At 44.0% G+C, this 133574-nt stretch overlaps 1 protein-coding gene across 1 annotated transcript; it reads left to right on the top strand.

The window, feature by feature from the left end:
• The first annotated feature begins 23143 nt into the window (after positions 1-23143).
• Positions 23144-131101, top strand: GNA12 (G protein subunit alpha 12). The gene is made up of 4 exons (XM_006112893.4): positions 23144-23873; positions 51686-51901; positions 121451-121501; positions 123036-131101. The coding sequence occupies exons 1-4, from the start codon at positions 23559-23561 to the stop codon at positions 123603-123605; spliced, it is 1152 nt and encodes a 383-aa protein (XP_006112955.2). The 5' UTR covers positions 23144-23558; the 3' UTR covers positions 123606-131101.
• Positions 131102-133574: the final 2473 nt, after the last annotated feature.

Here is a 133574-nt window from a genome sequence, read left to right as displayed (position 1 = left end):
GCTTGGATCAGAATCAGCTGCAATGGTTTTCAAGCTTTTTTCCTCTTTTCTTTCTTTGGTGCATTTATGCCAACAAAGCTGTTACTGGTTTTTTTAAAGAATTCTATCTCCCTCTAATGGTGAAAGGGGTTAACTTCAGTTCCTAGAAGCAATGGGCATGTGAGTGCATAAGTATGTGAACTAATGACGTGACTAATTAAAGGGTGCAAAGCCCCAGTGTTAGGTGTTTTATAATGTTCTGTCTCACAGAAACCCCCTTTTATCTTTGATTCTCAGTTGTTGTATATTAAATCCCATTTTAATGCCCCCATTGCAAAAACAACCTTTTAAAATTCCCCGAATGATGGTGAATTCCTATTTAGGTTATGTGACACGATTTTTCTCCCTCGCAACTCCTGTTATGTAGGATAATATATTGGGTCATGCCATAAGATAATTGGGTAATCACGATAATGTAACATTTTACAGAAAAAAATCTCTTTGAGTTACGCTGTTTTCAGTTCAGCCAAGACATGTGTAAACCCTGATCACCTTGTAACACAGCCATATGATAGAAGTGCACTGGAGCAAGGCAATATTGATTTACTTTCTGTGCATAAAGCCGAGAAGCCAGGCACTCCTTACCACCTTTTCTGAACTCTGAATCCTGTGCTCCCTGCTGCCAGCCCTCCACGTATCATCCCCTCTGTTGTTTGTCCTATATCACTCTAACCATCCCTGAGTTGCAGATATCTGGACTGTGAGCCTCAAGTCTCACAGCCTCTGCTGTAACCACCTCAACTAGAATCATTAACACTGGTCATACAGCTGGACCAGTAACAGCTTGTGCCATTATATATATGCTCTGGATTCTGTAATTTCCACTCCAACTCACCTGATGAAGTGGGTTTTATCCACAAAAGCTCACGATATATATTTGATAGTCTCTAAGGCTATGTTTAGCCTGCAGCTTCTTTTAGAAGAAGCTTTTCCAGAAGAGATCTTCCAAAAAAACTTCTTCCGAAAGAGAGCGTCTACACAGCAAAAGTGCTTCAAAAAACCAATCTGATTTTTTGAATGATTGCATCCACTCTGAATGGACACTATGTCACATTTAAGCTGTGATTACTATGGAAGGAGTAGCCACTAGGGCACCTGAGCTTTTTCCTCTTTCCTCTTCTTTCAAAAGAACTTTCTCTTCCCCATCCACGCACACCTTTTTCTAAAAGAGCTCTTTTGGAAAAAGGCTTCTTCCTGGTAGAAAGAAGTTTACCAATGTCAGAAAAACCCCTCTGATCTTTTGATTTTTTTTCGAAAGAACATGATTGCAGTGTGGATCTAAGTGAAGTTTTTTGGGAAAATGGCTGTTTTTCTGAAAAAAAAACTCTGTAGTATAGACATACCCAAGGTGCCACAGGGCAGCTCATTCTTTTTAAAGCACCAGATTAACATAGCTACCCCTCTGAGACTTTCCTCTTAATTATCCATCATGAGTTCCTGGCTATAAACACTTTACTGCTCCCTAGATCGTCTCAGCTCCATGTCCCTGGTATGAACAGCACATCTCTCTGTCCCTCTTCATCACAGGCCCTGCTGTGAGCCCAACTGTATTCCCTAGTGTGGTATTACAAAGAATATTGAATTAATGGAGGGATGTTCCAAGACTGGGAACTCCACAAAATCGTGCCTTGCCCTGTTTCAACTGATATTTAGCATTGTCTGAGTTTTTTTTCTGCTGCCAGGAAATATCCATTTAGTGCCAAAACAGGATACTCATAAAACAAGCTGAACATGAGTATCTGACGAGAATGTCAATACTATCTATTCATGACATCCTGCTGATTGGATTCCAGAATGATGGACTATGATGATTTTGGAGACCTTTGAACCCCTACTGCTTCTTTTGAGCACCATCATATTTCTCCAGACATTTTCATAGTGATAGAGGCAGTGATTAGTTGCAGCCCTACCTCTCAAGTCCCCAAAGGGTCCTATGTCCCTATTGTGATAGCCCAGAAAATGTCACTATGGCAGATTACACTGAAAATATTATAAATGGGCTGTGGTGAGTCAACAGGAAATACCTCCGTTTTGTGACTTGTGTCATCTGCTTCAGGTCTCACATCTAACCCTTGTGTAAGGAGGGTCTGAATCAATGCTTCCATTACAACCAGCTGGAATGGGAAAGGAATCCTGGATGTGGCTATGTTCACTCAGTTTGCCTAGACCTGCTAGATTTCCAACAGTTGCTGGAATGGGAAAGAAATTCTGAGTGTGGTTATGTAAATGCACTTCACTCAGGTTGCTTAGGCCTGCATGATATTCAACTGTTAGAATGTGTTTTGTCCATTGTAACCAATTTGGCTGTTGTGGGGGTCACAAACTGTGTTAACCCTAAATACAGGAATTGTAAGATATGACCACCAATGCTTACAGTTATTGTGGGAATACACATGCAGAAAAGTCAGACTGTTTTTAACTCAGTTAAAAGGAGAGATCCTGTCAGTGTAAATTCACTTGGATGGATAAAGGCTGCTCTTTCAGAGACCTATAGATTAACCTGGGAGAGAGGACTCTGAGTCAGCAGGCTATATGCCCTCCAGGCACGAACGGTAAGACTGGTTCAACCAGTTTCTCCTAAGGATGTTAAGTAACGTGTATTTCACTAATTGAATAGTCAATGCATTTTTTCAGAGAGGCAGTGCTGCAGGGAGCCTGGGATCAGCTGGGGAGTCCCCAGCTGACCTCAGGCTCCATGTGGTGCTGCTGTTTTGAAATGCCACGGCAGCATTTCAAAGGGGCAGCGCCTCACAGCTGATCCTGGGCTTAGTGCCGCATGGACTCTCCAGCTGACTCTGGGATGTGCGGCACTGCCCCTTTTGAAATCCTGCTGCAACATTTTGAAGCAGCAGCGCTGCATAGAGCCCAGGCACCCTGTGGCACTGCCGCTTTGAAGTATTCCTCTCTTACCCTCACCTTGCTGCCTTTATCTGATAAAGGCAGCAAGATGGGGGAAGAAGCGACTAGTCGACTATCTTGTTGACTATCCGATAAGCATTTGCTTATCGGATAGTCGACTAGTCCTTAACATCCCTAGTTTCTCTCCACTGTTTCAGTGATAGAGTTAAAGAAAGGCTCCATAATGAGTCTCTTTTGTATGTAAATTTACTCCAGTGGATGCTGGAATTTCTTGTGGCTGGACTGTGCTTTGGGCTAAGAGCTGAAATCACTAGGTTTGGCCCAGAGCCAAATCACCACAAGCCAGAAGATGCAGCAAGGTGCCAGCAGAGTGGATGAGATGCCTCCTCCCCTCCTGCCACTCTGTAGATCACCTCTGAACTCTGGTTTGCCCTGACCAAGGGCAGCAACTATAGGTGGGGTGCAGAGCAGGGTTGGGCATATGAAGGGGACATTTACATTGCTGAGCTTGAGAACTTGAGAGGAAAAGGACCTTGCCCAACCTACTTGAGCTGGGACATTTACTTATGACTTTGGTTATGAACTCTGTGGTGCTTTTCCATGAATTCTGTTTGTGGCATTTTCCCAAATTAATGCCACGTTACTTCTCTCCCTTTTTATTAAAAGTTTCTTTTCAATACTCAGACTCTGTGCTTGCAAGTAGGGAAGCACTCAGGGGTGTTGTGTGAATTTCCCAGGTTACTGGGTGGGGGGTCGAGCCAGTTCTGTGATGAATGGATGGAGAGAAAACCCTAGATATCGAACCCAGCCCAGGCTGCTGGTGCTACTTGGCAGAAGGGTTACACTTGCATGGAATCATTTTCTTGGATCCTCGCTGCATTGCGGCCATTTGCTACAATGTTCCATATTTATCTTTTTCCCTCCTATAGGAGACACTTTGTTTTGAGTTCCTTGTTCTATCCTGTACAGCAGGCATGTCCAAAGTCCGGCCCGCGGGCCAATTGCGGCCCGTGTTCTGGTTTAATACGGCCCCCCAGGTAATTTGGCAATATCTATCTTTTATGGCCCCCACGAATCCATATGTATTGAGATGAATACATTGTAAAATCTCAGTTAAAGTCAGTTGGTCTAAATCAGTTATAAATATATTTGGACACAACATGTATACTTGGTGTTATGTTCCTGTTCATATTTTTTGAACTTAAAAGTTGACAGACAACCTTTATTACCAATAATATGTAATGTACTTTACAATGTTCCTGACATATATTTCAGCTTCCTGGATTTTTTTTTTCATCTGGCCTTCAGATATGAAAGGCAGAGTGATTTAACACCTGTTTAGATTGGTCATCCATGTGACGAAATGAAAAGTATGCCGTTTGCAATAAACTTTGCATAAAATAGTTAATTTGCATTTAATTTTAATGGTTCAAAGAATGTCAGGCAAAATGGTCGGCCCTCACGCATGTTCACTTCATCAAATCTGGCCCTCTTTGAAAAAAGTTTGGACGCCCCTGCTGTACAGCCTCCCAGACTTACTCCCTTCTGTGTCGCCTGCAGGGACGTTCTTACCCGTACGCAGAATATGCAGCTGTGCAGGGCATCCAAAAATATGGGGCGCCACTGAGTCTTAATGTCCACCCACCCACCTCTTCCCATCCCTGTTCTGTGGCTCTGCTTCCTCCAGAGAGGGCCTAGTTAACAGGGCTGGCCCACGAAATTTTGGCACCTGAAGCGAGGAGCTCAAATGATGCCCCCATGCCCCCTCACTTGGGCCAAAACTTTGAAAGGTCTCAATTCTGCCTTCTTCATGTTCGACTCCTCTCATGGCACTCCCCCATCTCTGTGCATCTAGAGCAGAGAGAATACATATGCACCAGCAGCAGACACAATTTTCTACACTCTGGATCCTAGTGCCCCCCCCCCACACACACACACACAGTCTGGCACCTGAGGCGGATGCCTCAGTTTGCCTCACGGTAAGGCCAGCCCTGCTCGTTAACTTAAAAGTGAAGAAGCCTGCCAGAGCTATTAGCAGAACATTGAACCTGTGAAAGAGCCATTCAAGTGAGAAGGGAGCCATTTAACAGGCATTTGCCTACCCCAGGTCTATCCTGTCAGTTTCTAGATTTTTCTGTGTTAGTCTATAGGACCTTAGTTTAAAGTTTGTTATAAAGCGATAACATTAGTGTGTTGCTGACGATTATAAAATCCCATTTCTAAAAAATCATCTTGCTCATCTCGCCCCTGCTGGAGCTGCCATTGGGCTTAGGGGCACCAGTTTACTAGTACTGTGTAGGCCCCCATAAATCTGAAGGCTGGCCCTGGTCACCTGTTCCTCTCCCTCTTCCCACCTAGGTTATAAATTATATCTCAGTTTCATTACAGTCATAAGTAATCATTCCCTGGCTAATAGTGCTGAGCAGGGGGATCCCAGCTGCCTCCCAGAGCTGTAATTCAATTGGACTCACCAGTGCTTGTTCTCAAACTGCTTGAGCTGCACTTTCCTCGCAAAATTATGGCAGCAGCAATATCAGTGCTGGCCTAGGGATATGGGAGGGAGGGGCTAAAAGCCCCTATAGGGCTAAAAGTTTGGGTCAGTGGAGCTCAGTGCCTCCAACTATACAGATTGTTCCAGCACCCCTGAGCAGCCATGTCCAGGAGCTGAGCTAAAGCTGGAAGTTTGAGCCGGGACTGCATTGTTCTGCGTCTATTCCCTGCATTCTGACAACAGCTGGAGGGCGCCCTGGTAAACAGGAACAGTGCAGTGTTCTGCTTCCTGGTCAGAGGCTAAAAAGTCTTTAGAATCAAGGAGCTGTCAGCACAGAGTTCCAAGCAAAATTAGAGTTCTAAAGAAAGAGTTAGGGGTTAGCTGCTGCCAGGCAGCATCCCTCTTGCACTCTCACATCCCTCTTGCACCATTCCGCCCACAGCTGTGATCTTGCTCTGCTGCTGCACAGCTGTGCTGCTGTAAAAATGGATGAGGAGGAAAACCTGGACCGGTTCTCTCATTCTCCTGTCCCACTAGATGGTGACTTGGTGTATTGCCCAGAGACACAGCAGTGACCAGTTATCCTGCATATATGCTCACAATCGTCTGTTCCTAAATCACAGGCCTTTATCACTTGAGGTAAAACAGTGATTGTCATTGGGGGGTACATGTATCCCTGAGGGTACATAGAGGATATATTAACTCATCTAGACATTTGCTTAGTTTTGCAACAGGCTACATAAAAAGCACTAGCAAAGTCAGCACCAACTAACATCTCATACAGACAATGTCTGGTTAATACATTATGCACTGAATTAGGTACAATGTTTATATTCCAATTATTTTACAATGATTCAGCAAAAAATGAGAACATGAGCATTTTTTCAGTAAGACTGTACTGTGACACTTATATTTTTGTCTGATGTTGTAAGCATGTCATTTTTAAGTAAGGTGCAACTTGGGGGTTTGCAAGACAAATCAGATTTCTGACAGGGGCACAGTAATCTGGAAAGGTTGAGAGTCACTGAGGTAAAAAATAATCTCCTTCAATAAGCTGTAATTAACATTAGGGTCCATAGCTGTGATCACCAACTGGTTGATTGTGATTGACTAGTTGACCCTGGAGACTCTCCCAGTCGATCATGATCTCTGGGGGCACAGTGAGGCTAAGGCAAACTCCCTGCCTGCACCAGCCCAAAACCGCTACCAGAAGTGGCTTGGAGGAGCAGGAATCGTGACATGCTGCTTCTGCCTGCAATCTTGCCCCCTGCAGCTTCTAAGCACCACCCTCACAGCTCCCATTGGCTGGGAATGGGGAACTGTGGCCAATGGGAGCTGAGGAGTGGTGCCAGCAGAGAGGGGAAGCATGCAGAGCTATGCGTGCCCAACCCCCAGGGGCACATTGGTTTCTTCCAGGAGTGGCATGGGGCCAGGGCAGACAGGAAGCCTGCCTTAGTACCATTGCATTGCTAACTGGGAGTCGCCCATGATAAATGCCACCCAGCAGGAGGCCACACTCCCTACCCCCTCCTGTACCCTGAACCCCAGCCCTGACTGTCCTCTGAGTCAGCACCCTGTACGCTCTCCTGCACCCCGACCCCATCCTAAGTTTCTTCCCAGAGCCAGCACCCTGCACCCCAACACTCTGCCCCAGTCCACAGCCTCTTCCTGCACCCAGATTGCCTCCCAGAACTTGCACCCCTCAACTCCTCCGGCACTCCCTGGCCCAGGCTCAGCCTGGAGCCTTCTCCCACACTGCAAACACCAGTCCAGAGCCCACACCCCCTCCTGGATCCCTGCCCCAGCCTAGTGAAAGTGAGAGTGGGGAAGAGCGAATGAGCATTGAAGGGAGGGGGATGGAGTGCGTGGGATGTGGCCTTGGAGAAGGGGCATAGTAGATATTGGGTTGTCCTTAAATTCGAAAAGATTGCCAATCACTGGCCTATAGTCTCCTTGTAGGCCAGCCACTGGGGTTATATCTATACTACCAAGTTATTTTGAAATAATAACTCCGGAAATAACTATTTAGAAATAAGCATTTTCCTCTTCACAAACAGAAGCTATTATTTTGAAATGACAAGCCCATTATTTCAAAATAACAGGTTTGGTAGTGTGGACACTGGCCTTATTTTTTCAAAATAAGGGAAATTATTTCGAAATACTCTTCCAGGGTAGACATGCCTTAGAAGATGGTATAACCATAGGCACTTGGCTAGTCAGGACTGATTTTATCCAGAAGAAGAATATGGATCCATGCAGTGTGCTGCTGTACCACTGGGAAGATACATGTAAACCCAGGGCCAGATGTTCAGCTGACATGTCAGCATAATTACGACAGCTCATCAATTAGCCTTCATTCTTGGGTGACTTGGGGGAGGTGCTTCACTATCATACTCTGCCTTGGGGCTACCCCTCTGACATGGCCACTAACTGGTGCACAGTGAGTTATCAATTTTCTTATGTTGTCTGTTTTGGTAGCAAAATCAGCAATGTTCTGCCCTTGTAAACCCAAAGGTCAGCTTCTGTGCCATCTAGCCATTGAAGTCAGAGCCTTGTGTTCAGCACCTGTCAGGGTTTAGCCGCATGAGCTTATCGCCAAGTTTAAATTTAATCTGTAGTTGCAATGTTTTTATTTTTAAAGTCTCTTCAGTTGACAACAGGACCTGGTTTGCCTGTACAATCCGGCCATTTGCCACCAGATTTGCTGCTGGGGAGAGCGGGAGTTGGGACAGGATATAAAAGTCTTAGGCTTCCATGTGGCAATGCTGACTGTACCACTTGGCTAGTGAGCTTCCATTCTTAACTCAGCTGGCTAGATCACACAGCACCTGGGCTGTGAATGCTCAAGGGCAACAGACCCTTGGTGTACAGTATCTTGAGGCTACTTGCCAGACTCCTAGTCTCTGTTTCCCAGGTGTTCTTCAAACCGCTTTCTGTTTATTCCAGTTTACTTCCTCACTCATTTCTTTTCCTTTGTGCACTGAAATATGTTTTTCCATTATTAATTAACTGCCTGCCACCCTGCTTGCAGTAAAGCCTGATTTATTTCTCCCTTTCTGCATTAAGGGGACAGGATACTTAATCTCCTCTGTGCGGACTCACACATATCATCTCAGTGTACTGCTGATCACTCCTCTGGTTAGCTTTCTGCCAGCAGGGCTGGATTAAGAAAGGGGCTTTAGGGGCTGCAGTCCAGGACCTGGGCTAACGGGGGCACTGAAAAAAATTTCATGGCTCTCAAAAGTGCAGATCTGTTTGCAGGGCCCCTTTAGTCCAGAACCCTTGGCTGTAGCCCCTAAAGCCCCTGGCTGTGTCTAGACTGGCCAGTTTTTCCGGAAAATCATCTGCTTTTCCAGAAAAACTTGCCATCTGACTACACTGGCCGCTTCAATTTCTGCAAAAGCACTGACTTCCTACTGTAAAAAATCAGTGCTTTTTGAGGAAATACTATGCTGCTCCCGTTCGGGCAAAAGTCCCTTTTGCGCAAAAGGGCCAGCGTAGACAGCTGAGATTTGTTTTGCGCAAAAAAGCACCCATCACGAAAATGGCAATCGGGGCTTTTTTGCACAAAAGCGCATCTAGATTGGCCACGGACGCTTTTCCGCAAAAAGTGCTTTTGCGGAAAAGCGTCCATGCCAGTCTAGACGCTCTTTTCCAAAAATGCTTTTAACAGAAAAGTTTTCCGTTAAAAGCATTTCCGGAAAATCATGCCAGTCTAGACGTAGCTCCTGTGTGTTCTGGCCCTGCCTGGTGGGAGGGAGGAAACACAATTCCACCTGCTGCTGGTCCCCCACCCCTGCTGAGCTAGAGCTGCAAGTGTCAGGAAGCTCTGTCCAGGTGCTTTCCTTGCCTGCAGGCACCACCTCCTGCCACTCCCAGTAGCCAGGAATTGCAGCCAATCAGACCTGCGGAGAGCCATACCTGCAGGTGAGGGGAGGGTAGCGTTCAGAGTCACCTACTGCCCTTCCCTCCGGGTGCTTGCACCACTAGAGCGGAGCTGTCCCAGGTAATCACCCTGCACCCCAGCCCTCTGCCCACTCCCTGAGCTCCCTCCCACACCTGAGCTCCCTCCTTAGACTCTCTACCTCCCTGCCTCAATCATAAGCCCTCTCCCATCCAGACCATGCATTCCTACCCCCTACCCCAACCCTAAGCCATTTCCCAACCCTAACTCCTGCCCAGACCCTGCACCTCCGCCCCCTGCCTTGAGCCCCCTCCCACACTCCAGTTTCCTAGGCCCAAGCCTGGAGCCTCCACTTGTAGCCCAAACACATCATCCCCAGCATCTCCCCAGAGCCCGCACCTCCAACTGGAGCTTCACACCATAACCTAAAGGCGAGGAGCCAGGAATTCCTTGTAAGTGAGCTCAAATTCTCCTCCTTTCCCCTGAAGCAGAAAAGGACTCACTCGGTGGCAATTCAAATATCACCAGACTTCATGCTCCAGTTGCTTTGCCTGGTCTCTCAAACTAACCCAGGCAGAGTGAATCTGATTTCCTGCACTAAGGCTGGACCTCCAGCATACCAGCCCATCAGTGACCTGGGGACCATATTTAATTTTTCCTGAAAGGTTGGTGTTAAGAAGCAAGTGATAGGCAAGTGGGTGACCCTGAATTTGTGAGTGTCACCTCCAAGATTCAGGTCACTGGACAGTTCTGCAATAGACTAGTAAAAATGACATCACTGTAACATTTTTACAATTAGTGCCAGACTTTGTAATTAGAGGAGCCCTTTTGAATCTGAGGGAGTAACCAAAGAGAACATCTGTTTTCCCCTATATATTCACTAGCAGGTCACTCATGTAATTGCATTAAGCTGTGCTAATTTTCTTCTGGTTTGGGGAGCTCCATATTACAGATATATTATATCCATAGAGATATTTTGGCTCTGCATCACTAAATAAATCATTTCAACAAACACTGCGAAAAAAACCGGGCATACTTCAGCAGAGAGTGTGATGAGTTCCATTCTCAGGGAGCTACATTTCCCTTGGCTTGCATTTGTCATTTCCGATGTGGTGTTTTCCTCCGTTTCTCATGTTGTTACTGGGGGATTGGTTTTAGAATGTAGATGTCCCAAGGGCAAGCGTGAACCGACAGGACTACTCAGTGCTGCCCCTCCCACACTCCGAAGTCACAAGCCTACCGCTGTGTGCTTTCCCAGGACATATATCTATTCCTACATTCCAGTCCCTGTGTGCTTTCAAGACCCATCATCCCAGGCAGAACATAAGAGACAATCCCTGTGTTTTCTCAGAACATGCCCACACGTTCAGACCCAAGAGGCCCAGTGCTTGGACTCCAAAGGTCTATGTACTCTGATAACAACACATCATCCAGGTACAACATGGCAGTCCAGTCCTGCACTCAGAACCACTAGTCACAGTCCCTAAATATCTTAAGATATCCCTGTACTCAGAACCTAGGCCTTGTGAATACTCAAGACATACCCTTATACTCATCAGGACACTTGCTAGGGTACACAATACGTACCTGGTTACAGAAATTCTATGGAAAAGCCACAAGTTGGATTTTTTTTAAAAAACAGCTTCTTTCAACTACTACTAACTGGGGGTATGTCTACACTACCCCGCTAGTTCGAACTAGCGGGGTAATGTAGGCATACCGCACTTGCAAATGAAGCCCGGGATTTGAATTTCCCGGGCTTCATTTGCATAAGCGGGGAGCCGCCATTTTTAAATCCCCGCTGCTTCGAACCCCGTGCAGCGCGGCTACACGGGGCTCGAACTAGGTAGTTCGGACTAGGGTGCCTATTCCGAACTACCGGTACACCTCATTTACGAGGAGTAACGGTAGTTCGGAATAGGAACCTAGTCCGAACTACCTAGTTCGAGCCCCGTGTAGCCGCGCTGCACGGGGTTCGAAGCAGCGGGGATTTAAAAATGGCGGCTCCCCGCTTATGCAAATGAAGCCCGGGAAATTCAAATCCCGGGCTTCATTTGCAAGTGCGGTATGCCTACATTACCCTCCTAGTTCGAACTAGGAGGGTAGTGTAGACATACCCTGGGAGACTAAGATGAGGTTTAGTGATTGAAAATGAACTAGTTCATTGAATAGCAGTGTCTGGTGCTTCAGCAAAAAACCAGGCTGCTGCCAAGTAGTCTGCGAATGAAGATTAACTGGGTAAAGAGCCACAACTTACATATTTCTTTTATTCCTATTTCATCCCCTAGGGGAAAGAAAATGAGTGTTACAAAGAACATGCACACACAAAACCCCTCTGCTGCAAATTTTATAAAAGAAACAGACTTGCTTTGTCCCTCCAGGCCTGTCTCAAGCTTGCACGCTGTTTAGTGGCGGGTGTGCCATCCGCAGCACAGCGCATGCTGGGAAAAATTACACAGAGCAAAAACTGACTCTGTGTTGTAAATTTAACAAAAGAACAGGGAAAGAAAGATTTACTAAACATAGAAATGTACTGGAATCACACGGAGATGGAATGTGCTATTAGGCCATCTGACCATGCAGGATTGTTCCATTCTCTTTGTCCAATCCTGTTCCCAGTGTCTCTTCCCTAGCTCTCAATAGCTCAACAAAGCCCTTAATTATGAACCTGGAGTCCATTATACTCCAGATCCCAGATTACAGCCAATTGTGCAGGATAGTGGTTTGAATATTCCCAGGCTCCACTGTGGAGGAAGTAAAGTGAAATGGAAAAAAGGCTGGGAGCCAAATTTGTTATTAAGAGTCAGATCCTGGGGATGCTGAATGACATCAATTTACATTGATTTCATTGGGGATTACAGGTGCTGGTGCCTTGGAGGATTGGGCCCTGAAAGAAAAAAGACATTTGTGGTAGGGAGATGATCAGATGTGTGGCAACTATCAGCCAAGATTCCAGTTCCAGAACCCTGAATTACCATCCCGGGAGCCAGTGATCCCTTTAAGCTGAGCACTTGGGTGGCTACTTAGGAGAGATTCAAATGCTGCCCAGCTAATTAGCAGAGCACCCACGCCTAGGTTTTGTTTCTACTGGTGGTGCACATTTCTTGGTGCACTCAGAAAAAATTATTCTGAACATGGATAGAAAAAATCCACACACGGATGGAAAAGATTAGAGGGAACGTTGCTGGAGCCTCTGGGCCCATTGCTGAGGGTTCCAGAAAGCTTCCTCTCTACTTAAACAACTTTGTTTCTGATTTCTCTCCATACATTTCATTGTTTGATTTGTATCTGACCATTTTCTTTTTATTTACCTATCAGGAGTATACACAGAAAAGGCCATCAAGAGATACACATAAAACCTCTGGCAACACGGTGATTGGAACAGGAGCCTGGCTTTTTAACATTACAAATCCCCCAGATTAGTTAAGTGTTTGAAGTGTACCTGGAAATCGAACACTTCCTCATCTAGACAGTAATAGTCGTGGTCACCATCACCACGATGTAAGAGAAGCAAAGAGAGCTCAGATCATAAATCTCCTTCAAATCTAAATCGGCTTTGCCCTCTCAATGCATAGTAAGTAATTCTATGGCATCTTTAACTAAGCTAAGAGGAACCAGAACTGCTTTTGCCCTGAAGTAATAGCAGTCTGGCAGCCTGACTAGATGTGATTGCCTAATCTAATGGTCAGAAAGAACAACTCAGGTGATTATCCACTGGTAATTATCCATTACTACACATGTTATCCCTCCTTTCAGGATTCCAGCTCTGTAATGGCACATGGTGGGCACCTGGCTGAGAGATTTAAGACACTGACTGTCACTTGTTTTGCTGGTCTGTTTCAACAAGTCTCCTTCAGCAGCTCAGCTCTGAGTGGTCGCTTTGACAATGCCCGTGCCCAGCCAGTACAACTTGGCCTTCTTTTAAGAACTGCAGCACTTGTCCCCCTCTGTGTCTACGCCACTTGGTAGATGTTTTGGAGGTAGGCAGGACAATTACAGTTACCTTGTGCCAGTGCTCTCCAATGAGACTATGTCTGCTTCTGGGCCCCTAGGTGTTGTGGAAGAGTAAAACGGGAGCGTTAGGTGTGCAAGCATACTAAAGATCTTCATAAATACCTTCATCTCTAGCTTGCAACCACCAATCTACAGAATTCCCCCTGGAGATCGTTCCACCGTACCCTGCCTCTGTTACCATAGCTCAACATCACAGCCCCACATTAGAATGAGCCCTTTGTAGGATCCAGTTTATTTAGTGTTGACTCATATTGGCTCTCCATCTACATTCCATTCAATAACTCTCCACACACAGAATAGTGATAGAAATGTAGCCATGTTAGTCTGGTGTAGCTGAAACAAAAAACAGGACTATGTAGCACTTTAAAGACTAACAAGATGGTTTATTAGGTGATGAGCTTTCGTGGGCCAGACCTGCTTCCTCAGATCAAATAGTGGAAGAAAGGATACAATTAAAAAAAAAAGTGAACACATATGAAAAGGACAAATCAAATTTCAGAACAGAAGGGGGATGAGGGGGGAAGGTAAATGTCTGTGAGCTAATGATATTAGAGGTGATAATTGGGGAAGCTATCTTTGTAATGGGTAAGATAATTCATGTTTTTGTTTAAACTTAGGCGTAAAGTGTTGAATTTAAGCATGAATGTCAGTTCAGAGGATTCTCTTTCAAGTGAATCTCTTTCCACACACACATACGCACATCCTGCCTCATTTGGTAGGGAGCTCCCAGCCCTCCTTCCAAGCACAGGTTCTTAGTTCACCAGGTTCCCTTTCAGATTTTCTCTGAATGCACCTCAGCCGGCAGGCTCTGGTAGCAGGGTGTTCCTCCTGTCTTAGCAGCCTATGCCCAGTCTTCTTGGGTGGAGCAATTTTGTCTGGTGTCAGGCTCTTCATGGCAAGAGTATTTCCATTCTCTCTACCATCTGTGCACAAGTTCCTGCTGAATTAATAGACAGCAGGCTTAAAGCAAATATAAGGAAGTACTTCTTCACTCAGCACAGAGTCAACCTGTGGAACTTGTTGACAGGAGACGTTGCAAATGCCAAAACTTTAACTGGGATCAAAAAGGAACTAGATACGTTTGTGGAGGGTAGGTCATTCAATGGTTATTAGCCAAGATGGTCAGAGATCCAACCCTATGCTCTGGGGGTATGTCTAGACTACAGGCTTTTGTTGACAGAAGTTTTGTCGACAGATACTGTCGACAAAGCTTCTGTTGACAAAGAGCATCTAGACTACATCCAGTTCCATCAACAAATGTAGACATGACAGTGTAGATGCAAAGGACAGTGTAGCTGCAATAACGCCTTTTGTTGACAGAACTCTGTCGACAAAAGGCGTTATTCCTCATAGAATGAGGTTTACTGCCATCGACAAAACTGCTGAATTCTGTCAATGTTACGTCGACAGAACTCGGTGGTAGTGTAGACGCAGGTATAGTTTTGTCGGCAAAAGTCCACTTTTGTCAACAAAACCCTGTAGTCTAGACACACCCTGAGAGTCCCTAGGGCTCTAATTGCCAGCTGGTGGGATTGAGTGACAGGAGATGGATCACTGGATAATTGCCCAGTTCTGTTCATTCCCTTTGAAACATCTGGCATTGGTCATGGTCATAAGACAGAATACTGCACTAGATGGACAACTGGTCTGGCCCAGTGTGGCTGTTCTCGTGTTCTTTTATAGGGGAATCAGCTGTCCTCCTTCAAGCTCTATCCATGCAGAGCACAGATGGACTGGAGCAGTTCTTCGGTATTCAGTGTTGGCTGGCCCCAGGACTTCAGCCCTAAACAGGCAACATCATCCAGCAGCTCCCCAAGAATCGTCTTTTTGTTCAGCACTCAACTGCTGTGTAGCCATTGAGGGAAAAGGTGAGACTTGTACTTCACCTTACCGCTGTTTCTCTTCTCTCTTGCTCGTTTTTCACTTTATCTTTTTCTTTACGCTGCTAGCAACTGAGAGACAGGCAGGTAAGAAATGTGCCCACCTTGTCAGCTAGCTCTTCCTCAGGAGGAGAAAAGAAACAAAGAACAATAATAATTACAGACACAAATAGAGAAGGAAAGGGGGAAATGGAATAGAGAGAAGGAAGAGGTGGTGGAAGAGAAATAGGGAGTCAGAGAATGAAATTGATGGACAAGATTCATGGAATCATAGAGCTGGAAAAGACATCAGAAGGTCATCAAGTCCAGCCCCCTGCTCTAGGCAGGACCAATCCCAACTAAATCAACCCAGCAAGGGCTTTGTCAAGCCGAGACTTAAACACCTCTAGGGATAGAGACTCCACTACTTCCCTAGGTAACCCATTCCAGTACTTCACCGCTCTCCTAGTGAAATCGTTTTTCCTAATATCCAACCTGGACCTCTCCCACCACAGCTTGAGACCATTGCTCCTTGTTCTGTCATCTGTCACCTCTGAGAACAGCCTCTCTCCATCCTCTTTGGAAGGTCCCTTCAGGAAGCTGAAAGCTGCTATCAAATCTCCCCTCACTCTTCGCTCCTGCAAACTAAACAACTCCCTCAACCTCTCCTCATAGGTCATATGCTCCAGCCCCCTAATCATTTTGGTTGCCCTCCGCTGAACCGTCTCCAATGCGTCCACATCCTTTTTGTAGTGGGGAGCCCAGAACTGGACACAATATTCCAGATGTGGCCTCACCAGAGTCAAATAAAGGGGAATAATGACATCTCTGGATCTGCTGGCAATGCTCCTCTTAATGCAACCTAATATGCCATTAGCCTTCTTGACTACAAGGGCACACTGTTGACTCATATCCAGCTTCTCATCCACTGTAACCCCCAGGTCCTTTTCTGCAGAGCTACTACTTAGCGGGTTGGTCCCCAGCCTGTAACAATGCTTGTGACTCTGCACTTGTCCTTGTTGAACCTCATCAGAATTCTTGTGGCCCAATCCTCCAATTTGTCTAAGTCGCTCTGGACTCTATCCCTGCCCTCCAGCGTATCTACCTCTTCCCCTAGCTTAGAGTCATTTGCACACTTGCTGAGAGTGCAATCCATCCCTCATCCAGGTCATTAATAAAGATATTGAACAAAACTGGTCCTAGAACCGAACCTTGGGGCACTCCTCTAGAAACCAACTGCCATCATGACATAGAGCTGTTGATCACTACCCGCTGGGCCCGGCCTTCTAGCCACCTTTCTATCCATCTTACCGTCCATTTATCCAATCCACATTCCCTTAACTTGCTGGCAAGAATATTGTGGGAGACCGTATCAAAAGCCTTGCTAAAGTCAAGGTATATCACATCCACTGACTTTCCCATGTCCACAGAGTCAGTTACCTCATCATAGAAGCTAATCAGATTGGTCAGGCATGACTTGCTCTTTGTGAATCCATGCTGACTATTCCTAATCACTCTCTTTCAAGTGCCTCAAAATGGATTCCTTTAGGATCCCTTCCATGATTTTTCCAGGAACCGAGGTAAGACTGACCAGCCTATAGTTCCCTCGATCGTCCTTCTTCCCTTTTTTGAAGATGGGCACTACGTTTGCCTTTTTCCAGTATTCAGTATTAGAGTCACATTTCATTTACTCATGCAGCTAGTTGTGGCTATTTGGTCACCTCAATGGAAGGATGGGGGAGAGGGATGATTGGGAGTTATGGAGCAGGGAGATAGGCAGGAGGGGTCAAAGAGTTGGAGAGTGTGGTGTATTTGACGAGTAGTAGTAGACTGAGAACAGGACGTTGCTTACACATTGTTTTCTTTGGGTACTCACACTCTTAATGATTCTGTGGAGTAGGGATGTGAAGATTTAACCAGTTAACCTTAGCAGGTGAGGCTTACCAGTTAAGTTTAACCTGTGGGACACTGTTGCAGACTGGAGTTCCCTCCTCCCCCCCCCCCCCCCCCCCCCCGCGCTACTTCCCTTTGAATTGGTTAAATTAAACGTGATTTTACATCCTTACTGCAGACACACGCAAAAATATCTGAGACGTCCACAGGTGGCTACATCAGCACTGCCCAGCCATAGCGAGGTTCTTTCCTCAGAAGGCAACAGAAGTGGTATTGTAGCAGCTTTGCAATGGAGATCAGACTTCATTCTGCGCTGAAGTACACATAGCTTAAGGATGGCTGGATGAACAGACACAGCACTGCGGGGGGATGGACCTTTTCCTTTGGCTGGATGGCAGGATGAATGGACAAGCCACAGTGAGCATTGTTAATGCAGATCCAGTCATGGGAGCTGAGGATCACTGGCATTGATTTGTTTGCCGACCAATTTATCTGGGACCATAGCCTCCACAGAAATTAAGTTTGGTACTTGGCTGAACTCTCTAAAACCCTCAAATCCCTGAGGCAGCCTGGAGGGCCAAGAGGAAGTGATATTGGCTGTAAGTTACAGTAAATGAGGGTTCTGGAGCTAATAAGCAAGTACCAGTCTACTCACGCAATAGTCGTTTTGGATATGGATGTCACACAAGCACTGCGTACCTGCACATCCCACTGCACAGCTGCTCTGAAGGGCCATGGGAATTTTTTCTCCTAGCTTACACTTTTGACTCAAAAGTGTCTATTTTAACTTCCCAGGCAGTGTTAATCACAGTGAGCTCAGTTTTTAAGTCAACCCAGGAGCATATCAGGGGTGTGTCATGTCTGCAATCCTCTTCAAAATTGCCACTGATTGAGTAGTGCAGCATACAACAGAAGACATGCCAAGAGGCATTAAATGGACACCCTTCTCATCCTTTGAAGACCAGACTTCGCAGATGATCTTGTTCTCCTATCATATACCCAAACCCATATTCAAGAAAAAACAGCTTGACTCAATGCATTCAGCCAGCAAACTGGATTGAAAATCAACTACAGATGTTAACTAGTGTGTAAACATGTAACTGTTGGAATTTTTAGTGATTACATATTTACACGCAGGGGAGGCAGGTGGGAGCACTGGCTTCCCATGAGCACCAGCTCCTGCCGCCTCTGATAAAGAGGCAGCAGTGCAAGGGGCAGGCGACTCTGCAGGAGCCAATATGCACGGGGAGCCAGCTTGAAAGCCACTTCCTGCATGTACCAGCTCTTGCCTCCCCTCCTCATTCCCCTCCCCCCACTGCTGCCTCTGTGGGAGGCAGTAGAGGGGAGGGAGCAGGCAGCTCCATAGAACCAGCATGTATGGAGAACTAGCTTAAAAGCTGGCTCTCCAAGGGCACCATCTCACACCTCCCCTCACCTTGCTACCTCTAATACAGAGGCAGCGGGGCATGGAGGTGTAGTTGATTAACAGATAATCCCAGGTTTATTGGTTAATCATGGCTATCATGACCTTTAATATTGCCTCACCATCACCTGTATGAATAGAGGATTATGTTCTCACCAATGTGGAAAACATTCACATATTTGGACAGTACCATCAGCCAGGATGGTGGAACAAGCCAGAATACCCGAAACAAAAACAATAAAGCCAGGCACACCTCCAGGAGCTTACATACAGTCTGGAAATCATCCAAATACAACACCAAAAATTAAATTCAAGATTTATCAGAGGAATGAGAAAGTATGACATGTCCAAGCTATCTTGCTTCCATACAACCTGCCTCAGAAAAATCCTGCATATCTTTCATCCCAGAACAATCTCAAACCAAGATCTATTGACACAGTGCAGCCAAGCGGATGTGAGCATCATCATTGCCAGGAGGCCTTGGAGATGGATTGGCCGGGTCCTTCAGATGGGAACTGATTCCCTCAGCAGAATGGAAATAAGATGGACACTTGAAGGCAATTGAAAATGAGGCTGCCTGAAAACAACATGGCAAAGAACAGTGTAAGTCAAGGTGAAAAACCTGAAGCACAGCTGGGAAACTAATAAAAAGTCTTCCAGAAACAGACAGGCATAGAGGAGCTTCCCCCATGACCCTACATGCCACCGGCATAATAGGAACGTGATGATGATGACTCTGCTGACAATAGTTCAACAGTGCAAATAAACTGGTATGCTCTGGTACACAGTGCCAGCAAGATATTTATGGGCAGTATAGCAAACTGAAACAACACAGCAGGAGCCAGCTGCCCCACTCCTCTTCTCTGGCACAGCAGTATAGCTCCCAGTCATGCTCCCTGCCCTTCCCACAGGCTTCCCATAGAGCACTTCCCACAGAGGACTTCCGCAGCTCTGATTGGCTGGGAAAGGTGAAGGTTTTGATCTGAGGAAGTGGGTCTGGCCCACGAAAGCTCATCATCTAGTAAACCATCTTGTTAGTCTTTAAAGTGCTACATAGTCCTGTATTTTGTTTCTATGAGTCTATGACTTGTTTCTTTGTAGGACAATGATGACATCTAGTGGCTGATTTTGTGAATTACAATCCAGCCCTTGGACCGTGCATCTTAACCCCTATCAAGAGGAAAGATAATGGGAAACACAACCCCCAAATTATGTTTTACAATAGCGAGTGGAGGACAGTTTCTGACAAACTGCTATGTTCTGCTACTTCTGATCCTTGCAGTATTTAAGTCATTGCTCTTATTAAGGCTCAAAGGGTTTTTATAGAATGTTTTTAACAGCATCATGCGTGGCTAAATAGTCTGTTCGTTCCCAGAAAGGATTACCTTGTTTTTAATTGTTCCCTGTTAATCTGAGCATTCAATAATTAATTCTGGGCCTTCATTTTTAATAACTTTCTTAAAATTCCAATTGTTTCATTGTTTCACCTATCTCTGTCTCTGTATCTATCTGTCTTGTCTATAGCAGATGCTGTAGCAGTCCTGGCCCAGTGCTTGGAGGAGATAGGGGCCTGGTTGAAAAATAGCTGACTGAAGGTCAATCCACAGAAGATGATGGTGATGTTAGTAAGTGAGAGAGGGATGAGAGCAGGGCTATCCCTGGTAGTTTTGACCATCACCACAGAGCAGGGGGAGGACAGCCCCTCCCTGGAGGGGGCTTTGCTCAGGTCTGTAGGGGCAGGAGCTGTGGGGGGTAGGCCCAGAGCTGTGATGGGCAGGAACAAGGCACAGAGGCAGCTGACATCAGGTCCACCTCTGCAATCATCTGCAGTGGCAGGAGGCAGAGTGACCTGGCTTCCAGCCACATCACTTGTGGGAGGGAGATTGGGGAGAGGTCAGTGGGAAGTGGAATGACCTGTAGCTGTGAGCCATCTGAGCAGAGTAGGCTGTGGCTGACTGGCTCTGCTTCCTGTTGCTGCCAGTGAGTGTGGGGACAAGACTGATCCCTGCTGCTAGCACCAGGACCCCACTAGTCCCCTGGGCCACATCACTTGGGATAGTGGTTTGGGAGAAGAAGTGGAATGGGGGTGGGAAGGGACAGGAAGAGGTGAAACCGAGGTCGAGCATGGGTAGGGTGGGAACGGAGTAGTGTGGTGTCCTGGGCTCCACATCACCTTCAGGATGGTAGGCAGTCTGTGTGGCTACACCCACCCCAGGGAGAAGCTGGCAGGCGGGCTGGTAAGTTTTCTAGTATATCTATAATTTGTACTGTTCTAACATTGTTATTGGTATTACAATAAGAAAGTCACAGTCATGATATTTCAGTCAGAATTTCTTCCTTTTATTAGGGCCTGAGGAGTAGCCTAAGAAATAACAAAAAATACATGAGTGTATCTGCTACCCTAGACGCTATCTGCAGAATGTTTTGTCATCAGATATTTGGACATACATTCTGCAGCATTATCTTCATTTGATGTGTAGATCATTTTGTTGTCAAAGTCGCAGCTTCAGGAACCCTCCTTTTATTCTTGGTGGCATGTTAGACATGAGTCTATTAAAAATTGCTCTGAAGATTTGTTGTCTCCAAGGATTACAGCATTTAGACTGCACAAATAACTTCTAACTTGGCAGTGATGCACGCCTGCTTTCACTAAAGGACTAATCCTGCATGTATGAAAGTCCATAGGAATTTGTTCATTCATTGACTTCAAAGGCTGCTAAATCAGGATCTAATGTACTGTCCAGTTCTTCATACCTCATTGCTGAATACCTTGTGAAATGTTAGAAATACTCCTTACCTGCTCTATATAGGAAAAAGCCCTTCAGTGATTCCAATAATTAGAAGCTCACCAGTGTACCAATCCTGAAATTGTTTAGTTAATAATTTTTGCAAAGCAAAGGGAGACATAGCTAATGTTGAAAAAACTATGGTACCAATAAGTACCTTGTCATTTGCGCCTTCTTCTGAAGCCTTAACAATATGTCTGATCTGATTTTATTCCAAACCCACTTAGCAAGTACTCTAAAGCTACACCTACACAGCAGCCTTATTCATAGTGGGCATCTACACTACAAGTCTTTATTTAGAAATAATGTCGAGCTGGAGGACTTTTTGTTCTGATTCCTGTAACTCTCATTTCACGAGGAGTAAGGGAAGTCAAAGGGTCTTCTTCTTTTGACTTCCTGCTGTGTAGACAGCGCCAAAAGCCGAATTAAGCTACTTCGACTTCAGCTATGCAATTGACAAAGCTGAAGTTACATTGCTTAATTTGACTTTTGCCCTACTGTGTAGACATGCCCTAATAGTCTAGCAACTTGGCATCAGTGGAAGACAAGTAGCCAGGCCTGTCCTTAGAATTTATGCAGTACTATTAAACAGGACACCCAACAGCAACCCAGGAGGGAAGGAATGATTTTTAAAGTTATGATGTTATAATTTTCAGCAACATACTAATATTTTTAAAGCAAATGTTAACCTAGAATCTGTAGATTAACAGTATATTCTGACATCATATATCTGTTAATTGGCTTCATTGCTACTTGAATGTCTCTTTTACAAGCTCATTGTTCTCCTAATAGGCTTGCTAGAAATCTTTTAAATTTAGTCACTTTTAAGTTAACTAGCTCATCTCCAGATGAAGGCTACAGAAACCACAGAACAGGGATAGGAAGAAGCAGGTGGGTGGCCATTAAAACCCTGCAGTGTCCCCAAATTATTGGGTGCCCTATACCGCTGTATATTAACTGTATGGGTAAGACAGCCCAGCAAGTAACAGCTCAGGTTTGGGATTTAGCACTGGTCTTTTCCTACCATTGAAGCACAATGATGAGAATGCCCAGGTCCTCTCAGAGGTCCAGAGATGACAGAGGCACTTCTAGCTTTTGAGGCCCCCTAGCCATAATAAAAATAAAAAATGACAACACTGATCCAACACCAGTCACTAGTAGTGATTTGTTCATATAATCAGGTGATCTGAGAGGACATGTTCATCCCTGTCTAATCTTGTGCCACCAGAACGTATCTATTTGTATTAATGTTTATGAACATTTTAAATTCTTTAATATGACAAAATCTGTATCAGTTAACAAAACAATTATGTCTTTTACCAAGTCACCTCTCTTATTTGCTTAGATTTGCAGCTCTAAGCTGAGGGACTGTGTCACATTTTGGATGTGCATAAAAATAAGTTGTGAAACTTACAAATGCCAAAAAATTAACAAGAGTTTAAATTTGAGGCCTGCTTTTAAGCATCATTCCCAGGTCAAATGGCCCTCCTGTCCCCTCCCCATTGGCCCTAAGAACTCCCCTGACACCCAGATGGGGAGAGTCAGAGCCAACTTTCCACTCCCTTAGCAGCTCCTCCCTATCTCTTCTCTAGACGCTCTCCTCTTCCACCCCCTTCTTCAGGCTCCTCCTCTTCGCTCCGCCTCCTTGGGCACTCCGCCCCTTGGTCCCCATCTCTCCTCTCTGATTGGCGCTTCTACCTTTTACCCCGCCTCCCAGCTTGCGGCTCCTCCCCCCCGCCATCGAATTACCTCCCCTTTGTCCATCCCCCCCTCCGCTGCCCCTCCCTCCATGCGTCGGGTCCAGTCGCCTCTCGGGCTGGGCTGATTGACACCCTTTTGCCCAATGAGATTCATTGGGAGCGTAGTGAAGTCCCGCCCCACCTCACCCTCTCGCGGACTGTGCCGTGTGGGCGCCAGGCAGTCGAGTGACCGGCGGGCTCCCTTTCCCGCCCCGAGGTGCCTCAGCGGCTGCGTTCCGCCGTGGCGCGCGGCCTCGTCCCGTTCTCCTCAGCCCCTGCCCGGCTGCGAGGCGCCACGGCACCAGCCCCTCCCCGCTCAGGGTCTCCGGGCCGCGCCCCGCCGGCTCCCCCGCCCCTCGCGGCCGGGCTCCTTGGGCCACTCCCCTTCCCTCCGCTAAGCCCCCCAGTGCCGCGCGGAGCTGGGGAATGGGCGGTCCCGGCCCTTAGCCCCCGGCTGCGGCTGCTCCGAGAGCGTCTGCCTGGCCTGCGCCCGGTGCTGGGGGCGCTCCCCGGGGCTGCGAGTGCCGATCCCGTCCCCTCGCCCAGCAGCCATGTCCGGGGTGGTGCGGACCCTGAGCCGCTGCCTGCTGCCGGCCGAAGCCAGCAGCCGCGGGGAGCCGCGGCGGGAGGGCAAGGAGCGGAGCCGGGACTCGGAGCGGGAGGCGCGGCGGCGCAGCCGGGAGATCGACGCGATGCTGGCCCGGGAGCGGCGCGCCGTGCGCCGCCTGGTCAAGATCCTGCTGCTGGGCGCCGGCGAGAGCGGCAAGTCCACCTTCCTCAAGCAGATGCGGATCATCCACGGCCGCGAGTTCGACCAGAAGGCGCTGCTGGAGTTCCGGGCCGTCATCTACGAGAACATCGTCAAGGTGCGGTGGGGCGGGGGAGCCCCGGGGTGGGCGGAGGGGACCGGGGGGGCACCCTGCTGCCGAGAATGGGGCGCAGCAGCAGCTGGAGTTCGGGCCGACCCGACAACGCCCCTCCCTCCCCCCAGGGTGGGGCAAAGGTTGGAAGGGGACCCGCGGCAGCACAGTCTTACAGGGCTGGTGGAGTTGTGGGCTGCCATCTGACTGCAGTCAACCCGTCGGGGCTGCTGGGTGTGCCATGTGTGAGGGTAACCTAAAGGTGAGTTGGGCTACAGGGCCTACTAGGTCTCTGGATCATCATCCAACAGGTTGGCCTTAAAGGCCGAGGATGATTATGGACAAGTCTTGGAGACTGGGGGCAAGATCCAGGTGGTGTCTAGGTGTGGTGTCTGCTCTGGAAAACCCTGATGTAAGCACCCTCAGAGTAGTTAGAGACCCTCATGTTTGGAAAAAGGCAAATGAGAGGGAGATGAGGATCTCCACCCAGAGGAGTGGGTGTTGCGGGTTCTTTCCTAAACAATGACCCTGAAGATGAGGGGAGGTCCCTTATACTGTGTTCATAGTTTTTGAAGCCTGTAATTGGGGAACATTTTGAAGAGAATAGGAGGCACTTGATACCAAGAGCCATGGAGACCTATATGGAAGACTGCTCCAAGGCCCATCAAGAGCATTATGAGTGATGGCCTCAGAATGAGCACCCTGGTTTGGCGTTTGGGGGAGAGGAGCCTTCAGTCAGTGCTTGCATTTTTATTGTGCAGAAGCCAGCGCTCTGGGGCGTAGAGCGTGAAGACTTCTTGGTGAGAAGAGAGAAAGGTTGCTGTAGTTCAAGGCCGTGCTGTACAAACATATCTTCAAGATTCAGAGAGTGTAGGGTAATTGACTGTAAAGGCCAAATCTGCTTGGGTGCCTTAGGTGTTCTTTATAATAACCAAGTGCTAGTCATCTCTTAGTTAGAATAATCCTGCAGGTGCATAAAAGCTGGGATTTGGAAAGGGCAGATCACCAAAGGAATCTAAGTAGCCTTTGTGCACAGAAAAATGGATAAGTGGTGTTCATGGGGACTATTTCCGATATTCTCCATAACGGTGCTCCACTGAGGAAAGATGCTCACCTACATTAGAAGAGTAAATCCATATTTTTTTAAAACGATATCTGTACATAGACCTGTACAAGTGAGGAACTTTGTAGTTGCTCTGGGAGTTACTGCATGTCCCCTTCCTTGATTTTTTTGCATAATCTAAGATAAGGAAAATAGCTTTCTTATCTTAATATGTGCTTCCAAGGATAACTTTTTATAACACTGCTCTCTTTAAGCAAGTTAAACAAGTGACTCTTGCAGTCAAGAACTCCTTCAGAAGCTTCCTTCAGAAACTTCCCCTTTCATTCAAACTGAATGGGAAGACCATTCATAGCTTAATTCTGCTATCTCAGTTCCTTTAAGAAGCACTACAAAACGAGGCAAATCACTGAAAATGGATGGTAGGCTAAGGGAAGGGAAAAGGAGTTTGCCATGGTAGTAAGTGCCATATATTGGCTTTATATGCCATTGCAGCAGGAAGTAGTAGTCCCATACAATGCACAAGGAGCACTCAGACCACAAAATCCATTGCTTTACAACTTGCTTCCTTCTCTTAGTCTTCCAGAATGAGGGAGGAGGGAAGGAAGAGAAGGTGTGACTTAAGTTTCAGGTATACCCAAAAGTGAGTAGTTTGAATCTTGGGCTAAGTCTGCACTGGGTCTTCACAATGCTGTTAATTTCTGGCTCAACAGTGTGAAAAAACATTTGAAACCCTCCTCTCCCCAGTGGAGTAAATTGCCATGCTGTAAAGCCCTAGTGTGAACCCGGGTACAGCACTACTCCCTTCATTGAGGTGGTTTGCACAGAGTGCTGGGAGAGCTGTCTCCCAGTGTTTGTACTACAGTAAGCTTCGGATAATCCGGCACCTTTAGGACCCAGGGGGTGCCGGATTATCAGATATTCCGGACTATAGGAAGGAGGGGCTATGAGGGGTCTGGGGTGGAGTTGGGGGGATGCGCCCCTTGGTGCTGCGGGACCAACCCGGCAGCACCCCAGCTGCTCTGCCCCAGGCTTCCCCGAGTCAGCCTCTGGTCATTTTCAGCAGCGGCTGAATTGAGAAAGCCGGGGGCAGAGCAGCTCCAATTGTCCAGCTGCCCGGAGCACTTCTGGGTTCCAGATGGTGCTGGACCATCAGGAGTGCCGGACCACTGGAGTTTTGCTGTATATAGCAGCACTCTTGGTTTAATATGCTGCAGCAGCTGTACTTTAAGCTTTTAAGAGTAGACAAAGTCTTCAATTAGTGTGTTTATTTTGGTGCTAACTTTATAACCAGCATTTCTCATACAACCTTTAAAAAGAGCAATTCTGCCACACTTCTTTTCCTACCCTTACACAGTACCTGCTCTTTACCATCAGTTTAACATAGTTTAAAGGTATCTTGCCAGTTTTCTAGACCAGTGTTTCTCAACCTTTTTTTATAAAGTACCTCTTTAAAAAAAAAAAAAAAAAGTAAGTACCTACAGTTTTCAGAAACACAATTTCTTTTTTCTACCATTGCAACACATTTGTTTAAACAACTTAATTGTAGCTGTGCAGGCGATGACATTTTTGGGTGTAAAAAGTACAAAAATTATGAAGTGCTGTAAAACTTACAACAAAAATTCAGTTTTCTCCAAATTTCAGTTGTTAATGACCCCTCCCCCCCCCCCGAGTTCTATCATGTACCCCTAAGGGTACTCGTACCACTTGTTGAGAAACACTGTCCTAGATAAGTGGACATCATCTCTTAGAGTTCTTAGTGGTTGCAGTTGACTGTAGGTGTACTCTTGCCTTTCAGAACAGTTTAATGGGTGTTGAAGAGCTGTAACTTCAGCCTATTACATGGAACTTAGCACTTATTGTCAGTTGGTTTATTATGGTTAAATTAATATAACCATCCAATAACTATAAATGGAAATACCTACATCAACTAAATAATATTGTAATCACTAAAAAAAATCTTAATCATATATTAAGTAACTCTGAAGTGCAAGACCAGTTGTTTAAAGGCAAGTATTTTTAACATATTAAGCTAATTCTGCTTGACCCTATTGCTGGTAGTTGAACTGCATTTTTAGCTCATCTTTTCTCACTGTTCTTCAGTGCTTTATCAAAGAACAGTTGTATTTAAAACTTCTGGGCTGTGTCTAGACTGGCAAGTTTTTCTGCAAAAGCAACCGTTTTTGCGGAAAAACTTGCAAGCTGTCTACACTAGCCGCTTGAATTTGCGCAAGAACACTGACGATCTCATGTAAGATTGTCAGTGTTCTTGCGGAAATACTATGCTGCACCCGTTCGGGCAAAAGCCCTCTTGAGCAAATGCTTTTATGCAAGAGGGCCAGCGTAGTCAACACGGTATTGTTTTGCGCAAAAAAGCCCCGATGGCGATCGGGGCTTTCTGCGCAAAACCGCGTCTAGATTGGCACGGATGCTTTTCTGCAAAAAGTGTTTTTGCGGAAAAGCGTCCGTGCCAATCTAGACGCTCTTTTCCGCAAATGCTTTTAATGAAAAAACTTTTCTGTTAAAAACATTTACAGAAAATCATGCCAGTCTAGACGTAGCCCTGCAGTTTGGGGATCTTTCCTAGAAATGGTAGTATGCATATCTGATTAAATGGTCACTTTTTATTCCCCAATATGATTACATTTTTCACAGAGAACAGATTATGCCCTCCTCATGGTTTGTGTTGCATTCTTTATAAAGTGCCTCTTGCAGTAGTACTTGGACATTATAAATGGATTACAGAAAATGGAGTGAATTGATGCAGATATTTTTGTCATATTGACTCTGATGTTAACAGGTTTGTTTTCCTTCATTACTAAAACTTCCACTTCTTCCTTTCTGACTTCAGAGCCTCTTACTTTTCCTGTGTCTTGTTGCAAATTAAGCATGAATGCACGGTTTTTAGACTTCTCCTCCTTTTGGGAGGTCACGGTTCAAAAACAAAATGCTGAAATAAGTAAACCTGTGATCCAAAATTTACTTTTCCATATAGTACAGGTGATGGTTCAGAGCTCTGCTAGCTTTTTCTGGCATTGTGGGACAATCTTTAAATATGTTGGTTTTGCTTTGGTTTAAAGTAAATAATCACTGGTTAACTAGGGTTTTGCTTGTTAATCAAGGCTAAGTTTCAAAGTAACTTTGAGACTTTTTCATGATTGAATTGAAAAGCAGTAGTGTTAATGTTCTGCTTTGAGTACACAGACTCCATTACTTCAGCACACCCACCTGGAAGTGGAAAGTGGATAGTATAGAAGTAATTGCTGTTTTTTTGTTGTTGTTGTTTGTGATTTTTAAGAATTCCAAATGTATGGAGAGAGACTGAGAGAGTCTTTGCATGTTACAAGTTTCAGATCTGCTGAATGGCTGTTGTTCTATAAAAATGTTGTTTGGAGTGCCCATTAAGTGTCAAAGAACAAACTGATCACTACTCTTCAGACATAAAACACTGCTCCAAGTCTTGCTCCTTTTGACTACAGTTAATGAAGGTTTAGGGATTTCAAGCTGTACTGTGACTTGATGAGTCATAACTCTGATGCTCTTTGTATATGTATGTTGCTGTTTTCTATTTGGATTTGACTATTAGAGCACCACAAAAAAAGGGAAGTGAGCCAGGCTTCACTGCATGAGAACAATTAAAATAACTTATTAACACTGAAGCAATACCTATATCAGCATGTGTGATTACTTCACACAGAACTATAACAGTTAAATTCAGCTTTAGAAGAAGCATACAAGTATAATCTGTGAGCTTTTCCAAATTAGTGTCCATATTGAACTGGACAAAACCGCTTACAACTGTAAGCATTGTTTAATTTTTTTCAGCCTACAACCTGAATTATTTGAGACTGACAAACTAAATGACTGAAAAGTTAGTATTTGAGTAAGAAGGAACTCCAGAGAAACTGCGATTTGAAGTTTCTAGCCATAATTTAAGCTGTGTACTTTGAATGAAAAAATTCCAGGATGCCTTGTATAGATGTGCATTTCATCATGGCTGCACAATCAGAAAGGCTTGTGCTTGACCATAGGCTTGTCTGAAATTCAGACATCAGTTTGAAGCAATAGAAAGGATGGAGTTGGAGAATACTGTTGCATTCAGTTGTAAATTACACTTAGGTGAGCAAGATGATATTCTTCTTGGACACACTTATAATGCATGCAGAAAAAACATAACCCTTATTAGTTTGAGAATCCGGGGAGAAATGTCATCTCATTTTTTGGGAATTCCAAAAGCTGATGTATAAATAGATTTTAATCCACAATGTGGATTTGCATGGATGAAGTCAGTAGCCTGGGAGGGGTTAGTAACACTTGACCTTGAGTAGCTCTTTCACTAGAGGTAAAACATACTCTGGGTATTTTAGTTTTGATTAGTGGCTGTTTGATTTGTAGTAGCTGTGGTTACAGTTGACTTCTTTATTAGTCTTTCACAGGACAGTATTACTCTTCTCCTTTGTTGCAGCTGCACACCTCAAAGGGTGGACACGGTTCTATTACAACAGTCTTATCTGTGTAAAGTGAAAGACTGTTCTGAGAGACTTCTTGTTTGCCGATGATTGCGCCTTGTATGCTGGCTCTGAAGCAGAGATGCAAGTTAGTGTGGACAAGTTCTGCACAGCTTGTGACAACTTTGGACTCACCATTAACAGCAGAAAGACCGAAGTCATGTATCAGCCTGTCCCTTATGCACCGTACACAGAACCCACAGTCACAATCACAGGGCGGATGCTATAGGCAGTGGACCAGTTCACTTACCTTGGCAGCATTCTTTCCCATGCAGCTAACATTGACATAGAAGTCACATGCAGAATAGTGAAGGCAAGTTCTGCTTTTGGTAGACTGCGCCCCACTGTATGGGAACGTCGAGGAATCAGCCAAGCAACAAAACTGAAGGTCTATAGAGCTGTGGTACTCACCACCCTCCTGTATGCCTGTGAAATGTGGACTGTGTATCGGAGGCACGCAAGACAGCTTAATCACTTCCACATGACTTGCAGAATATTATGCATCAGATGGCAAGACAAAATACCAGACACTGAGGTTCTCTCTAGAGCAAGTTTACCGTCAGTCCACGCTCTGCTGATGAGTGCACAGACTAGATGGGCAGGTCATGTCATTCGTATGCCGGACAAACGTATACCTAAGCAGCTCCTTTTTGGGGAACTCTCTACTGGTAAACGCTCACGCTCACGTGGTGGACAGAGGAAACGTTACAAAGACACACTCAAGGTCCCCCTGAAGTCGTTCAGAATTGATACAACCACCTGGGAATCGCTGGCACACAACCGCCCTGTCTGGCGCAGTCTCATCCACAAGGGATGCCAAGCTCTCGAAATAAGGCGCATCTCTGAAGCACAACACAAGCACATGCTGCGCAAGTCCAAAACTACCAGCGCAACGATTGCAATGCCTACACATGTCTGCCTGACATGTTCCAGGACATTTGGTGCCCAAATTGGCCTAAGTCATCTTCGGACACACTGTATCCAGTCTCAAAGCACTTAGTGGTGTTGAGGTCTTCATTGACCACGATGGACGAACAACAACAGTCTTATCTAACGAATTTTCTTACCTTTGGAAATGAAAGAAAATTCAGTAGATAAGTGGTATAAAATAGAACTATGTCAGCCTTTGGATGTGTACACCTGGTGTTGTAATTAATTAGACCTTACATTATATGGTTGAACTTCTCCTTAACTTGTGTTACCTTCAGTCCACGCTGGTCATTGTCACCTCTACTCCTGACTTAACTGGAAAGGGCCATTGTTGTTGAAATGTATTTCTTGGAACCTTTCACGGTGCTTTTAGAATAGACTCAATAAAATGTAATACATTATACAGTACAAACTGACTGTAATAAATTCAGTCAGTCTTGAATAGTGCTTTCTAGATCTGGATAGCTTCTTGTTAGGGTCAGGAGGAAAGTGGTTAACATAACTGATGACGTCACAGTTCAGAGGGGCAGCTGACAGGATAATGAATACTATTAACAGTTACTACTTTCTTTGATTAAATATTCACTCTTGATCCAAAATATTATTCAGTTAACCTGTATGGTAGTTTCTCAGAAAATGATTGGTCCTTATAGAGTAAAGAGACAAACCTTGATGCTTTCCAGTCTGACTTACATTTTACTTTTAAATCATTTGGGAATACAGAAGGTGGAAAAATTACCCCTAGATTAAGTTACTGTTCAAACAGATTCTCTAGACCAGGGTTCAGCAACATTTTCAAACCAAAGAGCCAAAACCACATCAAAATTCAGAACAAGTGGTCAACAGAGCCATGTAAGAATGCCCATTTGCATGAATGAAAATATACAACTTAATATTCTTGATAATTGACATGATTATTAATAGCATAAATGAAACATACTCACAGACTTTAGTCAATGGGATTTTTGCTGCTGCATCTCTTCACACATTTCTTTGAAGTTTACATCATAAATGGTCAAAATCAGGTTCATGCATTGATTCAAACTACGTGAGTAATTATGTGTTTTTTAAAATTTTGAATTTTTCATTTTAATTAAAGTTGCATGCATTTTGGGAATGACAAAAGAGCCACATTTGGTTCCATGTTGAGCCATATTTGGCTCGAAAGCCATAGGTTGCAGACCCCAGTTAAGATACGGAAACATGCTTGAGTGATGGCTGGAATTGCTTCCATTAGCATAGTGAGCATGAGTTTGAGATCAAGGGATCTCCTGTGCGTGTGATAATTCATGTGTTAGTTTTCAGACGGGAGAGAAGGGAGGCTTGTGTGTGCAAATAAGGATTGTCTATACAAGGTTTTAAGTAGCCCTTCTGTAATTTACAGAAACAAAATGAGAGCCAGCAGAACACAGCCCTATTACTCTTCAGCAAATGTTTCCTCTCAAAAGCCCATGTTTGCATCATTCCATGCAAATAGAAACTAGGGATGTTGTATATCAGGTAATTGAATAGTTGTGTAACCATGAAATCATAGCAGTTACCTGACTATTCGATAGTCCCCAGGGCAGGACTGGCAGCCAGCGTGCTCCTGACCCCACTCATAGGGGGCCCCCTTCTACCCTGTGCTGCTACCTCTGTATCTGTCGGGGGTGGAGGCGCCTGGGACCGCTGCAGGCAGAGGCTGCTTCATGGCAGCAGCCCCTGTCTGCAGGGGGTCCAAGTGCCTCATGCACCAACCACTGTCTGGGGAGCTTGGATACCCCCATGGACAGGGGCTGCTTTCACCCCACACTGCTGCCTCTGTATCAGAGGCAGCAGCATGGGGCAGTAGGGGGAGACGATCCGTGAGGGAAGCCAGTTTAAAAACCAGGTCCCTGTGCTTCTGCTTCTAGTACAGCAGCCTGTTGGTTATGGGTCTGAGCTCCCCATAGACAGAGGCTGCTCCCCGGGACACCTGCAGACAGGGGCTGCTGCAGCGAAGCAGCCTGTGCCCAACGTGGGCTGAGGCTGACAGAGGCTGCTTAATGGTAGCCTCCCCCAACTCTCCCTCCCTCCCACCTTCACTGCTGCCTCTGATAGGAATCAGTACAGTAACCAACCATGAGCCAGAGGCCAGTCATAAGTTCTTAATACTTGATCTTTAAAGATCCAAATTAAAGGAAAAAGCTAATAAAATTCTGAAAGGTCCCAAAGAATTTGCCAGTCTGAACCTTCAGACTCAGCAGTCAAGCTATCTTGAACTCTAATTGCAAGCTTTGTTTGCAGCAAACAGGTTTTTGTTTTGCTGCATCTTCATCTTGTTGGATTGACTTGCAGACTAGAAGTCTTTTCACAATTTGCAGACAGGCAGACGTCACTGCTGCTACAAATACAGAGATTCCACAGCTAATCCAAATGTTTCTTAATGTTTGTGTTCCTGTGGACTAAGTAAATGACACTTTCCTTTGTTCATATATCTCATTGGGGCTAGCAGTCTGGAAGAGTGGTCATCTTTTACTGTTTACCCTGTTCTCATGTGGGTGGCATTGGACTATTAACATGTATCATTCCACCATTCAGATGAAATTTACATCAAGTAATTTATGTTGACAATGAGTTAAAACTGAAATGCTAAAGGATATCGCTGGCATTTTGGGGTATATCTCTTGGAGTAACACTTCCATTTTCTGGAATACTTAAGACTAATGCTTAAGCCTCATAAACTGCTATAGGGGAAAAAATATTAAGAGCAAAACATCTATTTGGTTAGGTTTTAGATTGGGGTGAGGAAACTTTTATGCATCAGGAGGCCACTGACGTATAGAAAAATCAGTCAGGGAGAAGCAAAAAAAACCCCAAAAAACACTTAACTGACAGGGATCCCGACTGAGAAGCAGAAAGACACTTCCCACATCATTCCCCTTACACCCCAGGTACCTTGGGGGCCCAGGATATTAGATTTTGTGCGCCCTCCTCCCCCAAGCTGTGGGGTGGGGCCAAAAATGAGAGGTTCAGTGTATGGGCATGGGCTTCTGGTAAGCAGTTTAGGGTGTTGGGGTATGGGTGGGAGGGTGGGTGCACGAGTGGGTTGGAGGTTGATGGCACTGGGTAGGAGGCAGGGTGCAGGAGTAGAGTGGGAGTGTGGGATCTGGGCTGGGGATATTTGATATCGTGTAATTGAATAGTCATGTAATTACATGAAACATCAGCGGTTACACAACTATTCAATGGTCCCAGGAAGTGAGTCTGTCAGTCAGTGTGCTCCAGCCTCAATCCCAGAGAACCCCCTGCTGACCTGCACTGCTGTCTCTATCAGAGGCAGCAGCACAGAATGGTAGGAGGGAGCTGATCTGCTAGGGGAACCAGTTTAAAAACCGGCTTCCAGCACAGACTGGCTCTTGCCTGCTGCCCCATGCTGCTGCCTCTGATACAGGCCCACCACAGACAGAGACTGCTCCATAGTGGCAGAGGGGTGTGGGTGTACATGTAGTCATTACACGATTAATTGATAAACCTTGTCTTATTGGCTAATCCTAACAACTACATGCTAAAGTCCCTAATCTCTAGAGCTGCGTTTCTCAAACTGTGGGTCCTGACCCCCGAGGGGTCGCGAGCAACTTAGAGGGGTGATTGCAGCTGGATTCGGGTTTTTCTCTTGCAAAAATTTGTCTCCGGCATCTCAACTGGCAATACATTGACACTGATCATGTGATTACCAGTAGTTGGGCTCGACTTCTCTCGCAAATGTTCATGTGTGTCCAGTGTTTCCACTGACGATCTAAACGCCGATCCCGTCATCTGAGATGGTCAGGCTCGGCTTCTTTCGCAAATATTCATGTGTCTCTGCCAACGTGGCATAGTGTTTACTAGTGCAATGTCTTTAGTAGTCCTTGGAGTGCATGTGAAGTTATAAATTTTATAAAGACTTTTATCTGTTTTAAATTTTTAGCCTTACAACATGGAAAAGTTTTTGTTGGGTGGTGAAAAGCTGATGACAAATCTACTGATATTGCTGATAAAAATAGGCCTAAATCAAGAAAGTATGATGAAAGTTACATATCTTTTGGTTTCACAAATGTTTTTTTTACTAGAATAGAACAGCCTCAATGTTCATTAAATAATATGATTCAAAATTTGATTTTTTTTGTCTAGTTCCTATAAAAATTTTAGTTATCAAGTTATTGGCATATTTATTTCTTGTCCAATCCTAATCCCAGTAAAATGATAAGCTTTACTCATGGAGCAGTGAGGGTAGGGTCACACGAATTGATTTAGCATTTTAGGGGATCATGGTATCACAAAGTTTGAGAACCCCTGCTCTAGAGGATAAATAGTTTGAAAACTGCTGACCTAATGCATTATGAGTCACACTTATGCATAGAACTTTTATACTGTTTGGGATTGATGAGTTCCAGATAAAGAAGTAAAAACTTAGTTATAGAAGTGATATTACAGTACAAATTATGGAATTGTCTTCTTCCTTTAAGAAGACATGCTTCCCTGTTTCCCTTCTCCCTCCTGCTTCTCTGCCGGTGATGGGTAGCATTTCGACACTCCTCTGGAGAACCCCATCCCAGCTCATCTCCACATCCCATTCCCCTGCAACGCTTTTGCCTCTTGCTCTTCCTCAGTCTCCCCTTTTACACTGTACATTGTCGTCTTATAGTCCCCATGTAGGAAACAGAACTCTAAAGTTGCAAGCATTTTGCAGTTTGGCATCACTTCAGTGTCATTGAAAACAGTAGGCGGTAGCAGTTTCATTGTCATGTGCTGGTTGACTGTAATGAAACATCAGCCGTTTCGCTGTCTTCAACCCTGCTGGCAGTAGAGATGTGAAAGCGTACCCATTTACATGGTTACACGCAGCCTCTCGCTGCCTCTGTATCAGAAGCAGCAGCATGGGGAGCAGGCGTGAACCTTTACATGTGGGAAGCTGGCTTGGAAGCTGGCTCCTCATGCACACCAATCCTCACAAAACCATCCCCGCCTTCTCCTTCCTGTCCCCCTCCCCCAATGCTGCTGCCTCGGTATCCGAATCAGCAGCTGGGGGAAGGAGCAGAAGCTGGTGCACACAGGGTGCCAACTTTAAGCTGACACCCTGCATGCACTGGCTCCCACCTCCCTTACCCCACACTGATGCCTCTGATACAGAGGCAGTGGTGTGGGGAAGGGAGGGTGCATGTCACCATGTAACTGCTGAAATTTTACATGATTACATAATTGAAAACATTTTAGCATCCCTAACTGGCAGAAACAGGAGATGGTGGCTACTGGGTGAGACTTTGGTGCCTGAGTAGACTCATCAGGTTGGTGGTACTTCAGTTGTTTGGTTCTTCCCATGTCCATGCTGACTTGACTGATGTGTGTGTTGATGGTTGCCAAAGATGCTTTATTTTCCTGTGTGGTACTTATTGATGGTTCCCTCACCTTTTAGGATCACAGTCTAGCTGTAAAAGTCTGTCTTCAGAAAAGTATGTGATCTCCTGGGATAAAGAAAGATTTTATCCAATTGAATACAGAATTGTGATTAAACACTAATGGTTTTTCCTATGTTAGAGCTAAAAGTTAACTTTAGAAGGGAAAGGTATCTTCACTGAAACAAATGCTTTGCTCTGTTATCTAAAGAATTGTGATCATTAGGTGACACTTGAGGGGGGGGAAAAACTCTCTTCTGAGAAAAAAGGAAAGTGCCTTGCAAGTGGAAGTAATCCTTTTTTCCATGCTAATTGTCTTAACCAAATGAAAGATACAGTAACACACAGGAGGCTGAAATCAGGACTGTAATACAAATATTAACAAAATTTTGGCTGGCACAAGAATAGTTAAAATGTTAAACAAGCTTTCCTTAATACTGTATCTTGGACAATCAAACTAGATTCTACTTTAATTAATCCTAGTCCTGTACTACAGTTTTCAAATGAGCAAAACATGGCTTGTTTGTTTCGTTTTGTTTATATAAAAAAAAATAAAAAAATCCATAGGTAGCGGCAAACAGGTCTGCCTCCAGGGCATTGATAGTTTTGTGTTGTACTCTAATATCTGGAGATTTCCTTATCTGATGTGTTGTAAGTTTTAGGCTTATGCGTTTAAAAAACATTTGTTCTGATCTTAGCAGAAAATCAACTTTAGGTCAATTGAACTGGTCAGAAGATAATTTCTATCTACTGTTCCTGTTTGGAGTGTAGGAAAGAATGCTGTAAAGAGATGACAAAAGAAACTACATTTATTCCAAAGCGTGGCTTAAACTGAAAAGTTAGGTCAACTCAGCTACATTGGTTGGGAGTATGAAAAATCCCTCAACAATGCAGTTAAGCAGCCCCAACCTGCAGTATAGACAATACCTGGTAAACAGAAGAATTCTTCTCTTGACCTAGCTACTGCCTTTTGTGGAGGAGAATTTCCTTTGGCAAAAGGAGAACTCCTCCGATTGATGTAGATAGTGTCTGTGCTTAAGCACTGAAGTGGCAGGGGTTTGCTGCTATAGTGTTGCAAGTGTAGATGAGCACTAAGTGAAAGGGTGTGCCAGTATTTTTCCACTTAAGCTCTTGAGAAGATTTCTGATCTCAAAGTAAGCGACTTGAAATCTTTCACTGCACCCAATATCTTTTGATGTATTGATAGCGGAGTTCCTGGGTTCATCCATGAAATACATTGTTTTCACTCTACAGTACATCATAGGTTCTATTCAATTTTTGTTGAAGCAGGAAGGTGAGTGGTGTGTGCTGCTGCATGGCCCTTAAAATGACGTGGGCAGACCTAAAATTTTTGGTGCATGGCCATGCAGGCACAAGTTAGAAAACACTTGAGCACCAACCCTTTTTTAAATTTACCAAATCTTTAATTATTCAAACTGATCACAAAGTGACCCTACGCAAATTCAAACCTGGGAGGGATTGCAAAAAGAGAATTAAAATAATTTAGAGAAGTTGGCAGACAAAGTTCTGCAAATTCTGACTGAGGCAGTTCTGCTGTGGAACTTCATGTTTTATCTTCTACATCAAATCTTTATACCTTTTAATAGGTATTTAAAAATCAAATCTTGAATGTATTGAATAGTCTGCTTTTAACTTATGAAATACTGAATTCCTTTATTCGCTATCTGCTCTTACAGTCCTCATTCTTTGTAAATACATTGGGACTATCATTGAACGACATGTAGAGGGAAACAGTGCAGAAGAGTCTGAGGGGTAGCCATGTTAGTCCACAACTTTAAAAACAATGAGTAGCCCTGTGGCACCTTAGTCTTATAGACAGATATAGTATCATGAGCTTTTGTGGACAAAACTCACTTTTTCTCCACTCAAGCTCATCTCATCTGACAAAGTGGGTTTTGCCCACGAAAGCTCATGATACTATATCTATGTCCATAAGTCTCTAAGGTGCCACAGGATTAAAAACTGTTTTTAAAGTTGTGGACTAAATGGCTATCCCGCCAAGTCTTTTTTTACCAAGTGGGTTTTGCCCACAAAAGCTCTCAGAATCATAGAATACTAGGACTGGAAGGAACCTTGAGAGGTCATCGACTCCAGTCCCCTGCCCTTATGGCAGGACCCAGTACTGCGTAGACCATCCCTGATAGACATTTATCTAACCTACTCTTAAATATCTCCAGAGATGGAGATTCCACAACTTCCCTAGGCAATTTATTCAAGTTTAACCACCCTGACAGTTAGGAAGTTTTTCTTAATGTCCAACCTAAACCTTCCTTGCTGCAGTTAAAGCCCATTGCTGCTTGTTCTATCCTCAGAGGCCAAGAAGAATACTTTTTTCTCCCTCCTTGTGACACCCTTTTAGATACCTGAAAACCGCTATCATGTCCTGCCTCAGTCTTCTCCTTTCCAAACTAAACAAGCCCAGTTCTTTCAGTCTTCTTTCATAGGTCATGTTCTCTACCTTTAATCATTCTTGTTGCTCTTCTCTGGACCCTCTCCAATTTCTCCCCATCTTTCTTGAAATGTGGTGCCCAGAACTGTACACAATACTCCCACTGAGGCCTAATTAGCGCAGAGTAGAGCGGAAGAATAACTTGTCATGTCTTGCTCACAACATACCTATTAATGCATCCTAGAATCATGTTTGCTTTTTTTTTGCAATAGTCTCACACTCTTGACTCCTATTTAGCTTGTGGTCCACTATTACCCCTAGATCCCTTTCTGCTGTACTCCTTCCTAGATAGTTGCTTCCCATTCTGTATGTATGAAACTGATTGTGATTGTGCTCATGATACTATTGTGACATAGTGGGGATTGTATTCACTCTTGTAGGCCACTGTATTCACTGTTTTGTGTTTGCTTTGTTGTGTTGTGTGAGATTCTGCTGTCCTGTGCTGTTCTGTAGTAACTGTGTGTGCATGTCTCAATTTCCCTGGGCACTGCAACACTATCTGGATAAGGAGGGGAAGGCGGGGCATGACTCACTGTGGAAGTATGTTCAAAAGCTTCAGAAAGGTAGCCGAGTTAGTCTATAACTGGAAATATTTAAAAAACAAGGAATAGTCTAGCAGCACCTTAAAGATTAACAAAACATGTAGATGGTGTCATGAGCTTTTGTGGGTAGAACCCACTTCTTCAGATGAATGGAGTGTTCAGTCTCTCACATCCTGAGGACCAGGTGACAGCAGATAACACTTTGCCCAGGAATCTGAACAAAGGAGGGGGTGGGGCTGCCTAGAGGCCTGGGACCAGTTGCTGGGTATGTGAGTTGAGTTTCTGGCTTCCCCAAGATGGATTGCACTGACTGCTCCTTGTTCCTGTAACAAGTCTGTGCTATGCTGTGTCCCTGTCAACCAATAAACCTTCTGTTTAAGTACATTAGAAGCAGGAAGCCTGCTAAAAAACCTGTGAGTCCCTTAGATGATCGAGATATAAAAGGAGCAATCAAGGACGATAAAGCCATTGCGGAGAAACTAAATGATTTCTTTGCTTCAGTCTTCACGGCTGAGGACGTTAGGGAGATTCCAAAACCTGCACCATCCTTTGTGGGTGATGAATCTGAGGAACTGTCCCGGATTGAAGTGTCATTAGAGGAGGTTTTGGAACAAATAGAAAAACTTCATGTTAACAAATCTCCGGGACCGGATGGCATTTATCCACGGGTTCTAAAAGATCTCAAATGGGAAATTGCTGAACTATTATCTGTAGTCTGTAACCTATTCTTTAAATCGGCTTCCGTACCCAATGACTGGAAGGTAGCCAACGTGACACCAATATTTAAAAAGTGCTCTAGAGGCAATCCTGGCAATTACAGACCGGTAAGTCTAACATCAATACAGGCAAATTAGTCAAAAGAATAGTAAAGAATAAAATTGTGAGGCATGTAGAAGAACATAATTTGTTGGACAAAAGTCAACATGGTTTCTGTAAAGGGAAATCCTGTCTTACCAATCTATTAGAGTTCTTTGAAGGGGTTAACAAACGTGCGGACAAGATGGATTCAGTAGATATAGTATACTTAGATTTTTCAGAAAGCTTTTGACAAGGTCCCTCACCAAAGGCTCATGTGTAAATTACATTGCCATGCGATAAGAGAGAAGGTCCTTTGTTAGATTGAGAACTGGTTAAAAGACAGGAAACAAAGGGTAGGAATAAATGGTAAATTTTCAGAATGGAAAGGGGTAACTAGTGGTATCCCCCAAGGGTCAGTCCTGGGACCAATCCTTTTCAACTTATTAATAAATGATCTGGCTAAAGGGGTAAGTAGTGAGGTGGTAAAGTTTGCAGATGATACCAAACTGTTTGGGATAGTCAAGACAGAAGCAGGCTGTGAGAGACTCCAAAAAGATCTCACCAAACTGAGTGAGTGGGCAACAAAATGGCAAATGAAATTTCATGTGGATAAGTGTAAAGTAATGCACATCGGGGGAAAAATAACCCCAACTATACGTACAGTATGATGAGGGGATATGATAGAGGTATATAAAATCATGAGTGGTGTGGAGAGGGCTGATAAAGAAAAGTTATTTATTAGTTCCCATAATAGAAGAACTAGAGGACACCAAATGAAATTAATGGGTAGCAGGTTTAGAACTAATAAAAGAAAGTTCTTCTTCACATAGCGTGTAGTCAGCCTGTGGAACTCCTTGCCAAAGTAGGCTGTGAAGGCTAGGCCTATAACAGAGTTTAAAGAAGGTTGGGTCCATAAAAGTCTATTATCCAGGGGGTAGAAGTGGTGTCCCTGGCCTCTGTTTGTCAGAGGCTGGAGAAGAATGGCAGGAGACAAATCGCTGATCATTGTCTTCGATCCACCTTCTCTGGAGCACCTGGTGCTGGCCACTGTCAGCAGACAGGCTACTGGGCTAGATGGACCTTTGGTCTGACCCAGTATGACTGTTCTTATGTTCTACTTGCTGGCTGAGAGTCACTTCTGACTGTGGACGGGAGTTCAAGGCCCAGTGACTCCTTCCCCCCCAGTCACGCCCCCCCCCCCATGACTATTTTATGTATCTGTCTATAAGTCTCTAAGGTGCCACAGGATTACTGATTGTTTTTAAAATGCAAAAGAGTGTTTTGGTGACCCATGATGGCCTAGAAATTTCAATTACACTTGTCCATACTTGAAACTGGGGGCTCCTTTTGAATTATATGAAACTACTGGTTCTTCCAGTGAGAAATGGCAAAAGGTGGGATTCCCAAACTTTTTGACACAGGGACCAGTAAATCCATTCATGAGCTTTTTGGAGGACTGGTAACATATATTTGCATATTCATTAAGCAAATGATGAATATTCAAGTAAGTTGTTTCTGGTCCTCCCAAAGCCCCCGGTGCCAGCATTAGCAAAGCTTTTGATAGTCACCCACAATATTCTTGCCAGCAAGTTAAGGGAATATGGATTGGATAAATGGACTGTAAGATGGATAGAAAGCTGGCTAGATCAGGGTTTCTAAAACTTTTTGCTTTAGTTGGAACCCGTTTTTTTTTTTTTTTTCAGTACTGTTTTTTCCAGCCCAAAAATATAAACGCATATTAAAAAAAAGAATATATTTTCGGTGTTTCACCCGGCTGCATCCTCCACCCAGCCAGGGCTTGGGTGACCCGGCGCTGCATGGGCACTCCAGGAGGCGGGAGCAGGAGCAGATTGGGGGGTAGGGTATCTGGCTAAGAAGGAGGGTGCAAGGAAGGGTAGGGTTGCCAGGTGTCCGGTTTTGTACCGGACAGTCTGGTATTTGGGGGTTTTGTCTGGGAAACAAATTGAGACATTACCAGACACATAGAATGTCTGGTATTTTTTAATTAGGTAAGTTTTATTATAATTGGGTGTATCAGTCCTTAGCTGGGAACTGCCTGGCTGGTAGATGTGCTCACACTGCCTGAGTGTGTCTACCTGCCAGGCAGTTTGCAACTATTTGAGGGAAGGTGTGTGTGGGGGGGGGGGGGGAGTGGCGTGGCAAAATGGAATCCCCGGGCAGACTCACTCGTCTGCCAGGATCTATAGGGTCCCGCTCTTCCCCTCCCTCACCCTTCTCCTCCCGATCTCCGCAGTCCAGCCCTGCTGCCCCTGGCCAGCCCTACTTCCGGCAGTTGGTTCTCCCGTCGTTGTCCTCCTGATCTTCCCCCATCCAGCCCCCCTCCCCCCCCCCCCCCCCCCCGTCCAGCCCTGGTTCCACTGCCTGCTACCCCCCAACTCTGCTTCCGCCGCCCGCCTGCCCTCATCTCCACGGGACAGCCCTGCTGCCTCCAACCCTGCTTCCCGGTGGCCGGTTCTCCCTCTCCTCCCTCCCCCCTCCTCTGCCTGCTCCGCTCTGCCCCACTCTGCTCCCCTTCTGGCTGCCACTAGGCACGCTGAGGCCCGGTATTTTTTCCCCCGGGCCGTGGCCCATAGTTTGGGAAACGCTGACATAAGGTAATTATTTCTCACATAGGCTGCACTAAAAACTGAATTTACTAGGGATCAGATGATCAGGTGTTATCTTAAAAAATATAATTGAATGCATGGACTTGATTTATTTGGAGTTAGTGCTTATTAGCTGCTATAAGTCTGTGATTCTCAACCTTTCCAAACTACAGTATCCCTTTCAGGAGTCTGTTTTGTCATAAGTGCCCCATTTTTCACCTCACTTGAGCTACTAGCTTACAAAATGTCACACAAATACAAAAGTATCACAGCACACAATTACTGAAAAATAATTTACTTTCTCATTTTCACCATTTAATTAGAAAAGATATTCCAAGCCCAGCTTGAGAAACACTGTGTGGGGCAATATAAGAAAGTCATTGTCTATATGCAATATTAATGTAGTGAAGTCAGTAAAGTGCTTTTCATGTAGACTATTATATTTGCCCATTTTTGCCTAGATAAATAGAAGACGTCGGTGTACCCTCGGCGATATATATGTTTATTGGTTGAGAATCACTGCTTTAAGGAATAGCACAATGACAAGCACCATAACTACTTTGCAAAGTAAGAAAGAAATGGACTGTTATTGCTGAGGGTAATGGCAGAGATATGAGCATCTTGAAGGGCTCTTAAAAACTCAGCCAGTGAAGACTTGGGAGAGACTGAAAAGGGGCTACACTGATTGCCTTGTCAAAGGACAGTAATGTTGTATGATCCTTTGCATTCCAAAATGGTGAGGATTTCTTCAAGTTTAACAAGGAGGAGCTGTGCCTTCTGCTTGCTATGCTAAGATGTACTTGTTCTTCCTCCAAGCGGGCCAAGGCATTGGGCCTGCAATGTCCATTGCCACATACAGGTTGGACCTCTGTAGTCTGGATTTCTCTCGTGCAGCAACATCTGTGGTCTGGTATCCTCATGGGTACTCCTAGGCTGGAGCACTTGTGGGGAAAAGCCGGGGGCCCCACGCTCAGCAACTCCTTCCCTCCCTCTGCTCTCCCTCTTTCCCCAAGGGCACTCCTTCCAGTCCATGCCAGCACCTCTGCTGTCACAGCAGCAGATGGGTCAGCATTGACCTCCCCTGGTCTGGCAAATTTCATGGTTGGGGATCAATCCGTTGCTGAGGGTACCAGACCAGGGAGGTACAGTTGTTACAAGTTTAGGCTTTGCAGTCTTTTCTTCTCCCGCACTCTTTGCTTTTTCTTTTCCTGCATCCTAGCACTTTGTGGTTATTTGAAGCTGTGTCCCTGAAGAGTTATTAGGAGTCTGGAAAGAATGGCTTGATTTTGTATTTAAGGGGAGGGTCAGAGGTGGCCTAACAGACTATATATACAGCAGGGGTTGGCAAAGGGCCCTCTGCAGCCCATATCTGGCCCACCAAGCTGGTGGATTTGGCCTGTGACTGCCCTGCTCCTCCCCCACCCCCAGGCCAGTCAGGGCCTGGAGTCGGGGGAGCACACGAAGTCTCCTCGCCCTTGCAAGAGCGTGCAGTGGCTAGAGAGACACGCTGGCTGCTTTAAAACCCGTAAAGGGCCCTTTGCCCATCCCTGGGCTAGAGAGACACGCTGGCTGTTTTAAAACAGCCAGCGTGTCTCTCTAGCTGTTGCATGCCACTTGCAGGGGTGAGGAGACTTTGTGCACTCCCCTGCTTCCAGGCCCTGATTGGCCTGAGGGCAAGGAGAGTGCGGGAGGTCTCCTCCCGCTAGGCGCCTAAAGGGAACTGCCTGCTGTTTTGAAACAGCTGGCAGTTCTTTCTAGGGGGCGGGGAAGAGAGGGAGAAGACTTCTCACACTTTCCCACTGCAGGTGAATCTCTGTGAGGGAGAGCAGAAGAAGTCTCCTGGCCCTGCCCCTTCTGTCTGAGCCCCTATCCCTTTTGGGGTGGCCCCTTTTCAAAAATTATCCACCCTGTGTATATAGGATTATGTTTCCTATTAAAGTAATTTTCCTGTTGGCCATCAGAATGTTCAGGATAATTTAGTATTGGGATCGTTTATCCAAGTGAGCTACTCATGTGAACATTTGACCAAATAAAGTAGGTCTTGGCCTTCCTCCAGTATTTCTGCCTCTCAAAAACTGGGTTTTTTTTGTTTTGTTTTTTTTCAAACTTGTCAGTTTGTTTTCCTCCTTTGTGTTCTAAGCCCTTCCAACCCAGAAGGCACAATTGCATACTCCAGGTGTGTTCTGATTATTCAGAATCTTGGTAGGCAAAAACTAATTGATCTATTTTAGGGTTGGGGGGTGGGACCTAAAATGGTGTGAAGAAATATATCTGTTCTTTCCAAATGGATGAACTCAAGAGATTCTTCAAGCTGTATATGGTTTATACATATCTTCTACTGGAGGATTTGCCCAATGTTGATCAGGTCCTCATATAACATGATTTTTTTTTTTTGTTGTTGTTCATGTAAATCATTGCTCTGGGATGGGGATGGAGATGAAGGTTTCAGTACTGTATGCTGGTTGCCGGGGGAGGGGGAGAAACACCTGTCCATGGCTGCTGCAGTTGCAGTGAGCACAGCTGACCCTCCTCAGATTTCTTTTGGCCCAATCCTTCAGTTTGTCTAGGTCACTCTGGACCCTATCTTTAACCTCCAGTGTATCTACCTTTCTCCCTATCTTAGTAACATCTGCTAACTTGCTGAGGGTGCAATCCATCCCCTCATCCAGGTCATTAATAAAGATGTTGAACAAAACTGGTCCCAGAACTGATCCTTGGGGCACTCCATTTGATACTGACTGCCAAACAGGCATCGAGCCATTGATCACTACCCTTTGTGCCCAATGATCTAGCCAGCTTTTTATACACCTTACAGTCCATTTATCCAATCCATACTTCATGTTTAATTGCAATTTAGTGTCTTTCATCTATGGCAGATGATTAGGGAGTAAAAGACAAGCATTTCTCTGCTTATATGCTGGTACTGCATTGGAGTTGGAGGAGGAAGGGCATGTGGGTGGGAAGAGGGCCTTTCTGTGGTTAGGAGGTGAGAGAATCTAGTGATAGTGGATTGTAGACAAGCAGGTTATATTTTAGAGAAGGCAATATTACAGGTACATTTATATGTTTAAAACTCTGCACAAGTGGGAATAAAAAGGTGTGTAGACTAAACTCCACTTGTGCCCAAGAAAGTTATTGTAGTAAAAAAAAATATTTTAAAAGATGTGGCCTGTTTGCCATAAAGAGCGACTCTGATTCCCTCTCTCTTATGTTGCCTTTGTCCTAGATCTGTTTCTGAAATTCTATCTCTGTGGAAAAGAAAAGTTGCAGCCATGATAGCATTGCAGTGACTAGGTATTACTTCTCTGTCCATCTTAAGAATCGTCTTATAATCTTGGTATACTATATTGTCTGACCAGCCTATTGTTTGTTCTAAAATGATCTCTGGTTTATAACCATCAGTCTAAATGTCTCCTCTATCAAGCCATAGTCTTCATCAGAATCTATTTGTAGTATCTTTTGTACCTCCACTGTCTTTACTGCTGTCATTGTAGTAAAGAAACCACTTGAACAAAAGATGACTCAATGATTCATCCTTCAGGGATTCATTCTGTATATTGTTTCTAGGATCTCAAACTGAAGTTTATTTCTCGCCTAGACTAGGTTTTTGAGTTATGATACCTGCCATAGTCTTTTGTCTCTAAAGGAGTACTGGAGAAGGTGCATTCTCTAGTGAAGGGGTGAGCAATAATTATGGATGGTGGGGGCCACTTAAATTCAAGTGATCAAGGGCCAACTCTTCTATTATATACATGGAGTGAGTGCAGGGTAGGGATTTTAGCATATAGTTGATAAGCCTGGGTTTACTGGTTAATCCAACAACTACACACAACTCCCTGCCCCTTGCTGCCTTTACATCAGAGGCAGCAAGGGAAGGGCAAGTGGGAGCCTATATGTGCACGGAGCCAGCTTTTAAGCCAGCTGTCCATTTGTCAGCTCCATGGAGCCGCCTGTCTCCCACAGAGGGGGTGCAAAGGGTTTGGGTTGTGAACTGGGGAAGGGAGTTGGGGCAAGGGAGTGGGGTGCCAGGTGCAGGCTCTGACTGGGAAGTGCTTACTGTAGTAGATGGTGCCTGGCCAGCAGCCTAATGGGACTCTTAGGTTTACTGCCTGCAATGGTTTCCCCCCCCCCCCCCCATGCTGCTCAGAGCAGCCAGTTGCTCCTGTCAGTGTGTTTGTTTGCACCACCCACCCACTGGAGTAAGGAGTGGGACATTCCATGACACAAGCACAACCCAAGCATGGGAGCTGTGAGGATTGTGCTGGGGATGGGGTAGTGCATGGAGTCTCCAGTGTATGTGCTGTACTGTGCAGAGACTCACATGGGCCCTGCGACCAGCAACTTTGATCAGCATGTGAGGCTCTACCTGAGGGTCCTGCTGACCTGTAGGGAATTGGCAAGCCAGATCTGGCCTGCAGACCATAACTTGTATAACTAGTAGAGCAGTGGCAGACAAGAGGCTGGATGATATTTAATTCTGGTCATGACTAGCTATAACTTACTGAGATTTTTGTAACTGTTTGCTCTATGTGTAATGGATATAATAGGATGATATGGGTCCCAAACTTTGTGAAGCAGTTCAGATGTGTTGGATGTGCAAATACATTCTCAGATCCACTATATAACAGTAAACTAGCAGATGACAAAGTTTATGGGGAAAATTTTGTCTGTTTAAAGAAACTTTCTAAACATCTGATCTCACTGGCTTTTAATTTCCCTTCACAGGGGTAATTATAGGCAGACGTTTAATTGTGTAAGGTAACTTTTTTTTTAAAGCATCTAAGTAACTTTTGAAAATGATACTTCAGTTCCATTGACTTTCCTTGGGATTTAGGAGCCTCAAGTCACCTACGTGCTCTTGCAAGTCTTGCCCCAAGATACAGAAATTGTCAGTTTGGGAAGCATCCAAATCTGAAACTGGGAAAGTTGCATTTTTTAGGCTGACAGTTGCAAAACATCTCCATCAGCTGTCAGATTGTTTTTAGGGCTGTTAAAATGTGTTTATTTAGGTAAACATGTAACCACTGAAAGTTTCAGTGGTTACATGTTTACAAGTGGGGCTTTTAAGCCAGCTCCCCAAGCATGCCAGCTCCTGTCTGCTCCCCTGCATTGCTCCCTCTGTATTAGAGGCAGTAGTGTAGGGAGCAGGTGGCTCACCTTGAGCACAAGCTCCCACCTCCCTTTAATGGGAGGGAGCAATGCTGGGGGAGGGGAGGCTATGTAATCATGAAGGTTTACCAGTGAGCCTGGACTCATTGGTTAACAGTTCACACTATCACATCCCTAGTTCTCAAAAAAAAATAGACAGAGAAACGTAACTAGCATAAACTCCACTCCCTTGGTATCTTTGGTACACGTGGAAACAGGAAAAGTAAGAGCTGATCACTGTATGGAGATGAAACACATCAGATATTTTAAAAACACCTGATGTGATATTGATGGGAGTACCATTATTTTGATAAGCAGCTGTTGTAAATCAGACTCTCCAGTGAATAGTAAAATGAAGGGTAAAGGTGGAAACCATTTTGAAGTTGTAAGAGAAGCTAGATAGTAAACAGCTGAGTGAGAAGGTTCTGGTGACCTGCAGTCTTAACCAGGTGAAAGGTCAAATCTGGCTTGTGGGCTAGAAGGCTAGATGCATATTTGCAATCAAACTTAATGGACATGGAAGATAGCAATTGCAACAACTAATGTGATTGTATTTTGGATAGCTTCCCTGGAGAACCATCCAAATAACCATTTCTCTTCAAGACAATAAAACTGAATCTTTACATTATCAATATGCAGAGCAATGTTGTGGGGTTTTTTTAACTCCCAAAATATCAGCTTTCCACAGGCTGATTTTTGAATTTCTCCCAGAGTGGTACTTTGTGTATGTCATTAGTTTTAAAGAATGTAGAGCAGTGTTTTTCAATCAGTGGTACAAGTACCCTCAAGTCTGGGGGTACATCAACAAAACTGAAATTTTTGTGTTAAGTTTTACAGCGCTTTATTATTTTTGTACCTTTTACGACCAAAAGTTTCATTACCTGCCCAGCTATGATTAAGTTGTTTAAACAAATGCATTGCAATGGTAGAAAAAAAAAATGTGTGTCTGAAAACTAGATAACAGGGGTACTTATAATTTTTTTAAAAGGGGTACTTTATTTTAAAAAAATTGAGAAACTGATGTGTCACAAAGAATGTAGAGTCATTTGTGCAATTCTGGATGAGAGCCTTTGTCTAATCTGTTTTATGTTGAGAGCTTCATGTACAGTAACAGATTAAGATTTTTGTATCAAAGAGGGGGTGAACTAACTATCTGGAAATGAAAACAGGCTTTTCAGCTTTTGGTCAGTCCAATAAATCAAAATCCTAAATGCATATCTTCATTATCTCATTTTGAGGATTTAAATGGTGAATTGTGTTCTGTACTCGGTATCATGAGAACATGTTCTTTGAACATTGTGTCTGGAGGATTATGTTGTATTAATATGTGCGTTCAGGATTAACTGTTTACATTTGGGAAACAACACTAGTAGTAAGAGCATTACTATATAATGGTTTCTGAGTTGCTTTTATTATATTATAAGTACATGTTCTGCTGCACTCAATTCTTTAATGTCTCAACTCTGTCCCGTTTCTCTTAACAAAATATCCTTGCTCTGTGTGTGTGTGTGTGTGTGTGTGTGTGTGTGTGTGTGTGTGTGTGTGTGTGTGTTTAAAGGGTTGAAGTGGATGAGTTCTTTATGTCTGTACTGTAACAGTGAGTGAAGATTTAAGTAATCCAAGGTTACATGAGTGTGTTAAACATGTTATTTTGTCGTATGTCTCAAACAAGAAGCTTCACATCCTTGGTCTAGAAGTTGGGGTGAAAGCTGCTGAAGCAAGTCTTCAGTCTATATGTATTCAAAGAAAAAACCCGACAACATCCGTAGTCTGACATGATTTTAGTTGGCTGGATGTCCACTTATTGTGGGTGTGGCCAAGTTTCCTGCAGTCCCATTAAGTTTGTTTTACAGCCAGCAGTCCTGGCTCTGTGTTCTGTGCTGTAATTTAGATCTAATTCACTCTTTAATGTTTTCTAAGAGCCCACTAAGCAATAGAGGTGTTGGTAATGATACCAGACAATATTGACCTCCTGTGGTTTGGCAAATTCTCTGGTTCAGCACCAGTCAGGCCTTGAGAGTTCCAGACTAGAGAGGTTCAACCTGTAGTACGTTAAGGCTATGTAGTAAGCGCATAGACATAGAATCATAGGGTGTGTCTAAACTACACCCCTCTATTGGGAGAGGGATATAAATGAAGTACCTCAAAAGTGCAAATGAAGCGGGGATTTAAATATCCTGCGCTTCATTTGCATAATTGCTTCATGGCACTGTTTCGAATAAACGCCATTCGAAAAAGTGCCCCATTGTCAAAAAAAAACCACGTCTAAACCATGGTTTCAGTTTCGAAATGGCGCTTGTTTGAAATAGCGCCATGATGCAGTTATGCAAATGAAGCACGGGGTATTTAAATCCCCGCTTCATTTGCACTTTTGAAGTGCTTCATTTACGTCTCTCTGCAGACAGAGGGGTGTAGTTTAGACGTAGCCCATAGGGTTGGTAGAGTCCAACCTTCTGCCCAAAGCAGGACCAACCCCAACTAAATAATCCCAGCCAGGGCTTTGTCATGCAGGCACTTAAAAACCTCTAGGGCTAAAGATTACACTACCTCCCTCAGTGACCCATACCAGTGGTTCACCACCCTCCTAGTAAAATAGTTTTTCCTAATGTCCAACCTAGACTTTCTCCACTGCAACTTGAGACCATTGTTCTTTTTCTGTCATCTGATGCTACTGAGAACAGTCTCTCTCCAGCCTTTGGAATCCACCTTCAGTTAGTTGGAGGCAGCTATTAAATCCCACCTCATTATTCTCTTCTGTAGACTAAATAAGCTCAAATCCCTCAGCCTCTCCTTGTAAGTTATGTGCTCTAGTCCCCTAATCCTTTTGCTTGCCCTCCAAATGTCCTATGATGTCCTGTGAGTTTTCAGGAAAAAAATTTACTTAACATAAGAGTTCTTGGGCATGATGACAGCGACCTGTAAATCAGTCTAGTTTACTCTAAAATATGCTGTACACACTTTCAAAAACAATATTTGGCTTCCATGCTGAATAATTAAGGTTTGAATTAAGGTTAAATTGTGGGTAATCAGCTAATCGAGTAGTCGATGGAATTTCTATTGACTACATAATTAGTCGATAAGGGGAGAAACTGCTGAGCCATAGTGGGGTTAGCCTAGGAGCTAACCCTTGGTGGCTCTTAATAGGTTTAAAAAAGTAGAAGCACAGCATCTGAGACTGGGCATGAGCTGGGAATTAGCTGCTTCCTGGCTCACGCTGGTCCCCTGCTTTGCCTTTGCCTCTTTTTGCCTGCCCCTCCCCCCGCCACCGAGATGATGCTGGGGGAACTGGCATTTAAGCCGGCTCTCCCCAGCCCTGGCTCCTGCTCCCCGCTCCCTCCCCAGAGGCAGCAAGGAGATGGGAGAGGAAGCGACTAGTTGAGTAACTACTGGACTACCCAATAAGCATACGTTTATCTGGTAGTCAACTAGTTGCTTACATCGCTAGTTTGAAAGGAGGTTTGTTCAGCTTTCCATGTGTGTGACATATCCATCAAGCAATGTTTTTTAGGAAGTTGTTTCTTTTTACATGGTAATGTTCAAAATTTCCTCAAGTATTTCCCAGGATATATAACAAGAAAACATTTATAAAACACTCCCTCTGTTAAATAACTGTAGTGCTCTGACCTGCATTTTAAGTCAAATATATCTTCCAGCCAACCTTTTTGGTAGTTCTTACAATACAGTGTGTATTTCAGATCATGGGTAGTAAGTGGAATAGCCTTGCAGGTTTCTGTAATTCTTCAGAGGAAAAAAATCATTTGGGTTGAGGAATAGGAGTATACTATTGAACTAAAAGACTTTGAGGTATGTGCAACAAATACCACTTCAGCCTTTCAGTCCTGCCATATCTGTCGATTAATCTTCATTAAAACTGCATTTTGTGGGAATGTGTTGCCCTAACTTTCTCAGGAGTGGGGTGTGTCTGAACTGATGTTAGAATCCAACTGCTAAGGACTGGTGGAAAGAGATATTAGCACTTAACACTCTTTCTGGCATATAGGTGCTTCAGTAGGTATTTGGATAATACAGTGATGGGCTGGGAGTTTGTTTTAAGTTGCCCGACAGAAAATAGTCTAGTTATACATTTGATATCTTTCTTTTCTTTTTTATCCATTACTGTCTGAATGTGTCACTTTACGAGTGTTTCAGCTCTCATCCCAGCCCCAGATATATAGCAGCTATGTTGCTTAAAAGTTTATATTCCTTCATATGTTGCTCCTTGCAGTGTAGCATATTTTGGATTCCCTTCTGAATTATCCTCCCATAGGAATACTGACTTGTGCCACAGTAAACTTCATGTACTTTAAGTTCTTGAGTTCCTTTTTTAAATCACTGACTCTGTTTTATCTGAATCATTCTGTAGGGCTGCAGAGTTCTTGTTGATGCACGGGACAAACTAGGGATCCCTTGGCAATACATGGAGAATGAGAAGCATGGAATGTTTTTGATGGCTTTTGAAAACAAATCTGGAATGCCTATAGAGCCTGCTACATTCCAGTTGTATGTACCTGCACTGAGCATGCTGTGGAAGGATTCTGGGATCAAGGAAGCTTTTAGCCGTCGGAGCGAGTATCAGCTGGTAAGTACATCCAACTATCGTGAAAGAATCGTAAACATGGTTTTCTCAGTCTGAATCCAGTTTATGAACAGCTTGCTAAATCTATAATTGGCCATAATACAAGCAGTCTTAGCAATGCTATAAATCTGAGCATGTTACAGCAGCAGGAATTAATAGTAATTGGAGCCAAACTGGAAAAAACAATGCAGCAACAGGAAAGAGTGCAATAAATGGATGAAACTGGATAGACTGGCAGAGTGAGAGGAATCAAAAAAGGTAGAATTAATTGAACAAAACTTGTGGTGTTCAGTTGGGCTGATCGTAGTAGGCCACTAATTAATGTACACTTTTTTTATATCCAGGTTTGCCAACTTGTATTATATTGATAATGGCAGGCTATAAGTGCAAATCAACTCTTCAAAGTTAATGTGATCTCTTTCCAAGCTGTTCTTGGATTTTTAGCTTTCCCCGCCTCCCCCCCCCCCTTTTTTTTAACACCTACAGGTTGCACTTGAGGCAGCATTTGGATGTCAGCCTAAAAATAAAAACTGTTTCCCTATGTTTTCCTAATCAAACAGACTTCTAGAGTTGAGCACAAGATTCCTTGCATAATATAAAATGCAAATATAATAAGTAAGCACTTCTGATGTACATTTTTATCCTTGACGTGGACAACTAATATATTGCTTATTGATGATCACCCTTTATTTTCAGTCTTGTCTTCTCCCTACCCTCTCTACTCTTCTCTGCCCCAACCCCAAATAATGAGGTGGTTGAGGGGATTATAGCCCCCCCTTTTTTTTTCTGGGAGGGTTGTTGCTAACCTTAGCCTATTTGGGTTCAAACAGTGGTATAAATAAAATCTGACCATTCAGGGGGTAGCCAGGTTAGCCTGTACAGGAAAAAACAACACTTTATCGACTAACAAAACATGTAGATGGTATCATGAGCTTTCGTGGGCACAGCCTACTTCTTCAGATGCCTGCAAAAGCTCATGATACTATCTACATGTTTTGTTAGTCAAGAACATGCTACCAGACCATTTGTTGTTAAAATATGACCATTCACATAAATGCCTTAGCTTCTGTGCTTGTGTATTTAAGTTAATTTATCTCACTCTTACCTCACAAAAATGAAGATATGTTGTGGCTTCCTACGTTGGGCCTAAGAGGGACTTTTATTCTAGATAGTGAGTGTTGGTTGGTTTTGGGTGGTTTTTGCTTTGCTGTTTTTATAACATTGTGTTCAAAGACAGGAATTTAATTCTGTGATGGGGAATGTGACTTCATATGTGAGAATTGCCAGATGCAAAGGTGAGCATAGTAGCAGTGAATTCCAAGTTGGGGCCTCCCCTTAATATATTACAATATCAGTATTACTACTCTTCTCAAAAAGGAGACATTCTGTTTGTTCTCCCACCCTCTGAGAAACCAAAGTGTTTGAGGCTGAAAGGATAGGGCAAGAAGTAATGTCAAGTGAAGAGCTTTAGAGTACTTGTTCATTTCCAATGTTCTGTTTGCTTTAATCTAAATACTCCTTTCAGGATGCTGCTGCTCTCTGAGGCATCTTAAAACATAGCGTCTAAGAATCTGTCTCTTCCTTCCTGTTGGGATTGTAATTCTTCAGATTTGAGATGTGTTTGTGTACTTTTAAGGTCTGGAATGGGAAACTGTTACTTGTGCAGACTTCCACCCACACACTATCAGCTCATATTTAAGGAGGAAATAGGCAGTCCAAAATAACTATTTCTTTTTACGTTCCTTGACGTTGTCATAAAAAGGAACAGATATTGTAATGTAATGCAACTGACAGTAATGTAACTTCAATAGTTTACCAAGATGAGGCATAGCACTAAAACATTTTGCCTATTTCAGAATTTTATTTTTTGTTTTCCCTTGCACCCTACTTTTGTGCTCACAATACAAGTCAGCAATGTTTTTGTTGTTACTTCCTTGTAAGAAAGTACTAATATATTTGCTCTTTTTCTAAGGAGTCAAGTTTTTTTGGTTCCATTTCAGTAACTTCATAAAATATAACATGCCATTCTTTATATTCCCTTCGTTGCTTGACTCTGGAAAAGCATTTCTGAAAACTAATTACATAAATAAACTCTGAAGTTCTTGAAATGGAATGTGCTTGAAGTTTAAGGGCAGGAATTACAGCATTGCTTCTGTCTTCCTTTTTTGGCCCTAAAAGGAATAACTGGAATTAATGGAATAGCTTATAACAAGATTAAAACAAACATTTCTGTTTAGTTGTCTTTTAGTAGTAAGCCATGCTAGATTGTCAAAGCTCTGCTTTTCGTGTCATTACAGTTAAAATTGTCAGTACTTCCATTATATCCATTTTCTGTAATATGCCTTATAACTTTGATTGTAAAATTGTGTTCTTGCTGAAACACTCCCAATCTCATCATCTAAGTTTAACTCTTTTTTTTTTCTTCAGTTCAGTAAGTTTTCTGCATTCCTCAGAGTGAAACAGTTTCCCCCCCTACCCCCCGTAGTAATGCCACAAGGGGTCTTATTTAAAACAAAAAAACAAAATCCTTGCAAGTATACCTCAGCACCGCAACCTAAGAGTCCTTAGAAATTTATTTAGGATAACTTTTCCTAGGTATTTTGACAGTTTATGAATTAAACTTCTATGTTTTCAGCCCACCTAAATATCCTTTCATTTGCAGATGGAAATCTATCATGCAGGTGTCCGGCTTGCCAACCTAACTCTCTTATTTTCTTAATATGTCTTGGGTTATATTTACTAACCCTAAATAACTTAAGACTGTTAGACCCAAATGCTTTGACCACTTCAGATGTTGTTGTGATAGTGGGATTGAAGACTCACCCTTTGTAAGTGGGTGAAGTTGGTTAAAGGAAAACAAAGTTGACTGCAGCCTGAGAGGAAGCCCCAATATACTTGAGTGGAGAACTGTTACGAAAGTCAGATTCTTCCTCCACATAACTGAATATCAGTGACATTGTATCATATTGGAAAGGCTAGTTCCTGGATACTAGTTTTCCAAGATTATAAATTAAGGCTGCTTTTGCATTCTTGAACTTTAGCTATAAGCATTTTTAAAAAAAGGCAGAGATGCATGCTAAAGACACTAGAGCACCACCTTTATGTTGAAGTCAGTAATATTTGCAATATCTACTGAAGAGATCCCCAAACATTTTGCTGAGCTCTTCCATTCAGAGTCATGTCCCATGCATGGGGCAGAACTGCCCAGTAACAATGTTCCCTCTGCTTTAATCTAAATCTTTGAGCAAAATAAAAGATGCGCACCAAGGCATGTACAGATGTGCACCACCAGAATAAATACATGTGGCTGGGTGTGGGCACTCTGCTAATCAGCTGGGTGGCCCTTACAAGAAGCACTGCTGAGCACTGGGGATGTTAGCATATAGTCAAGTAAATGATTAACTGATAAGCCTAGGCTTATTGGTTAATCCTATCCAGTACATGCACCATCCCTTGCTGCCTCTGTATCAGAGCTGGCTTTAAGCAGGCTCCCCATGAGGCATCAGCGTGGAGGGTCGGGGGCCAGGCAGGAGCCAATATGCATGGGGAGCTGACTTTCAAGCCAGCTTCCTGCGGACCCACTTGCCCCCCCTTGCTGCCTCCTACAGATGCAGCAAAAGGGTGCAGGCAGGAGCCAGTTCTGGTGTGTGTGGGGAGGGGGGAAGAGGTGGCTTAAAAGCAGTTCCTGGCTGCACCAGCTCCATGGTGCCACCTGCCCCACCTCCTCTCCCCTTTCCTCCCTCCGCCATATGCGGGGGGGGGGGGGGGAGAGCGGAGGTTGCCATGAGACAGCCTCTGTCTGCAGGGATCCAAGTTCCCCACGAACTGAGGCTGTTGCACATCCCATGGCAGCAGCCCCTGTCCAAGGGGGGGGTGGTCCAAGCTCTAAGCTTTGCACACTGAAGGACATGGGGTCAGCAGGAATATCAGTGCTCCTATGGCAGGGGTGGGGAACCTCTCCTGCCTGGATCCAGCCTCAGAGGCTCAGGAATCCCTTTCCCCCACCCCCCTCAGCACTGGGGATTCTGCACTGGTGCTCCAGCCCCCCTGCTGCCCCACTGCAGGGCTGGAGCACCCAAAATCTAGTAGCTTGCTTCCCCCCTCCCCTCAGGCTCTGGTGCGCGAGGAGAATGTGAGGAGTGTGTCCTTCTCAGTCAGGGTCCATGTCGGTGAGCATTTGATGGTGTGTAGTGGTGTGTGGGTTGGGGGGGAGGTGGTTTTGTTTTTTTTGGTTTTTTACTTTTCTCATGTGTATGTGTGGCATCCGACTGATTTGTCTGGGGGTCAATGTCCCCCAATCAAAAATGGTTCCCTACCCTGTCCTATGGTTCAGCCTTTGACTTGCAGCTCTCAAGAGTCCCCACTGGCCTTTCCAACAGAGGAGGGTTACTGTTGGTATGTGACTGCAGCAGTGAGGGAGTGAGACTATCAGGGAGCATTGCCTGGTCAGCCAAGACTGTTCAGACAGAGCAACCTTCAGACTCTCAGCCCTTTAGTATCAGAGAGGTAGCTGTGATAGTCTGCATGTGCAAAATCGACGAGGAGTCCTGTGGCATCTTATAAACTAACAGATTGCCCATCACACGGAATTAAATTCCATTCCCAAAGTCTTCATAACTCTGAGGTTCTATTGTATGTAGTGCATGGAATTAAAATGCTCTGGGGACGTAAGTACTACTTTTCAGATTGAAAGGATTTGTCTAATCAATGTGTCAAATCTTGCTTCTTAGTAAAATGAACCTGTCTTCTTCACCTCTTGTTAGCTCTTAAGGCTATTCATACTGTGCCTATTTTCATTAGCATGTAGCAAAAAGCTGAGAGCTGAGGCCATGGAGATGGGGAGTATCTTGTAGTTTGTCTTTTTTGAGTTTAACACCCACAATTTTTTACTAAGCAAATGCTATCAAGTAGAAGGCTTATTATAACCCCACATTGTAGATACTGGCTTAGATCTTCTCCACATGTATGCACTGGTTTGGTTAAATCCCTATGTGGGCACTTAAATTAGTCTAAATAGATATACAAATCGACCAGCACATTACATCTGGTTTATATGTCTTGTATTTGAGAGAAACTGAATTAATTTTTACTGAAGATCTGACTTAACTAACTTGGTTAAATTGAAGTATAAGCGTAGAAGTTTGCTTTTTAGTTTAAACAAATTATTGGTTTAGATTGAAATAAACCTGATTTTTTTTTTTAATCTTCAACAAGTGCCTGTACAATCTCTTGTCCCAGTTTAACTTATTAAACACCTTTAGTTAAACTGGGACAGCTGTGTATAAAGCAGGTCTTAAGTACAGTATGCTTGCAGTGAAGATCTTGCTTAATGCTATAAAGCATCTTCAGAGTGGTCTTGCAGAACATTTAACAGCAAATTGTTTGTGTTTTTAAATTCAATCTTCCTTCCTCCCCTCCCCCCCCCCCCCTCCAGTAATTATGCACTGTACCTGTCTACCAAACTATACTATAGGGCTTGGTCTGCTTTTGAACTGTCTATGCTTTTAAGTAACTAGTATATTTTTTGTAAAGTAAAATGTGATCCATGGATTGACTTAACTGTATTTTGAGTCTAATCTACAGGTGCCTTTCTTTGTAATGCTAAACGTAATTATTGGCTTATCAGTGGAAAACTTGTTGGGGAAAATAGCTTTTTCATATTATATTAGGTTATGGTTAGTTTTCTTCACTAGGACCAGAGGAGCTGCCTCTAGGCATTTATTAGCACTTTCTACTTCATACACAATGCATTTAAGTGCTGCCTGTAAATCCCTGTCTGGGTATTTGAGCCTTTTAGAACTGAGTGGGTGGATTCTACAATAGCAGTATTTTCTTTTCTTCAATGTCTCTCTCTCCTTCTAAAGCAAGCTAACCAATTTCACTCTCTTCATATCCACCCCTCCTCTTCTGTGCTCTCCCTACCCCACAAGTTCCTCTGTTCCTTGTATGCAAGTAAGTAGTTCTGGTACAAGAGCTTCATTGTGTGTTTGGTTACATTGTTAGGTCTCTGTCCTAGTTTTTTATCTACAAGCATAAGAATTCTTTTGTAATCAGTATGGGACTCTCTCAACCCCCCACTTTTTCTGTCTATTTTTGAAAGGAATACATTTTATCACTTTACTATAGATACCCTGTTACACTTGTTCCCTCTGAGGTCTTCTGTATGACATGAGATATTTGGATTACATTCCTCCCTGCCTGCAGATGGAGGAAGAATACTTGATTTACATGGCAGCTTCCACAAAGGCACTTACTAGTACAGGATCCTTGTCTCTTTTTACCTGGAACAGCTCCCTATATACCTGTTGGAAGTGAAGAATCTTATGCTTGACCCCAATTCCAATTGTTCTTGTGTAAACTGGAGTTCAATATGTACCAGATTTCTGCTCTTGAGAATAGCTCCTCCCTGCACATCATAAAATGTGGAGGCCAAGTCCAGGTATAAGAGTAACTTAGGCGTCGGAGTCACAATTGGATCTTGTGATACTACAGTATCTTCCATCACACAGGATGATCCTTCAAGGAGTCAGATCAACTTTCAGAAGGTGACCTTGAGTAGAGATCTGTTTTCAGAGGATTTGGCCTGGTCTTCTTCCGCCAGACAAAACAACTCTCCCCTTTCTTGAAGGTGCTTGACTCAATATCTGCCTCTCTGATTTCCTTGGATGGCCTCACAACCAGTATAGGCTTAGGTGTTGTAGCCATTACTACAACCTGTTGGAACAGCACTAGTTCCCAAGTCCAGCAGATGGAGTACTTGGTAACCTCCTGCTTTCTCTCCAGCTGAACGCTCCAGGCAGTGTCCAAGGCATTAAGAAAACTCCGTGCAAGAATAGTGGCAGTCCTGTGAACATAAGAAATGGCGGTAGGTTGACTTTCTCACCTCTTGTGCTATGTATACTCGGCGCATGTGAAGGGACAATCCTAGCAACTCTCTTGGGCAGCAGTGACATGACATAGGCTTGACATTCTCTGCTCTTCTCTGAAAGTAAGATGAAACAGTAGCAGGTGACTCCTTTTATTCAGCAGCGCTCGCACCCAAACAATAAAAGAATTTGCAAAAGCTATTTTGTGTGCGCGCACTTACTCTTTACTTGTGTGTTGGAGCAGGGAGGGAGCAAAATTGGTTCATGCAAAAATTGGTGTGCATAGCTTAGCTAAATTGGTTATCCGTGTCTTGGTGTTGCTCCATAGTAATGGACACAATCCTTAAAACACATAGGCCTAATAGGACTAGGACATATTAAGCAAAAAAGAGACTTATGTTTTGATCAGTCTAAATATGTATATACCTGCATGGAGGCAAATGTCCATCCCTGGATGCAGATCGAAATCAATGTCCACCAAACTACAGGGCTCTAATCCTGAGAAACAAAATGGCCAAAAGAGAAGACTGTAGCGCATGGTAAATGGGACCCACCACCCTGCACTAGTATCTCCTCTTTGCTGTGTGGCTCTGCCTCCCAGCCTTGCCACCAGCCATGTCTCCTGTCTGAGGTGGTATAGCCCCACATTGTTCTCATTTGGCTGCTGTGGTTCTCAGGAGTAGTACCCTATGGGTCATCAGATACCAATTTGTTTCCACCAGTACAAATTTGTGTCCACATTGGGCTCTCTAAATGTTAATTTTATCTGTGCTCTCAAAGATTAGAAAATCTTCCTTGATAGACTTAGAGCTTTAAAGTTATTTACCATAACAAACAAGGTTTAAAGGTGACTTGATTATAGTCTACAAGAACCTTCATAGAGAACCAATATTTAGTAGTGGGCTTTTCACCTTCAGCTACTTTACACCTTTCTCTGCTAGAATGAAGCTTGATCAATTCATACCAGAAAAGAGGTGTTAATTTTTTTCAGTGAGAATAAATACCCAGTGGAATAACTTGCCAACCATTGTGGTGAATTTTTCTATTACTGGCAATTTTAAAATTGGGATTGGATGCTTTTTTGGAAGAGATGCTCTAGGAATTATTTTGTGGGAGTTCTATGGTCCGTTATACAGGAATGCAGACTAAATTATTACAGTGTCTGTTCGGACCTCAGAACCTTAGAGAAAGTAGGAAATGTTAAAGATTAGTTGACTATCCATTAAGCATTTGCTTATCAGATAGTCTTTCGACTAGTCAATACCCCCTGCTCCTTGCTGCCTGTATATGAGAGAGATAGCAAAGGGGGAGGGAAGAGGTACTTCAAAGTGGCAGTGCCGCCCCAGGCTCCTAGTGGCATGCAACATAGCATGGAGCCCAGAGTCAGCGGGGGACTGAGTCCTCTGCTGACCCGGGCTCCATGGCTTTGAAATGCATAAGAGCCCCCACTGGGGACTCTTGTGCATTTCAAAGCAGGCACGCCATGTGCAGCCCGGAGTCAGTGGGACTTCTTGCTGGTCCTGGGCTGTATGCGGAGTTCTGCATTCCTCCTTCGGAATGCACAAGAGCCCCTGCTGGGGCTCTTGTGCATTTCAGAGGAGGAATGCGGAAGTGCCTGTCAACTAGTCAATTAACTGCACTTTAACATCCTTAGGAGAGAGTACCAAATATTAGCTTTTATATTAAATAACAATCCATGAGCACTTGGCTCTCCATACTCTCGATGACCCTAATCTGGGAACACCCTTAGTATGGAGGAGGAAGCAGCTCTGCACACTTCTGTGCCCTCTCCCCCCCAGCTGAGTGAATGGCAAGGCAGAAATGTGCTTTCCCTGAAGCTTTTCCCTGCCATTCCTATAGCGGCAGAAGATGGTGCCTGGGAGCGGCAGGGAATGCAGAGCCACATGTGCACCCAAGAGCAGAGTGCCAGATAAGCTCCCAACCACCATCCCCCTCAGGGCCTGACCCCACAGCACCCTTCCTGGCCTGGAAAAATCTTTAATCTGGCATACTTTATTTCCCAGGGTTGCCAGATGAGAGGTTCAAGTCCCATACTAATGGGAGTGTTCCATGCTATTTCTTGTGCAGTGCCATCAGTGATTCTACATCATTTAAGACTTTAGGGGGGCACTTTTCAGGGGACGTTAAAGAAAAATAATTCAGAATTGTTTTGTATATGTTCTTTTGATATTATCTGTCTTTGGGCTCATCTAGACTACAGGGAATGGTCGAAAGAAGAGATGCAAATTCCGCATATCTTCTTCCGATCGCACTTGCAAAAGCAGAGCTTTCAAAAGTGAAAGTAATTAAGACACGGCTTTTTTCAGCGAGCTGCCCCCTTTGTCGAAAAGCCACGTAAACCTCCTTTTTTGAGGAAAAGTGGTTTTTCGACAAAGAATGGTTCGCTGGAAAAAGCTGTGTCTTAATTACTTTCACTTTTGAAAGCTCCGCTTTTGAAAGTGCAGTCGGAAGAAGATATGCAAATTCCACAAGAATTTGCATATCCTCTTTCAGCATAGCGTAGATATACCCTGAGTATGGGACAACTCAGGAACACTATTTCTCATAAGGGTTCACTTCATTTACCTAATGAAGACACTGAAACCAAATATAGCATATAGATAACAGACTTAACATGAGGGCTAATGGAGTCTTATGGTGCTTTCCTAGGGTGTCTCTAGACTACTGGGTTTTGTCGACAAAAGTGGACTTTTGTTGAAAAAACCATATCTGCATCTACGCTACCACCGAGTTCTATTGACATAGCAGTTCTATTGACTTGGCAGTTTTGTCGATGGTGGTAAATGTCCGAGTTCTGTCGACAGAAGGTGTTGTTGCATCTACACTGTCCTTTGCGTCTACACTCGCATGTTGACAAAGCGGCTTGTTTTGTCGACAGAACTGGCTGTAGTCTAGATGCTCTTTGTTGACAAAAGCCTGTAGTCTAGACGTACCCCTAGTGTCTGAAAACTCTGGCATGCATTATTTTATCCAAGTACTATATGGGTTTGTCTGTACTGAAGTAAAACTCCCATGACTGGCCCATGTCAATTGACTTCAGCAATAGGGCTATAAAATTGCAGAGTTGCTGTACAGGCTCGGGCTGCCCATGAGTCCCAGGGTTCAGTCTCTGGCTCAAGCCCAGCATCCTCACTGCAGTTTTATAGCTCCTCAGCCTGAGCCCTGTGAGCCTGCATTAGCTGATGTGGGCCTGCCAAGCATGTGGTGTTGCTGTGTAGACATGTTTCTTCCAGTACTTAAGGTGAAACTTGGATTGACAACTCTAACTCCATCTCAGACCCTCAGTAGTTTTTATAATTTAGCCATAAACACATGACTCAGATAGCATTTTGTTCTGTTCTTGCTGTTTCAAATAGTATAACTATAATATGCAATCATGAGGAAGATTTCTGTATTTAATGTCAACTTTATAGAGGGATCCCAAGATGTGACCGCCTGAATTGCAACCCCCAGCACTTGCAACCATTTTTATAAGTGCGGAAGGGGCTGAAAACCTCTGCACAACGCCTATCGTAAATTAAGGTTCATGTTACAATGCCTCCAACTTGCGACGCTTCCTCAGGAACCAATTGCGTTGCAAGTCAGGGGATGCCTGTAATCCTTATTGTGGATTTTGTTCTTTGTGAAATAGAAGTGCCAAGTCAGCTCTGTTACACAAATGTTACTGGTAGACTACTTTTCTCCAAACCACTGATCAATCAAACTACCACAAGTGGCTAAAATGTTGATTATTCTGTAACTTTGACTTCTTTTCAGATCAGTTACTTTTACATATTCCATCAGTTGTGTCCATGGAGACTTGACAAATTCTGACACAGATGTACAAAAGAAATAACAAAACAGTTCATTATTTCTTCTTGAGCATAATTTAGACAAGCTGCCAGTTAGAGAACCTTTTCTTGTACACAGTATTCATTGCAAAACTATTATAAAAATTTCCAGCATTTTTCAAGTTTGCAAAACTTTTGTGAAATTGCATCTGATGGGTGGGTGCTCCTGCTGAGTCCACCTGTTCCACCAGCCTAGGCTCCCTTCCCATTTCTTGCTGCACACATACACACAGGTAGGAACAGATCCAGCCATAAAATGAGTCTGCAGTCAATTCTGTGGGAATACTCAGCTCGAGAATTACCCAGCACTCAAGTGCACATGCCCTTTGTAGTATAAACCCAAAATTGTATTGTTTTGCACTACATGGAAATCTGTATAGCATAAGCTTGTGAAATTTGCCCCCTCCCTCAATGTGGGGGGGGGGGTATGCACAGCTCCCCTCCTTATGAATTGCATTTTAGAATAAACAAAAACAAGCTTATTAACTACAAAAGGGTAAAGTTTTTAAGTGATTATAAGTGATAGTAAATGGATGAAAGTTGATTACTAAGCAAATAAAAACTACTCAAACTAAGCTTAATACACTAAAAAATACTGGCTACAATAATTTCTCACTCTAAATGTTGTTTTTTAAGCAGGATACAAGATTGCTTGAAGATAAACTGCACTGCTTGCAGGTTACATTTACAAGTATGTTTTTCCACAGTCTAGACCTTTTTCTTGGATTCAGCTCCAGCACCTAACACCCCAGTTAAGTTTCTTTATTTAGGTGTTTTTAGCGGTTTTCCTTCTTGGGTAGGGAGACAGTGGAGAAGGACCAAGATTCACTCACTCCCCAGCCTTAATTAGGATTTGCATATGGAGAGAATCCTTAGTTTTGTAGTTTGACTCCATCCCCTTCCAGGGGAAATATGCCAGCAGATAGGGATGTGAAGATGTAGTTGACTACCTGGGTAGCACTATCAACTACTTGATCACCCTTTCCTCTCCCCACCACTCTGCACTCTTAAAGGGACAGAGAAGCTGGTATGCAAAGATGCTGGATCATTCTCTGGGTTCCCCCCTCCTCCCCCCCACGGGGTCTCAGGACAACCCTCATGCTGCCCCTCTTCATTTTTAAAGAGACACAGCAGTGGCAGCCTGTCTGCTTGTCTGTCTCAGCACAAGCCGGCTGCCACTGCTGTGTCCCTTTAAAAATGCAGTGGGGCAGTGTGAGGGAGGTGTGAGGGGCTGGCTGCCTGCTGCTGTGTCCTGTTTAAAAATACAGAGTGGCAGCGTGAGGGTTGTCCTGAGGCCTGGCGGGGGACTAGAGAATGAGCCAGCATCTTGGCATGCTGGCTTCTCTCTGTACCGTTAAATGTGCAGAGTGGCAGCCGGGAGTTGTGCTCAGATGCAGCCTGAGCTGGAAGTGAGTGCTTAAAGTGCCCTTCCTTAATGAGTAGTTCATGGAAATTCCATCGACTACTCGACTAGTAAATTAATTGATACTTCACATCCTTACCAGCAGATCAAGATGATATCCTGTCTCAGGTGACATGATCACCTGACCGAGCTGTGTCAAAGCAGCATCCTAGGAATCTTAGCAGGAAGGAGGGAGATTAGCATCTGCAAAGTCCTATTGTCCTTCCTAATGGCCCATCCAGGCTGATACCCACCAGACAGGAGGCAATTCCCTGGGTGTAAGCACTTTTGTAATTGATATTGCTAATTTCAAATATAGAAATGGTACATGTATGAAAATAGAATCTTATTCAGTAAATCATAACATTAGAAAAGTTCTCATGTGACCTATCTTGCATAAAACATATCTTACTTATGTTATATTTGTATCACATTTTTATGAGGAATATGGGGTAAAATGTCACATCAGCATCAGGGGGAAGCTTTGCACACATTATTTACATCTCTAATCAACAGTTTAGCATCCACATGGAAGTCCCATGGTGTCCCTATAAGCAGCGAATTCTGGTGGGTGAGCACAGTGCTACAAGTTGGAAAGGTTCTTATCACTCATTGGCGATGAAGGGTCACGTTCCCCCCTCCCCAGGTGGGGCACATGACCAATCTAGATTTTAATTGCTGATGTCACCTCTTTCACGCAGAGTGGGTTGCATCTGGCATTGATATTTTGCAGTTATTTGTATTTGTAAAGTTCTGTGTTGTCTTTTAGCAGCTCTATGTGCTGATGGTTGCAATTTGTGCTGCAGAACTAAACTTTCACTTACATTTGTCACTACCTGACATAGTTATGAGAATGAGATGAGATTGAACCTGATGCAATATGATGCAGTTGTATATGCAGACAGCTCTGAAACAGTAGTTCTGAGTAATGAAAACTCCCCGTTTATTTAAGGGACATTAATGCTGAAGTTAAATGTGTATGCCTATTTAACTGCCGATAAAACTATTCCAGTTCTTCCACTCTTGCATACTAAGATCCAAACAAGCTAAATGACATTTTGCTTTGACATCACAGGTGGCTGGATCTCAAAGCCACACAGCAATTAAATGACAAAATTAAGACTTAATATCCTGATTTTGAGTATCCTGTTTTTAAAGTACTGTACTTGCAGTATCTTCTTGAATACTTGAGGGCTGACACCATGCAAAACAAAAGTGCAAAAATTCTGTGCAAATTACTGGATCTAGACCAACTTGGCATGGTTTTAGCATTGTACTACTTCTGTGGTGTGCAGTCATATACATGTTTGCAGGATTAAGTCATTGAGAGAAACACACTGACCCAATTTTGACAAACTTCCCTAAGAAGCCTACTCCATAACCAACCCACATTTACTCTGCCATCCCCAAAACTTCCTTAAACAGGCCTTCTAACGTGTTTTGAAGATCCCCACAATTCAAGCTCAGGATTGTGGAGGTGCGAGCATCAAAGCTGAGCCCCCCCACCCCACCCCTGCCACTTGTCAATTAAACAAAGGAACTGTTAGCTGGACCATTAAACACTGTAGAACATCCTGGGGAGGGACCCTGCTTCTAAGGTAGGTGAGACTCAAACACTCAGAGGTGTTCAAAGATAAAAAATAACCTTTCACAGGCAGTCATTGGAAGAATAGCCTTTCTTCATGTGGGAGGCTTATTTCTTCTCTGAAGCTGAAGTACATTGCTCCCTGAACACAGAAATTGAGATGCCTCTGTTCTGTCTACCAGAAAAGATTACAAGCTAACAGGTGTTTATACCGTTTGCTTTACCTCCAGGTTATTTTCTGCTTGCTTTTTTTTTTTCCCCCCTCTAACTTAAAACATTGGAGAGGGAACGCTGGCTGTATTCTAGTATCTTCTAGATGCGCCAACTAAGGGTTAAAAGCTAACTCTACTAATCCTTTGTTCATGAAGACAGTTCTTGCCCCAGAGAGCTTCCAGTCTAGGTGTATGGCAAAAAGCAACAGCTGGATGAAATGTCGTATGGGAATTAGGAGGATGAGGCAAAGAGTAAAAGGAATGTGTTTCTGTATGATAAACATGAGCTGCTAATAAGGAACAGGTATGGACATATGATGGCTAGAAAGGCTGCAGGGGATAGCTTGTTTTTAAATAAAATCCTTGGAATGAGATCCTGTGAAAATGGGCTGCTTTGGTTTTTCTGTATTGTATTTCTCTTCTCTCCCTCTTCTCTTCTCTCCCCCCGCCCCCTCCAATCCTTCATCTGTGTTCTGTCTAATTACACTGTAAAATCTTCAGGGCAGGGACCATATTTTAAGTCTATAAAATATAGTATGATCCAGGCACTTTTGTTAATGCTTGCTGCTTGTAACTTCCAAATGTTTAGGGTTGTCTGGTTCTGTTCAAATTGTATACTCTTGGAGGTGAGTAAAATCCCTCATATTTACAGCATTAAATACAGTCTATAGGGGTCTCTGCTGCTGGTTCTTCAAATACAAGTGAGTCTTTATTTTGAGTTTGGTATATTCAGGGTGAAAAGTAATTTGATCCTGAGTCCAGTGTTCAGAATATATTGAACATGATTTGCATCTTGCATAATGATGGCCATACTTTCCTCTGAAAATACTTCCTGTCATCAGATCCTTCCTATTCCTATATACATTACTAATCCCATATCCGGAATAGATTTGTTTGACTTTGCAGCTCATGTCTAGTGATATTTGGGTTTCAGAATTATTGAATCCCTTGTAGGCTTCTAACTCATGTGTTGAACTAGTCCTTGCTCTTTCTTTGTCGTGTATGTGTATTGTTTCATGTTTACTAGTGCATATTCCCTTCTAACATTTCTGCTAAAGTATGAAATCTTAGATTTTTTTTTAGAATGAAGAATTACCTTGGGATCTTAATTCGTAAGACTGCATTCTCTATTTCTAGCAAAAGGCTCTAATTTTATTATGCATAAAACGTAAATTTGTTACAGTAACTTGGTATTGAAGACAAATATAAATTAGTACTATAAATCTTGCAGGATTTTATTGGCATAGGGATTTGTTCAGAGTAAGTCCAGCTGTAATTAATTTTTGCATTGCCAAGAGATGCTGGCATGAGCTATGAGAAACAAGGGAGGAAACTTCAGATCAGCCTCTCATTGAGCCAGTAGCTAACTGTGGCTCAAATCCACTAGTGCAGTGGTTCTCAAACTTTTTGGCCCATGCACCACCTGGCTCAGTGCAAACCTTTCCGTGGACCACCACTTGCTAATGGAAACTCGTGTTAATTACATAAATATGCTAGGGATGTAAGCAACTAGTCAACTATCTTGTAAGTTATTTCTCTCTTCCCCCCGCTGCCTCTATCCCTCTTGGTTCTGACATAGGGATTAACCGAACTTGTCCGAGGTTCAAACAGGGTGGGTTTTTTTTGTTTTTTGTTTTTTTTCTCCTTTCCTTTAAGAGAAACTTGCTGATCAGTTACCAATAGGAAGCCTTTCAGGACACTTCGGTTTACTGCTGAATTACTTGGGCTATGAAACAAAATACAGGACTATATAGCACTTTAAAGACTAACAAGATGGTTTATTAGATGACAACCTTGTTAGTCTTTAAAGTGCTACATAGTCCTGTATTTTGTTTCAGCTACACCAGACTAACACGGCTACATTTCTATCACTATTGGGCTATGAAAGTATTCTTGCTTCTTTCTTTTGTGGTGAAGTGATGATGAGCACAGGAATGCTGCTAAAATGGTTGTGGTGAACCAAATCAGGCCCAGGAATCTACATAGAAACAGACTGAGACCCACTTCCAGGGTCTTGTGTTCTATTTGTGAGCTAAATGCAGGACAATGTAGCACTTTAAAGACTAACAAGATGGTTTATTAGATGATGAGCTTTCGTGGGCCAGACCCACTTCCTCAGATCAAATAGTGGAAGAAAGTAGTCACAACCATATATACCAAAGGATACAATTAAAAAAAAAATGAACAAATATGAAAAGGACAAATCACATTGCAGAACAGAAGGGGGATGCGGGGGGGTGGGAAGGGGGAGGAAGGAAGGTAAGTGTCTGTGAATTGCTGATATTAAAGGTAGGGAGAGTGGGATGTTTGTGAGTTAATGGTATTGCAGGTGATAATTGGGGAAACTGTCTTGGTAATGGGTGAGAAAGTTCAAAGTCTTGTTAAGTCCTTGTTGACAAGTGTTGAATTTTAACATGAATGACAGTTCAGAGGATTCCCTTTCAAGTGCAGATGTAAAAGGACTTTGTAGCAGAATGCAGGTGGCTAAGTCATTTAGAGAGTGTCCTTTCTGGTTAAAGTGGCAAGAAACTGTTTTCTCTTTGTGATCTTGTCTGATATCTGTTTTGTGGGCATTAATCTTTTGGCGAAGTGTCTGAGATGTTTGTCCAATGTACATAGCAGACGGACACTTTCGGCACATGATAGCATAGATTATATTTCTGGATGCGCAGGAATATGTGTTCTTGATCTTATAACTCACTTGGTTAGGTCCAATAATGGTATCAGCAGAATGAATATGTGGACAAAGCTGGCAACGGGGTTTGTTGCAAGGGAAGGTACCAGGGTTGGTATTAGTGTGGTATGTCCTGTGGTGGTTGGTAAGAATCATCTTGAGGTTAGGTGGTTGTCTATAGGAGACTATGGGTCTGTCTCCCAGAGCCTCTTTGAGTATGGTATCCTGTTCCAATATAGGCTGTAGTTTATTGATAATGTGTTGGACAGGTTTAAGTTGGGGGTTGTAGGTGATGACAAGTGGTGTTCTATTGTTGGTTTTCTTGGGTCTGTCTTGAAGTAGATGGTTTCTAGGTCTGGCTCTTTCAATTTGCTTTTTTATTTCTCTGGGTGGGTAGTTGAGATTTATAAATGCTTGGTAGAGATCCTGAAGCTTCTGGTCTCTGTCAGTGGGGTTAGAGCAGATGCGGTTGTATCGAAGGGCTTGGTTATAGACGATGGATCGTGTGGTATGTTCTGGATGGGAGCTGGATGCATGTAGGTAACTGTATGAGTCGGTGGGTTTTCTGTAGAGAGTGGTGTCTAATTTTCCATTGTTGATTTGTACGGTGGTGTCCAGGAAGTGGATCTCTCGTGTAGAATGGTCCAGGCTGAGGTTGATGGTGGGGTGTAGGTTGTTGAAATCTCTGTGGAATATCTCTAGTGTTTCTTGGCCATGTGTCCAGATCATAAAGATGTCATCGATGTACCATAGGTAGAGGAGGGATGAAAGGGGACGGGAGTTGAGGAAACGTTGTTCTAGGTCAGCCATAAAGATGTTAGCATACTGTGGGGCCATGCGTGTACCCATGGCTGTGCCGCTGATCTGGAGGTATAAGTTGTTCTCAAACTGGAAATAATTGTGGGTGAGAACAAAGTTACATAGGTCTGCTATCAGGTTGGCAGTAGTGTCCTCTGGGATAGTGTTTCTAATTGCTTGTAATCCGTCTTCATGTGGGATGTTGGTATATAGAGCTTCTACATCCATGGTGGCAAGGATGGTATTATTGGGGAGGTTATCGATGTTTTGTAGTTTCCTTAGGAAGTCAGTAGTGTCTCGGAGATAGCTGGGGGTATTGGTTACGAAGGGTTTGAGAAGAGTGTCTACATAGCTGGATAGACCAGTAGTGAGCGTGCCAATACCAGAGATGATGGGACGTCCGGGGTGCCCAGGTTTATGGATCTTGGGAAGTAGATAGAACAATCCTGGTCGGGGGTCAGAAGGTGATTCTGTGAGGATTTGTTCCCGAGTAGCTGTGGGGAGGCTTTTAAGGAGACAGTGTAGTTTCTTTTGGTAGTCCAAGGTGGGGTCAGAGGGGAGAGGTTTGTAAAATGTGGTGTTCGAGAGTTGTCTGGTTGCCTCCTGGTTATAGTCGGCCTTATTCATAATGACCACAGCACCCCCTTTGTCAGCTGGTTTGATTACAATGTCCAGGTTGTTTTTGAGACTCTGGATGGCATGGTGTTCAGCGCGGCTAAGATTGTGTGTCGCTTGTTGTCGTTTGCGAATAATGTCAGTCTGTGCGTTGTTGCGGAAGCTGTGTATATAGAAATCCAGATTGTAATTCCGACCGTCAGGGGGAGTCCATATAGAATTATTTTTCCTTTGGTGTTGGTAGGGGGGATCTGGTGAGCTAGGCTCTGCTGGAGCCTATTTGTTGGCGGGGGAGGAAACTTTGCGCATACATTAATTTCTGCAAAATTTGCGTTGTGAAGTGGTGCAGAATTCTCCCAAGAATATATGAGCAGAGATACTAATAACTTCATGTAGTACGTCTCCGCTATACAAGATATGGCTGTGAAATACCTCATTTTAGTCGTGTTCTCACATGAAGATCCAAAGGCACTTGCAGATAATAGTTTCAGTGTTATGTTTTGTGTTTTCAAATAAACCAGGAAGCAAAGTGAAGAGGTCAGTTTCAAAGCACTAACTGATAAATGGGTGAGAAGTTTTAGTTGATTATCTTGCTGCTTATTCATTTGCCTGGTCTTCATCTTTCAGATTTCTAAACAAACAAAACGAATAGACTCTAATTTATGAAAAGCATTTTCCTGTTGAATGTGCTCATATTCCATTCATGAAATTGTGTTTCTGGTTAACTTTCAAGGGGCCTGAACAGTTAATCTGGCTTATTATTTTTTTTTTTTTTAAACTGGATGCATAATTGCTGGGTGTCAGCTTTGCTGCAGTATTTCCTCTTCTTCCGTTAAACAGCCTGGGTGCAAAACTGCTCCTGCCTGGTGGGGCTGGAGAAATCCCTGCCCGTGGTTTGATGGAATGCTCCAGCCAGGCCCACAATAAAGCTGCTCCAGTTAGGCCAGAGTCTGTCCACCTTTCCCACCTTTCCCTCCTTCCCCACGGCCTACCCTTCCCCCCCCCCCCCCAGGCTGGGGGCCTGCATCAGGCAGGTGGGGGACTGGCAGCCCTCCACTCAACATGGGCCAGGGTCTCATGGAGGATGGTTCTGGCCCAGCCAGGCCACCAGTTAACCAGTAGGATTTACCTGATAGGCATCACTTGATAAGGGTGATGTCAGTGGTTAATTTAACTGGTAATCATCCCAAGTAATTACTTGGCATTTTGCCATGTCATAGATTCAAATATTTTATTATCATGTTTCCCTGAACAATGGCTGCTGTAGGATGACTGTTCAATCTATGGGCAGATTTCAAATTCTGACTGGTTTAGGGATGTTAACAGGTAGTCTGGTAAATGGTTATACGATAAGCATCAGCCTTAGCAGGTGATGCTTACTGGGTAACAGTTTATGGCTCCCTGGGAGCACCCCTCTGTCCACGGCCCAACCATGGGTGGAGGGATGCTCCAGCCCTACTGGGCCTTGCATCCCTACACAGTGCTGCCAGCTCCCATTCTGTATAGGATGGGAGCCAGCAGCCCCTATGGGAGTTGCAGCCGGGATGAATAGTGTCCTGTCTGCGTTGGGGGGCCACTCCAGTGGGTAGGGGAGCTGCTCCATCCCTGCTAGAGCAGCCCCCTTCCCACACCCTTTTTAACCATTTAAATGGTTAAAACGCAATGTCAGCCGTGCATTTACCCATTTAACCCATTAAACAGGTTTTTACATCCCTAGACTGGACATAAGCTACACAGAATGAAGTAGCTAATATCAGCATATGGACACAGCTCCAGATTTGCTTTTTGCCAGCACCACCATAACATTAGTGAACAGAACTAACTAAGTGGTGGCTGGAGCTGCAGTCAGAGAATGTGAAGACATAGCTATGGTGCATACCTAGCCCCATAGTTGCATTCCAGAAAGGTCCACGTTTGTGTTGTGAGGGTTTGTCTTCCATACACTGGTTCAGTATGCTTACCATGGTACATCGGCATTCTCTTTTAAATGGTCACTTGCATGGGGAATTGAGGTCTAGCCCTGTTGATGGGAAGCTGGGTGCCAGAAGAGTGTTGTTGGCAAGCCTCAAGCCCTAGATGCTAGCTATGGGAAAGGAGTTGAGTGGCAGCTTATGCTTCTTCAAACGAAAGCTACAGAGGCTCGCAAAGGCTTGAAAACTAAGCCTGATGCTTGCTTTCATTTCGAAGACCCTTCTTAGAGTTTTTAAAGTTTTAGTTTCTTCACAAGAGCTTTTGTCCTGAGAGGGTAAAGGTGCTGCAAGAGTAAACTACCAAAAGCTGCTTTTGAAGGAAAATACATGTTCCCTAATAAATTCATTTAACAAGAGTTAAACCCCCAGGCCAGAGAAGCCACAAGTGCCTCCTGCTTCAGCCAGAGGAGCCTGGAGCTAGCTGAAGCCCAAACCTTCCCTCCCATCCCTTTTCACACCCTTGCCTGGAGGAGCCCTGGGTTGACTGAAGCTGAGAAAAGATGCTCTGAGGAGCACACACCAAGAGATGGTAAAATTTAGCAGCTGTGGTATTCTCTCTGAAGTAGTGTAATTGAGTATAGAACAAATATAGTGACTCCTATTTGGGACAGTGCAAAAGCAAGTGGGAGTTTGGAGGTAGAGCTAATGTATTCTCTGTTTTTCCAAAGCTTTTTGAAGTGTGCTGTGTTGTGGAATGGTATGAGATACCATTGAGGAACCTAAATTCTGTGTTAAGAAAACTTGTCAGTGAATTTCCTAGGTGCGTTTTTTAAGTTTTAAAGACATGGAATTGTTTTTAGTAGGAGTTAGCAGTCATGTTCGTGGTCTAGTTATGTTGGCTTGCAGTTGAGATACAACAGTGGCCAGTTAATGAGAGCAGTAGCATTCTCTAGCACTTTATCTGTAAGTATGAAATACTGTTACCAAGGAGGAAATAAACTATTATCCACATTGTGCTTCGGTTTCCCCGTCTGTGCAGAGAGGTGAAGTGACTTTGCTCTGCCATTGGCCTGCAAGGTGATGTGGGCCATAAATAGAGTCCAGGTTTTCTGAGTGACAGTCTGTTTCTTGGGGAAACACTGTTGCTATGTGATTCTTAAGTGCCCCATAGCCGCTAAATAAACTTTATCATGGAAAGGGGCTAATGTTCTCTGTCTGTAATTGTGAACAGCACTGGTGAGAGAATCCAATCTATGTCCAAAATTGTGGCAGTTTTATTATGTGGTCGTGAAAGTAAATTCAGGAATGTGGCATCTCTTTTTCTTCACTCACCTGCACCACACCTGGCAGCTCACTCTCCCCTTTCTGTCCCATTACAGCCATTATAACTTTAGAAGCCAGATGTGCCTCCCAAAAATTGGTAGAATCTGAACTTTTAAGAAACGTGTTTTTTGGTGGGAACATATCTTGGAAATATCTTCTCCAAAATACCCTACATTTGAATCACTAACCCTACACCATATCCCTATATTCAGTAACCCTGCAGACTATAGAGCAGTTACTCAACTTTTTAAACAGAGAGGAGTTCTTAAGTGGGTCATGATTGGAAAGTTTTTACCAAACTTAGTTTCCTTGGAAAAATGGCAGTTCATTGGGGCAAAATGTCTTACTACAACTACTTCAGATTCCACTACACTTTCATGGAACCTGAAGGTACTCCAGGTACACAGCTCCATGGCAGGAGTCTGCTGGCCCTCTTAGAGTTGCTAGGCTCCTTGATGGAGTTGGGAAGGTTATGAGGCTTTCTGCCTGGAACTGGAAGCCTGGATGTTGAAGAACCAAGGTTTCTTTGTCCACAGCTCAGGGAGCCCAACCATGCTGGCTGTTTCAAGTTTATAATGTTCTGGGAAATTTTCCCTTTTAGAAAGGGACACTTTTTTTTTTTTTTTAAGAAAGGGTAGAGGGACATTGGAAGGAAGAGGTTCTGCATGCCTATCTGCAATAAAGAGGGTTCAGAGGTGTGAAGTGGCCCATTCATCTGTGTTCTTAGGTGAATGAACATCTCTCTGGAGGTGGATCCAACTGAAGCAATCACACTTCTCAGAGTGAACTGCTCTATTTATGTCCATTGGTGTTCTCATCCTTCATGCTTGACAGCCTGTAATATGTTCTCACCTTCAAGAGACTGGACTTGAGCTCACACAGTGGGGTAGGAAGAGGGGGGTCAGTTTTCCTCCTCCCAAGATCCTGGTGTACAGATGAAAGACTGTGGGACTGACAGGTGACCCAGCTCGGTTCTTTCCACATATCCTGGTACTGACCTCTTAATCTCAGCTCCTCTCCCCCCTTCTATCACCCCTTTTATCCACTTCTCCTTGCTGCAGTTCCAAACCCCTCATCTTCAGGTCACATGTCCTCTGCTTCCTAATTCCCACTGTCTTCCCTGCAAACATTTGCATTTGTAATTTGTTCTTTTCAAATTGTTTGAATGCCTTCTGAATCTTCTATTGTAATAAATCATATTCCCCCACCTCACCTCAAAAAACAAAGCTTACGATAAGTTCACATTGTAGCAAGTTGCTGCCTTTTTAACTTCAGTTTTCTCCCCTGAATTCAATTTAAACTTGCAGTGCTTGGATAGTGCTTAGATATGATTGTGATAGCATTCTCTCAAAGGTGCACAGGTCCTCTGACTCTTAGGGTAAATCTACACTGCAATAAAATACCTGCAGTTCTAAATTTGGGTCAGCTGACTCAGGCATGCAAGACTTGGGGCTAAAAATTACAGTAAAGACATTTGAGCTGGAGCTAAATCTTTTTTGAATATTGTTTTTAGTTTTGGTCCTCTAAAGGCAGTAGTAATTAAGATTGTTTTGGCCAGGATCAGGGCCATGGTTTGACATCTAGAGCTGCACAAAAAAATCTGCTCTGAAGTACAAGAAGTTTCTATGCAATCTGAATAACCATTTGGACTTCAGAGAATGTAAAAGTCAGCCTTTAAACATAAATCTTAGCTATAGTGGAGCTATCATTCTGCTATAATTTTAACTGAGTCCAGGTCTGCAGTGCGGGGAGAAGGTGGGCTTACGGTATTCAATTCCAGCTATATAAATAAGTCAAACTTGGCGCAATCTCCACAGTGGGAGGTCAGCAGAAGAAACATTCCTGTCAACTTCCCTTACTCCTTGTGACATTGAGGGCCCCCTTGTCGGCATCTTGACAGCGAGGAGTGGGGCACCCTCAGCATTCAATTTTAGTGGATATTTACTTGACCCGCTAAATTGAACCTCAGAAGATCTGTTGCTTGAGTGTTGATCCTCTGGTAAGTGGAGAAGTGGCCTCAGTTAAGGTTGAGAGTTTTCAAAGGAGCTAAGTGTAAGAATCCCATTTAAATTTAATGGGTTTTGGGAACTGATCTCCATTGGGTTCCTTTTGAAAAGGCTAGCCTGATGAAGGCTAGAAACACGAAACTAAGAATAAGCTTTAGATGTAAATACTCGTAAACAAAGATCTGTCATACAAATACTTAGGCTTTTATTACTAACTAGCACATCTGTTTATACATGCTTGTTTCAAAGTCTGTTCTCATTAGAAAACACTTAAAAGGGTCAGGGCAACATTGGTGCTGGCTGCATTGAAGTGCGCTACATGCGTCAGACACAAGACAAGCTCTGCCCCCAAAGTTTTTCATCTTCAGACAATACGCAATTGGGAGTGAAACCTTAACAGTTTTCCCAGTTGCATCTATTTTATTCCAGCCAGGTGTCAAACACTGGTCTTTCTGTACAATTTCTGCTACTGATATTGTTCATAACTAACCCCCATCCCCTTTTGTTATGTTTCAATGTGCGTGTTCTGCTGCATTATAGAAAAAACTTCCTCTCCACACCAGCATTTAACCTAGCCTCGTTTCTAAGGGCATGTCTACACTGCAGGGCTAAACTCGAGATAAGCTATATAACTTGAGCTACGTCAGTTGCGTAGCTTATTTTGAATTTTGACTCTGTCTATACACTGCTTACTTAGAAATAAAGCACTCTTCCTCCAACTTCCCTTATTCCTCATACAAGGGTGTTTACAGAAGTTGGAGTAAGAAGCCCATTATTTTGAATTTAAGTAATGTTCTGAAATAATGCTGCTGCGTAGACATGCCCTAATATCCCACCATATCTTCCTGAAAGCAGTCACTGCTTTTGCCTTCCACAAATCCCTTTTTCTTATCCCCTTCTCTCTCCTTGCACTGCAACCAAAATGCTGAAATAAGTACAGGCAGTCCCCGATTTACACAGATCCGACTTATGTCGTATCCGCACTTACGAACGGGGCTTTCTCGCCCCGGAGCTCGCAGGCAGCGGTCTGCCACCTCGACCTCCGGGGCGAGAAAAGCTGCTCCCGGTGCCCTTGGTCTGCTGGGGACCGTCCCCAGCAGACCAGGGGCACCGCGAGCAAAGCCGCAGCTGCTCTGGCAAAGCCTCAGAAGCGCGGGACCCCGCCGCGGCTGTGGCTTTGCTCCCGGTGCCCCTCGTCTGCTGGGGACCGTCTCCAGCAGACCAGGGACCCTGGGAGCAAAGCCGCAGCGGCAGCGGGTCCCGCGCCAGAGCAAAGCCTCAGAGGCGTGGCACCCCGCCGCTGCGGCTTTGCTCCCCGTGTCCCTGGTCTGCTGGGGACACCAGCTGCGCCCCCCCCCCCCCCCCAGCAGACCAGGCTTTTGTTGTGGACCCTGGGGCAGAGCAGCTAGGGCGCTGCCGGTTGGTCCCGCAGCGCCACTCTAGGCACTACTAGACCAACCCGGCAGCACCCTAGCTGCTCTGCCCCAGGCGTCCTGATTCAGCCGCTGCTGAAACTGACCAGCGCTGACTACAGGAAGCCCGAGGCACAGTTGCTCTGCCCCGGGCTTCCTGGAATCAGCCGCTGATTAGTTTCAGCAGCGGCTGACTTGGGGACGCTTGGGGTTCTTAAGTTGAATCTGTATGTAAGTCAGAACTGGCGGTCAGTTTCAGCAGCGGCTGAATCTGGACGCCAGTTCCGACTTACATACAGATTCAACTTAGGGACTGTAGGTTTGTTCTTATCTTGTACGTAACCCGGGGACTGCCTGTAGTTAATAGAATGATAGAAATGTAGGGCTGAGGGACCTCAAGAAATCATCTTGTCCGGTCTCCTGCAGAACCAGTAAACTGAGGTCATACCTGTCAGATGTTTGTCTAATGTTCTTAAAAACCTCGGATGACAGGAATTCTATAATCTTCTTTGAAAGCCTATTAACAACTCTTATAATTAGAAACATTTTCTTAAATACTAACCTAAATCTTCTTGCTATGCTATTTGTCCGACCTTTGATGGATATGGAGAGCAATTCATCACTGTCCCCTTCAGTACAGCCCTAAACATATTTAAAGATTGGTTGGGTCCCCCATAATTTTTTCCCTCATAGGTGAGATTTTTCTATACTTTTTTTTTTTGTCATTTTGTGATGTTTGTCTGGACTCCAATTTGTTCACATGTTTAAGTGTAGCTCCCAGATGTAGACAGTATTCCAGCAGAGGCCCAACCAGTGTGAAGTAGACCAAGACAGTTACTTCTATGTCTTTAAACAACACTTTGGTTCCTATAATTTTCTAGTGTGCTAGTTTTTTGGGTTTTTTTCCAACTGCATTGCATTGTTGATTCGTATTCAATTTGTGATCCCTTGCAATCCTCAGATCCTTTCCAGCAGTACTGCTATCTAGCCAGCTGTTATCCATTTTGCAGTTTTTTCTCTTCCTTTGTCTTCATTAAATGTCATCTTGCTGAATTAAGACCGATTTTCCAACTTGCCAAGTTTACTTTGAATTGTAATCTTGTCGTCCCAAGTGCTTGCAACACTTCCCAACTGGGTGTTACCTGCAGTTTTTATGTGCATACTAGGGCTGTCAATTGACATGTGTTAACACCTGTGATTCATGCAGTCCAGGATTAACTCATTAAACTTTTAATGTATTAATCGCAGGCATTAATGTTGCGCTGCTCCTTTGAAGTGTTGCTGTGGCACTTCAACGAGGCAGCGTAATGTGGAGCCCAGGATCAGCTGGGGACTCCATTGCCCATTTGAAATGCTCAGAGGTGGCGTCTCAAAGAAGCAGCCGCCTCACAGCTGAGCCGGGGATTAGCTGTACGGCGGCTGCCCCTTAGAAACGCTGTGTCTGTGTTTCAAAGGGGCAATAGAGCACGGGGTCAGCTGGGCATTTCTGGGGAAATGCTGCAGGGAACACGGGATCAGCTGGGGAGTCCCCAGCTAACCCTGGGCTCCAAGGCTGCCCCTTTGAAACACGCTGATGGGCTGTGCTGCTGCAGCCCCATTCAAACACCGCCTCTGTGCACGTTTCAAAGGGGCAGCCCTGGAGCCCCAGGGGTCTGCTGGGGGTTCCCCAGCTGATCCAGGGCTCTGTTGCATTTCCCAGCTGACCCCAGGTTCTGCTGCCATGGGAAGCCCAGGAACAGCTGGGAGCCCCCAGTTGACCCCGGATTCTGCTGCTGCACAGAGCCCAGGATCAGTTGGCCAGTCTCCAGCTGACCCGTCTCCACTGTAGCTGCCCTGTTGAAACACCAGAGGTGGCATTTTAAAAGGGCAGCCGTAGAGCCCGGGGTCAGCTGGGGACTCTCAGCTGATCCTGGGCTCTTCATGGCAACTCAATCCATGGTCAGCTGGACACTCCAGCTGATCCTGGGCTCTGTGTTGTACTGCCCCTTTGATGTGCCACCACCACACTCCATGCAGTGCTGCATGGAGCTCAGGGTCAGGTGGGGACTCTAGCTGATCCCAGGCTTCATGCAGTGCTGCTCTGTTGAAACGCTGTGGCAGCATTTCAAAGGGGAGGCGCATGTGATTAGTTGTGATTACATTTTTTAATCGCTTGACAGCCCTAATGCATACCCTCCACTCAATTATCCAAATCATTAATGCAATTATGGGATAGTACTAAATGCAGAACTGACCTTGGCAAGACCCCACTTGACCCTGAACTATTGATAACTTGTTTGAATATGGCTTTTCAAACAGTTGTATACCCACCATGTAGTAAATTAATCTAGACTGCATTGCCCTCATTTTGGCTATATGAGTGTCATGGGGAACTAAGCCAAAAAGCCTTAACTTGATTTGAGTCTCTCACCTCTACTATTCCTCTCCCCCTCCCCATCTCTCTTGACACACTACACCAGTAGTTCTGTCAAAGAAGAATATTAGTTGGCATGGTTTGTTTTTGACAAATCCATGCTGGCTATTCCTTAACCCTGTTATCACCAGGTGCCTATAAACACATTGTTTAAGAACTTGTTCCAGTGTCTTTCGAAATATAAAAGTTGGACTGACCTCTTTTTAAAGAATTGAATGTTTTTGCCCTTTTCTAGTGTCTGAGAATTCATGGACGATGGGTGAAGTCTTAAAAGATAATTGCTAATGGTTCCATGGTAACATTAGCTAGTTCTTTTGAATGCCCTAGGGTGAATTTCCTTATGACTTGAATATATTTAACGTACCTACATATTCTTTAACTGTTTCTTTCCCTGTTTTTGCTGGTCTTCCTTCTCTCTTGTTAATTATGTTTTGGTATCTTGTCACCATTCACCGTTGTAGTGAAAACTGAAGCAAATAGCTATAAAAAAACCTCAACCATCTTCATGTCACCAATTATTAGTTCTTCTTCCCTGCTAAGTAGAAGACACTTCATCTTTCCCATGTTCATAATGTAATTAAAGAACCTCTTCTTATCCCCTTTTATGGCCTTTGCTAAGGTAGTTCATTTTGTGCTGTAAGCTTTCTGATTTCATTCCTGTATATTTGTGCTGTTCTTTTGTAGTCCTTAGCAGTTTGTCCATGTTTCTATTTTTTCCCAAAAGTTTCCCTTTTGACTTTTAGGTCACTAACGAGCTCCTGGTAAACTCTTATCAGCCTCTGGTGATTGGTCTTTTCCTTCACATGGAAATAGTTTGTAGTTGTGCCTTTTTTTATATTGTCTCCTTGAGAAATTGCCAGTTGTCTTGGCTGAGCAACTTTTTCCTTTGGATTTTCTTCCCACGGGACCTTATTTGCCAGCTCTCTGTTTAAAGTCTGCTTTATTGAAATCCATTGTCCCTGGCCTCCTGCTTTTCTCTCTCTCTCTCTCTCTCTCTCTTCCCTTTCCTTAGAACAGTGGTCACCAACCAGTAATTGGGATCTGCTGGTAGATCTTGAGCCTCTGACTGGTGATCCCGACTGGTTTGGCCAGGAAGCTATCAAGCACTGGCATTTCAGTTGCCCCTCCACCCACTGTCATGCTGCTCCTACCCTCTGCCTTGAAGCTGCCCCCCTGGGAACCTCCTGCTTGCTGTGCAGAGTGTGGTAGAGCAAGGGAGGGAGGGGCGCTGATGTCAGTGTCTTCCCTGCCCACACTCCTGTACCCCATCTCCACACAGAGAGAAGGGGATGGAGGGAGCTTGGCAATGCAGATCTGTCACACTCACACTGTGTGTGCCTCTGTTATTCTCACAAACACACACTGCCCTTCACTCATCTCCCAACCCAACATGTACTTGGGGTGTTATTACTTCTGTTACTGCTTGCAAAGTGTGGTGGTTTTGGTTTTTGACTGGTCTGTGCATTTCATAATTGTCATTTCTCTCTCACGCTTAAATTTAATTATTTGAATGGTGAGTTCTAAAATGCCGTGGCTGGAGTAATTATCCCTGTGGTAATTGCTGTTCCTGGAAGTGGCTGGCATGTCCCTGCAGCCCCTGAAAGAGGCAGAGCAGGGGGTCTCTACATGCTATCATTGTCTGCAGACACCGCTCCTGCAGCTCCCATTGATCAATAACAGGGACTGTGGCCAGTAGAACCAGTGGGCTCAGTGCCTGTAGATGAGGGGCAGCACCTGGTGCCATGGAGCCATTGCTGTACATCCAGTTGCTTTCAGGAGCAGTACAGAGCCAGGCAGGAGTAAGCCTGCCTTAGCCACACTGCTCCACCGCGCAGAAGCTGTCTCAGTTAAATGGTGCCCAGCCAGAGCCTGCTTCCTGAACCTCTGTCCCAGCCCTATACTTCCTCCTACCGCAGACATGAGTCTCCCTGCACCCAAACTCCTTCCTAGAGCTTGCACCCTGAAGCCCCTCTGGCACCCCAGTTCCCCACCCTGGGCTAAGCATGGAGCCCCTCCAACACTGAACCCTTCAGCCCAAGACCAGATCCTGCACCCCAAACTCCTACCCCATCCCTTTTTGGGATGTCCTCTAACTTGGGGAATAGTCACTAGTATAAAGACGGACACAAGGCAAAATCTCTGCTTCCTACTAGTTTGGAGCTATGCTTAAAGAAAAGAGGCTATGTGAAGTAAACTTAATTCAGTCTATTTACTTAGCATTTAAAAAAAAGCTCTTGGAAACATCATGCAAGATTTTCTGTTTGAGAAGGTGGAAAACATGTTGCTTTGAGAAGTAATTTATCGACACCTTTCAAATGTCTCCTCTGTGTACAACACAGATTCCTGCAGTCCAGACTGTGGTGGACTTGTGCTTCACTTGGCTTCGCTCCCAAACAAACCATTGGTGTTTTTGTCTTAAGAAGGTTTGCTTCCCCACTCCACCCCCAAAGCCTCTTCATTCAGCTTACTTTTTGCTTGCTTAATTCTACTTGGAAAATAATTCAGTAAAATCTCAGATTGTATACATTGATTTTTAATGGTATTTTTTCCTTTTATATTTCTAGCTTACAGTAGTGAGCTGCTAAGACTTTAACCAGCTTGAAATACGTATAGATAATACAACACTGCAGACTAGTTGGGGCTTTGGTCAGGATTTATTTTAATAAGTTTCTTGGTGGCTTTTCAACTTATTTCAGCTTGAACTATGTGTTGGCTGAAGTATGAACATAGGTAGCACTTTAATAAAAAGATTCTGCTTTTGCTTAGTCAGACATGCACAGTAGCAGAATTTGTATTCATATTTCATGTATTCTCAAAGTTCCTGTCTCTAGTCTTGTTCTAAGTCTGGGTGGTTTTTTTTCCCCCCAGCATTTGATGTGTGTAGAGTGCAAATGTGTCTCAGAATAAAAAAAGCCAGAGTGTTTTGTTTGGATGTCATTTTAAAATATTGCATATTGTTCCATTAATTCATTTTTTTAAATTAATATCATTTCAGGGTAGTATTTTTGAGTCACTGGTCAATCCACTGTAGAACTGAAATAATCTCCAAAGTTCTTGGTCTTCCGGAATTCACTATTTGAATGAATTTACTACTTGAGCATTGAGGTGCTACTACAGCACTTGCTATAATCCCTGGTGGGCTTGAAACTAAATGATCAGTACTTTCTTTGCTAGCAGCAATTCCCTTCAAGGTTTTAAATGTGTGAATTTTGCAATGTGGAGGGCAGGGGAGTGAGGGAATTTGGTCCTGAAACTTTCATGGGGAAGAAATAATTATGAAACTAAAAAACAGGAAAGCTTGGTCAAGTTACTTGAGTTCTGCATACTATGGAAATGATTTAAATCAATAGTATTAAGTTTCAAGAAAGCAAGTGTTGGAAAAAATTTTAGTACAACAAAATTGAACATGGTAAGATGGATGATTTGCTGTTGGATACCATGATCAATGTAACTGATTACAGTATGGTTTTTAAGGAGCTGCATACATATCACACTAAAAATAAACTAAGAATTGTGGTCAGAGAACCAAACAGGACCTGTTGCAATCACTTGAGGCTTTTGAAGGGAAAATATAAAGCCCACTAGAATTGATAATTAATACTATCAATACTAAGCATAAATAAGGAAAAAATGAAAATCAGAGTAATATACATCTACACTCCATGCTATAAATGGCTAGCAAACTAGGTGACATTCTAGTAATTGGAGGAGTCATCGGAGAAGCAAGCATGATGTCAGTTCTGAAGTGCAAGAGTTGACCTATTTTGAAAACTGATATGTTGGGCTATATATGCAAAAAAGGAGATGCTGTTCCTTTCTGCAACTAGTGAGATGCTACAGTAACTCCTCACTTAGTCATCCTGGTTAGCGATGCAACAGAACAACGTTGTTCTCAGAGGACATGCTCATTTTAAAGTTGTACAGTGTTCGGTTATGTTCTCTTCCCGTACCCCAGATTAATCAAGCCTTTGCCACAGCTAAGCAGTGTGCTGCAAGGTCTGATGAGAGTTGCAGTTCACACACTGCTGCCTTTCACTGCGGTCTTTGGACCTGCATCACCAGCTACACTAGAAGTTCCAGAACGCCCTGCACCGTGCTGTGAGCTGCCCCAGTTCAAGTGTGCAGTAGATGAACTGGGACTCCCCCCCCCCCCCCCCCCCCAAAAAAAAAAAAAAAGAAAATGGTGCAGGGACAGGGTTCCTGGTGCTGGGTCACTGATGTCACCCCCCCCCCCCCCCACACACACACACACACTCCTGAGTCTCTCCTGCTTTCCTGGGATGACAGCATTTCTGTGACTTCTAGTGTGCAGTCCTCGGCTGCTCGGTTGCGGGCTCTTATGCACCCATTCAGCCCTAAAGAGAGGGAGATGACAGCCCTGGAATGACAGTGCGGAGGTGGGGGTGGACAAGAGCAGGACGATGGAGGACAGCCTTTGTGTTAAGGTAGGGGTTAATTGGGGGTGGAGACAGAAGAAGGGAGGGAGGGAGAGCCTAGGTATGAAGGTTAGGGTAGGGGTTTGAGGCTGGATTTTAGTGTTAAAGTGTGTTTCTGTCAGTGGCCCTTTCTCCCTGAAAAAGATGGGCTGCAGAAATTTACCTCCCCCTGTGGACCAGCTGCTTTCTGCCCCATGCTGCTGCATCTAATAAGGCAGAAATGTGGGTGGCAGCAGCCCCTGTCCGTGGGGGTCCGAGTTCCCTGCAGACAGGCTGCTGGGGAGGAGGGAGGCTGCTGCGAAGGAGCCTCTATCTGCAGCAGCCCGGTCTGGCTGTGGGCAGAGGCTGATTCGGCAGCAGCCCCTGTCTGTGGCATGTCTGAGCTCCCAGCGGACAGAGGCTGGAACAGCCAGGGCCTGTTGTGGGCAGAAGCTGCTTCATGGCTGCCTCCCCTGCCCACCTCCCCATGAGCAGCAGCACTAGGGAGGCAGCTGGCACTGCAGGGCTTGTGCTGGTGGGAACCGGCTTAGTTCAGACTTGTAGCAGTTTATTCGATCACGGCTACCTTAAGCCAAGTCTCTGGAGTACATCTGCAGGTTGGATTGGTTATCCAATCCTTTGTTTAGAGCTTCAGATTGTAGCAAAAATCCTCCATAGGTAAGAAGCAGGATTGAAGACAACATGGAGGGGCTTCCAGGATCTTTTATATCGTCTGCCATTTAGAAGGAAGCCAGTTTTTCTTACAGTGGAAAATTGCAGCAGCAAGATGGAGTTTGAAGTCACATGGGCCAGCCCCGTGTCCGTGCATGACTCAGTTTCTTTGCAGGTGGACGTCATTACCCCAATGCTAGTCTGAAGATTCATAAAAAGGCTCCTCAAATTGATTGATGCTTCCCAAGGCCCATTGTCAGTCAAGTACAGGTGAACCTCTCTAATCCAGAACACTCTCATCCAAAAACATCCATTGTCCAGAATGATTTTAGTTAGGTGGATGTCCACTTTTAAGTTTCCCGCAGTCCCATAAATTTTTTGTTTACAACCACTAGTCCTAGCTCTCAGTGTTCTATGCCGTTAGTTGGCTCTAATTTACCCCTAAATGTCCTCTAACAGCACAGTAAGTAGTGGAAGTATTGGTAATGCTGCTAGACAATATTGTCCTCCTATGGTCCAGAAAATTCTCTTGTTCAGATCTGGTCAGGTCCCGACGGTTCTGGACTTGAGAAGTTCAACTTGTACTTCTATTTGATTTGAAGTCCCCTCACAATACACAGGCTGAATGCTTCCCTGATGCTACTCAAAATGAAAAATATTGAAATATAGTACATAGCCAATACTCAGCTTCAAATATAATAATGATACATGCACATAAATAGTGTAATTATAACCAGCAGGTTGTAAATTTTTCATAGACACTTCACATTGGAATACTTTACATGATTTGTTGCAAACATATAATAGTGGTTGCAACAGTGATCTCTATGGTCCTATTTTAATAACATCACACTGATGAAAGAAAATTTTCTGGACCCTAATATCCCTCCCCCATTTACAGTCATTTTTATGGGGAAATTGGATTCACTTAACATCGTTTCACTTAAAGTTGCATTTTAGTTACTGTACTGGAATTACATCAGCTATAATAGTATCAGAGGGGTAGCCGTGTTAGTCTGAATCTGCAAAAGCGACGAGGAGTCCTGTGGCACCTTATAGACTAACTGAAGTGTAGGAGCATAAGCTTTCGTGGGCAAAGACCCACTTCGTCAGATGCATGATGTGACATGCATCTGACGAAGTGGGTCTTTGCCCACGAAAGCTTATGCTCCTACACTTCAGTTAGTCTATAAGGTGCCACAGGACTCCTCGTCGCTTTTATCAGCTATAATGTAGACACCATTATCCAACAGAAAACAAAATGGATTGAAGCACAGTTCAAAGCTTACCATGTCACGGATTTTCATCTGAAGAGATTGAAAATGAAATTCTGTATAGGTTGGCCAAGTGATTGACAGGGATGAAGGCATATGTGGTAAAACTTTTGGAAGTGTCTTAAGTGCCTAAGTCTCAATGACAGTCAATGGGGCTTAGACATATGTGAGAACTTTATTTGTTTAAATATTTGAGTGGTGTAAACCCTGAAGGCGATGGCTTTTTTTAGAGTAGTAATGCAGAACATAAATAGGACTAAGAAGGTGCAGTTAACAGGAAAATGTAAGTGCAATATCCAACTCAAAATCTAATTAGCTTCCAATATTACGTATATATCTGAGGTGAGAGGTAACGTTTGGGCTCATATGTCCCCCTCCATGCTTTGGGCAGGAGGTGCAAGGGGCTGGCCAGTAGCCAGTGGGCTCACAGTCCCTTGGTGTCTGGAGGGACTAGTGAGGGAGACTGGTGCCAAAAGCAGGAGTGGTTTTTTCTCCTCCCGCACCCCCTCGTCTGCACTCACCGGTAGCAGCAGGGGAAGCAGAGCAACGTGGCTCCAGTTTGCTCTACTCTCCAAGCGTGTTGCTCGGGGAGGGGGTGGGTCCACCACTGCACTCACCAGCAGGATGTGGAGTAATGCGACTAGGGGAGCAGAGCGAGCGGGGCCGCGTTGCTCTGATGCTAGTGAGTGTGAGGGGGCAGGCCCCCACTGTTGGTGCCAGGGCCCTGGCCCTGCTAATATCCTGAATAGCATGGATTGGGGGAAGAGGAGCTGGGATAGGGAGAAATGGGACGTTGAATGGAGAGGGGTGGTCCTGGCCCTTCCTGGGGTTGGGGGCTATCACGTGGCTGGTGTCCTTTTGCATTTTCCCCCTCACCATTCACCCCTGCCTAAGGTTTTTGCTGTCAGTTCACTTGACTTCACAATCCCATTATCCCTTTCTGGTGATAGATTTTTCTCTCATACAAATAAGGGAAATGGAATACACAAGGAAAGCAGGAAAGTATGCTTTTAAAAACTGCTGTTAAGTCTACAAGGTGAGAGACTTTCCAGTCTTTTTGTTACAGTAACTGTAGGCATGGATGATAAACACAATTAAAACTTTCAGCCATATGTCTTTAAATTGGTGGCCTTCTTTTAAAACTGGGTAATGCAGCTCATTACAAAATGCTGGGGGAACACAATTGCATTGGCATAGAGGTATACTAGATAAAACTGTGAAATATTCAGTGATGTGTATGGTGCAAGTACTTTGAAAGCATTTAACTTGCCAGCTGGCCTTCTGTCACAGAAAGGCCCAAGCTCAGACTTTTCTCTTGGTTTGTGTTAGCTGTTCCTCAGTCTGTAAGGAAAAAAGAGTTGACCCCAGATATTTCAATTCCCTTTACTTAATGAAATTATTTGAAGGACAACTGATTAGTAAGCTACGTTGCTGTGATTGCTGTGATCTCCAAGTTGACAGAGCAGTCTATGTTCATAAGGCCCTCTTTTCAATCTTAAATTCATCTCTTTACTGTGTCATCAGGAAGCACAAGTGTGTTGATTTTGTATGCAATGGCTAAAAACTGGAACCTTAAGTATGGGATCAGATTCCCTTTCATAATTTTATTATGTATGGTTCTTGATAGCATTTAAAATCAATTAATTGCTTTTACAAATTGCTGAAACAGTAGGTGGAGTTCTCCGTTTTTGCAGGGCAACTGTCCATTAGGAATAAATCCGATTTACTCACCAATCGTTAACGTAGGTCTAGGATACACTCCCTAAGTTACATTTGGAGTGGGTTTTATTTTAGCTGCAGCAATGTGGCTGCTTTCAGTTTCTTCCTTTCTGTGCTTAGTTGGCTGTCAGTGTCATTTAGAATCAAAAGTTTGGTTGGCAGGCATGGCTCAAATCTAAAGAAAACCCTCAGTGCTTCAGATAAAAGGGTTCTTACATCAACTGTAGACAATGTGTTCGCTCAGACAGTTGGCAGGGCAACAGGAAGGAATCTTTTCATGGGATATTTATGACTAGGTCTCTTAGTCTTTCCTGGGATGAGTGGGTGAGTGAGGTATACTGCTGATGTTGGATACAGTAATGAAGCTTTAGCGTGTACTAGGGATGTAATAGTATAGTCGATTAACTGATAAGCAGACTACATGCATTTCCCTCCCCACCTCCTCCCCCCCCCCCCCCCCCCGCCAGTAAATTTTTTAACTTGAAACTGGTCTGGGACGTACCCCTGCTGCCACCCCACGCTGCTGCCTCTTTATCAGAGGCGGCAGCAGCACAGGGCAACAGGCAGCCAGTCTGCAAGGGGAGCTGGTTTTTTAATTGGCTATCCTTGTGGACCAGCTCCTGCCTAGCACCCTGCATTGCTGCCTCTGATACAGAGGCAGCAGCACAGAGTGGCAGGGAGATCCTCAGGAGTGAGGCCAGAGCGCACTGGCTGCCAGCCCCACCCCCAGGGACTATAGAATAGTTGACTATCTGATAAGAATTCTTGAAGTTACTCAACTATTCAATTAACCGATATTTAACATCCCTAGTGTGTACAAAAAAAACCCTTCTTCCCTCTCCCCTCCTCCCACACACTTGATATGTAATCCCCTCACACCTGTAATTGTCTTTTAAAATAATCCTGTTTGAATCCTTGCCAGCTGCTAGTCAGTGGAAGGCTTGGGGTGGCAGGCAAATAGCTTGATGAGTTACCTACCAGTTTGAGTCAGAATCTGATTTGTATATGGGGTAAATGTGTTATATGCAAAATACTGCTGGATGAGATTTCACAATAAAGAAATAGCATTTTGGAATATTAACACTTTTAAAAAATTCCTGTGCATTCTATCATACTTACAAGATGTCTGTCATCATCTTTTCCTATTAGATGTGAACAAGGAAGGGAAGAGGAACATGTTAACTTGAAACTTATTTTACTTCTTAAAGCGATTTCTGCAATTAATGATGACAGGATTTTTCCTTCACTTTGAGCTTGCTTTGTGCATACAATAGCCTTTTGTATATAGTCAGCTGTGCTGTTTTCTTAATGGTACATATCTTCCTTCCAGTCTAGTGAGCAATAATGTTAACCCAGTGGTGAACAACCTGTGGCCCATGGGACGTGGCCCATTAGGGTTCCATGTATGGCCTGCGAGTCATTTTGTTTACCATTGCCCCAGCTGCAGGGTTGTCACATTTGCTGGTTTCCATCCACATAGTTTGCATCCACGTAGCTGTGTTACTAAAGTGACGCACACATAAAGCAAGGTAATGTGAGGTGAGATGCAGCTGATTGCTCATAACAGTGACTGAGAACTGTGCACCCTCTCTGCATCCAGTCAGAGCACTGCTGCGGTTCAGTCAGCATGCCCTGCAAATTCTAGGTATGCAAGCGCATTTAGTAAAACTACCCGATCCTGGGAGGCAGTCTTGATTATGGCAATTTTGCAGCCCATTGAGATGGACCACTCATGCAGCCCATTCATTAGCTTATTTTGTCTATTGCTTTGTTAACCAGTAACAGCAGTGCTGAGATTGAAGAGGGAGCAGGCAAGGGGTATGTACAGAGAAAAGGGCTGGGCCTTTTGTGAAGTCATGTTGGTTTTGGGATTGCATAAAGATCTTTTTAAACATAAATAGGGGAGCAAAAAAATCTTTGTTTCTAAAAGGGAATTAAAGAAAATATATCAAGATACAAAATTCAGTGGGGACTCTTATCAGAACTAGTACATTTTAGAATCTTAGGATCATGAATTAAAACCATTCATGTTGACCCTTCAAGAGTGCAGGCTTGTGGACCAAATAAGGCCCACTCTAAACAGTTTTGCTAATGTAACTGGTATAAAAAATGTTTTTTACGAGTTTAGTTAAACATGTAACTTTTGTGTGGACACATTCTTATGTGTATGAAACCTATTATATATGTTTATCTTGTGCCAGTAAATGGTTTACTTAAATCTGTTACAGCTAGTGTGTACACAAAGTCAAGACTAATAAATGTTTCTGACATGCTCTTCATCTGGTGATTTTTCTTTATCCTCCTCTAGTCATATAATTAACCATTAACATAAAGCAGCACAGCATTCTGACATCATTGTACTGCTTTCATTTGTAGCTGCATATGACTCAATTTTTTAAATCTTTGAGTTAAATGGTAACCTACACCCTCTTCATGTATCATTAAGAAAATAGTGGGAGTCCACCATTCTTTGGATTTGCACACCTGAAGTAGGGTATAGGATATTAAGATTGTTCTTCTGGTATGATGTTTCCTACTCTAACCTAATGGCCTGTCCTAAACATTCATCTGGGTTTCTGACTTGATCTCCCCTTTCTCTTCCTCCCCCCCCCGCCCCCTTTGAATGAATTCACCTAGCAAACTCAAAACACGCACATCAAAGGAAATGGCTATGAAAACCTCACTCTAGGTATGGCTGAAGGATAGTAGGGAAAACAGCTTGGGTTTTTATGGGATTGTTGAGTGTCCATGCTGCTTGGATTTGGTTTCCAAAAAAGCCAATTTGGACACCTACCCTGTGGGCTGATGTCATCAACCCATTTCATGGAAGGCATTGGGTGACAACAGTGTTTGGTCACTTGTCTGAAACTAATCACTTGCTGTGAGAATTGTTCTGTTTTGTTAGACGTTTAAATCCAAATTACTTCCCTCAAGATACCTGCATTAGAGAGAGACTCTTCAGAAATTTGCATTGCCTAAAGACAGTGGCACATGCCAAATTCTTGTGACTGGCTTGTTAAACTCTTTATGAAACTAAGATTCTCTGCACCTCCCTTGGCTGTAAATAAAACATTTTAATTTCTTGATTGAAGACAGTGGCAGCTGTTTTGTCGATTTGTACCTGGAAAAAAGATGGTGTAGGCCATGTCTACACTTAAGATCCATGCTGTTGCAACTAACACGGTGGGGGTTGATCTAGTGGGTCTAGTGAAGTCCTACTAAACTGACCACAGAGTACGCTCCAGTTGACTCCTATACTCCACCCCTACGAGACGATTAAGTGGACAGGAGAGCATCTCCTGTCAATGCAACACAGTATAGGCACTGCAGTAAGTCGACTTAAGCTGTTGTTGGTGGTGTTGAAAAGGTCTAGTGCCGTGGTGTCCGATATGCTAGGCACTAGCCATATGTGACTATCTGGTCCTTGAGTGTGGCTAGTTCACTATAGGAGTAGCCACTATAGGATGCATCTACACTGCACCATAACTTGAAATAAGATACATAGCTTATCTTATTTCAATGCTATTTCAAAAAAGCTTCTTTAGTCATTTGGCGCTGTGCTAAATTTCAAAATAAAGCACTATTCCGAAATGTCCCTTGCTCTTTCTACAGTGAGGTTTACAGCAACCTCAGAAGAGTGCACCCACAATAATGGGCTTGCTGTGAAGATACAGGATAGCTGTTTTGGGATACAGCGGTATCCCAAAATAGTGTTGCAGTGTAGATGTACTCATAGTGGCTGCCGCTTCAGAACTGGTTAGACACCAGGGTTGTGTCTACACTGGCACCCTTTTCCGTAAAAGGGATGCTAATGAGACACTTCGGAATTGCAAATGCTGCGGGGGATTTAAATATCCCCTGCGGCATTTGCATGAACATGGCTGCTGCTTTTTTCCGGCTCGGGGTTTTGCCAGAGAAAAGCGCCAGTCTAGACGGGATCTTGCGGAAAATAAACCCTTTTCTGGAAGATCCCTTATTCCCACTCAAGGGTTTATTTTCTGCAAGATCCCGTCTAGACTGGCGCTTTCCTCCGGCAAAACCCCGAGCCGGAAAAAAGCGGCAGCCATGTTCATGCAAATGCCGCGGGGGATATTTAAATCCCCCGCGGCATTTGCAATTCCGAAGTGTCTCATTAGCATCCCTTTTCCGGAAAAGGGTGCCAGTGTAGACACAGCCCACAGGTCTAGTGAGTGGAGATGGCAGCACTTGTAAGACACAGTCAATATTTTGTGTATCTGAGAGACAGATGGACCAGATTGTGAGCTTACGTGGTACACATTGCCCCACCGAAAAGGAGCTTTTATAGTAGGATACATGTTTATCTATGGCTGTGGAGAATGGCTAGTTCAGATACCTGCTTCTGGAGTTAACTTTTAGTGGAAAGATCCAATGCAAATCTAACTTCCTTGCTTACAGAGCAGTGTTGGTAACTATATTCTAATATGTGATTTTAGGGGCACTCAGTCTCCTTGAAGATCTAGGATAGGAGCAGGTAGGTCCTCCTGAAGTGTATCATTTTCAATTAAAGCTTTTAACAAGCATTGTGAAATATGTAATTGTTTAGAAAGTGCTTTCTTTAGAATGTTTAGATAAAGTCTTGAGGATCCTGCAAGAGAATCTATTTTACAGTGTAACTTTTACATATTTTAAGTATATGAACGGGTAACTGGTTACCCGGTAGCAGCCCTCTGGGACTGCTAGCTCCCAGCACACACAGGAGTGACAGCGGGAGAGGAGAGCTGGGTTATTCATAATGGATCAGAAGTAGGGATGTAAAACCCTTCCTCCCCCCCCCCCTTTCCCACAGCTGCCGCTTCCGCCCAGCATGACCCTGCTGACTCCCAGCCTGCAAGAACCCTGCTGACTCCCAGCCTGTGAGAACCCATGGGCTGCGAGCCGGCTGCCTTCTCCCTCCCCACTCCTCCCTCCCCCACCATTTCTGCCCACTCCCACTGTGAGGCTGCCAACTCCGGCCCTGCCTGGAACTGTGGAGCAGCCAAGCTGAAGCAGCCCCTGTCTGGAGAGTGGGTGCTGCTCCAGTCCAGCTGTGGCGCATGGGGGTAGGGAGAGCGCTTTAGCCCAGGGGGTTGGAATGCCCCACCTGCCTCTGTTTAATCATTTAACCGGTTAAACTTAACGTTTAATTGGTTAACTAATTAAACAGGATTTTCCATCCCTATATTTAAAGTCGAAATGGAGTTTTGTAGAAGCTTTTTGGGTGTAAGTCCCAAAACCTACATGTAAATAACCACAAGCATCTGTTACCAATTATTAATGAGCAGTCTAGATTTCCACTAGGCCTCTGGAAGAACCAGACCAAACAGATTACTTCACACCATTTATCTAGCAATGTTCTATAACATTCAACCATTTAATTTCTCATGCCCTAGAATACTGAAAATGAAAATCAACTTTAGTTTTCAGCAATAACTTTAAAATACAGCAAGGATTGAGAGAACCTATCAGTAGCATGGTAGTAAAATACTGACAAAGTTGTAGCTATCAAACTACCATTAAAACCTAGGAAACTAAGGGAAAATTTATATTTGAGCCCAATGTGAATGTGTGTAAAAGCAGTGAAGACCTCTAATTAATTCTGCTCCTTCAGCAGTGCCAACTTTCCAGACTCTCAGTTTTGGTCAGAGTTTACTTTTGTGTTCTTGCTTGCAAAAATCTGTTACACCTGGGTATTGTGCTGGGACTAATGGCTTTTGCCTCGATGTAGGACTGAATTAGTACACAACTGCCACCTCGTCCTAGTCTTATTTCTGGGAAAAAGACAGGGAGAGTAGGAAGGGTTCCAGTCTGAATAAATGACCTTCCTGGACTTAAAGGGTTGATTGGCCTAAACTAGGGCTACTTGGCCCATTTGTTTGCAGCCCGCGGTGCAATTTGGGTGTACACGGGGATCAACATGTGGCCCACGTGTGGGATCATTTGCACATGGCTTCCACTGGGAACACGCTCCACAATGGCGAGGCGTCTCCTAGTTGGGGTGAGCATTGAAAGATGCAAGCAGATGGGCTGGCTGGAACAGACAGGGTACAGAGTGTCGGCGTTTCTAGCCCCCAGGGAGGAGGTGCCAGGAGTGCAGGGACATTGTGGGAAGTGCTGACTGCTTAGCCTTGTGGGCAGAGCCTGAGAGGTACACTGGCCAGGTTTGGGTCCGGCACCACGGACCCAAGGCTTTATCTTTGTGTTCATGCCCGTCAGTAAGAGAAGCTATATGCACATATATTTGCATGTAAATGCAATCACACTTAAGTTGCAGCCCTCGGCATGTGCTGTGAGTATCATTGTGGCTGCCGGGGCTTCCAAAGTTGAGCAGCTCTGGTGAAAACTATAAGGCTACGTCTACACTGCGGGCTTCTTAAGCAAAAACTGTTTTGTGCCAGAGTTCCTGCGCAAAAGGTCTTGCGCAAGAGCGCATCCACACTGCCAGTGCTTTTGCACAAGGGCATCCATGGCAGTGTGGATGCTGTCTTGCACAAGAAAGCTCTGATGGCCATTTTAGCCATAGGGGTTTCTTGCGCAAGAAATCCCTGTTGCCCATCCACACTGCCTTCTTGCACAAGAGCACTTGAGCAAGAGAGCTTATTCCTCATGAGGAGAGAAATAATTCTTGCGCAAGAAGCCCTCTTTTCTGGTGCTTTACTGTAAATTTACTTGCACAAGAACATGCGTGCAGTGTGTTCTTGCGCAAGGTTTTGCACAAGAAAGGCCATTCTTGTGCAAAAAGCTTTCAGTGTAGACGTAGCCAAAATTGTGGTTTAGTTGTTAAAACAGGGTACTAGGAATGAGTGTTCAGATTCTTATCTTGAATCTTAAACTCTGACTAGGTAAGCTATTTTCTTTGTCTCAGTTTACCCATCTATGAAATGGGGAATAAAACCCAGCTGCAGACAATGGGAGCTGCAGGGGCAGTGCCTACAGATGGGGCAGTGTGCAGAGCCACATGGTTCTGCCTCTGTGTGAGAGCTGAAAGATGAAAGGGCTGCTACTTCCAGGAACCATTTCAGGTAAATGTTGCCCTGATCTGCCCCCACCCCCAGCTGCAGCCTCTGTGCCCCTCCCCAGCATTCCAACACTCACCCAAATCCTGATCCCCTCTCCCACCCACCAAACCTTTCTATCGCAGTTCGGAGCACTCTCCAGTACCTAGAACTCTTCATTTCTCGCAGGAGCCCACACCCCCCTCCTCTATGCCAACCCCAATTTTTGAGCTTTCATGGCCCACCACACAATTTTCAAAGCAAGATGTGGGGCTCAGGCCAAAAAATTTGCCCATCCCAGTCTAAATTCAAGAGCCATAAGTGACCTTGAAAATAGACTATCCCCACATACATATATCACCTCTCAAATGATTTCATATGTTTCAGAGCTCCAAGGAGCTTTGCATGCTGCCCCCACCTAAAGTGCTGACTCTGCAGCTCCCATATGCTGTAGTTGGGCTTTATTTCCCCCCATTTCAGAGATGGATAAATAGAGACAAAAGGAAATCAGCTTAGCTAGGTCACAGTCTAAGTCAAGAAAAGAATGTGCTAATGGGAACTGCAGAGTTGTGGGGAGGGGAGAGAGCACGGACTGCACTGCCCCAGCTCCTGACCTTGTTCCCCAGCTAGAGCTTCAGAGATGAAGAAAGGTCTGACAAGCTGCATGTGACCTGAAAGTCGTAGTTTGCCCACTTCTGGTCTAGATCATAATTATGGAGCATGATAGGACTCACAAACCCTCCCACCACACAATAGGTGTGCCATTGGCCTTATCTGCACCTTTTCACTTGCCAATATCTGAAACATCAAAGCTGGAGATAGTTAACCTGTACACAGCAAAACTAAAAAGTGACTGACATAGAAGCCTATCATGAAATTCTTGTCCTTATCTAGCATGACCAAGATTTTGTATAGCTTGTTTGTACCAAGTTGGTAAATGAAAAATTTCTAAGATTTTGCAGGTGCTGAAGCTTAATGCCTTCACTGTCCTTAGATAGTGGCAAGGGAACACGGTGTGCGGATTTGGATTTTTTTTTTTAAGAATTTGGAAAATAGTAGTAAATTTTTTTGTAATTGGTGTTTGCAGGGTGCAGATAGCAGCAACTTGGCTAAGCACTGGAGCTGAGGATGGGAGCCAGTAACTCAGTCTGCAGTTAAGGAGGAAACCTAAATTGGCATTGGGGAAGATCTGATACAGCTAAAATGCTGTATGGCTTAAATGAGGAGAAACAGTTAATTTCCACCTCCTAATTATTTGTGGATTGAAAAGCAGAGTGGATATCCGTGCCAATAAATCTCAGTGCACAGACAGGAGTTGGAATGCACTGAAGCAGAGAAACAAGATACAGAATGAACTCAAACATTTCAGATGCATACTTTGGCATCTTTTGGGGGTGAACTGTTAACGTACATAAACATCTTCACTGTACTGCTTCCATTTGAAAATGGCTCATGTAGATTCCATCCATTTTCATTCTAAACAAACCATATATTTAGAGGAGGAATGTTAGATATTGTGCAATTGAATAGTCATGTCACCCCATGAATTCGTAGCGGTTACACGACTCTTCAGGAGTCCCCAGGGGTGGGGCCACAGCATGGGGTGGGAGCTGCTCCATGAGAGGGGCCAGTTTAAAAACCAGCTCCCCACACAGATTGGCTGCCTGTCGCCCCACGCTGCTGCCTCTGACCAAGCTTCCCACAGATATGGGTTGCTGCTGTGAAGCCCAGGCTCACCACAGAGAGAGGCTGCTCCGCAGCAGCCTCCCCCTCTCCCACTCGTGCGCTGCTGCCTCGGATAGAGACAGCAACATGGTTGGGGGGAGGTGAATCCAGTGCTCATGGGGAGCGGGCTTTTAAGCCTGCTCCCCATGGACACTGGCTCCTACTCGCATCCCATAAGCCTAGGTTTATCGGTTAATCGTATAGTCATCTACATGGTGACGTCCCTAATTTAGATTAGTGCTTTATTTGAAATATGGTATAATAGTGTTTCATGGTTCCTAGTGTTAGTTATTATTTATTTAAAATATTCAAGGTGGCTATATTACCAATCTGGCTATAGAATCGTAAAGGTTCTGCTTTGGTGCTGTTCATATGATATATGCGACTGAAAGCAGTTTTACAGTTTCTGCTTGTGAGGATGCTGGAATAGTTATTTTTCCCTCTGAGTTGGATGGTGGTGTAAGAGGTTGGACTGAAGACATTGATGCGTTTAGCATTCAGAGGGTAAGTGGGTTATCGTTACAGAATGCTAAACTAAAGCAGTCTTGGATAGGCCTTTTGATTTTTAGGTCGCTGAAATAGGAAAGCATGAAAAGCAGCATTGTGTTGGCAATCCTGAATCCCTGTTAAAGGGACCCGCTCGTTTGAGCTCTGTTTTCATAGTTTGTAGTCACTAGTCTTTGGGGGCATGTCTAGACAACAGTGTAAGCCTGGGATCAGGCCTAACTCCTCTGCGTCCACACACCAATTGTGTTAACGTAGGGTCCCAAGACCCTGCAGAACTGGAAGATCTGAGCTCGTATTAAGCTGAGACCAGTGGTCTGAGCCCTTTTGTGTTCTTGTACTTCTAGCCTGATTTGGGTATTGGAAGTCTTCAGGATGTATCAGAGTTCCTAGAGGCAACTTCTTTGTCTTCTACAGTCCCAGCTGCAGTTGTGGGGAATCTGGTGGCAGTCCCCAGATGCCCCCATGGAGGGCAGGATTCTAACCTTCAACCCCAGGCTCCAGAGGTAGATGCCTTATCTATTACTCCACTAGAGGACCCTTCCCACCTTGAGCCGCTCCCTTATCCTTCCTACCATCCATTGGTACCAGCTCCAGTACTCAGGAAACAGGTGGTGGCTGTCTCCTTCTGGGTAGTCTGAAATTAGACAGCACCGGAGTACACCAAGAATCTGTGGCGCAGTCTGTTGCGAATGGAAACCACACCTTCCTTTGCAAATGGCAGCAGCTTAACTCAGCATTAACCCATTGCCATCTAAACACTATGGTGTGCAAAGCATACTGTCGATCTATCGCATTTTCAATGCAGACTGGTTAGAACAACTTTTGCAAAGAGCACTGCTTCTCGGTCACAAGAGCATGGCCAGATTTTGGTGCACACTGCCTGAGCGCCCTTGCAGATGAGAAGGGTGCATGTCCAGAAGGCAAAGTGCAGACTAAGCAGCTGCCCTACTAGGAGGGGAAGCAGTAAAGCTTCTGAGGGTATGTCTACGCTACAAAGTTAATTCGAACTAACAGACGTTAGTTCGAATTAACTTTCATAGGCGCTACACATACAAACCGCTAGTTTGAACTTAATTCGAACTAGTGGAGCACTTAATTCAAACTAGGTAAACCTCATTCTACGAGGACTATCGCCTAGTTCGAATTAAGTAGTTCGAATTAAGGGCTGTGTAGCCACTTAATTCGAATTAGTGGGAGGCTAGCTTTTCCCAGCTTGCCCTGGTGGCCACTCTGGGCACCACCAGGGAAACTCGTCTGCCCCTCGCCCAGCCCCAGAGCCCTTAAAGGGGCACAGTCTGGCTACGGTGCCCGTGCCAGGTGCAAGCCTGCCAGCACCCAGCCAGCAGACCCTGCACCTGGCACGGCTCAAGCCAGCCACCCGCTGCCACCCAGCCCTCCGCCTCTTCCCGGGACCAGGTTGGCGGCTCCTGGGAGCCTGCCCGGGTCCGCAAGAGGCGGGCACCCGCCTGGTCTAGTGTGGAGTTCGTGGACCTCATCCACGACCTCCGCAGTAGGCACAGGAAAGTGGCCGTCTAGGGCAGGATAGCTGCCAGACTGGCCACCCAGGAGCAGGTGTGCATGAAAATCAAGGTGGTCCAGTGAGACCCCCGACCCTCAGCCCTGAGCTTAGAACATAAAAACATAAGAACGGCCATACTGGGTCAGACCAAAGGTCCATCTAGCCCAGTAGCCTGTCTGCCGACAACGGCCCACACTAGGTACCCTGGAGGGGATGGACCGAAGACAATGACCAAGCCATTTGTCTCGTGCCATCCATCTTCAGCCTTCCACAAACAGAGGCCAGGGACACCATTTCTACCCCCTAGCTAATAGCACTCCATGGACCCAACATCCATCACTTTATCTCACTTCTCTTTAAACTCTGTTAGGGTACGTCTACACTACAAGGTTAATTCGAACTAACAGATCCAGACTAAAAAACTAGTTCGAATTAGCGTTTTACTAATTCGAACTAGCATGTCCACATTAAGTGGACCCTGAACCGGGGTTAAGGATAGCCGGAAGCAGTGCCGGCAGGGTATCAGAGGAGGACTTAGAGCGTGGAGCTGCTGTCTCAGGCTAGCCGAGGGCTGTGCTTAAAGAGTCCCGACCCCCACCCCAGACAGACAGTTCTCAGGGGTGACCCGCTTGCAAAGCAGTCCTGGCTTGGAGTGCCCTGAGTGCCCACACTGGGCACATCACAGCACTCGGCCATCAGCCCGGCTGCACTTGCTGCAGGCTGCCATCTGGGGAGAGGTGGCAATTGGGGGGCTGCAGGAGAGCTTCCACCCCCAGAAGCCCGCAGAGCCAGCCCTCACCTCGTGCCCCATTCCTCCGTCACCTCCTTCCACTTACCCTTCCCTAGCCCCTCTTCTTGATGTACAAAATAAAGATAACATGTCTTCCAAAATGGAATCTGTCTTTATTGAACAAAACTGGGGGAGACTGGGAAAAGTGGGAGAGGGGAAGAGAGAGGCTGGGAGAGGGGAGGGCAACTAAAATGATCAGGGGTTGGGAACAGGTCCCATATGAAGAGAGGCTAAAGAGACTGGGACTTTTTAGCTTAGAAAAGAGGAGACGGAGGGGGGACAGGATAGAGGTCTCTAAAAGCAGGAGTTGGGTGGAGAGGGTGCATACAGAAAAGTTCTTCATTAGTTCCCATAAAGAAGGACTAGAGGACACCAAAGGAAAGGAATGGGTAGCAGGCTTTAAACTAGTAACAGAAAGTTGTTCGTCACAAAGCAAAGAGTCAACCTGTGAAACTCTTTGCTGCAGGAGGCTGTGAAGGCTAGAACTGGAACAGAGTTTAAAGGGAAGTGAGATCAAGTCATGGAGGTTGGGGTCCATGGAGTGGTATTAGCCAGGGGGTAGGAGTGGTGTCCCTGCCCAAGGTTTGTGGAAGGCTGGAGAGGGATGGCACGAGACAAATGGCTTGGTCACTGTCTTCGGTCCATCCCCTCCAGGATCCCTAGTGTTGGCTGCTGTTGACAGACAGGCTACTGGGCTAGATGGGCCTTTGGTCTGACCCAGTACGGCCATTGTAAGCTCAGGGCTCGGGGGTCTCAGTGGACCCCCTTGATTCTCTTGCACACCTGCTCCTGGGTGGCCAGGCTGGCAGCTCTCCTGCCCAAGCCAGCCACTTTTCTGTGCCTAGTGCGGAGATCGTGGACGAGGTCCACGATGTCCGCACTAGACCAGGCGGGTGCCCACCTCTTGAGGACCCGGGCAAGCTCCCGGGAGCCGCCAGCCTGACCCGGGAAGAGGGGGAGGACTGGGGGGCATCGGGTGGGTGGCTCTATCCGTGCAAGGTGCAGGGTCTGCTGGCTGGGTGCTGGCAGGCTTGCACCTGGCTCGGGCACTGTAGCCAGCCTGTGCCCCTTTAAGGGGTCCGGGGCCGGGTGGGGGGCAGTAGAGTTTCCCTGCTGTTGGCCAGAGTGGCCACCAGGGAAACCTGTGGAGGGCTAGCCTCCCACTAGTTCGAATTAAGGGGCTACATACCCCTTAATTCGAACTAAGCGCTCCGTTAGTTCGAATTAAGTTTGAACTAACGGAGCGCTAGTGTAGCGCCTATGAAAGTTAGTTCGAACTAACGTCTGTTAGTTCGAACTAACTTTGTAGTGTAGACATACCCTTATAGTTCTAGCCTTCACAGCCTCCTGCAGCAAGGAGTTCCACAGGCTGACTATTTGCTTTGTGAAGAAGAACTTTCTGTTATTAGTTTGAAGCCTGCTACCCATTCATTTCATTTCATTTGGCGTCCTCTAGTCTAAGCTCTAGTGTAAGCTCTAGTCTAAGCAATCCCTCTGTAGTGGGGGAGAATGTTGCACCCCAAGCCCTAGGGCTAAATTTTAGGCTTTTGGGGGTGAAGGGGATGTGTGTTTTTCCTCTCAAACTTCAAATAGCCAGAAATAAAAACAAGCGAAAGCACCTTTATTGAAAATCCCATTTTAAAACAAAATTGCAAAGGTTCATTTTAATAGTTGGATAGCTGTGGAGAATGATGTCCTAATTATCCTCCGAACAGATGCACATGGGCATTTCTTTTTTGACAATATAACTCTGCCAAAAGGTGCAGAGCCCACTCATCAGAGTCAAATGGTAGTTCAGTATAAAATCTTCAGAAGCTTCAGTCTTTCAGCTGAGACAGCCACCAAAGATGCTAATTGTGCAGTTTATGTTCATGCTCCTTATGGGCACCTGAGTCCCTCATCAGCATTGTCACAGTTTGGAAACAAGGTGGGCAGTAGATTTTCCCCATAATGCAACCCACTTGTAGGGCTAGAGTGTTGAGATTGGGGGAAGGTGAGTGGGGGGTGGAGTGTGCCAGGCATTCTGGGATAGGGTTATTTTGAGTAGGATCTGTCCAGTGCTGTTTGCATGTGAGAGCCCTAGGTTTGAGCATGGGATGGAAAGTCATTGACCTAGGGATAAAATAAAGGGGAGATGCTCAAGACCAGGGTTCCCTGACATAGGTCAGCTGACTTGAATCCTGCTAATTTTAGGTTTACATTGCCATGGTTTTCTACCAACCCATGTTTCCAGTGTGGTAGAGTGAGTGAGCCAACTGGTCAGCTTGGCTATATGCTTCTATATACAGGTTTCACTTATACAGGCCTGTATGCAGGAATTTCTGGGGGGAGGAGATGCTTTTTTTGTAAATGTGAACTGCAATTTTTTAAAATATAAAGGAGTTCAAAATAGTCATACAATGAGTGCATGTAAGAGAGGTTAATAAAAAATGTGAGTGGAAACGATTGTTTAAATGATTTTGTTATAACATACAAAAAATATAGAGTAATAAAGGTTTTATAGAAATTACCTTCTGGGATCGTGGTGGGCCGCTACTTCGGCCATGCCTGCTTGCTGCTCCTCTACCTGTTCTGTGAGGCCAGCGCCAGGTGAAGGCGGGTGGGGCTTTCAACCAGCAAGGCTGATCCCAGGCTGCTCCTTGTGGATGGGGGTGCTGTTCCCCGGTCATGCCATGCTGCCACCAGCCCTGCCCATCCATCCCCCGCATAACACAGTGCTCTTCCACCCCCCTGACACAGTGGTTCTCAAACTTTTCGGCCTGTGGCCCACCTGGCTCAATGCAAACCTTGGTGCGGACCACCAGCTAACCCCTGCTGCAGCTCTGCCTTTTAAATGTATTAAGAGCCACCAGGCTCTTAATACATTGAAAAGGAAGAGGCTCAGTGGGGAGGACCTAGCACGAGCCAGGAATCAGCTGTCCTGGCTTGCACCCAGTCCCAGATGCTGCACTTCTGCTTTTTAAATGTGTTAATAGCCCGACCGCTCTTAATACATCTAGAAAGCAGAGGCACAGCAGGGGGGACCGAGCATGAGCTGGAATCAGCTGATTCCTGGCTGGTGCCCAGTTGCCCCGCTATGCCTTTGCCTGCCCCCCCCCGCTACACCTCCCTCTTCCCCTTCTCCCCCCTCCCCCCCAAAGATAGTCCCGCGCAGCACCAGCTTCTGTGCCCCACCCCCCGCTGCCTCAGATATGGGCAGAAAGAGTGGAGGAGAAGCGAATAGTCAAGTAACAACTTGACTGCCCGATAAGCACGTGCTAGTCGACTAATTGCTTACATCCCTAATGGAAACTCAGTGTTAATTACATTATGCCTGAGCCATTTTGCTAGTTCTGCAGCTAGGGAGAATGATTTTAATTCAGTGTTTCTTAAACTGTTTAAGGCAGTCAGAGAAGTGCAGAATTCAAAATGGCTACCCTTAAAAGGGCAGGCAGGCGGGTTTATTTTTTTGGTTGGTGTTCCTTATTTTAAAAAAATTGGTGTTCCTCAGTCTTAAAAGGTTTAACAAACACTGGTTTAATTTAATAAGAAAAAAGGGAAATATTAATTTAAATTATTAAACGGACTAAGTGCTTAAATTTCTCATGTTAGTTTAGCAAACTTTTTTTTTAAATAAAGTAAATATTTTATGTCCAACACAAATGGTTCCCATGTTTGTTTATGGCAGGGCTTGGGAACCCTTTTTGGGTTGGGGGCTACTGACCCACAGAAAAATCAGTTGGGCACCACTCAACTGAGAAACAAACAAACAAAACACCCTACACCCCTCCTCACTGATGTGGCCCCCAACTGAGACACCTCACGCCCCTGGCACTCCAGCCTCACTGGGGGAGGAGGTGGGACAGGGAGGACTGAGGTTCAGGGATTCCCATATGCCACATTTACTCTTCTGGGGTTATAGAGTTAATGGTTTTTGGGGAACCCCCCCAGGTTCTGGGGTTGGGTCAAAATGGGGAGTTCAGTGTGCAGGACAGGGCTGCCAGTGAGAGGAATGAGGGTGCAGGATCTGGGTGGCAGGTGGGGTGCAGGAGCGGGTTGAGGGTGTGAGGTCGGGTACAGGAGCAACCTGGGGTAGGGATTCTGGCCGGGGGAAGGGGGCAGGAGCAGAGTGGGGGTAGGGTGTCTCGTCAGGGGGAGAGGACAGGAGCAGGCTGAGGGCATGGGGTCTTGAGGGTGTGCGTGTGTGCGTGTGTGCATGCGTGTGTGTGTGTGTGTGTGTGTGTGAGCTGCGGTGTAGGGGTCTGAGCATGAGGGATTAGGGGGCATTTGTTGCTGGTGCCTGCTTTTAACAGCCCAGGCACCACCTTCCGCTGCTCCCATTAGCCGGATTCACCAATGGGAGCAGCGGGGAAAGCCTCTAGGCAACACATCCAGGCAAAGCTTGGGTGGTGTCACTGGGCACGTAGAGCAGGTGGTGACTCTTTAAAGCAGCTTGTAAACTGAGATGCTGGTATTTGGCTGCCCTGGAGCATCTGCTGTTCTCCATGATGGTGATGTGGCCCCAGGTCTCCCAGATACAGGCAGTCCCCGGGTTACGTACAAGATAGGGACTGTAGGTTTGTTCTTAAGTTGAATTTGTATGTAAGTCGGAACTAGTACATATCGTATGGGAAACTCTAGCCAAACATTTCTCCAGAGCTCAGTTTTATTCTCCCACACCTCACTTCCCTCAGTCCTTTATTCTCAAACTGAGGTGCCTGCTGAGAAAAGCCGCTTCGCATCTCCCTGGTCTGCTGGGGGGGAGGGGGCGCTAGCTTCGCGTCTCCCTGGTCTGCTGGGGAGAAGCAGCTAGTGCGGGGTTGCATCTCCCCGTTTGTAAGTAGGGATCCGATGCAAATCGGATCCATGTAACCTGGGGACTGTCTGTACTTGATCAGCTGGTGGGGCTGCAGCCAGCGCCTTGGGGCCAGGCCCCCACATAGATCTGAGCCTGGAGCTCTGCATGGCTGGGGCAAGGTCAGGACTTTGTGGGGAGGCTTGAACTGCTTTTAAAATGGAGCTGGAGATTAAAGGCAAAACAAGGGCTAGTGTCCAGGTGGCACATGCCATCTGCTTTAGGACCATGCTGGGCACCGACTCTGCTGCCAGGAACTCAGCTAGCCTTGCTCTGGCCCTGCTGGGGGCACACGCCCTGAGTTCCAGTGTGCCCTTGCCAGGAACACCTCCCCCCAGGCTTTAGTGCCCTGTCCTAGAGCTCCGCTTGGCTGGAGAGGCAGAAGGGATGAGCATTTCACCTGCTGCCTTCTGCCCCTCATCCAGAGCTGGGGATGTCCCCTGGGTCTGCTGCTGGATTCTACACTTTACCTCTGGTTCACAGCTGCTGCTGCTGCCTCCTTTGGCAGCCTGTTCCTCATCTCCTGGAAGGGAGGTGGGCTCAGCCTGTGGCTCTCAAGTGGGGTCAGACTGGGTTTTCTGTCCAATAAAATGTGTGCGAAGAGAAAAAGAGATGCTCCTACAGAGCTCCGGTCAGCTCTGGTGGCAAGAGCAGCAGCAGCAACAGCTCCGCACGAGAAGGGGGAAGGGGAGCGCTTCTTCCCTGTGAGCCCGATTGCACAGCGAGGCTCTGGGCTTTCTCTCCACCTCCACCACCCCCAGAGGGAAGCTGGTGCTAGCGCTCCAACATCTAGAGGGAGGGCGAGTGCAGTGGCTGAGCTCCAGATGCAGACTGCCTGCAAGGCGGCCACGGAGCCCCCCTCGCTGACTTGGGGGACGACTTCATACTGCATGTGCACGCGGACACAGGTATGGGCCTGCTTACAGCATCCAATTTTGTGGCTTGTACAGATGAACTGTTGGGGATTATGGAGGAATGGACTTCTCAATATTTCTACCTCAGTTGCATGCTCATTTATACGTATACCTGTTTTTTCTCTTTGAAATTTCTCTTTAAACAAATTGTAACGGTACACACATGGTACCTTTCCCCCAGAGTTGGGCCCTCACATACTGTGCTGCTTTTAACAGCCTTCCTGGAAAAAGGCTGTTAAAAGCAGCACAGTATGTGAGGGCCCAACTCTGGGGGAAAGGTAAGCCAAAAAGTCTTGGGGCAGCTCCTTTTAACTCTCATGTTAGCAAAATATGAAGTCTGGTAAGCTTGTAGAAATCTATGCACTTCTTGGAGGCTGAGTTTCAGACTTGTGTTTTAGGTGTACAGTATTCGTTTTCATCATTTGTGCTGGCTGTGATAGCTTCCTTTCCCCATAATAGTTTACGAAACACTGATTCCTTTGAATATACAGTATGATAAACATCACTGTTATAGACTGATCACTACACTGCTGTTCCACTTGAGCTTTTAAATGTTAGTTAAAGCCAGGGGGAGGGGGTGATTCTCCCTGCTAGCAAGCCTGTCTCACAGAAGACTTAACAATGAAAAGTATATTTTGCTATGATTTGTGGGAGTCTACCCCTGGTATAATATGTATGTCTGTGGCTTAATTTTTTATCTGGGCCAAGCAAAGACTGACAGAGCTACCTTAAATTGTCTCTTCTAAATTTAGCAGCTAGGCTTCATAGAGACAGAATGATCAGGAAGGGCTAAATTAATCTTATGTCTCAGGGGCCTTGGGACAAGCAAAGGGAAAGAAAATGTAGAACAGAGGGTTCCATTTTGAGTCCTCTTGGTTCAGAGGACAGTTCAGTAGAACTTTGCCTTTCAAAGGTCGCTCTTGAAATGAGCCTATATTTTTGGATAGTGCAGACATTTGGATATTTTATTATAATTGATCTAAGCATTACTTTGAATTTCTAGCCAAGGCTTCAAGTGGCAAGTTATACTTATCTTTCTCCTTTAGCAAATCTTTAGTATGAAACTTTTATGGGGCTTTTAAAGGTGACCTGCAGAGGATCTTTTAAAAATGGATTGTACATTTATGTTGTGTACATAGAAGGCCTGAGAAATTTGTGGGACACCTTACAAAGTTTCTTCCTGCTTGCCTCCTATTCTAGAATGATCAGTGATGTCAAATCTAGTGTTATAGTTTTCCTGGAATATTTCCTAGGGAGAGACTGCATTTATTATGAGGTTTTGCATTTTAACTGAAGGAACTGGGGTATTTGAATTTAGCCATCTTTTAGTGTGTTTGGCATTGGTTTCAAACAGGAGTTCACAAAAAAGGAAATGACTGTTTAACTTTTTTAAACTTTTATTTCTGAATTCTTTAGCTTTCAATGTCTTGATGTCCTCTCACTTCTCCAGTTATCATAAAATCTTGGTCTTCTCTGTCCTCGGATTTTAGTTGTTAAAAACTTCTTGGGGATGGAGAGGGACATTTTCAGCGACTCCTTGGTACATTGTAAAGGAGTAGAAAGGCTTGGTCACTTGGGTCCATCTTCCTTTTCTTCTTTAGGTCACACTTTAAACTAATTGCACAGTTTTCTAATACGGCAAACTTACATTTAAGAAAATCTCTAAAGAACAAAACGTAAAACCTGATGTGTTGCTGCACTATGGGACTTGTGGTTCATTTCAAGCCTCCTCTTTGCATTTCCCAGATGTGCAGTGACTCATGTTGCTTAACAATGGGAACAGCATCTCCTATTCCTTCACTTGGTTCCAATTGGCAAGTTTTTAGAGGATATGCATTGCAAACAGAAAAGAAATTTGCAGGGTTGGAATGAGTCATTGAAGTGTTTGTGATAACTGTTGTGGTAAAGTAGGAGTTAAGGAAGAGTTAGTCTGAGAAGCTATTATCTACAACACTTCAGCATTGACCAAAAGTAGCCAAGTGGTGCAAAAAAGTAAAAAATCGAATTCTGATTTTTTTAAACAAATTAAATGGAGTCGGGGGAGGACTTGAAAAGTTGGACTTAATCTTGGTGAAGAAAAATGAGTTAGCTAATTCGTAGCAGCATGTAAACAGATGAAGAATCTTGAGCTGCACGAGCATTAACATAACTGTTTAAAACAGGGGTGAGCAGTCTTGTCAAACTAAAGAGCCATACTACAACAAAATTCTGAACAAGTGGTCAACAAAGAACCATATAAGAATGCACATTTGCATGACTGAAAATATACAACTGATTATTATTGATAATAGGCATAATGATTAATAAAAGCATAAATGAAACCTTGTACTCATTTAATTTAATGGGCCTTCTGCTGCATCTTTTTTTCACACATTTCTTTGAAATTTACATCATAACTGATGAAATCCAGCTTCATACACACATTCAGGCTGTCTTCTGTCAGTCTTATGGTGGGGTTGGAGATGTGGGTGTGCAGGAGTCAGGGTTGGGTTCTATGAGGGGCTCAGGGCAGGGGATTTGGGTGTGTGATGGACTCAAGGCACAAAGTTCGTGTGGGGGGGTGCAAGAGTTTGGGGATGTTGGGATATGATGGGTTCAGGGCAGGGGGTTTGGGTGTATAATGGGCTCAGGGCAGGGGGCTAGGCTGTGGAGGGCGTGCAGGAGTGTTATGGCAGGGGACTGCAGATGTGGGTGAGCAGGAGTCTCGGAATGTGGGAGTGCATGAGTTTGGCAATGTGAAGATATGAAGGGCTCAGGGCAAGGAATTCAGGTGTATGATGGGCTCAAGGTTGGTGTTGAGGGGAGAGTGCAGGAGTGTAATGCTGCTGCAGCCAGATGGGGGCTGGACCCCAGTTGGGGACTTGTTCATTTTTAAATACAACTTTTTTTTGGACAGAATATTTTAACATCATCTTTATTTATAGCAGGATCGGGGAACCTTTTTTTTTTTTTTTTGATTGGGGGCTACTGACCCACAGAAAAATCAGCCGGGGACCACACAAATAAGAAGTGCCAAAAAAAAAAACCCTCCAAAAGCCTCCAGCCCTCACTGATGGGCCCCCAACTGAAACACCTCACTCCCCTGGTGCTCTGGCCCCCATGTAAGGAGGGAGTAGGGAGAACTGAGGTTCAAGGCCTTAGGCCAGATTTACTCTTTTGGGGTTCCAGGGTTAGTGGATTTTGTGGGTCCTGGTGTTCCAGTCTTGTTGGGGCCCATAAGGCTGTAGTGCCAGTGCTGGCTCCCTGCTGTGGGGGGACCTAGGGAGGGCTGAGTTGGGGCTCCAGAAGAGCCATATCTGGCTTCCTAGTGAGCCATCTTCAGCTTGCGAGCTATAGGTTGCCAACCCCTGGTCTAAAACTAAATGTCTGTAGTGATGGTGTAGCTGGTGTTTGTCCCATGTCTTTTTATTGGAGAAAATTCTGTTGGTGAAAGACAAGCTTTTGAGGAACACAGATTAATGCTAAATGTGTTAGTGAAAAAGGAGCATTGGTTTGTTACAAAACTATTCCTATTAGAGTTCACTGATGCTACTGGATGTTATTACCATAGGTCACAATTGCAGTGCCAGCTAAAAACAAAAGAGTTAATCATGTAAATACTCACTATGGATATTAGTAAAATCCTAATTCTAAATCAGAAATGGAATATTTCAGGAGTTGAAAACACACTGAAGATCTTTTGCCTATTTTAGCAATAGTCAGAAGTGTGTGATCACTTTTTTCCCCCCTTAAGTAATTGGTGTTACTGTAATGCTGGAAATTCTACAAGTATGGCTTCATCTGTTTTCAGGAGGAAACTGTCTCAATCCCATAACTAGCATGTTAAGCAAAAAGAGAACCTTTTTTTCAAAATTAGTTGTTGGTGTCTGATACCTAACCAATACCGTGATATAACCATGAATATAACCATACCACTGAATAGAAAATATAAGCTAATTATTTCAGTGTCAATTTTGCCATTTGCAGTTGTTCCAGAATGTTTCATGAGCCCAAGTATTGGGAAACCTAGAGCAGTGTTTAACCAAGTCACAGAGGTCTACCAGCTAGTCTAGATATTTGCCTTGTTTAACAGGCTATATTAAAATGCACTAGCAAAGTCTGCACAAACTAAAATTTCATACAGTTTGTTTATACTGTTCTATATGTACTAGGGATGAAGGTAGTAGTTGAGTGACTACTCCATTACTCGCTCCCTCCCCTCCCCCCCTTGTTGCCTCAGTATCAGAGCCAGTGCTGGGGGGAGCTGGGTTGAGAGCTGGTCTGGGGTTCAGGGGAGGCAGAGCCACAGTGGTCCCAGAATCAGTGCGGGCCGGGACTGCTCAATCCTGGCTTGCGCCGGCTCCGGGAGCTACCCCGGCTACAGCTCCGCAGTGTAAATGTAGTAAGAGCCAGGTTACCTATGTACCTGGCTCCTACTGCATTTAAACTCCTGGACCCAGTGTGAGCTGGGTCAGAGCGCCTCTCCTTATCAACTAATCATGTAGTTGATGCTAGGGATGTAAGCAACTAGTCAACTATGCGATAAGCATAAGCTTTTCGGATAGTTGACTAATGATGCGACTGGTTGCTTCTTTCTCCTCTCCCTTGCTGCTTCTATTAAGAGAGAAGCAGCAAGGAGGGGAGCGGGAGCTAGCTTAAAAGCCTGGTTCCCCCTGCCCCGTCTCCGGTAGAGGCACAGCAGGAAACGGCGGGAGTGGGGACTGAAGCAGTCTCCGCTCACGCCAGTTCTGCTGCGATTCTGCTTTTGAAATGTTCAAGAGCCCCATCAGGAAACACACGGGGAGTGTGAGGCCAGCGGTGGCATCCCACGCTCCCTGTGGGGCTTCCACTTTTCAACTGTAGCAAGAGCTTGGCAGGGCTCTTGCTACAGTTCAAAGGCAGAGGCACCCTTATAGACTAAACAAATATTATTTGATAAGTTAGTTAAACATCCCTAGTTGATACAGTTTATATCAAGTACACGATATGCCAGTTACCCACTTCTAAACATTCTTAATATATACTATACACTGAAATGTAAGCACTATTTATTTCTATTCCAATTTTATAGTTACATGGTAAAAATGAGAAAGTAAGCAGTTTTTAAATACTGTGCTGTCACTTTTGCATTTTTGTCTCATTTTATAAACAAGTGGTTTTTAAGTGAGATGACATTTTAGTATATTAAGATGCCACAGGACTACTCATAGTTTGTAACTTTAAAAACAAACACAGCTACCCCTCTGACACTTTCCAGAGTATAGGAAGTTACTTTTTTTTTTTAATTAAGTAACCTTTGAAGGTTGCAGCCTTTTGTGTAAGTTGTCTTGGCATGGCCTAACTTTTCAGTCTAATTTAGAGACTCCTCTAAGTCAGCCTTTCTCAAATTGCCATCTGCAAGGGTACTTCGGGCGTCAGCAGGCCCTGTTAATTAACTCCTCCCTCTCCCTCCCATTGTCTCCAGCATACTAGCGAACAGCAGTGGAAAAGGGACCCCTGGTAGCTCCAGCCCCACCAACTTGGCCATTAAAAGTCCGGTTGGCAGCATAGCAGGGGACCCATATCTGCCCTATCTCCACATGGCTCCCAGAAATGGTCCCTGTGGCACCTAGATGCAGGGAGGCATTGCACATTGTCCTCGCTCCAATTGCTGGCTCTGCAGCTCCCATTGGTCAGGAACTGCAGCCAGAGGGAGCTGCCAGGGAAGTACACAGGGTCTCCCTGCACTTAGGGGCCACAGGGACCTGGTGGCCATTTCTGGGAGCTGCAGTAAGCACCACCAGGACTCTTCATCCCTGTCAGCATCCCAATCCTCTGCACCATTCCAGAGTCCCCTTCTGCACCCAAACTACCTCCCAGAGCCTGTATGCCAACCTCCTGCCCCAATCCTGAGCCTTCTCCTTCCTTCCAAGCCTCTCATCTCTGGCCCTTCTCCAGACTCCAGACCCCTAGCTGGAGCCCACCCTCTTTCCTCCCCACACACCCTAATCCCCTTCCCCAGCCCAGTGAAAATGAGTGAGCTTATGGGAGAGTGAGTGACAGAGAGGAAAGGGGAGCAAGTGGGGACAGGGTCTTGGGGTAGAGATTGAGGTGGAGTGGGCAGAGATAAGGCCTGGGGCTAAGGCAGGGGAGCTTCAGGCTATGTGAAAATCTTTAAATCAAAATGAGATTCCTCAGGTTGCTAAAGTTTGAGAACCACTGCTGTAAGTGATTCCTCTAGTTCGTGTGATTTTTCTTGGAGCCAAGAAAATTGTAGAGAGTATGTTCCTTTATTGCAACATTCCTCAAGCCCTCTTTCCTCCTTTGATTATTCATCTTCTCCAGCTTTTTTCATAGCAATTACTCATTGAGGCTCTACCATGCACCCTTTTTTTTTAAAGTTGCATATAATCACTTAGTGAAATGGAAATTAAGAGAATGGATAGATCAATGGTTGAGAGCTGTCGTCCTGCATGGCCTTGATGTAAAGAGCTGACCTCCCTCTGTTGGTTGTTAGTTTCTTAAACTGTTCACAATGTCAAAAATACACGGACGTGGTAGAATCTGTTAATCAGTGAACCAACAGAGCAGTCAGTATAACAGCCAAACATATCTCACTGTATAGATTTTTATCCTTTTTGTTTTGTATACAACATACATGACTCTTCTCTCTTGCCTTTGGAGTCTTTGCTTACCTTCTTTTATATCCAAACACTCTGTTGTATTGGTATCTCTGTAGAGCAGGGGTGGGCAATCATTTTTGGTGGTGTGGGGGCAACTCCAAGATTATGGAAAGTAGTCAGGGGCTGCACTTTTCTGTGGAGGGGTGCAGGATCTGGGATGGAAGTTGGGTGCAGAAGGGTGCATTGGATAAGGGACTGGGGTGCAGGAGATGGTGTGAGGTCTGAGAGGGAGTTTGGGTGAAGGAGGGGGGTGTGACCTGGGACGGGGATTGGAGTGTAGAGTATGGGTGCAGGAGAGGATTCTGGGTGGGGGAGGGGTGTAGGAGGAGGCACAGGGTCTGGTAGGGAGTTGTGACCTGGGGCAGGGGAGTGCAAAGGGTTTGGATGGTGACCTGGGGGAAGGAGTTGGGGTGTGGGAGAGGCAGTGGAGCCAGAGGCTATCTTTGGCTGGGAGGTGCTTACGTAAGTCTCTCCCTGCCTGATGTAACCCCAGATCACTTAAAACTGCAAGCTGTTCCCTCCATGTGACTCTATTCCAGGAGAGGGGAAAGAGTTGAGCTGCTCCCATCTCCCAGGAACAATTTCTCAGCTCCTATTGCCTGGTAGTTTTCAGCCAAAAGGAACTGAGATTGGTTGGGGTCAGTTCCTATTGGCCGATTGTTTCCTGCGAATTGGAGCTAAGGATTGAGCTGGGGCTGAGGAGATCACACAAAGCCGCCTCCTCCCTCCAGAACAGAGAGCCACATGGAGCAGCCCTTCACTTAAAACAGTGGTAGCTGTGTGTCTGGGGGTCCTGGCAGGGTGGCTGCAGGCTGGATCCAGTAGCCTGTGAGGCATGTCTTGCTCACCCCTGCACTAGAGAGAACTCCAGGATTGAGCTATCATTGGAGGAGGCTTCTTTCCCGATGTGCTCTTCTTGATAGGAGTGAAGACTGACATAAGTTATTAAATGATTTGGAAGACTTTTAAATGGTCATTGCTACAATAGCTGTAAGGGGTGAAGTTTAATTCCAAAACAGGGTGAGCAGATAAGTTGGTACAATAGATAAGTTGGTACAATTTCACCAAATGAAATTAATGGGTAGCAGGTTTAAAACTAATAAAAGAAAGTTCTTCTTCACACAGCATGTAGTCAACCTGTGGAACTCCTTGCCAGAGGAGGCTGTGAAGGCTAGGACTATAACAGAGTTTAAAGAGAAGCTAGATAATTTCATGGAGGTTAAGTCCATAAAAGGCTATTAGCCAGGGGATAAAATGGTGTCCTTGGCCTCTGTCTGTCAGAGGCTGGAGAGGGATGGCAGGAGACAAATCGCTTGATCATTGTCTTCGGTCCACCCTCTCTGGGGCACCTGGTGTTGGCCACTGTCAGTAGACAGGATATTGGGCTAGATGGACCTTTGGTCTGACCCAGTACAGCCGTTCTTATGTTAGATGCCATTTCAGATTTGTAATCTACTTTGTAACTTTGGCACTTTTTTGGAGGTTTCTATGTAAGGAATTTATATGGCCACAATTACCACGGTATCGGAACACATCACAATGTTCATGTATTTATTCTCTCAACACTCCTGTGATATAGGTGAGTGCTGTTGTTGTCCTCATTTTACAGATGGTGAACTAAAGTGTGGACTTGGTCACACGCCCATAGTGTCAGAGGAAATCTGATAAAATAGAAAGTTGTACCCACGGTTCCTAATGCCAGGTTAGTGCCCTAACCGCTGGACTATTTGTCCTTGCCATTTTTATGTTGCAGTAACTTTACGTTGCCAGCATGTTAAAGTTGTGGGGATTAGTACAGGTTTCTATTTGAGCCATCTTGTCTAGAAAAGATTTCTTAAAATTGTTTTGCTGGCAAACTAATATGAGAAATGTTTCTGATAGAAACTATCTCCTTCCTCAGTTTTTTGTGGATATTTTAAATGCTAGGAGGTGTATTTACCTTGAAACCATTTGGAGGTCATGTAGGTTTTGGACTAGAAATTGATGTCTTGACTTGAGTTTTTCACTTAAGGGTCTTTTGGGGGTTTTTTTGGGAGAGAACATTCAGAAATCTTTAGATCTGTCCATTTTCAATCCTCTGGTGCAGCCATCCTTATGGGGATTAATGGCGAATGTTTTGCTTAAGCGAGTTATAAGCAGATATATTAAAAAAGCGATTAATTCTTTTCCTCAATTATAGGGCTTTTGAAAAGCTCTGTTTAAAAAATAGGTGATAGATTATTTTGTGTCCACCAAATCACTGATGACTTTGTTAAATATACTACTCTCTTCTAGTCTTGTTTTGACTTTAAAACTGTAGTATACATATAACAAAATGATCAGTGTAAGGCAGGGAATATGGGGAGGCACAAGCAATAAATCAGGTAAACTTACTTGTGTATTTTAGCAATTTACATGCACACAGCTGTTTCCTGTTCTGTGCGTGGGAGGATGTGCGTACAAAGTAATTAAAGAAAAGAACAAGTTTTCAGACACACTTGGAGTCTGTACCACATCGAGAGGCATTGTTAAAGACAAGGGATATGAAGAAAGGTACACTTTTAGTTCGCTGACCTTTCCCTCTTGGGCTCCCCTCCAGCTGCACCATATGACTAATGCTGTACAGGAAGAATTTTATTCTTGGAGTCCGTGAGATTTCTTCTGCCCAATCCCATGATGCCTTGACAAGACAGTCTTTTTAAAAGAGTGCCAAAAAATGCAGGATATTACACTCACCTTCTTAAAATTCATGACTGCAAGGAAGAAGCTCTTATTTTAGCAGTTGTTAGGAAGATGTTATCCTGAGGAAAAAACGTAATTTCTCCCTACCAGCCCCATCTGTAAATCTTTTACAATCACTTGCAAGTATTGACCATTCACATTTTAATGTATAGGTGCTAGATCCCTTATGAAACACGCTCTTCCTATTTTACTTGAAGATGGAAAGTGATGAGTCAGAGGTCTATTGTCTCCATTCATTAGTATGAGGTCATCCTGTTCAGGACATCCAGAACTCTGAGCCACTGTAATACCCCTCTGCCTTAATAGCAACAAAGCTTTCTCTTTTGCTAAACTGTGTTTCAGCTTCCTGACACATCAGCCTGTTTGCCTTGCCAGCAAATTCTGGCAAATTCTTCTGCTTGTCTGTACCTTCTCTTCAATTTCAATTCTAGGGGAAAATACTGACTGTAAGGGAAGTGTTAGAATTTACAGGGAGGTGAGAGCTGAGGGAAGGACTGGGAGGTCAGAGTTGGAGTGGATAGCACCATAGTAAAACTGAAATTTTCATGATCATTTTATTAGGTTTAACTCCTGTTTTTTAAATCATCACATAAATTAAAGTTGGCTATTCAAGCCTTTAATAAAGCATTTACAGCCTTCTTGGATTCTTGTTGTAATTTGCATAACTTTGTTAAATGCAATGCCTTATTCTTTGGTGGCTTGTCATGTGTCTTGGACTTCCAGCCCTTCAATTGATCTGCTCATTAGTTCATTCACAAGATCAGGCAGAAAGTGACTTTTTTTCAGAACACCAAATTATATTTAATGAAAAAAAACCCACTCAATTGTCATGACTAGGAGTAACAAGAGATGAATTCCTATTTCATTCATTTCCCCCCCCCCCCCCCAAAAAAAATAGCACAAAGTTCAGATTGAGTCACAGGGGGGTTGTTTCAAGAAAAAAGTTGTAGTCAAATCTTTCTTCGTTTGTCATGTGACATTCCACTCTCTTTTCAAATTCTCTATTTTGTCTTGATCCGACGACAGCCCCATTGCCGGTAGTGCCATGTTTGAGTCAACTATTTGGTATTTTATAAGATGGCATCTGTAAAAGCTACGTACAGTTTGAATAGAATCCGGAAGTCACTATTATAGATTTGTACAAATTAGTCCTATCCTTCAGCTGGCTTGGCTTAAACCCTTTTTGTCATCTTCACTTGAGGATTTGGCATAAGTGCTTTCATTAGTCAACTTCTGGACTGAAGTCTTCTTACCCATTTTTCACTGGATATATCTCTGATCCAAGTGTAGCTTCTGTTGCTGGAAAAAGAGAATCTACTGTTGTAGCAGAGCTTGGATCGCATTGTTTAATGACCCAAGGGGTTTCAGCAGTAGAACTTACAAGAAAGAATGATTGTCTTCTCTAACTGTGGTAGTAAAAATAGCCCACCAGCCTTGCTACCTAGATCCATCCCATCTTGGAAGATATTTTCCAAAGCCAGCAATAATGGGTGCAGTAATTTTATGACAATATTATATGACATTAAGGGTATGGCTTCTTAAAATGTCTTTTTGAAAATTCTGCAGCTCTCACTGTTTGAATAGATCATAGAATCCTTGGATTGGAAGGGACTGTCTAGTCTACTATCCAGCACTTAAGTCAGAACTAAGTATTATCTAGGCTGTCCCTGACAAGTGATTGTCTAACCTAGTCTTAAAAATTTCCAATGACAGACATTCCACAATCTCCCTTGACAATAATACCCAGTGCTTAACTAACTAAGGGGAAATTTTTCTCAATGTCCAACCTAAGCTACCTAAGCTTCTCTTAGTTCAGTTGGCTTTTTTTTTTTCCTGTCCCTGAAGGTTAACAAGAGTAATTTTTCTCCCTCCTCCCTGTAACAGCCTCTTAGGTCTTTAAAACTGTTGTTGTGTTCTCCATTCAGTCTTCTCTTCAGACTAAACAAACCCAATTTTTTTAAATCTTTCCTCATAGTTCATTTTTTCTAGATATTTAATCACTTTTATTGCTCTGCTGTTGACCTTTTCCAGTTTGTCCACATTTTTCTTGAAATGTGGCACAAACGGAACACACTTGTCCAGTTGAATCCATTACTGGCATACAGAGTGGAGCAAAAGAAGAATTATCATGCCTTGCTTGCAGCATTCGTGCTAATACATCTCAGAATGTTTGCTTTTGGGGGGGGAGGAGAAGTGTCATAGTATTGACTCATATTTAGCATGTGATCCACCTATTACACACCCCCTCACAGTCCCTTTCTGCAGTACTCCTTACTAAGTACTCCTTTCGCATTTTGTAATGGGTAATTGATTGTTCTGAAGTGGAGTACTTTGCATTTGTCCTGATGGAATTTCATCCTGTTTCCTTCAAATCGTTTCTCTGGTTTTTCCAGATCATTTTGAATTTTAATCCTATTTTTCAAAGCACTTACAACCCCTCCCAGCTTGGTATCATTCACAAGCTTTATACGTGTACTCTTTATCACATTAGCTAAATAAATTATGAAGACCGGGGTGGGCAATAATTTTTGATAGGAGGGCCACTCCAAGAATTGGTCAACGGCTACACTGCCATATTAATGGAGGATATGTGGGGTTTGCGATGGAGGTTGGGTGTAGAAGGGAGCTTGTGGTAAGGGACTGAGGTGTAGGAGAGGTTGTGGGGTCTGGGATGGAGTTTGGGTGAAGGAGGCAGTTGTGACCTGGGTTAGGGGACTAAGGTGCAAGGGTTTGTGTTGTGACCTTGGGCAAGAGGGGGTTGTGACCTGGGGAAGGGGACTAGAGTGCAGGAGGGGTTTGGGCTGTGACCTAGGACAGGAGGGAGTTGTGACTTGATGCATGGGTTTGGTGGGGCAGGCAGTTGGGGTACAGGATTTAGGAGGGGATATGGATGCAGGAAGGGGACAGAGGGTTTGGGTTATGTGGAGTGGAGGGGCAGAGGGTTGGGGTGCTAGAGGCAGGCTCTGGCTGGGAGACTTACCTGCTTGACTTCCTGCCTATGCCACTCCCACACTTGCTGCACACATGGTTTTTGAACAGCTATGAGCCTGGGGAAAGGGTACGTCCCAAGCTGCCTGTTGAGAACAGGCAGCTCCCATTGGCCAGAAACTGGCCAATGAGATTGTGCTGGGGGTGGGAGCAGCACGTGAATCCTTTCCTTCCTCCCCTAGCTCACAGCTATTTGAACATCCCCGCAGTGGCTGCATTTCTCAGCGCAGGGAAAAAGGTAGGCAGGAAGTCCACAGGCCAGGTCTGGCAGCTTGGCGGGCATTTTGCCCAGGCCTGATGAAGACCGTAAACAGAACTGAATGCAGGACCAAGCCCCACAGTACTCACAATGATATTCCTTCCAGCTTGACTATGAATCACTGTTAACTAATCTCTGGGAATGGTTTTCTAACCAGCTATGCACTCACCTTTGTTGTAATTCCATCTAGGTCAGGGGTGGGCAAAGGGGCCTCCGCCAGCCAGATCCAACCCGCCAAACCAGTGGACCTGGCCAGAGGCCACCCTGCCGCTCCATAGCCCTTGCAATCAAGACCTGGAGGCAGGGAAGCATGCAAAGTCTTCTCTCCTCCTCCCCTCACCCACCCACCCACCAAGGGTGCGCAGCAGCTAGAGAGAAACGCCGGCTGTTAAAACAGCTGATGATTCTCTCTGGGAGTGGGGACTTTGCACTCTCCTTCCCCAGGCAAGTCAGGGTCTGTCATGGGGGGAGCACAAGAAGTCTCATGGCCCTGTTCCTTCCTACCAAAGCCCTGCCCCTTCCAGGGTGCTGGGGCCACTTCAGAAATTTATGAAGTGGGCTCCTTTTTAAAAATTATTGCCCACCCCTGATCTAGGTTGTATTTCCCTAGTTGATTTGAGAAGATCATGTGAAACAGTATCAGAAACCTTACTAAAGTCAACTACTGAGTCATGTACTGTTGCACCACAATCTTCTAACCACTCAGTTAATTTTCTTGCAAAAAGATAGTGAGTACTTTCGGGCTTGTTAACAACGGACTATGCACTTACTTTTGGCCTTCTGCTTATAGTGTGAGGTATCTCTTGCTTAACTAGAAAGAATGATGCAACACCATATTTGTTTGCGCAAACTGTATTGAGTCCCTAGCATTCTTGACCGTCTCACTGATACTTCTAAAATTGGCTTTGACCATGACTGGTTTATAAGGCTTTCTGCATATCGATGGAGTCCTGAGGCATGGTGTTCGCAGGCTTTTCACACATTTTGTCAGCACTAGCTCAGCTGGTCAGTATGGAAAATCAAGCTCCTCCAGTTTTACACATTGAAACAGATGTTTTCCTTCTTTGTAAGCTGTTCTGAAAGAGGTTTGCCTGTGGTCATCTTCTAATCTCAATATAATGGCTAAAGTTGGACCAACAAACATCAGGAACTACCTTGGGTCTTGAGACCTGTTTCTTCAGTAGGTAGCTGTATTTTTGCTTTGGGCTGTTCAGATATAGATACACCACTTGAACCCACAAATGACACATTCTTGATTATTGGTATGTTCATCTTTCTTGATTTGACCAGTGAAGGGGGGCAATAGGTAGATTGTAGGGAAATCCCCATTTCCAAGTAACAATCAGTGAATCCCAGTTCATCAGAGAGATCTCCCTGTAGTGTCCAGTTCCCTCCCTGGACACTCAGAAATTGTTTGCTGCCATCGAAGAGACAGTACACACCATCCTGTTAGAATAGCTGAAAAATTGTGCTTGACTCTAATATACTTCTCTGATATGGCTTTGTAATAAAACAAGAATAACTAGCACATTTTACCTGGCGTTGCACAGGTCCTTAAGGAAGGGCTCAGGGCAGGGATCTACTTGTGCGTGCGTGCGTGCATGCGCACAAGGGTCAGGGTTGGGGTTGAAGAGGGGCTCAGGGTAGAGGGGTAGGTATGTGTGTAGGGGATTGGGTGGAAGGGATTGAAACTACACCCCCATCCAGAATTCATACCAGGTCTGCTTGCTCTTCCCCTTGCCTCTGTCAGAGTGAGAGCAAAGTGCACTGCTCATCTCCCCCCCCCCCCCCCCCACGCACTTCTCAGCCAGTGAGGAATGCAGCAAACTATGTACTTTCCCCTCACTCTCTAAGGGGAACAGCCACCAATGTCCCCATATGAATCTGGGAGAAGGGGGAGAGTGTCAGTCCTCCCCTGCCCTCCAGAAAGGGCACCTGGGCTGTGGGAGGCTCGGGGCCGGGCAGTCCCAGATGGGGGGGTGCGTGTCCACAGCCAGCCCCTTTCACCTACCTGGTGATTCTGTCTCATTTCTGTTTGACTTTGAGAAGCAATCCCATTCCAGACATACCTCACTTTCCCGGCACAACCAAATTCTTACATTGTTGTTTTAAATTATGATTAGAGATGTTGGAGTATAACTGAAGCCAGTAAGCTGAGCTTATCAGTTAATGGTATCGGTTACACTCAGCCAGCTCCTGGGGAGGCAGGTGGGCAAGAACTGCCCACTCCATTCCCGGGGAGCTTCGCTGACCTACCGCAGCAAAGCCTCCTCCTTGGGAGCCGGGCTGGCAGCCTCACTCACAGGGAGGCTTTGCTGTGGGCTCTGCTTCAGCCTGTTACACAATTTTTAACATCCCTAGTTATAAGAGGAACCCTGGGTCTCTTTGATGGTCCTAGCTCTTACTGTTTAGGAGGCGTTCTTGAATAAATAGGCAAACTCTCTCTCAAATATATAGAGGAAGATGAGTTATTTAAATGATATTAAATGAAAGCGGCAGATGTGGTTACAGACCAAACAAAATAAATCACGCTTTCTAGTGACTAATCTTAGCACGTTGTAATCTTTGTGTAAACAGTGTTCTTTACACCAAGTTGCTAGCATCTCCAGGCCAGGATCCTCCTTCACAGAATCAAAAGGTGCTGTTGCCTTTGCCCCTTAAGTGATGGACTACTAAAGTGTCTCTTTGCTCCCCTTTTGTTACCTAAAATCCATCATCTGTCTCAGAGCAACCAAAGGATTCTGCAGGTGCATACTCTGCCCGTGATGTGATAACTAAGCTGTGTCTTAATAATCAAAACTATCATACACTTTCATTTTCTTCTGCCAGTCAGACAAGTCAATACACGTTTCTTTGTCAAGGGCAGGTTTTGCTTACATACTGCCTGCAAACATATTTTAAGAACATATTTCCAGCACAAACTCAACTCTTTGTGCACAATGTGTATATACTTATCAAAATGATTTTCAGAGCCCCATGTGTCATCAGTTAGATTATATTTTACATTGCCCCAAAGTGTTGGGGTAATGTGTGATAGAGGGCCCACTATACTATATCTCTGCCAGCTGGGATTGGTGGGTTCCGTGCGTCCCTTAGTCTGAAAGGTTATGCTGAGCTATATTAAGTTAATATTGAATGTTCTAGCCTCCTTGTGACTCTTCCAAACCAATGGCTGTCAAAGCAGTACCCTTTTTCATTCATTTTGGAAAGGACTTTGGTTCTGTTGCCTCAGACACTAAGGTGATGGGGATCATATAAATAAGTAGGCAGATCTTGCTTCTGGGTGATAAGTGTGTTCCTAGGATAGATCTGATTCCGAATGTATCTCTTTGGTGAGCTCAAATTACCAATCTTAATCTTAGTTCAGTGTACAGGTAGCTCTCTAATGCATACATCTTGTCCCCAGGAGTGCAATGGATGGGTTTTGAAGGGAGATTTCAAACGTGTTTAAAGGTTCAAGAATAATGTCTAGTGATGCAACAGGGAGTGAATGGTAATTTAGTAGGATGTGAAGTACTCCAAAATGGATGGGTTTGAGGAAGAAGATCCTTGACAGAAGTAAGCTTTCCCTTTGGGATGAAATTGAAGCTTCCAAGGCCTATGAAGTATTCCTTCACGTGAAATTCCATTTTATTTGGCTGATTTAAGTGTGATTTATTGGAGGTCTTGTAAAGAAATTCATTTTTAAAAAGATACATATAAATAATCCTTGAGATTTATAATATATACCCAATTCAACAATAGTCTGATACATTTTTATAAAAAGCCACTTCTGTTTTAAAAATAACCTGGTTAGATTTTTTTTTTTTAAACCACTGTATCCTTCAGAATGGAGTCAAGGGACCATATTTTGAAGAAAAATGTAGTCCTTTTTGCCAAGCCTGTGTCTTCAGTGAAGATTTAAACCAGACAAATCCCAGGTTGCGTAAACCTATTGCTGCTTCAAAACCTGTCAGCTGATATTTAGGATGTGCGTCTTTTCTCTGCATGAGTTTTTTAGGACAAGTAAAATGACTTCCATTAAATGTAGCCTATTGTGCTGTTAGAGTGACTTAAATTGGCATTCTTCATACAAAAGAGGACCCAGTTCATTAAGACAAAGCATAAACTGACTTTAGCAGCAATTCAAGTTTCACTGTATGAATTTTGAGCACTTATTGTGCAAACCTTATTGTGATAAACTTTCTTTATTGATTTCTAAGTAATGTGCGTTCTGTTTTTTCACAGGGCATTCCACAGGAAGCACTGCACTGTCTGAGTGTTATGTTAAAGCTGTTGCAATTTTCTTCCCAAGAGTTTGTTTTAAAGTACACTACGCAGTGCTCTTCTCATTACAGCCCCTAAACACACCAGGAGAGAGTGTGTGTGTGTGTGTGTGTGTGTGTGTGTGTGTGTGTGTGTAAACTTCAGTGTATTTGAAAAAGTAAATGGGCAAAAAAGGCTTTCATTTAAGAAACTGCTTGATTTGCTAGCCTAGAAATAAGATTTAAGAAGCATCTCTTTCCTCTTCAACAGGGTGAATCGGTGAAATACTTCCTGGATAACCTGGATCGGATTGGCCAGCTGGTGAGGGGAAACTATTTATAGTCCACAGGGTTTAAAGTTAGGAAGTGCATTATTGCAGATGGTTTAATATCCCTAGTTTATAATGTGTGACCATAAGATCCAAATATTTTAGTTTAGAAAACTGTGTCCTCCTAAAGTGTATTAAACTTTGGCCAGAGCCATCCTGTCCATAAGACAGTTCAGCGTGGCAGTCCCAAGCCCCGCGCTTTGGGGGCCCTGATGGTGGCTACCTCAACCGTCTTACGGATGTAGCCCAGCATGGCCAGGAGGATTACCTGAGGGCCTGGTGCAGGGTGGGAGCAGGGGTTCCACCCCCGCTCACCACAGGTGTTCTTCTTTCAGTCACTACAGTGGAGTAGGCTGGGAGAGGGCAGCAGGGTGGAGCAGGCTGCTGGGTCACTCCAACCTCTGCTGCTGCCCCATTATGAGCCTCCCCCCACACCTCCCCCCCCCCCCAATCCTTTGACTCAGTTGGCGCAGGGGAGGGGCAGGTTTTAGGGAAGGGGTGGAGCAGAGGCAGGGTGGAGGTGGGTTGCGGGGACGGAGGGGGGGTCCCCAGGCCCTGCCCCTCCCTCAGGATGGCCCTGACTTTGGTCTGTACAACTTGATATGGGTTTGAACAATTTCCTAAACCTTTGTATTGACAAATAAGAAATACAGTAAAAAGTTACATGCATAAAAAGCCTCATCTTCCTTTTCTGTCTCCTCTCTCATCATCTTTTGGACCATGTCCACTTCCTGTGTTGAGCTACTGTTCACAAATGCCCTGAGTAGCAGTGTGAATTTTACAAGAAATTGCCATTGAGCTTCTGCCACCTGTAAGGGCTACAGTAATGGGGAAAACAGTTTGGGTTGTTGCAGAAGGGCCAGCTGGGTTCGAGGGAATGTAGTGCTGCTCATCTCTTTCTTAGCACAGAGAAAGGTGGTAGAATTCCATCCATTTCACTGTTGCTCAGAACCCATAGGTAGCCGTGAGATTGGCCAGTACTTAAAACAAAATTAAGCTTGTGGTAGTGGTCGGCACATACTACTGTGGAAGGATATTGTCACTAAAGCTTGCAAGATGATGTTGATATATCAAGCTTTTTAAAAATAATTTCACTGACATTATGGCTGCTTGCATTCATTAACACTAATTAATCATTTATCGTTAGGATATTCTTGCTCATGAAGGTAGTTTCCAATCTGAAAATAGAAGAGAATTTAAATATGCAGAAGGGATGAAACTTTGAAGAAAAGTACTGGACCTATAGATTAACTTTCACATGCCCCATCATGTTCCTCCATCTTCCAACTGCAAGTTTTCAGTGTGCAGTCCACTGGTCCCATTAATTTTGGCAGTGCATAAGAAGTCCTTCATTTGGTGACAACTGATATTCATTATCCTATAGCTCCTGGAACAGGAGCATTATAGTTTCCCACAGCTATGATTATATTGAAATGATAAATAGTAATTTTAAAATCCTAGCTGATGTTGCATATTTTTAAAAGGAAAATCTGAGGCAATTTGATGTTGTTGTTCTTTCTTTTACAGAATTATTTTCCAAGCAAACAAGATATTTTGCTAGCCAGAAAAGCCACCAAGGGAATTGTAGAGCATGACTTCATCATTAAAAAAATACCTTTCAAGATGGTGGATGTGGGTGGACAGAGGTCTCAGCGACAGAAGTGGTTCCAGTGCTTTGATGGGATAACTTCAATTTTGTTTATGGTTTCCTCCAGTGAATATGACCAGGTTCTCATGGAAGACAGACGCACAAACAGACTGGTGGAGTCCATGAACATCTTTGAGACAATAGTCAATAACAAGCTCTTCTTTAATGTTTCTATCATCCTATTCCTGAACAAAATGGATCTCCTTGTAGAGAAGGTAAAGACAGTCAGCATTAAGAAGTATTTCTCAGATTTCAAAGGTGACCCTCATAGGCTAGAAGATGTTCAGCGTTACTTGGTGCAGTGTTTTGACAGAAAGAGGCGGAACCGCAGTAAGCCACTTTTCCATCATTTCACAACTGCCATAGACACTGAAAATATCCGTTTTGTGTTTCATGCAGTGAAGGACACGATCCTTCAAGAGAATCTAAAGGATATTATGTTGCAGTGAAGAAGAGCTCCCCTTGTCTTGTTGAAATTTACCCAGGGTCTATAAGTCAAAGCTTTGTGGTTTTAGGAACCAAGCTGTTCACTTGACTCAGGAACGCTGAAACTAGCCAGTCATGGAGACAGAAGGAGTCAAACATTGATGTTAGCTACTGAATCATTCAGACAAGTAACACTACTGAAAAAAGTGTCCATTATAGGGTTTGACAGCTAGTTTGGAATGTTGAATAACAAAATCACCTTCCTGGTTTAGAAAAATCTAACCTTGAAAAACTGCGTAAGGAAGACTTTTAATGAAAACTGTTATTTTGCAAGGATAAAACTGTAACTGTACAGACTGCCTTTCTCTGAAGGAGCTGAATTAACCAGTCAAACTCATGTAAATTACAACGAGGTTGGTAGTTGTGCTAGAGAATAAATGGCAATATATTAATCACAATTCCACATGTAATCTTTAAATATGTAACCAGATCTTGCTTGCATGTGTAGTGTTTGTCAAGGATCTGGAGTCCACTTATGTGGATGCACAACTCTTGTCTGAAGGCCTTGCATCAATCTCTTGACACATGCAAGTCTAAGACTATAAATGAAATTCAGTAGTATTATGAGTGAAATCCACCAGGCTCTACAAGTCCTGTTTCCTGCCATTCCGGAGTCAAATGGAGGAGAAAATTAAGGCCTAGCTGATGGACAATATTTTGTTTTGCACTACATATACAGTATCTTACATCATGGGAAACTGACTTCCATAGTAATGCAGCTTGAGGCATGCACTAGAACATCTGACCACTTATCTGCACATAGTGGGTGCTCTAGTGAGGTGTGGTTTATGGAAATTCAGCATTGTTCTCTCACCTGCAGTTGGCAGTATTTATGAAGATCCAACTTCTCACTTAACAGGGCTGTCTGTCTCCAAACATGTGGAAGCCGATTAAACTTTTTAGAAAATTTTTTGGAGGTAGAACATCTGCTTGATTAGTTCCTAACAGCTGACCTTACAAGAAGAGCGAACACTCATGAGATTCCAATTTTACAGCTGCACTGATACGTTTGGACAGCAGAACCCTGTAAACTAGCCCAATTTTAATCTGTTTCTTAATCAGATCTTTAGCATATATTAATTTACATGTAGTTTGCATAAACTGTCAAATTTAGAGTGTCCCATTTCAGGTGATGGTGTACACATGTGAAATTGCAAGAGGCTGTGAATAATGTTGATATGAATGGTTGACTTTCTAGCTCTCAACATTTACAGGTGCCTTTGTTTGTGTATAGATAATACCAATCTTGTCTACTACAATGAGGTGCATAAACAAAATTTAAGACCTGCCTTTTATTTCAATGCTGTAGTGTCTTTTTTTCTTCTTCCCAGGGAGCTTTCAAACACAAATATGTAATGTGAAATTGATACTGTAGTTTGATTATTTAAAAAAAAAAAATCAGAAGGGCTTTCTCTAACTAGACTAAGACAGCAGAAACGATGTATTTCTTGTCTCCTTTCAAACTGTAATGACATGTGAAAGAAGTACCCCTTCAGCATTTAATCCTATGGGAGGTGCTGATCTAAAAAGAACCCCACTCTGAAGTTTAACATGTTTAACTTGGATAAAATCTAAAATCTTTCCTGTTGTGGTTTGCAAAAGTTCGTATCTGTGTGTGGTGTACAAAGCTTCCTAATGCATAAATTTCCTACCATTTTAGCTTTCTTTGTGCTGGCTTCAGGAGTGAAAAGGATGTGGTTGTGTTCTACTTTTATATAATTAATATAAAATGTTTGGTGAAGTAAACCAGTAAGGAGTCGCAGACAGAAAATCTATTTAAAAATCACACTCCCATTATTTCTCTCATGTAAACAGTAGTTAACTACCTAATTAGAAAAGTCTTACTCTAGGGACCAATTTTACTTTTTTAACACTTAGTGATTTTTTTAAAATATAAAAAGGAAAATATCAATTTATCCTCCTCTTTCAGTATTGTGCATTGTTTCAGATGAGGATTCTGTTATGGTAATTGCATTTGGAAATGTAAATGCTTCAACATGAGGTGTTACAAATAGCAGCTGTGGGGGTCTAGTGGAAAATATATTTTCTGAGTTTGCCTCTTTATTTTGTTAAATGAGATGTAAAGGTGATCACTCTTCATTATTCATTCAAATACTGTATTTAGACTTTGCAGTAGTTTCTGTTCAACATGAGACTTTAGAGTTATAGCAGGTTAATGCCAACTGCATAGCTTTCTAGTTGATACTTGTATTTCATTATTTTACTGAGTGTACTATTTGGAATAATGTTTTCCCTGTTCAACTCTTGAAAAAATGTTCCCTTTTTAGAACCACATTTTTGAAAAGCTGCCTGTTTTAACTGAGAGACTGTAGTATGAAACTGCTCTTCTTTTAATGCACATATAAGATCTTATGTTCTTGGTCACTTTTTTTATTCTTTTTTTAAAAGAACTAAACTAATACATGTGCTGTTCTCAAAGCAACTTTCACCATTAGAGTTTCACCCTGAAAAGTAGTATTCTGTGTTTCCATGTTTAATTTTGACAACTCTTAAGTCTCATTTTCAGATGATAGTACTAAAACACAACCAGTTGTTCTGGCATGCTATGGCTACTTTGTACCATGAAGTTGCCCTGTTAAGCCCAGAAGGAAGGTGGGGATACAGGGCTGCATGGCCATGCTGTCTTCATGTGTGTTGTCTCCAGTAAGGACAAACAGAGGAAATGGCTTGCAGCATGTTTAAGCAGGAGAGCTCTATTATGTGATCTATCAATTTTTAAAAGTGGCAGATGGGAGCCTGTACTGAAAACCATGTTGATATCTTGTGGTGCCTTCAGAACTGTGGCTTTGGCGCAAGACTCATTCAGGTTACTGGTAAGTGCCTTTCCCTCAAATTAGCTCATCAATAAATTGCTCTTTATACTATCTACAAGGCAGTAACTACTGTGGAATTTCCAAGTGAACTGGGCTTAAACAATTTTTATCTTTAAAATTTTACATCACAGTTGTTGATGAACTACAGGTTTAATAGCTCATCAATAAATTGCTCTTTATACTATCTACAAGGCAGTAACTACTGTGGAATTTCCAAGTGAACTGGGCTTAAACAATTTTTATCTTTAAAATTTTACATCACAGTTGTTGATGAACTACAGGTTTAATAGCTCATCAATAAATTGCTCTTTATACTATCTACAAGGCAGTAACTACTGTGGAATTTCCAAGTGAACTGGGCTTAAACAATTTTTATCTTTAAAATTTTACATCACAGTTGTTGATGAACTACAGGTTTAATAGGTAATTGCCACTTTTAACAACATATTGACCAATACTCTTGAGATGTAGGGGGAACGCAAGGTATTGTGGTGATGAAGATGAATGTAGTTATGATTAACAAGTTGCTCTAATTTAAATGACAGCTGCTTAGAATATTTCTAGTTTCATTGTCACTACACATCTGAATTTTATTTCATGTTATATAGCAGAGTAGGCAGTTTGAGCTTGACAACTTTATAGTAAATTACATGTTTTAAATTGTGCTGTCAAACCTAGAATTGTGCAGCTAACATGTCTAAAGGAGCTTCTAATGACTAGCATTTTTGCAAGCTTTTCAAAAATAACTAAAGGGTTAACAAGTTTGCTGGCTGAAGTTTAAACAGAGCTGAGAGCATTTGTGCAGCTCAGATTTTAGTATGGAAGGAGCTATAGTTCAAACACTGTGGGAGGAGCTCATCAGGTCAAAGACTAAAATTTCACTGTACTGAAGCTGAGACAGCAGCTGAAGTGGAGTCTCAGATGGTGTGAAATGCGTCCCACCAGTCCATCCGCAACACTGATTTTTCACCCTCCACTCCCCCTCCCAAATTCCCGCTCAGATAATGTGGCAAGACTTTTTTAGGGAAGTTGAATTCTGAGGAAGTACCTTGAGTAATCCAGATTTTAATTCGTATGCAGGTGTTTTGTGTCTTGTGTATGGGTTTCTTCCCTTTCCCAACCCTGCGATGGAGTCTTTCAGATTAGTGCTAATTATCAAGTGCTCTTTAAAGACTTATTGTTTAAAGTGTGTGTTGTAAATCTCTGTAGGCCTAATTTTGGAGGAACCACTCTTTCTTCCTTCAAAATACCTTGGCTGATTGTAGTTGTTGTACTTCTAGGCTGAGGCTGCTTAGTTAATTAACTAGTAAGAATGATACTTTTGAGCAATTGCTCTCATGCCCTCAAAATACAACCATACACCGCAGCTCACCATACACCCCAGAGAACAGGTGCTACAAAGCTGCTTCTAAACTAATGTTCTGAAGCCCTGCTTTCCCATGTATAAGTCATTTGGTATTGAATAATCCTGGTGAATGGGCAGAAGCATATATCCACCAAAGAATTTCCATAGTAAAGGAAATTGCAGTATGGAGACTCAGCCATTCAAGGGGTTAGTAACCCTATTGTGATGCACAATTTTTTTTTCTGTTCTTACAAGATAGACTAAGGTCCACTTGTGCCCTAAATTTGCAAGGGGATGCACTTTGACCCAACTTCGTAAAGATAATATCAATATGACTTTTTCTGTTTGCATCAATGAGCAGGCAGTGGCACTGTAACCTATTCTGTAATTCCAGTCTATGCCCACAGCAATAAATTGGTCCGTACTTTAATACTTGTTGCTTTGACAATGGGTAAAATGCCCTTGATATACCCTTCTTACATCAGATGTTTCAAGGTATTTTCATCATCAGAAGTTACTTGTTTAGTAGCCTAGAAAACAGTGTACCCACTGTACTTGTTTTATTGCGGTAACAAAACTGTTCTTATTCATTGCATTTTCCATAATGATGCTATGTAATAGGGCCTGGATTTTTTTTCTTAACTTTGAAGGGAGTTGCATGCAGAAAACTTCCATCAGATGTTCAGGGTGGCCTTTATACACCTATCAGGATTCCAATTTTCGAACAGATCAAGCCTTGAGACAAATGCAACTTGCTATAAATCAAATACTGACCTCTAAAGATGAAGACTGTACCTATTTTTGCAAGCATTAATCTCTTCCTCATATCAGTTGTCCAGTTGCATTAAACAAAGTGGTGTAGTGAGGTTATAAGTCTGATACCTTATCAGCTCCCCCTTAGTCTTGGATGGCCGTCAAGTAGCACTTTTGTTATAAGTCCAACTGTTTACATCAGTGTAACCCTTCTCCCTTTTTACTGCAACACAGTAAAAGTTGGTGGATAGCGAGATACTTCAGTAGCTCCTCTAAAGCAATAACAATCTTTCTAAGATTTCCACAATGGCTGCTTCTTGGAAGACCTTGTATTCCTAAGACAGAGCTTTAAGATTGTTTTAGAACCTGTCTTAAAGTGAGTAAGCATGGAGTCTCTTCCAGTCTCACTTCCAGAGGTTCTAGCCTAAGACTGAGGTATGTTGACAGTACAACGCAGCACCTTCCCCCAGGGTTGTAGTGCTGCTGCCGGAGTTGTGCCGCTGATGCCGGGGGTTGAGTGGTGTGTTTGTGTGTGGTGGTTGTTTTGTTTTATAGGGGGGGGGGTTTGTATCTTGCTGGAGGGAATTACCACCCTCCCCCCACTTAGTGCTGTGAATTGGGGTTTTGTTTTGTTTGTTGAGCACTAAATTCACTTTTTGTAATACTTGACACTAAATTGTTTTACACAAATGGAGATGAGGGGCAGGTAAACTATTCAGAACTGAAGCTGGATCTGTATTCACTATCAGGTGGCGCCTCTGCTCACAGCAGCTTGAGTCAGTTTAGTCTTGACTCTGAATTGCTTGGCTCTTTAAGTCTGTATCTCTTTTTAGCTGTATCTTGAAAATCAGTGTTTAGGTTTCGGTCTTGTGTTGACATGCTTGTCTTTTGGGGGAAGAAGGGAGACACGGGATGGCTCCAGTGCCAGCAGTTCTGTGGCTGCCTTGCTGTACTCTAACCTATTACAGACTAGTTCTTGGCATTTGTCCATGGTTCATTTGGTTGGCTTGGAAATAACCACAGTCAGAAGGAACAAGCTACACTGATGTCCTCCAAGATGGACTTTCTGGCAAACAGCCCAAGTGTACTGTTGAGAGAGAGAGAGTGCGGTGATTTAGTTTCTAAATGGATCTCAAATGTTTCTGCTTGAAACAAAATGCCATCCGTTGTGAGCTAGTATTCTTTGATAACAGACTCCAGGAAAACTATTTGGCTGTGTATTATACCAGCACATTGGCACAGCTATAGCAGCTTGCATTTCCTTTTACAAATCCTTTTCCCCAACTGTTTGTAACTGGGTCCTATAAACTCAATCCCTTGTAATTTGTGACATGCAAGGCTCTTATCAGATAGCATGCCTTAGATCAATTAAAAAATTAGTTAACCTTGCTTTAAGGTATTAGATTGTGAGTATGCAGAGACAACTGCTTAAAAAGGGTCAGATTGCTTCAGGTTACTTTGAGACATGAGGGCATGTTGTTCAAAATCAGCTGCTGCTCTTACTGTACTGCTTCACACTGATGTCTATGTGTTAGGCTCAAATGCTTGGCACAATAGTGAGTAAATGAGCTTTCAACAATCCACAAGATTTAAAGGCCCCGTGGTAAATTCTGCTTTGGAAGTTGTTTTGAAACTTGATTTTTGGTTCGTAGACATTAGCCTGTTGGATAAAGTGCATTTTTCCAGCTCAGCCTGTTCTGTTGTTCAAAATTGCCCAATAGACTAGAGCTGCTAATCCACCTTTTTGTATTAATGACTTACTAAATGCAAGTGTTACTAAACCCGATGCTTAAAAGTTGGCCAAGTGTGTCACTCTTTTAAGCAAGCTGTTTTTTTTTTTTTTTTTTTTAAATTTTGGTTTGAATCACATACAAATGAAATAACTAAAGCGATGAGTGTGTCACATAGGGCACAGATTCTGTGGTTGTTTTTTTTTTAACATGGGTCTGGGAGTTCTTTGGCTTTAGCCCTGGTTGATCTTTGGCTTCAGCATAATTTATCACCCATATCCTGTGATTTATTTTTTTTAATAAAAAAAATACCTGTGCCAAAATCAGCCTTTAGAAATGACAGAACACTAGTTAACTTTGTGACATAATCCAGTATCTTAGAAATGGATTTAAAATGTTTCCTTCTCTGCTATAACACCCTATAGTGCCTCGGTATTATAGCACACATACTATGCAATATAATTCAACTGTTTTTTAAACCAGTTTGCTGCATTGGGCAGGAAAGGCCTGAGTTTAGCCTTATTTTCTAACAATTCACACGTGTTTTTTAAAGACAGTGACAAACTAAACTGAGTTGAGATAAAAAAGGCATTGCTCATTAAAGTGTCTTTGTAGAACTAAAACAGCATCCACCGTAGAAGCAGCCTGTTTGCTGTGATAGTCTCCACTTATGAAAACTGTGTATTAGATTCAATTATATTGTGAGGTGTAAAAATGTATTTTATAGTTTTGGTGAATTGACTGTTTTGTATATATGAATTTTATAAATCTATTAAAACTTGACTTGTTGTACTGTTCTGTATGGAGTGTTGCATCTTTCAGTACAGACCTCAATTGTTGTATAATTTTAACCTTGTTCACTTGCTTACTGTGATAGTCCAGGAACTAGCTGAGGCAATCTGGGAACGGTTAGTGGTGATCTTCTAGGATTTCATCCATCCACAGTGAGTTCTTGGAAGTCCGGAGAGGGGCAAACAGTACCCACCTTTTAAAAGGAGAACACAGAAAACTTGGGATTGACTAAACTTTTATATAAGAAAGGGTACTGAGGAAAATTATTAAACAATGAGTTTGTAGGCATCTGGAGGATTAGCTATATATTTTATAAATGTGCATCTGTTAGTGAGTCTGTTTATTGAAGAATTACTCCTAAATGATAAGAGTTAGGATCACCAGACTTGGTATGTAGCTTCCTTTTATCCTAACTTAAGCAAGGTCAGGGTTTGGTTGTGCCAGGACAATGGAATGTGACTTGTTTCCATAAAATGGAAAGGGAGGGGTGTGATAGGAGGAAGTTATACTATGTAATGACCACAGGGAGGCAGCAAGCCACTGGCCCCCCTTCCACATGTCCATGTTGGGCCCAGGGAGCACTACCAGGAGAAGGAGCTTTGCCTCACCCAGGGCAACGCTGGCAGCCAGAGTGTGTGGCTCCACACCCCACAGCTGAGTTTATCAGAAATAACCAGCATGGATTTCTCCAGAACAAATCATTGCAATGTAAATTCTTTCTTTGACAGAGCTACTGGCCTAGTGTATGGGGTGATACCTGAATTTGAGTAAGGCTTTACTATAAAGTGGGTGCACAACTGTTTGAAAGGCTATACTCAAAAGGTCGTTATCAGTGGTTGCGTCAAACTGGGAGGGTGTAACACATAGGGTCCTGCATCTGATACTTGTCAATATTTTCATTAATGATTTGGATAATGGAGTGAAGAGTATGCTTAAAATTTAGAGATGGCATCGATCTGAGAGGTGTTGCAAGCACTCTAGAGGAGAGGATTAGAATTCAAAACAGCCTTGACTAATTGGAACACTGGTCTGAATTCAATGAATTGAAAGTCAATGAAGATAAGTGTAAAATATTTCACTTAGGAAGGAAAAATCAAATCCCCAAATACAAAATGGGGAAATAAATAAGATCTAGTGCTGCCAAAAAGGATCTGGGGTTATAGTGGATAACAACTATGAGTCAACAATGTAATGCAACTGCAAAAAAGAGTAATATTCTTGGGTGTACTAACAGGAGTATCCTATGTAAGATGCAGAAGGAAATGGTAGTGGGCATGAAACCTCAGATGGAGTATTGCATCCAGTTCTGGGCACCACACTTCAGGAAATGTGGATAAATTGGAGAGAATCCAGAAAGGTCAGGTTTTCTAAACCTTTAATTATTGATCTATCAAGAAAGTTATTTAAAACTAGACCTATTTAGTCTTGAGCGGAGAGGAGGGACTTAAAGGACAATTATCAATGTTCTCTATGCTAAGATGGAACAAGAATTAATAGGTTTAATCTTCCATAAAAATATTTAAATTAGATATTAGGAAAAGCGTTCTAACTAAGGGAAGTTAAGAGCCTCCTTATAAGAGGTTCAGATTGGACAACTATCAGAGATGGTCTATGTTGACTTGGCCCTGCCTCAGCACAGGGATATGGACTTGATGTCTTCTTGAGGTTTCTTCAGCCCCATATTTCTATGATTCTATGAAATGAATGAGATCAGGGCTATCGTACAACAAAACCTTGTGTGGAAGAGCCCTTTTCCCAAACTTGTACATATGCCATATTTCCTTAGACTTGATTTTGCTCTGAATTGCTGCTCCTAAGTCTTTGGAAGAACTGAACCTTTTAGTATGGCATATGGACGAAATGTTATCCTATATAGAGCTCTATTAAAATTCAGATTCCTCCTGTAGAATTTCGGTAGCTGATGTAAATATTAAAAGTTGATGGGGGTACAGCTAGAATCACTTGTGTTTATATATTTCAAGCTCAGCCAGGGAAGATTTTAAGCTAGTTCAGTTGATGACACCTGTTAGATGTAAATTCTCTTCAGCTGCATAGTATCCTGTTATAGCAGTATGACCTACATATGTGTCCTTCTCATGGTGCCAGTTCCCCCCTTATCAGCTTCATTTGCTGTTTATCGCTCATGTAGAACTACTGACCTTTTGGATAATTTTAATAATCTACCTCTTTGCTATACTGTAAAAAGAGGCCAATCTTAACACTGCCTAATCCTACCAGCCCTTGAACTGCTAATTGTAATCCCTTCAACTCCTTCCTCTCTTATACTTTGGCTGTCACATGTATAAGGAAAATAATAGCAATACTTATTCAGCTGTTGTATGGCTGAAACTTCCATCACAATTCTGAATTCTAGATTGATATTACATTGTGAATTCCATTTGACCAGGGCAGTACAAGCACCATCTTGACTCTCTTTTGTTAACTGTAAATGTTGGGTGTTCCAGGCTAGCTATCACC

This window comes from Pelodiscus sinensis, chromosome 16 (assembly GCF_049634645.1).
Source record: "Pelodiscus sinensis isolate JC-2024 chromosome 16, ASM4963464v1, whole genome shotgun sequence".
In the NCBI taxonomy this organism is placed as follows: Eukaryota; Metazoa; Chordata; order Testudines; family Trionychidae; genus Pelodiscus; species Pelodiscus sinensis.
Note: the sequence above shows the minus strand (reverse complement) of the source record. Positions and strands in the feature narration are given on the sequence as shown.

What these genes read in the sequence shown, in the direction of transcription:
- GNA12 (XM_006112893.4), top strand. Translation starts at nt 23,559, where the DNA reads ATGTCCGGGGTGGTGCGGACCCTGAGCCGCTGCCTGCTGCCGGCCGAA. An exon ending in TCTACGAGAACATCGTCAAG is followed by an intron (nt 23,874 to 51,685) that starts GTGCGGTGGGGC and finishes ATCATTCTGTAG; the next exon opens with GGCTGCAGAGTTCTTGTTGA. An exon ending in GTCGGAGCGAGTATCAGCTG is followed by an intron (nt 51,902 to 121,450) that starts GTAAGTACATCC and finishes CCTCTTCAACAG; the next exon opens with GGTGAATCGGTGAAATACTT.